At 34.5% G+C, this 144,179-nt stretch overlaps 1 pseudogene; it reads left to right on the top strand.

Moving 5' to 3' along the window:
• Positions 1–25,399: 25,399 nt before the first annotated feature.
• Positions 25,400–26,007, top strand: LOC116557002 (annotated as a pseudogene).
• The last annotated feature ends 118,172 nt before the right edge of the window (positions 26,008–144,179 follow it).

The raw sequence follows: 144,179 nt of genomic DNA, 5'->3' as shown, positions 1-144,179 counted from the left end.
CAATCTGAAATGCTCTGGATTGAGAGTTTCACAGCAAACACAGCTGGACCTGGGATGGTCCAGCTCTGTGGGGGAAGGGCATTCACCATTGTCAAGGCAGTCCACCACTACTGAGGCAGTCTGCCATTACTGAGGCAGTCCACTAATACCGAGTCAGTCCACCATTACCAAGCACCATTACTGAGGCAGTCAGTCATTACAGACGTTGTCCGCCATTACCAAAGCAGTTCTAACTATACCTCTATAAATAAAACTGCAAGGAAGTTCACACAGCAGCTGGGCAGAGCCCATGGCAGCTCAGCAATGCCTCTGCTGGCAGATGGACTAGGCTGCCTCCTTGCTGGGCAGGGCATCTCTGAAAAAAGTCAGAAGCACATCAAAAACTTATAAATAAAGCCCCATCTTCCCAGGACAGAGCACCTGGGAAAAAAGGCAGTTGTGAGTTCTGCTGCAGAAGACATAAACATACCTGCCCAGCAGCTCTAAATGGAACAACAGAGTTCACAGCTCAGCACTTTAGCTCCTATAAGGGACAGACTGTCTTCTTAAGCAGCTCCCTGACCCCCATATATCCAAAGAGACACCTCATAAAGGAGAGCTCAGACTGACATCTGGCGGGTACCCTTCTGGGACAAAGATAATAGAGGAAGAAACTGGCAGCAACCCTTACTGTTCTGCAGCTGCCACAGATGATCCCCAGGCAAGCAGGGCCTAGAGTGAACCTCCAGCAGTCCTACAGCAGTGGAGCCTGACTGTTAAAAGGAAAACTAAAAAACAGAAAGAAATAACTTCATCATCAACAAAAAGGACATCCACTCAGAGACCCCATCTGAAAGTCACCAACTACAAAGACCACAGTTAGATAAATCCACAAAAACGGGAAGAAACCAGCACAAAAAAGATGAAAACACCCAAAACCAAAACACCTCTCCTCCTCCAAGGGATCACAACCCCTCACCAGCAAGGGAACAAAGCTGGATGGAGAATGAGTCTGATGAATTGACAGAAACAGGCTTCAGAAGGTGGGTAATAACAACTTCTCTGAGCTAAAAGAACAAGTTCTAACCCAATGCAAGGAAACTGAGAACCTTGAAAAAAGGTTTGACAAAATGCTAACAAGGATAAACAGCTTGGAGAAGACTATAAATGGCCTGATGGAGCCGAAAAACACAACACAAGAACTTCGCAAAGCATACACAAGTTTCAATAGCTGAATTGATCAAGCAGAATAAAGGATATCAGAGATTGAAGATCAACTCAATGAAATACAGTGGTAAGGAAAGATTAGAGAAAAAAGAGTGAAAAGAAATGAACAAAGCCTCCAAGAAATATGGAATTATGTGAAGAGACCTAATCTATGTTTGATAAGTGTACCTGAATGTGATGGAGAGAATGAATCCAAGCTGGAAAACGTTCTTCAGGAAATTATACAGGAGAACTTCCCCAACCTAACAAGGCAGGCCAATATTCAAGTCCAGGAAATACAGAGAAAACCACAAAGATATTCCTCAATAAAAGCAACCCCAAGGCACATAATCGTCAGATTCACCAGGGTTGAAATGAAGGAAAAGATGCTAAGGGCAGCCAAAGAGGAAGGGAAGGTTATCCACAAAGGGAAGCCCATCAGACTTGCAGTGGATCTCTCAGCAGAAACCCTACAAACAAGAAGAGAGTGGGAACCAATATTCAACATCCTTAAAGAAAAGGACTTTCAACCTTGAATTTCATATGCAGCCAAACTAAGCTTCTAAGCAAAGGAGATATAAAATCCTTTATGAACATGCAATTGCTGAGTGATTTCATCACCACCAGGCCTGCCTTACAAGAGCTCCTGAAAGAAGCACTAAACATAGAAAGGAACAACCAGTACCAGCCACTCCAAAAAAACAGCATTGACATAATGAAGAAACTGTGTCAACTAATGGGCAAAACAACCAGTTAGCATCAAAATGGTAGGATCAAATTCATACATAACAATATTAACCTTAAATGTAAATGGGCCAAATGCCCCAATCAAAAGACACAAATGGGCGAATTGGATAAAAAGTCAAAACGCATCAGTATGCTGTATCCAGGAAATGCATCTCACATTCAAGGATACACATAGGCTCAAAATAAAGGTATGGAGGAAGATTTACCAAGCAAATTGAGACAGATAGAGAAAAAAAAAAGCAGGAGTTGCAATCCCAGTATCCGATAAAATAGACTTTAAACCAACAAAGATCAAAAAGACAAAGGAGGGCATTACATAATGGTGAAAGGATCAATGCAACAAGAAGAGCCAACAATCCTAAATATATACACACCCAATATGGGAGCACCCAGATACATAAAGCAAGTTCTTAAAGACCTACAAAGTGACTTAGACTCCCACACAATAAAAGAGGAGACTTAAACCCTCCACTGTCAATATTAGACAGATCAACGAGACAGAAAATTAACAAGGATATCCAGGGCTTGAACTCAGATCTGGACCAAGCAAACCTGTTAGACATCTACAGAACTCTCCACCCAAAATCCATAGAAGATACATTGATCTCAATACCACATCACACTTACTCTAAAATTGACCACATAATTGGAAGTAAATCTCTCCTCAGCAAATGAAAATAATGGAAATCATAACAACCAGTCTCTCAGATCACAATGCAATCAAATTAGAACTCAGGATTAAGAAACTAACTCAGAAGCGCAAAACTTCATGGAAACTGAACAACTGACTCTTGAATGTTGACTGGATAAACAATGAAATGAAGGCAGAAATAAAGATGTTCTTTGAAACCAATGAGGATGAAGACACAACATACCAGAATCTCTGGGACACATTTAAAGCAGTGTCTAGAGAAAAATTTATAGCAATAAATGCCCACATGAGAAGAAAGGAAAGATCAAAAATGAAACCCTATCATCAAAATTGAAAGAGCTAGAGGAGCAAGATCAAAGAAACTCGAAAAATAGCAGATGACAAGAAATAACTAAGATCAGAGCAGAACGGAAGGAGATAGAGACACAAAAAACCCTTCAAAAATCAATAAATCCAGGAGCTGTTTTTTTTGAAAAGATTAACAAAATAGACAGTCTGATAGCCAGATTAATAAAAAAAGAAAAGAGAGAAGAATCAAATAGATGCAATGAAAAACAATAAAGGGGATATCACCACAAATTCTACAGAAATACAAACCACCATGAGAGATTACTACAAACAACTGTATGCACATAAACCAGTAAACCTGGAAGAAATGGATAAATTCCTGGACACTTGCACCTTCCCAATCCTAAACCAAGAAGAAGTCAAAACCCTGAGTAGACCAATAACAAAGGCTGAAGTTGAGGCAGCAATTAATAGCCTACCAACCAAAAAAAGCCCAGGCCCAGTTGGGTTCACAGCTGAATTCTACCAGACTTTCAAAGAGGAGCCAGTACTACTCCTTCTGAAACTTTTCCAAACAACCTGAAAAGAGGGAATCCTTCCCAAATCCTTTTATGAGACCAAAATCATCCTGAAACCAAAACCTGGCAGAGATTCAACAAGAAAAGAAAACTTTAGGCCAACATCCATGATGAACAATGATGCAATCTTCAATAAAATACAGGCAAACTGAATCCAACAGCACATCAAAAAGCTTATCCAGCACGATCAAGTAGGCTTTATCCCAAGGATGCAAGGCTGGTTCAACATACACAAGTCTATAAATGTAATCCACCACATAAACAGAACCAAAGACAAAAACCACATGATTATCTCAATAGATGCAGAGAAGGCCTTTGTCAAAATTCAACAGGTTTTTATGCTAAAACCTCTCAATAAACTAGGTATGGATAGAATGTATCTCAAAATAATAAAAGCTATATATGACAAACCCGCAGCCGATATCATACTGAATGGGCAAAAACCGAAAGCATTCACTTTGAAATCCAGCAGTAGACAAGGATGCCCTCTCTCACCACTTCTATTCAATATAGAATTGGAAGTTCTAGCCAGAGCAATCAGTCAAGAAAAAGAAATAAATGGTATTCAATTAGGAAAGGAGGAAGTCAAATTGTCTCTATTTGCAGATGACATGATTGTATATTTAGAAGATCCCATTGTCTCAGCCCAAAATCTCAAACTGACAAGCAAATTCAGCAAAGTCTCAGGATACAAAATCAACGTGCAGAAATCACAAGCATTCCTATACACCAATAACAGACTTAAAGAGAGCCAAATCGAGAAAGAACTGCCATTCACAATTACTACCAAGAAAATAAAATACCTATGAATAAAACTAACAAAGAATGCAAAGGACTTCTTCAAGGAGAACTAAAAACCACTATGCAAGGAAAGAAGAGAAGATGCAAACAGATGGAAAAATATTCCATGCTTATGGTTAGGATGAATCCATATCACAAAAATGGCCATATTGTCCAAAGTAAGTTATAGAGATTCAACACTATCCCCATCAAGCTACCAATGACCTTCTTCACAGAAATGGAAAAAACCACCTTATGGAACCAAAAGAGAGCCACATAGCCAAGACAATTCTAAACAAAAAGAACAAAGCTGGAGGCATCATGCTACCTGACTTCAAACTATACTACAAGGCTACAGTAATCAAAACAGCACAGTACTAGTACCAAAACAGAGATATAGACTAATGGAACAGAACAGAGGCCTCGGAGGCATCACCACACATCTACAACCATCTGATCTTTCACAAACCTGACAAAAACAAGCAACAAGCAATCTGGAAAGGATTCCCTGGTTAATAAATGGTGTTGGGAAAACTTGGATATCCATGTCCAGAAAGCAAAAGCTGGACCCCTTCCTGACACCTTATACTAAAATTAACTCCAGATGGATTAAAGACCTAAACATAAAACCTAACACCACAAAAACCCTAGAAGGAAACCTAGGCAAAACCATTCAGGACATAGGCATAGGCAAGGACTTCATGACTAAAATACCAAAAGCATTGTCAACAAAAGCCAAAATAGGCAAATGGGATCTAATTAAACTCCGGAGCTTCTGTACAGCAAAAGAAACAATCATCAGAGTGAACTGGCAACCAACAGAATGGGAAAAAAATTTTCAATCTACCCATCTGACACAGGGCTAATATCCAGAATCTGCAAAGAACTAAAACAGATTTACTAGAAAAAAAAAAAAAAAACCCATTCAAAAACGGGCAAAGGATATGAACAGACACTTTTCAAAGGAAGACATTTATAAGGCCAACAAACATAAAAAATGTTCATCATCACTGGTCATTGGAGAAATGCAAATCAAAATCTTGTTGAGATACCATCTCACACCAAGTTAGAATGATGATCATTAAAAAATCAGGAGATAAAACAGATGCTGGAGAGAATGTGGAGAAATAGGAACACTTTTACACTGTTGGTGGGAGTGTAAATTAGTTCAATCATTGTTGAAGACACTGTGGCAATTCCTCAAGGACCTAGAAACAGAAATTTTGTTTGACCCAGCAATCCCATTTCTGGGTATATATTCAAAGGATTATAAATCATTCTATTATAAAGACACGTGCAAAAGTATGTTCATTGCAGCACTATTTACAATAGCAAAGACCTGGAACCAACCCAAATACCCATCAATGATAGACTGGACAAGAAAAATGTGGCACATATACACCATGGAATACTATGCAGCCATAAAAAACGATGAGTTTGTGTCCTTTGTAGGGACATGGATGAGTCTGGAAACCATAATTCTCAGCAAACTGACACAAGAACAGAAAATCGAACATCGCATGTTCTCACTCATAGGTGGGTGTTGAACAATGAGAACACATGGACACAGGGAGGGGAGCATCACACACTGAGATCTGTTGGGGGTATAGGGGAGGGACAGAGGAGGGTAGGGGAGTTGGGGAAGGATAACATGGGAGAAATGCCAGATATAGGTGATGTGGGGATGGAGGCAGCAAACTACATTGCTGTGTATGTACCCATGCAACAATCCTGCATGTTCTGCACATGTACCCCAGAACCTAAAGTTCTATATGAATGTGCTGGGGAGAATGAGTAGTCCCTCCTTCTCAGGTTTTTGGAATAGTTTCAGTAGGAATGTTACCAACTCTTCATTGTACATCTGGTTGAATTTGACTAAATCCATCTGGTTCTGAGATTTTATTGGTTGGCAACCTATATATTAATGATTCAATTTTGGAGCTTGTTATTGGTCTGTTTAGGGAATCAATTTCTTCTTGGTTCATTCTAGAAGGGTGTATGTGTCTGGAAATTTATCCATTTCTTCTTTGTTTTCTAGTTTGTGTGCATAGAGGTGTTTGTAGTAATCTCCAATGGTTGTTTTTATTTCTGTGGGGTTAGTGGTAATATTCTCTTTCTTATTTCTAATTGTGTTTATTTGGATTGTCTGTCTTTTCTTTTTTATTAGTCTAGCTAGAAGCCTATGTATCTTAGTTAAAAAAAAAAAAAAACTCCTGGATTTGTTGATCTTTTGAATGGTTTTTTGTGTCTCAATCTCCTTCAGTTCTCCTCTGATTTTGTTTATTTATTGTCTTCTGTTGCTTTGGAGTGGGTTTTCTCTTGCTTATCCCGTTCTTTGTGATGTTAGGTTATTAATTTGACTTTTTTTCTAACTTTTTAATTTAGGTATTTAGTGCTATAAATTTTCCACTTAACACTACCTTAGTTGTGTCCCAGAGATTCTGTTATATCTTTGTTCTCACTGGTTTCAAAGAACTTCTTGATGTCTGTCTAATTTCATTATTTAGCTAAAAGTCATTCAGGAGCAACTCGTTTAATATTCATGTAATTGCACAGTTTTGAATGATTTTTTTTTAGTTGTGATGTCTATTTTTATTGCACTATGGTTTGAGAGTGTGTTTGGTATGTTATAAATTTTCTTTCATTTGCTGAACATTGTTTTATGTCGCATTGTTTGGTTGATATAGAGTACATGCCATGTGGCAATGAGAAGAATGTGTATTCTGTTGTTTTGGGGTGGAGAGTCCTGTGGAGGTTTATCAGATCCACTTCATTTAATTTTGGGTCCAGGCCCTGAATATTTTGGTACGTTAATGTTTCTTTATATGCATGCTTGAACTTCTTCATTATGATGCTTTCTACTTTTCTAATGTAAATATTTAATGCTATAAGTTTTCCACAAAGACTTGTGATTTTCCTGCATTCTGAGCTTTTATAAGTTCTACTATCAAAATTATTATTTCCTGGGAATTCATAATCAGCTTAATTGATGTATATTTTACACACTGTAAATTTCATCAGTGTAAAGTGAATTGTAGGGTAAGTTTTGAGACAAATATACGTATTCATATAACTACCACTGCATTCAAGATGCAGAATATTTCTATTACCCTGAAAAGTAACTTCATATTATTTTGCTGTAAATCCCCTCTGTATAACCATTTCAACACTAGTAATTATTGATTAATTTTTCCTTTATTAGAATTTTATATAAATGAAATTATACAGTACATAAATTTCTTTTGTTTTGTTTTAACCTTCTTTAACTTAGCATAATGCTTCTGTTGTTAGTAAGCACAGTCATTTATTTTGTATATTTATGCCACAATTTGTTTATCTTTTTGTTGATAGGCATTGTGATTTACAGCCTATGGTCATTGTGAATATACAGCAAGATATCATATCAATTATAAAAATGTAAGAAATTTAAAGTTTCATGTAAATATTGATTCATCTAAAGAAAGAATTTGAGTATTTTACCATCATGCCTCAAGACTTCAATATCACTCTGTATTATTGATAGCTTATGGGGAAAAGACAAAGATATAGAAGAGCTACCACCTAATAACACAATTAAGTATTGATATCATTGAGGGAGAAATGTATATATACACATACTGTGATGTTTATATATACATACACACCAATATTTGTGTATATAGGTGTGTGTGTATATACATATATAGAGAGAATAGCTTTTATTCAAATAGTCATTAAATATTAAAGTATAAAAACTTATTAAATACTAGGCCATAAAAAAGGCCATACAAATTCAAAAAATTTTTCAGAAAGTGCAAAATATAAAGACTGTGATTTCACCTTCTTGGCAATTATGATAGAAGTTCAAAATAAAAATATAAATTAAAATTTTTACATTTTGGAGATTGAAAGGAAAATATATTGATAAGCAATTAATTTTTCAAAAAGGAAGTTGTAGAAATTAAACAACCCTGAAATTGTATAAAAATAAAAACATTACTTATAAGCTCACAGACTAAATATAATTGTTCTCCATTTTCCAAAATGGTAGTCACCATCTATACATGTCTATTTCATTTAAATTTAAATTACTAAACTTATAAGTGTTCAGTGGCCATATGTAGAAAAGCAATCTATAAACTGGGGGAAAATATTTGAAAAAGTATATGTAATACATATTTTACTGTAGACTGAAGAACTACAGCTCAACAACAAAAGAACCGGTCTAGTTACAACAGAAAAAGTTCTGAACGGACATTTCAGAAAAGAAGATATATAAATGCCCAATTAGCACATTAATCATTTGGGAAATGTAAATTAAACTACAAGGAGATACTACTATAAACTATAATACAGAAACACCTGTTTACCCTTTATCTAAATTAAACAACTAAAACAAAATTGTGGTTTCTGTCTTGCCTACACAGTTAAATAATACACATACTTGTATTATTTAACTGTAATATGTAAATATCATATTATTCACACTTCTTGGTTCCAATTAATATAGTATTATAATAAATTGCTCTGTGTTTCCTATAAACTGGATGTTATATGCCTGCTGACTTTATCAGATTTAAATTAAGCATTCTTGGAAAACATACTTTATAGCTGATAATATATACCTTAGAAAATGTCACAACAGGCAACCTATCAGCTTGCTCCACTTTTAGTGATGCTAAGCTTAGTGATGTAAAGATTATGATTGACAAATGTCTCTTGTAAAGGACTGTTTTCTCCTTTGCAATACATATTTTGGGTGATACTTTTGTACCTGGTGGTTATCTTTTCCAATATCATTTCACCTAATGGTTTTGGAGTTTTAGTAGCTTCTGATGATCCCTTCCTGGGAAATGGAATATAATTCTTCTCTCTTTCTCTCTCTCTCCATCTCTCTCTCTCTCACTCTCTCTCTCTCTCACTCTCTCTCTCACTCTCTCTCTCACACACACACACACACACACACACACACACACATGCACACACCCCCCACAAAGTCCATATCTTACTTAATACATACCAATTACAGTATTACTCTCCTTCTTTTAAGCTAAACTTGTTTCAAATTTGGTTAAATTTTCTTTGTAAAACTAGCTTTTGTGTACACTAATATTTGATATATTTCCTACTTTCTGGCTCAGAATATCTCACACTTCTACTGCTCCAGACTCAGAATTAGCCATTTCTGCAAGGCTTCCTCATTCTTTGTGTTGTGAGTGATATTCAGAACATTTTCACTAGTTAGGCTTATTGAGAGTAATGTGGCTTTATTTCTAGGTGTTTTCATTAGAACTTTTCTTTGAAAAATAATTGTTTTTTTGAAATTTCTCCGATCATATCGTGGTGGGATGATGCTTATCCACCCGTAAATATTTCAGTTTGGTTCATAAGTAAAATAGTTTCTGTATTTTTAAAAAAATTTATTATGCTTTAAGTTCAGGATACATGTGCAGGATGTGCATGTTTGTGACATCGATAAATGTGTGCCATGGTGGCTTCTGCACAGATTAACCCACCACCCAGGTATTAAGCCCTATATGGATTAGCTATTTATCTTGATGCTCTCTGTCCTGCTGCCCCCATGACAGGTCCCAGTGTGCCTCGTTCCCCTCCCTATGTCCCTGTGTTTTCACTGTTCAGCTCCCACTTAGAAGTGAGAACATGTTAACCATTGTATTTTTTATTTTCTCTTTGTCCCTTATGTTTATTTATTCCTCTAGTAAAATAGTTTCTGTATTTTTTAAATGTTTAAATCAGTTTTTATCTCTGATGTTTGAAAATCAATTTATCTAATAAAAAATGCTTGGCTTAAAAAAAATGCTTGCCTTAGACTACTTTTTTTTTTTTTCCAGTAATTTAAAAATACTGCTCCACACAGTTTGTACTTTTCTATTGGGGATTTTAATCCCATTTTTTTTTTTCTTTAAAAAGTGACTTGATTTGTCTTTGTGTTTGTTGTTGTCATTTTAGCTCTTTTTTTGTCTAAAGCACAGATTTTCTAAAATTTCTCCTGTGATATGTTTTGGACTCGAACCTTCCAGGTTAATTTTTCTAAGTACAAAGATGGACCCTTTTAATGGAAAGATTAGGTCTTTAATTTCAGGAAATTTAAAAACATTTAGCTTTTTTGTACTATTTTGTTTTAGTTTTACATATTCCAGTTCCAATTATAGACATGTTAGATCTCCTGTGCCCATCTTCTTGATCTATATCTTTTTTCATATTTTAATCTATATTTGGAAATTTTATTTTCTGTTTTTTGCATGTATCGTCTCTGTATCTATCACTGTACAGTCAATCATGTTTACTCTCCTATTACTACTTCTTATTTTACTTCAGATTTGACTTTTATTTTTCTTCAATTAATCTGGTAAATAATATATTTTTCATTTTACTTTCAGAATTTCTACTTGAAATTCATTAGTTTGAATTTCTACTTCATTGTGGTGTATATTATCTCTAACAATTGATTTAATTAAGTTTATGTTGATGCGTATCAGCTTTCCTCTGATTCATGGTTGGCATGTTGTGGGAGTGTTGCTTCAGCTAAAAAGTTTTGATTCTTACTATATCTTTTCTTCTCATAACAGCTTTCTATGTGCTCCTTTTACTGTTGCTGATAAACTTTGTAACATTTTCCTAGACCTACAATAATAGATAATTCTACAGAGGGAAGATAAAAGTGTTTGGGTGGTGGGGTGTGGTGGTTCATGCCTGTAATCTCAGCACTTTGGGAGGCCAAGGTGGGTGGATTGCCTGAGCTCAGGAGTTCGAGACCAGCCTTGGCAACATGGTGAAACCCCATCTCTACTAAAATACGAAAAATTAGCCAGGCATGGTGGCCAGCGCCTATAGTTCCAGCTACTCAGGAGTCTGAGGCAGGAGAAATGCAAGAACCCGGGAGGTGGAGGTTGCAGTGAGCCGAGATTGTGCCACTGCACTCCAGCTTGGGCGACAGAGTGAGACACCATCTCAAAAACAAAAAAAAAGCAACAAAATAGCGAAAAAAAAAAAAAAACAAAAAAAAAAAAACACTAGCCAGGTGTGGTGGTGTGCACCAGGAATCCCAACTACTTGGGAAGCTGAGGCAGAAGAATCACTTGAACCCACGAGGTGGAGGTTGCAAGTGAGCCGAGATTATGCCACTGCACTCCAGCCTGGGCGACAGAGCAAGACTCCATCTAAAAAAAAAGTGTTTGAGTGTTTTTGTCTATTAGTTCAAGATTAACTTCTTCACAGTGAACATTAGTTTATGTAAGCATGTTGTGTTGGGAGAAGCGTGGTATTATTTTATTTTACACAGTAAATGTATTGGCCCGTGAGGATATTAGCTATTTGCAGACAATTTGGAAAGATCAAGACAGCTCTGAGGAGCTGAAGGAATAGGGAGCAAATGAGCTCTAGGACAAAGATTGAAGTCATCAGAAGACCACAGGAATTCTCTTTTTCACTTCCTAAAATCAGAAAATGTTTTGCCTTTACCACCACCCCTACAAAAGATCATTAGGAGAAGACGCTCTTTAGAATATAATTTATCAGTCCACTAAGTCTAGAAAAAAGGGGTGTGAAAGTGCTGCCTACACTTAGTTATTTGCACCTGTTTTACTCAGATTCTCAAATGCATAGGGAATGCTTTTGAGAATCTCTCAATGCTTCAGATTTTACTCCTGATAAATACCTTTCTGGTGTTCCAAATTATGGCCAGTGGAGGGGGCACACATTTGTTCTCTGCAAGGCAATGGCAGAAACTGAATCCCGAGTTATTTTCTCCTTTATCTTTCTACAACATTGCCATGCCTCATGCTAAGTATTTTATTCTCTGCCCTTCCTCCCCGTCCCCAGACACAAAACACATAGACTAGTTCAAAACACAACCCCATAAGCTTTGTGAGGTTTTCTCTATTTTGAGTGTTTTCCATTTTTCATACAACATTGACCTTGTGGGAGGGAGTCAGCCAATGTCTCAGCACTAAAATAGTGTTGTCACAAAGGGAAGACTTTAAGTCCCTGTAACGTTTATAAAGGATGACTACAACTAGCGTAATTCTTAAGTCTTTGTGAAAATAAGTTTTTTTTTAGTTGTTTTAGTAAAAAGTAATTCATGATGGAGGTGATTTTTATAAATTCTGTAATTTCATCTTTCTGATAATTTCAGATTTTTAAAAAGTTGTTTATTTTACCTTACTTTACTAAGTAATCTTAACAACTATATGATAAATGGTACTTTTCTTCAAAAGAATAAATTCTGGACAGAAGTTTTAAAGGTACAATTAGAGGCAGGAAAAAACAATGCTTTCCGGAAGTTTTGCAGTTAGTATATTCTGTTTTCACTGAGACACAAAATGAACTACAAAGCAACTGAAATTACTTTTTATATAATACAGGGTATTATCCAAAGGATTATAAATCATTCTGTTATAAAGACACAGGCACACGTATGTTCATTGCAGCACTGTTCACAACAGCAAAGACCTGGAACCAACCCAAACACCCAAGGAAGTGTTTCCTTGTCCACCACATGGACAAGGAAAATGTGGCACATATACACCATGGAATACTATGCCACTATAAAAAATGATGAGCTCACGTTCTTTGTAGGGACATGGATGAATCTGAAAACCATCATTCTCAGCAAACTGACACAAGAACAGAAAATCAAATACCACATGTTCTCATTCAAGGGTGGGTGTTAAACAATGAGAACGCATGGACACAGGGAGGGGAGCATCACACACTGGGGTCTGTTGGGGGACACTAGTGGAAGGACAATGGGGGATGAGGAGGTTGGGGAGGGATAACATGGGAGAAATGTCAGATATAGGTGATGGGGGGATCGAGGCAGCAAACCACATTGCCATGTATGTGCCTATGCAACAATCCTGCATGATATGCACATGTACCCCAGAACCTAAAGTACAATTAAAATATATATATATACACATATACATATATATAATTAAGAAAAAATATTGTGTAATAAGAGATATTAAATTTGGATCAAAATTTTAGATATGAATATATCAGGCAACCGAGAAACCATAAAGACATATTAACCAGGTATATTCAACCTCATATTTTTTTAAGGCTTATGTTAAAATTCAGGTTTTGTAATCGTTATTTGTTTTGGATGCTATTTGAAAGGCCTAAATTCTTTGTTTTTAAAATGAAAACAGAGATATAAATCTAATGAAGGATGGCAATAATTTAATATATGCAAGTATATGTCATTTTCCTCTTAACTGTGTATGCTGAATGAGAAAATACTATTAGAGTGGTAAATTGAGAGACAAGGATCTGGCACTGATCTATAAAACAGACTAGAAAATTTACCTAACCAGCAGAATCTCCACATACATAACAGAGATAAAACCATCTGCCTCCTGGGTACTGAGTAGAATTCTTAAGTGGAAGATTTCACATTTTTAAAAAAAAAAAAAAAAAAAAAAAGCAATCTCTTAGAAAGCTTCTCAAGGTCAGTTTAAGAGAAATTTTTATGGGTGAAACATGATATATTGAAGCTTTCGATAAAGTACAGATTATTTTCTTATACATCCTATTCTGAAATAGAGAACCTTGATAAAAGTCCAAGCAGGTTAAGAGCATTTATAGACCTTAACACAATGTCTGCCACCTCTTAGAGGGTCATATATCTCTATTAATATTCCATTCTTTAAGAGCCTTGGGATTTCAGATAAATTTAAATAAATCAGCCTTGATTTTTCAGAAAGAATTAGAGAATCTCTGATTTATGGGCCACTCAAACTTGTACCTTTAATAGTGTCATGACAAAGTAAGAGACAGTATTAGGTAAGTGTCAGCTAAGATTATCATTAAAACTCATGCTCAATTGGGTCTTATCTATGCAGTATGCCACTTTGTAGCTTTATTTTATCAATGTATCAAGCAGTACTTATATTTTATAGAACTTTTCAACATTTATTACTTTCAAAATGGAAAAATATATAAAAATTGAAGAAGTTCTGTGAACTTATTTAAAACCCAAATTAAAGTTTGAAAGATCAAAGAAAAAAATATTATTCTCTTTCTATTCTATCAACCCTGTAAAAAAAAAAAAACATGAAACAAAAACAAAAAACAATTTTTTTTTTAACTACTGGAGCAGGACACCAGTAACCCTAAAATAAAGCTTTATTGACATTGTTCTTCATGCTGAAATATTCCATAAATTTTATGATTTTTTCTATTCATTATATGTAATTTTAGGTTGAATGCATAATTAAAAGAACGTGGAATAACCTTTCCTCAATTTGTGATAGTGACTGAAGGACTCAAGTGTATTTTTTGTCCTGGTAGAGTAGTAACATTATCATCTCTGGGCATAACATCAGATTGGAAATGGATGAAGTAAGGCAGTGACCCTCAAAAATTTAATGCTAAATTCTATTCATTTAAAAAATAGATTTATTATTCAAAATATATTTTGAGACATGATTAAGTGCATATTCATTGTACAATTAACATATCTTCACTGTAGACATTTTGAAAAATATAGAAATATATGAGAAAGGGACAAGATATCTCTAATCTCACCTTCTAGCTCCCAACACGCTCAGTATATAAAAAAAAGATTGTGGTGTATTAGCCTCCAGCATTTTTCTTGGTGTATGTATACATTTCTACATAAAATTAGGATTACGTTTATGATTACACAAATTTTATATCCTGCTTTAGATCTTTTCCAATTATTTTATGAATGTTTTCCCATGTTATTTTTTCATAGTTTTAATAGCTAGAAAATAGTCAATTATATATCCATGATATTATTTACTAAACTATTTATTTTATTTTAGTAAACATGGCTTTATTCCTATACTATGTAAGGCACAATATAGTGGGCCACCTGGGAATACCAGCTGAGACAGACATGGCTTTTGCTGGGGAGTTAGATAGATGAACACATAATATAAAAGAATAAGTTTTAAAAATATGAAAAAATAGAAACAGGAATTAAAGGTGGCACCAAAGAAATACACTCAAAAGTCCCAGATTAAAAATATTAATATGTCCCTATTGTATTTCACTGAGTTGAATTAAAATTTAATTTTTATATTCTTTTTATATCACAAACAAAATGTCTCACTAAGTTTAAAACACATATTTATAGTTTTAATATTTCAATTTGTTAATATATTTTAATTCAGGTGGTAAATCTTCCATATGGTTATGCAATTTGTGTGGCATTTCAGATGTGATGTGCAAATTAATATGACTTTCGTATTTTACTATGTGATGAGGCATGAATAGAATAAAAATATCTCTGTTCTTTCCCATTTTGTAGCTCTCATGGAAGGATAAAAATGTTAGAAAAAAATTAATAAATTCTTTTAACAAATAAATTTCTGCCAATTAAGCTTACCCTTTCAGTTAAATAGAATAAGCAGACAGAAACAGTAATTGACATAAAGCATGCAAACTCACTCATAAAACTCATTTCGATAGAGTTGTATGTGATGGAAAAGAAACTGTGTGGTGCTGAATGACATCAGAAGAGAAGAAAATCTGTTTGTAAATTTTATTGAAAATTTAATTGGATTTTGTGAGGTCTTTCTTTTTTTTTTTTTTTTTGGTTCTTTAGGGTTGTCAAAACATTATCTCACAAAAAGTAAAATGGTGCTCAAAAAACTTTATGTGAATACAGCAAATAAAATAAACATTTAATTTCTATTAACCATCGAAATGTTTTTCTTTAATCTTATTATTCTATCTTGTACTCTTCATATTAGCCAATTATGTAACATCTACTCTTGATTTTTTAAAGGTAAACATAAATGTAAGGCCATTTTTAATTTTAAATATGCAATTGGGAAGGATAAATAAGGTGGTTTAGCAATGTGTCCTCATGTACCAAGTGTTTGGGATTTTGCTAGACATGATGAGGGACTTCAGAGAATACTACTCCTTTCTTTTAAAAAGCACCCTATGGCTTACAAACTGCTTTACCTAATGAGAAAGCCAAGGCTCAGAAGAGTTACACATTTTTCAAATGAGTTAGCTAGAATGAGGATTCCAGAGTATGAAGGCTGCTCTGAATTCAACTCTATGTCTATAATCACTATTGAGCTCACTGCTCAAGGATCCTTGAATCAAATTGGAGAAACAGAAACCATGAATGCATACGAGGAACACAGTATCAGAGTGGAAGATTTTAAGCATGATGAACTGTTTCTTTTATTATATAGTCCTATTTCTACCAGAAGAAGAAATACATTTCCCATTACCTTATAACTGAAAATGAAATTCCACTTGTTTAATGCATTTTTAATGACCTTAGTCACCTGATAACAATAGATACTCTGCATGGAAAGTCAGTTAGTTCAATCTGTTGTTGCTTATAAACTTATAGAAGTCCAGGCTCCATCTATGCATTTGAGTCACTGTTTCTAAATGCATTTTAAACTAATAACTCTCCCAAATATATTCACTTTGAGCAGTTTCACAGTGGTGATGGATTGAATCAAGTCCTTCTCACATATTTAATATATCTAAGTGGTGGTGGACATGTTAAAATTCATATCAGATGTGAAATTGCACACAAATGAGGGGATGGAACTTAAACTTTCTCTATGCATAGTTGTATAGGCAATACATAGATATTTGTGGCTAACCTGAACATTCAGTACATGAATATCCATGGATAACCTGAACATGTGGTGCATGGATATCTATGGATAACCTGGACATGCAGTGCATGGATACTTATGGCTCACCTGGACATGAGGTGCATGAATATCTATGAATAACCTGGAAATGCAGTGAATGGATATCTACGGCTCACCTGGATACACAGGATGTAAGCCAGTGACCCTGGCAGCAGCATCACAAAGTTCAACCAATGAAACTAACCAGCATCCACCATAAACTATTGGGCCAATTAATTTAGAATATATTATTTTGAGTAGCTTAGAAAGGGTCTTTCTGGATCATTACAATAATGTTCTCCCATGGGAAAAATAAATGTTAAATATTATAATACAGAGTCCAGGAAAAAAAAAAAGTAGTGTTTTATTTAAAGGAATAACTTAGTCATATGTTGAGTAAAGAAATGTTTGGTATTTTAGTTATTTGTTGCAGACCATTTGGAGTATAGGTTAACTGAAAATTCATTTTATACAGTCAACTTTTAAAGTACAATTAATAATTTATGTTTGAAAACATTCACTATACATGGAAAACAAATTAGTCCAAGAGCTCCCCAGCCCGCACATCATCTGCTCAGTGGAGAGCCTGTTGGCATCAGTTCCTGTGGTTGGTTTGCAGAAGACCATCCTCCTAAATCCCAGCCATCACTGGATATCTTCCAGGGTCAGCTTTCATTTAAGCATGAAGGAGAATTAGTGCAGAGGTTCCCTTCAGCTCCAAAGCTCTAAGCTATTTAATCACTGCTTTGGCTCAGCCCAGGGCAATCAGTCCATCAGAGCAGTGACTCATTCCTGGGTGAGCCGAGTCTGGTATGTGGACCTGGGTGGTATGAGAGCTTAATCATACTCCGTCTTTTTCACAGCAGGAACAATGGGTATATTTAGTCTTCTGTAGTTCCTGAGATCATTTGATGTACTGACCAAAAGATGAAAAACTTCCAGTAAGAATTGCTGAATCATGTAATACATAGATTCTCCTCTTCTCTGCATTTTTTACTTTCTCTACTGGAGGAGGGAAAAACCTCATCTCAAATGCCTCTGACATTTTTGCTTTCATTTCATGAATATAAAATTGTTTTTTGGACTGGCGTGATTGCCCTTACATCTTAGATAGAGCATAGTCTTCTTTTGAGCATAAACTGTTTAAACTTCCTGATTTAGGTCAATACTACTGTTGATAGTTGAGACCAGCTAGTTCAATGCATGTATTTGGCAGATAATCTGGTTTCCTCAAGGTTTTATAACGTTGGTTCTTGGCTATCCTAAAAAATTTGGCACTGGCTATTAAGAGGTATTTAGTAATTTCCCAAACGTAGAACAATGATATTCTACAGTGACTTTGCAATCATTCCGACGTTCTCTAATGAGACTGCTATCTAATCCATAGTAATTTAAACTTTACCTTTGATTTGTAATAATAATAGCACCTCATGTCCCAGGCACTGTTCTTAACAACTTACTTATATTATTTAAATCCTCAGAAAAATTCCTATGGGATCAATTTTTTTTCATCTACATTTTATAAGTCTTAAAATCAAGACTTTGTGACTTCATGATTTGTCCTGTCCCCAAAAGCAACAAAACAATAGAAGAACATAGGGTAAAATTCAGGTTGGCCTAAATTCATATCTCTTGATTTTAACCAGTAATATATATTATTTCACAAAATATCTTCCTGACTAAAGCTAAAAAAGTCTTCACTGTTTAAAACAGATAACTACTTTGAAAACCGAAATATATTTTCTTTGAATCTCAAGTAATCCATTAAATTTTTGAGTTTAAATAAACCAAAAACTTTTACATAAAGAGCCAGACCTTTAACTGAGTCATCTTTATCAGAATATCTGATGATTTGATGGTGTGCAATACAGCTAAAATAATAAGATATGTCAACGATCTCTAGTTTGCATTTGGAATATTTTTCATCAAATGTGAGATTACAATTTGATAACGTTATTGTGATACTGGGATTCATTATCACACATTGTCAAACGACGATACTATTGAGTATTTTATTCATGAGGTTTTTTTTTCAACATAAGTTTTCAAGATATTAAGCAATCTAATTATTTTCAAAAGTAGATACATACAGTAACAGGAGTACAATTTTAGAATAAGCTATTTTCACATTAGCTCTGTAGTACAGAGTTTAGAACACATTTGAAACATGAAACTTGTAAAAAGCACTTATCAAAAGTACAATAAGATGGTATCTACACCTACACTTGGAGTGGACATTCTGAAACGTACATGTAATTCAACATTCTCTTGAATGCATAACTGTTTAATTACAACAATTTTGCACTCTGATTTTTTTTCTGTTACCAAGTGTCCTGAAAGAGTTCATTTAACTCGTCTACCTTTCTATGTTTATATGTGCCTGTCCTTATTTCTGTATAGCTGTTGCCCCTACTTTTTGTATGCAAGCTTTCACATACACTGAAGTGGAAGAGAGGTATAAAATAACTAGTTCTGATTCACGGTTTAGGCCATACACACAGAACTGGCTAAGCTACCACTACTGTGAATGTCTTTAGGAACCAAAAGAAACTGAGAATTTAAAGCTTCCACATCTTCCCATCTTGCTTTATATACAGTCTGAGCTAAAATAATGGGTGATAATAGCAAACTATCCTCTGAAGAATGTAGCTACAGTCAGAAACATCGCTGCTGTGGATAGATCACCCTCCTGGGTGGGAGGGTTCACAGGCTTCCACATGAACAATAATCTATCTGACTGTGTGTAAGAAATACTAAGAGCAACCTTTCCACCCAGCCTTAAACAGTGTACCTTGGGAATTGTGTTTTTAAAGCTAATTGCAACAAGGTACAGAACGGGTGGTTAGGCTGAATTTGCATGAGCAGCCAAAGGGGATTTAAACATCTGTGTTGTTGAAGAAAAGGGCATACTAATATGTTGATATAACAAAATTTTCAATATTTACCAAACCAACCAAAAATATATTTGTGTAATTGGACTATTCATGTCATCCCAAACAAATCATGTTACATTTCATATTCCCCCTATGCTCTTTGGAGGAAGAGAGAGAAAAGCTGAAAACATAACATTTAATTAACATAATCTATCATTTCATTTTAATCACGACTTTGTGCTAGAAACAGGATTTTTAAAACTGTTACTTTGGAGATAGACTGTGATTTTTCTCCTAAACCATTTGCTCATTCTTGTCATCATTCCTTTATTATTCCAGTGCTTGAAATTCTGATACAAAGATGTATTTTTAAGTGTTCTTGTGCTTGGGAAAAATGTCAGTAGACTCCCAGTGAATCTCTAAAGCAGTGAAACTGCATTCATATTTTGTATTAGAATGATGTATGAAAGGAGACAGACACTGATGTGGTCTAGAAGCAAGGCAGCCAGGTGCTTAGTAAGGATTATTTTGCTAATTGAAAAAGAGGGAGGGGGAAGTTATACACATCCTTAGTCTAAAAACAGGGACACAAGCATCACTGAATTCAAGCTGTGTCATTTATTCCATCACTGTCATGCATGTGCTACCTTCCCCTCCTCTTCTACTGTATTCTTCCATTTCTTCAGTTTCCGCCTACACGAATTATTGCTACCACCTATTCTCCTCCAAGGGAGTTAGGAGGGTGGACTGGCAGCTTTAGCTCCCTGGAGAGCTAGTGCAGCTAGAGTTCTGGAAATAAGCTCACTGTGAGTGCTGGATCCCTTCTGAGAACTGAGATTACACACTGTGCTAACATGTTTGCAGTTCCATATTTTAAGCTCTGTGTGATTACAAATGTTTAACAGGCTAGAAAGATCACCCATAGGAAAATGTTAGTAGAAATATATTTCAGAACAATTTCCAAATGCTTTTCTTCCCCTCTCTCTTAAAATCAGGGCAGGATTGAGAGGCTGTTCACTTGTAATAGGATAAAAGTAAAGAGCTGCTTACTTCAAAGGCTTTCGGATCAAGCTTTTAAGGAGAGCAATTAAAAATGTATCCATAGCAGGATACGGATGTATACTGATACACAAGGGGAGTGACTTTATTTTCTTTTTTTGATACTCAGATATGAATGAGGCTCCTTGTGCCATGCTCTCCAAGGACCTCTGAGAGGAATTTCTTCCATTTCAAAGTGCCTTTATACCAACTTACAAAGTATGACAATAAAATAACAAAAACAATTATTAACAAATGCCACAATGAGTATTGACCTTCCTACGAATTGCCCTGGAAGACTGTATGTTGATTATAATGATGCTAAGGTGCTACCATGACTTAAAACATTTTTGGAATTCCTCTTGTTGAATTGTGTTCAGAGAGCTGATTTTACAAACCATCTAAGAAAATGAATTTCATTACCTTGAAGTCACACCTCATCTTTCTCACTGTTGTGAGTGCATCCAGGATGAGTTAAAAACTGAAATATTTCATAACCAGTTTGAACTCGATGGAACAACATTTGTCACTGATGGTATTTACCAATTTCCGACTTAAAAAAACAAAACAAAAACAAAACAGAATCTCTCAATTCAAGTATTCATGAATTGCTTGGTGATCCATAGTTCATGAATCGCTGAGCATCTAGCAAGATTAATTAAATAATATCTACAGCATTTCCATAGAAATGGGATTGTTATTACTAATATTTGCGATATTTTCACATGGCAAATCAAAAGAAAATAATATTTTAAACTTACAAAGAAATATGGTTCATGTGTTTTCAGAATTTCTAGAAAATGAGACTGTCACCTTGGGGAGAAGACTGGCATGGTAAATTCTATAAGCGTCAAGAGAAATGTACTGTAGAAAACAGATAATAATTAAAATAAAATAATAACTTTGCAGTTTTGACCATAATAACCAAAGAAGGAAAATAAAATTCAATTTCTCAGTTGCATATGAATAACTCAAACACAGCAAGTATAAATACAGTCCTTAATTTAAAAACAATTCAAACAAAATACCATATGTTTGGTTTGTTATTTGTATCAATTTTGTTTTTGGCTTCTCAAGTGTATATAGGCTTTTTAAAAGCTTTGATTATGTCAATTGTTAAGTAACCAATGAAGGCAACTGAACACAATTTTTAAAATAAAGTGTCACTGAAATGCTAATATAATGTAAAAGCTCACAAAAATCAGTTTTGAGTTCTTCAGAATTATTCTCTAACATACTATGGATCATCAGCTATTATCAAATGAATAACTTTCTAATTATGCAAATCAATTAAATACAATTTAATAAAATTTCTGAAACACAAGTAATATGTCATGAATAGGTTATACCGCAAATGTTCATTAACTATTACTGCAAAGTATAATTCACAGTACAGGCATGCCTCAAATATACTGTGGGTTCAGTTTCAGACAACTACAATAAAGTGAGTCACACAAGTTTTTTGGTTTCCTAGTGCATATGAAAGTGATGTTTACACCACACTCTAGTCTAAGTGTATAGTAGCATTATATATAAAAAATGTACATATCTTAATTTAAAAATATTTTTTGCTAAGAAATGCTAACAATTATCTAAACCTTAAGCAAGTTGTAATCTTTTTGCTGGTAGAGGGTCTTGCCTCGAAGCTGATGGCTGCTGACAGATCAGGCCAGGATGGTGGTTGCAGAAGGCCAGGTTTCTTAAAATAAGACAACATTGAGTTTGTCACATCAATGGACTCCTCATTTCATGAAAAATTTCTCTGTGGCATGCAAAGATGTTTGATGTCAGTTTACCCATAGCACAACTTCTTTCAACTTAAATTCAATCCTTTCCAACCGTGCCGCTGCTTTATCAACTAAATTTATGAACATTCTAAATACTTTGTTGTCATTTCATTTCTATTTTCATTTTTTTTAATTTGAGGCATAGTCTCACTATGTTGCCCATGCTGAAGTGCAGTGGCATGATCTCAGCTCACTGCAGCCTTTGCCTCCCAGGGTCAAGCGATTCTCCCACCTCAGCCTCCTGAGTAGCTGCGATTACAGGTGAACACCACCATACCTGGCTAATTTTTGTATTTTTAATAGAGATGGGGTTTCACTATGTTGGCCAGGCTGGTCTCGAACTCCTGACCTCAAGTGATCCACCTGCCTTGGCCTCCCAAAGTACTGGGATTACAGATGTGAGCCACCATGCCTGGCCTTTTTGTTTTTTCAACAATATTCACAGCATCTTCACCAGAAGTACATTCCATCTCAAGAAACTACTTCCTTTGCTCATCCATAAGAAATAATGCTTCATTCATTCAAGTTTTGTGAGATTACAGCAATTAAGTAACATTGCAAACTCCACTTCCAATTGTCTTGCTGTTTCCACCACATCCACAATTACTTCCTTCACTAGAGTCTGAACTCCTCAAGGTCTTCCCTGAGGGTTGGACTCAACTTCTTCCAAATTTCTGTTAATGTTAACATTTTTATTTCTTCCCATGAATCACAAGTGCTTTTAATGGCATGTAAAATAGTGAATATTTTCTAGAAGTTTATCAATTTATTTTATCCAGATCAATCCATAGTTATCTATGGCAGCTCTAGCCTTACAAAATGTATTTCTTGATTCACAGGCTTCAGAATAGGTATTGTTAGCAGAAATGGGAACAATATTTTCCTCATCGTACACCTCCATCAGAGCTCTTGGTTGACTAAGTACATTGCTGATGAGCAGTAATATTTAGAAAGGAATCTTTTTTCTGAGCAGTAGGTCCCAACAGTGGGCTTAATATATTCAATAGGCTATGCTATAAACAGATGTGTTGTCATTCAGGCTTTGTCATTCCATTTATAGAGCACAGACAGAATATATTTAACATAATTCTCAAGAGCCCTAGGATTTTTGGAGTGGTTAATGAGTGCTGCCTTCAACTTGGAGTATCAGCTGCGTTAGCCTATAACAAGAGAGTCAGCCTGTTCTTTCACACTTTGAAACCAGGTATTGACTTCTCCTCTCTAGCAATGAAAGTCCTAGCTGGCATTTTTTTTCCCAAAGTCTGTTTCATCTGCATTAAAAATCTGTTATTTAGTTGTAGCCACTTTCATCAATTATTTTAGCTGGATCTGGATAATTTGCTTCTGCTTCTCCATCAGCACTTGCCACTTTACCTTGCATTTGATGCTGTGGGCATGGCTTCTTTCCTCAAACCTTATGAACCATCCTCTGCTAGCTTCAAACATTTTTTTCTACAGCTTCTTCACCTCTCTCAGCCTTTATAAAATAGAAGAGAATTGGGACCTTGCTCTGAATTCTGCTTTGGCAAGGGATTATTGTGGCTGCTTTCTTCTTTTATCCAGAACACTAAAAATAAAAATAAAAATGAACTTTCCCAGATAAGCAGTAAGGCTGCTGCTTCTTTTTTTCCCCCCTTAATCTTTCATGGATTCACTGGGGTAGCACTTTTAATTTCTTTCAATAATCTTTTCTTTGCATTTACAACTTGGCCAACTGTTTGGTGCAAAACGCCCAGCTTTTGGCCTATCTTGGCTTTTGAAATGCCTTCCTGATTAAGTTTAATCATTTCTAGCTCTGATTTAAAGGAAGAGATGAGCCACTCTTTCCTTCATTTGAACACTTAGAAGCACTTGAAGAATTATTGCTTGGCCTAATATATTGTTTTCTGCTGAGGTAAGGAGTGACATCTAATCAAGATGCAAAATTTTTAAACACAATCAAGCAAAATGACTTAGGCAGTCTCCTGCAAGTTATGCTCAATTTCTGCAAAACAAAAGAAAAAGAATATTTTCCCATTTTACTTCCTTTCTCAATAGTCAACATAGCATCCTGGTTTATAGGGGAAAAGGTGTGGTCAAACTCACAGCTAACTGGTATAGAAACTATAGGTAAAAGGCTGCTGAAACCCAAGGGCTCTACACCACCACCCCTGCTTCCCTAGAAGAGAATTATATGGTCTGGTTACTTATGTCCATTATACCATTATTTTTGTTCAACTATTGATTGTTTCTCTATGTTAGAGGATATGCAATAAATGGTCTTGATGCTTACTGAGATTTGCACCTTGTAGGAGAAAAAAAGAAGACAAGAGCCTAATTACTCTTTTTGTAGTGATACCGAATGCTCAACCAGTCTACTCTTGTATTTGTCATTCTTTCTATAACTCAGCATTCAACTTTTTAGGACCTTGCTACTCAAAGTGGGGTACATCAGCAGCAACACTGAGATCGCCTGGGAGCTTGTGAGAAACAATCTCAGATACACTTTACACCTATGGAATAAACATCTACATTTAATAATACATCCTAGTCATCTCATGCACAATATTTGAAAAGCACTACACCAAAAGACAGAACTATCTGGGTATGAATTCTGGTTTTACCTCTTAAAAACTTAGTGACCTTGACAAACTGAGGATCATATTAATCATAGGTGAAATAGGAATAATAGAAACTCCTCCTTTGGCTGCTCCCAGTGCGGTGCCTCCTGGGTGACAAGAGCAGAGCCCCACCAGCCGCAGCTATGCACCAGCTGCTTCCCGAACCCTCGGGGTGGCCCACTGGCTGGAGGTGCAGATTCTTCCTAACCCGTTGGTGAGAACTGGGACACAAGATGGCCGCAAAGAATCCCAAGGGTCAGAATAATTTGGCCTTACACAAAGGCATCACGGTGGGCAGTGCCGGTGTGGGCAAGGCAGCTCTGACTCTACGGTTCATGGACGATGAATTTGTGGAGGGCTATGAGCTTATCAAAGAAGGCAGCTATCGGAAGAAAACAGTACTGGATGGAGAGGAAGTTCAGATCGATATCTTAGAAACAGCTGGGCAGGAGGACTACGCTGCAATTAGAGATAGCTACTTCCAAAGCAGGGAGGGGCTCCTCTGTGTGAAATGGAATCCTTTGCAGCTACAGCTGACTTCAGAGAGCAGATTTTAAGAGCAAAAGAAGACGAGAATATGCCATTTCTACAGGTTGGTAACAAATCAGATTTAGAAGATAAAAGGCAGGTGTCTGTTGAAGAGGCAAAAAACAGAGCTGACCAGTGGAATGTTAACTATGTGGAAACATCTGCTAAAACACAAGCTAATGTTGACAAGGTGTTTTTTGATTTAATGAGAGAAATTTGGATGAGAAAGATGGAAGACAGCAAAGAAAAGAATGGAAAAAAGAAGACAAAAAGTTCAGCCAAGAGAATTAGAGAAAGATGTTGCATTTTATAATCAATGCCCAAACTCCTCTCTTATCTTGACCACACTAATAAATATAACTTATAAGCATTGCCATTGAAGGCTCAATTGAACTGAAATTACTTTAACATTTTGGAAATTGTTGTAAAGTATAAATTGGAACTGCAATAAAAGTCAAGTTTACTTTAAAAAGAAGTGGCTTCACCAAAAAGCAAAGTACAACTTATTTCATTATTGCCAACATTTATCATGGTCCTGAATGTAGCATGTGAGCTTGTATTTCTCTGGCAATCTTTCTTGAAATATTAAATAAAGAGGTGAGAAAGGGGTGGGGAATGGGAGGAAAGGTGACTTTCTCTGGTGTTTTTTATAAAGTTTAAATTTTACATCATTTAAAAATGTCTTGGTCTTCTACTACTTTGAAAAATGACAATTGTGAACATGATAGTTAAGCTGTACCACTTTTTAAAAACCACTGGTATGCAAAATTTAGCAGAAAAGGTTATTGGTATGGTTGTTGCATGTAGTTAATGTGAGAGCAATTCATCTGTGAATCTGCTTTAATTACCTGGTGATTAACTTAGAAAATTGGTGTAAACTTGTTCATGGAAATTTTTGAATATACCTTAATTCAGAAACTGAAAAATACCCAGTTATATCACTCTGAATGTGTTCCTACTGACACCAGGGTTCCACTGCCTCATGTGTCATGGTGAGAAAACATATGCCCAGCATGGAGTACAGCTTTTGTATAGAAGATTCTTGAGAAGTAACTTTCTGCTAGGAGTCTGTCCAAATTTAAAATGTGTGCCATACTCTGGTTCTTGAAAATAATATTCCAGAGCTCTTTGATCACTTTTAATAAACTGCAAGTTTTTCTAAAATGAAGGACCAGCATGCACTTGTAAGAGAATTTTGGACTGCGGGGGTTCAGCACCAGTTATGTTTGAAAGAACGCTCTTTTTCTCTAAGATGCTGGTCCCTGGAAATCACTTTCTTCCTGTGGTGAGCATGTAAGTGTTAAGTTTTTAAACTCCTGGGAGTAGGGAAGAGGAAGAAAATGTCAATAGTCCTAGTGCATTTTGCACTAGAACACTTTGGGAAAATATTCATGCTTGCCATCTGTTCATTTCTAAGTTTGTACTCATGAAGTTAGTGTTTGATATAGGAATTATTAGGAGTAATTCTTGTCTGTTTATGTTCATAATGAAGAACACTGTAGCTACATTTTCAGAAGTTAACATCAAGCAGTTAAACCTGGATACAATGCAGAAAATATGTTTGACACACTGACCAAACATTAGGCTGTGTCACCACTGCGTGGTGTTCCTGCTGGAAGAATTCTAGCACGTTATTTGGGGACATAATTTCCATGGGAAATATGCCACTGTCAGATTCTTTTTTCCTCTTTGCAGTGGGGCTAGGAAAGTTGATTTTGCAAAGTATTTTTTTTTTCTTTTTGCTCAGTCCTACTTTCAACAGGTCAAAGATATGTTCAGACATTCCAGGTAACAGGTGTGTATGTAAAATTAATATAGGTTTTTTAGGAACTCACTCTTTAGATATTACATCCAGCTTCTCATGTTAAATATTTGTTCTTAAAGGGTTTGAGATATACATCTTTCATATTTCTCATAGGTTGTGCCATGTGCAGAATCTGTAACAGATGGAACACTAGTCAGCAGGCCCAGCAATCTCCTTGTGTACTAATTACAGCCTTCTTTAACTAAGGGTCCTAACTACTAACATGGTGACTTTACTTTGATATCTTTCCTCTCCTGGATACTGAGGTGCTATGAAGCCAACTGACAAAGATGCATCACGTGTCTTAGGCTGATGCCACTATCTGATTTGCTTATTTGCAATTGGAGCCATTTAAAGACCAATAAACTTCCTTTTAAAAAATAGAAATAATAATATGTTTGTAGGTTTTTGTGCATAGATTTTGGCACTGAAGAGGGTTCCTTCTACCTCTTTTCCCAATTAAAAAAAAAAAAAGCATCCTCAGTGGCCTATTGGGACATTGCACTGCCCATCAAAAGACTGTATCTGACAAACTCTGTGCTCCATAGTCAGACAGAACTGAATTTCACCCCTGGCTCTGTCTCTTTCAAGATTTTTATGAAGATTAAATGACACAATTAAACAAAAAATATCTAGTAGGTTTTCTAGAACATAAGAATTCCACAAAGTTTAGCTAATGAATATGAATTTAGTCTAAAACTATTGAGTAAAATGAGTGTTACCTTGTTTGTTCATCTAAAACCAACAGACTCTTATGCCAAGATCCAACTCACTGACCCAGAATTTGTTGACATTCTTGGAGACATTTGTATTTTAGAAAGCTCGTGTAGTACTGAGTTCTTAGCATATTTTGGCCATAAAGGCTTTCAGGACTGAAAAAATTGATTCCTGGGTTATCTGGCCACATTACTTTTCTCTCTCTCTTTCAACTATTCACCATGCTCGTCTCTTAATTAAATCTTCCACCTTTTCAAAGTTCCTTATTTTAGCTGTTAGACGAAAAACAAACTTAAGAAGTGAACTCACACTAACAAATTTCTAATACAAAAACAGTTTCCTATAAATAATCATCCATTAAAAGAGAGTATTTCTTATTCAACTGAATTTTTGTTTTGTGTTTATGTTACTGTAACACATTCACAAATACAGTAAAATGTATATTCTTTCATTTAAAAAGATTTACACTTTTGGTGGGAGTGTAAATTATTTCAACCGTTGTAGAAGGCAGTGTGGTGATTTCTCAAGGACCTGGAATTATAAATTCCATTTGACCCAGCAAACTCATTACTGAGTATATACCCAAAGGATTATAAATCATTCTGTTATAAAGACACATGCACATGTATGTTCATTGCAACACTATTTACAATAGCAAAGACTTGGAACCAACCCAAATGCCCATCAACGATATTCTGGATAAAGAAAATTTGGCACATATACACCATGGAATACTATGCAGCCATAAAAAAGGATGAGTTCATGTCCTTTGCAGGGTTACAAATGAAGCTGGAAACCATCTTTCTCAGCAAACTGACACAAGAACAGAAAACCAAACACCACATGTTCTCACTCATAAGTGGGTGTTGAACAGTGAGAACACATGAGCACAGGGAGGGAAACATCACAAATTGTGGTCTGTTGTGGGGTGGGGGAGGGATACCAGGGGATGGGGAGATTGGGGAAGGATAACATTAGGAGAAATACCTAACGTAGGTGATGGGGAGATGGAGGCAGCAAACCACCATGGCATGTGTATATTTATGTAACAATCCTCCAAGATCTGCACATGCACTCCAGAACTTAAAGTATAATAATAATAAATATATATATATATATATATGCAGCAGGAGTAAAAACTCAACCTTTATTGCCTTATGCCTCTGAGATTATGTTACTGTCAGTTACTGACATGTAATCTGATACACTTCCCAAAATTATCTGGCCATACACCCATTCTCCATGCTGTGTACCACTTTAGACACATTAGTTTTCTTGCTATTCCTGAAACAAGCCAGATACATCACTGCTTCAAGACTTTTGATCTTCACACCCCAAGGCTGTAATGCCCTTCCATCTGTATGGATCAATCCCTCACTTCCTCCATGTCCTTTGTCAAAATCCCCTTCTGAATGAAGCTTCCTCCACTGTCACCTAACATTTCAATGGTCTCAACAGAATCTCTCTGCCTCCACCTGGCTTAATTATTCCACATATAATTTATCATCATCTAACGTAGTATATTTTTTTCTCTTTTTAAAAAAATTTTGTTTCTCTTCCACTGCAACATAACTTTCATGAGGACAGGACTTTTAAAAAATAGTCTTCATTTTTCAGAACTGTTATAGATTTATTGAGTTGAAGGTACTGAGACAGCCCATATACCCCTGCCCCCACAAAACCATGGCCTCTCCCACTAATATGGTATATTTATTGCAACTGATGAACAGGCTTGACACATTATAATCACCCAGAGTCCATAGTTTACATTGGGGTTAACTTTTGGTGTTGTACATTCTGTGGTTTTGGACAACTGAGTAATGAATGACATGCATCCACCATAATAGTATCATACCAAATACTTTCACTGCCTTAAAAATGCTCTATGTTCTATCCACTAATTCTGCCTTCCTCAACTCTCAACTCAACTCTGGACAACTACTGATCTTTTTAGTCTCCACAGTTTTGCCTTTTCCAGAATGTTATATTGTTAAAATCCTACAATATGTAACCTTTCTCAGGCTGGCTTATTCACACAGTAATCAGTGTAAAATTTCTTCCATATCTTTACATTGCATAATAGTTTATTTCTTTTTCTTCCCTGATTGCTCTGGCTAGAACTTCCAACACTATGTTTAAAAGGAGTGGTGAGAGAGGGCACCCTTGTCTAGTGCCAGTTTTCAAAGGGAATGCTTCCAGTTTTTGCCCATTCAGCATAATATTGGATGTGCATTTGTCATAAATAGCTTTCATTATTTTGAGATACATTCCATCGATACCTAGTTTATTGAGATTTTTTAGCAGAAAGGGTTGTTGAATTTTGTCAAAGGCCTTCTTTGCATCTATTGAGATAATCATGTAGTTTTTGTTTTGGGTTCTGTTTATGTGGTGGATTGTGTTTATATATTTGTGTATGTTGAATCAGCCTTGCATACCTGAGTGAAGCCTACTTGATGGTGGTGGATAAGCTTTTTGATGTGCTATGGCATTCAGTTTGCCAGTATTTTATTGAAGATTTTTGCATTGGTGTGCTTCATGGATATTTGGCCTCAAATTTTCTTTGTCAGGTGTGTCTCTGCCAGGTTTTGGTATCAGGATGATATTGGTCTCATAAAACGAGTTAGGGAGGATTCCCTCTTTTTGTATTATTTGGAACTGTTTCAGAAGGAATGGTACCAGCTCCTGTTTGTATGTCTGGTAGAATTTGGCTGTGAACTCGTCTGGACTTGGACTATTTTTGGTTGGTAGGCTATTAATTGCTGCCTCAACTTCAGTCCTTGTTATTGGTCTATTCAGGGATTTGACTTCTTCCTGGTTTAGTCTTGGGAGAGTGTAAGTGTCCAGGAATTTGTCTATTTCTTCTAGTTTTACTGCTTTATGTGCATAAAGTTGTTTGTAGTAATCTCTGATGGTAGTTTGTATTTTTGTGGTATCGATGGTGATATCCCCTTTATCCTTTTTTATTGCATCTATTCGATTCTTCTCTTTTCTTTTTTGTTAATCTGGCTGGCAGACTGTCTATTTTGTTGATCTTTTAAAAAAACTAGCTCCTGGATTCATTGATTTTTTGAAGAGTTTTTTTGATTCTCTATGTCCTTCAGTTCTTCTATGATCTTAGCTATTTCTTGTCTTGTGCTAGCTTTTGCATTTGTTTGATCTTGCTCCCGTAGTTCTTTTAATTGTGATGATAGGGTGTCAATTTTTTATCTTTCCTCGCTTCTCATGTGGGTGTTTATTGCTATAAATTTCCCTCTAGACATTGCTTAAATGTGTCCCAGAGATTCTGGTACGTTGTGTCTTGGTTGTCATTGGTTTCAAAGATCATCTTTATTTCTGCCTTCATTTCATTATTTATCCTGTACTTATTAAGGAGCAAGGTTCAGTTTCTATGTAGTTGTACAGTTTTGAGTGAATTTGTTAATCCTTACTTCTAATTTGATTGCACTGTGGTCTGAGAGACTGGTTTTTATGATTCCATTATTTTGCATTTGCTAAGGAGTGATTTACTTCCAATTATGTGGTCAATTTTAGAGTAAGTGCAATGTGGTGCTAAGAATGTATATTCTGTGGATTTGGGGTGGAGAGTTCTGTAGATGTCTACTAGGTCTGCTTAGTCCAGATCTGAGTTTAAGTCCTGCATATTCTTGTTAATTTTCTGTCTCATTGACCTGTCTAATATTGACATTGGAGTGTTAAAGCCTCCCACTATTATTTTGTGGGAGTCTAAGTGTCTTTGTAGGTCGTTAAGAACTTGTTTTATGTATCTGGGTGCTCCTGTATTTGGTGAATCTATATACTTCTTGTTGCATTGATCTCTTTAGCCTTATGTAATGCCCTTCTTTGTCTCTTTGGATCTTTGTTGGTTTAAAGTCCGTTTTATCAGAGACTACGATTGCAACCCCTGCTTTTTTTTTTTTTTTTTTTTTTTTTTTGCTCTCATTTGCTTGGTAATCTTCCTCCATCCCTTTATTTTGACTCTATGTGTGTCTTTGTTTCTGAGATGGGTCTCCTGAATATAGCACACCAATGGGTCTTGACTTTTTATCCAATTTGCCAGTCAGAGTTTTTTGATTGTGGCATTTAGCCCATTTACATTTAAGGTTAATATTGTAATGTGTGGATTTTATCCTGCCATTTTGATACTATCTTGTTGTTTTGCCCATTAGTTGATGCAGTTTCTTTATTGTGTTGATGGTCTTTACCATTTGGTATGTTTTTGCAGTGGCTGATACTGGTTGTTCCTTTCTATGTTTAGTGCTTCCTTCAGGAGCTCTTTTAAGATGGCCTCGTGGTGATGAAATCTCTCAGCAATTGCTTGTCCATAAAGACTTTATTTCTTCTTCATTTGTGAAGCTTAGTTTGGCTGGATATGAAATTCTAGGTTGACAGTTCTTTTCTTTAAGAATGTTGAATATTGGTCCCAACACTCTTCTGGCTTGTAGTATTTCTGCAGAGAGATCCACTGTGAGTCTGATGGGTTTCTCTTTGTGGATAACCCTCCCTTTCTCTCTGGCTGTCCTTAGCATTTTTCCCTTCATTTCAATGCTGGTGAATCTGATGATTATGTGCCTTGGGTTTGCTCTTCTTGAGGAATATATTTGTGGCGTTTTTCCTGGATTTCCTGGATTCAAAGGTTGGCCTGCCTTAGATTGAGGAAGTTCTCCTGGATAGTATCCTGAAGAGTGTTTTCCATCTTGGATTCATTCTCCCTGTCACATTCAGGAACACCTATAAAATGTAGATTAGGTCTTTTCACATAATCCCATATTTCACATAATCTCAAATCCCTCGGCTTTGTTCATTTCTTTTCAGTCTTTTTTCTCTAATCTTGCCTTCTCATTTTACTTCATTGAGTTGATCTTCAATCTCTAATATCCTTTCTTCTGCTTTATCAATTTGGCTATTTAAACTTGTGTATGCTTTGTGAAGTTATTGTGCTTTATTTTTTTAATGACTTTTATCAAGTCATTTACATTCTTCTCTAAGCTGGTTATTCTAGTTAGCATTTCATCTAACCTTTTTTCAAGGTTCTTAGTTTCTTTGCACTGGGTTAGAACATGTTCCTTTAGTTCCGAGAAGTTTGTTATTACTCACCTTCTGAAGTCTGCTTCTGTCAATTCATCAAACTCATTCTCCATCCAGTTTTGTTTCCTTACTGGTAAGGAGTTGTGATTTTTTGGAGGAGGAGAGGCATTCTGGATTTTGGTGATTTCACCCTTTTTGCTCTGGTATCTTCCCATCTTTGTGGATTTATCTACCTTTGGTTTTAAAAGTTGGTGACTTTCAGATGGGGTCTCTGAGTGGACATCCTTTCTGTTGGTGTTATAGCTATTTCTTTCTGTTTTTTAGTTTTCCTTCTAACAGTCAGGCCCCTCTGCTGCAGGACTGCTGGAGGTCCACTCCAGACCCTGTTTGCCTGGGATTCATACACAGGGGCTGCAGAACAGCAAGGATTACTTCCTGTTCCTTCCTCTGGTAGTTTTGTCCCAGAAGGGTACATGCCAAATATCAGCCAGAGCTCTCCTGTATGTGTTTCTTTGGATATACAGGGGTCAGGGAGATGCTTGAGGAGGCAGTCTGTCCCTTATCAGTGCTCAAGTGCTGTGCTGGGAGATCTGTTGCTCCCCTCAGAACTGCTTGGCATGGATGTTTAAGTCTGCTGCAGTGGAACTCACAGCTGCCTCTTTTCCCAGATGCTCTGTCCTGGAAGGTGGGGCTTTATTTATAAGTCCCTGATGGGCTGCTGCGTTTTTTCAGAGATGCCCTGTCCAGCAAGGAGGGAGTCTAGTCACAGTCTGCCTGCAGCAGTGTTGCTGAGCTGCTGCAGGCTCTGTCCAGCTGCTGTGTAAACTTCTTTTTTTACAGAGGTAAGGTTTTTTTTACACAGGTAAGGTTAGAACTGCCTCAATAATGGTGGACTGCCTTGGTAATGGCAAACTGTCGCAGTTATGGTGGACATCCTTACCCCCACTGAGCTCGACTATCTCAGGTCAAGCTCAAACTTCTGTGCTGGCTGCAAAACTCTCAAGCCAGTGGGTTTCAGTTTGCTGGTCTTTGTGGGGGTAGGACCCACTGAGCCAGATCACTAGGTTCCCTGCCTTCAGCCCCTTTTTTTCAGTGGAAAGGGCAGCTGTGTCTCACAGGCAGTTCAGGCACCAAGTAAAACTACTGCCCAGGTTTGTGCTGGAAACCTGTGGCATTGGCTGAAATGGCTGCCCAGTCATGTGCTGAAAACCCACAGCACTTGTTGGCCCAGCAGAAATCTCCTGGTCTGTAGGCTGTAAAGAACATGGGAAAAGCACAGTATCTGAACTGTAGTGCTGGAATGGCCAGAAAAGTCCCCAGTGGCCTCCGTTGGGTGGGGGAGGAAGGTCCTCCAGCACGTTGCACTTCCTGGGTGAGGCAGTGCCCCATCCTGCCTCGCTTTTCCCTCCTTGGGCTACACCCACTGTCCCACTAGTCCCATTGAGATGAACATGGTATCTCGGTTGGAAATGCAGAGATCATTCACCTTCCGTGTCGCTCTCACTGGGAACTGCACTCCGGAGCTGTTCCTATTTGGCCATCTTGGCAGAAGTCTCGCTGCATGTATATTTTAGGTTAGCTGAGAGCTCGATTTTACCTTCAAAGACACATAGACACACAACTATCATCATTTTCAGTGTATGTAAGCATAAACTATTTCATACATTACAATGTACAAAACAGTAGAAGCAAAGAAATTCTGTTAAGTGACCAAAATAATTTTTGCAAAAGGTTCTCATATTTCTGAGATGCAAAAGATAGGAGTTGAGTGCCTTCTAGACTTTATGATCTTGATTCTTTCCTCTGTGGATGTAGAGACTTCTGTGGGATTCATTTCCTCTAATTTTCTGCTGCTTTGTCCTTCTTCTATTTTCACTCCCGGGGATTATAGATCCAGGAACTTCTGAAAACATTTCCATATAGTGTGGAGCTGATCTAAAAAGTCACACAGTCTGATCCTTTGATCTTATGTGCTGTAGTAGTTGTAGAAAATAATGAACTTGAATAGTTTTCCCACTGGGGTCACTGGTCCTTTTTTTTTTTTTTTAAAGCCAATTCAACTAATTTTTGTTTTTGACAGCATAAATTCCAAGTATCTCAGGAAAATGTTTTTCTAACGTGTCTTCTATTTTCCTGAACATGTTAATCATAGCTATATTTAACTCCTGTCTTCTAATTCCAAAATCAATGTCATCTATGAGTCTTTTTTTATTATCTACTTTTTCTCTTCCTTTTGGCTGGAGCTTTGCCTTTTTAAGAGCATATGATTTTAAAAATTATTAGATATTATGTATGAAAAATTGTTAATGAGTTAGAGGTTCTCCAAAATGTGTTTAATTTTTCTATTGCTGAACACATAGAATGCAGATAGGTTATTGTAATCCAATCAAGGTTGAGCTTGAAGCTGGATTTCAGTATTACTAAGGTTTTGTCTACTTTTGGCTTACCTATACTCTTGGATGTAACTCTCCAGCCACACTTGGAATGTTCACAAATAAGCTCTGAACCTTAATCCTGATTTGTTTAACATAGAGACTGTTGAAAAGTTTCTTTAATTTTTTAGAGTTTATGCTTGGTTTCTCAATTTTGCGTCTTACGTGGTTTTAAAATTTGGCAAATATCCTCTGTGAAAATTGAGATGGTATTGGCATCTTACTAACAATCTAAATTTTTGTTTTTTGTCGCTTTATCTCCATGGAACAATAATAGCTACATGCTCCTTCTTGATCTAGCAATAGAGGCCTTCTCTCTGGGTCCATGCTGTGTTCATCGGTTTACTGCCTGTGTTTAGAATCCTAAGCAAACTGGCTACAAAATGTTGGTTTGCTTAAGCTTGAAACTGCTTGTTTTTCAGGGATTACATCCCCCTAATTCTGGTTAACTCAGTAGTTCTCTAATTCCTATAGTGTAAAAATTATTTTATCAGGATTGTCTTTTTGTTCTTTAGTGGAGCATTTTTCTGTTGCAAGCGATCACATCTTAGACAAAATTAAAAGTCCATCTATATAGAACTTTTCCTAGTTTGTTTGTTAAATTCCCATCTTCTTATAGATTATAAACTCCTTAAGAGTAAGAAGTTTATCTATGTTGTTCATTATTATATCGCAAGTGTTTATTAACAGCAATTGTCATGTGAGAAGTCAATAAATCTGTGTTGAATGAACAAGTATTCAAGGTTCATATAAAATATCTATGTGCCAGATAAATGCCATCTGCTTCTTTCTTTCTTTCCTTCTATTATCAGAAGCAGCTGAGTCTAGAGGTGAAAATGCATTGTATTGGAAATCAGGAAAACCAATTAAATGTATCCTTACTATCAGCCTTAATTACCTGTAACTGCCCTGATACTCTCACTTGTTTATTCCAAAAAACAAATGACCTGTATTTGTGAGAGAAGCTTTTACGTTTCAAAGCAGAATTACCATCAGTTATATCAGTACTTCGTCCATATCATTAAATAAAAAGCATACTAACTACTATTCTCCCAATCCATTTTCACTGAAAAATCCAAATTAGAAGGACAAAAAGCAAAAGTAATCAATAATATCCATTTTCCCCTCATATTTCAATTCTGCTTAGGCCATAGGAAAATAGGAAGAATTGCTTTATAATGGCTGAATTAGACTACTGGTTCTATAATAAGAGGAAAAAAAAATTCAGCTATTCTGAATGGTCCATTGAATTTTATAAAACAGCAAAGCCCTATTTAAATTAGTGACACTTGAAAGATTTTTTATTTTAATCATGATGGGTGATCACAGTACACTCAGTGTTTAGGAGTTCAAAACCTAATTCTTCTGCTTGATTGCGAGAACTTCTGCATGTTTTGCTAGGTCACTGATAATCTGTGAAGAAGGAATAGCTGTCTATCACAGTTGGGCCCAGGATGAACAATGTTAGTTTAGGATAGGAGTTTATATTTAACTTACCACTTTCCAGTAATAAAGACAGTCCTGGAATACTTATAAAATGCTTCTCTAGATAAATATTGAAGCAAAATGCACATATCTAGAAGACTACCAAGAGAATAAGTCATTGCTTTCATCAAATTGAAAATTTAGTTAAATAATATGATTCAGAGATTTATAATTTTTAGTTTCTAAGGCAAATAAAGCTAACCAATTTTGAAATAAAAATAAAATTTTGAAATAAGATTAATATTACTCTAAGTGTTTCATTATTAGAGTTAGTTTTAAAATCTGCACTGATCAAAAATACTTTCAGCTGATTTTAACAAATATATACGTTTATTCATGAACGTATTTAGAATCTACCAAACCAAGCAGGAAAACTAGCAATGAATTAAAACAAAGTATGTATCTGTCTCAAGTCTTGAGAATTGTTTCTGAAAGCAATATACCAAGTGTGTGTATGTGTGTGTGTGTGTGTCTGTGTGTGTTGGGCTTCCCAATCTTTTTATACAAAAATAGTGCTCTTTGATAATTAGAAAAAAAGTTTGACCTCATTTTCTAAGGTGAGAACTTCAGATCATATAGTCTTATATTCATAATCTGTAATTTTATCGCCCTGCTATGTATTTAACTACTAATTGAACAAAGTCCATTCTAATTAATATATACTTTCCAATGTTTATATTTACTTTTGACCAATCATCTAACATTATCCTTAGTAATCAGAATCCATGGTTATATTTTATGGGCAAATTTAACCATTTATGCAGCATAATTAACATTTTTAAAATATAGCTAAACTAATTTTCTAAGTGTATTTACTTTCAAGTCAGAAATCTCATTTTCCAAGAATTTTCTTTTACCTAATGATTGTTTAGAGTAAAATTAGAATATTCTCATTTGATTAACATTTTTCTGGTATAATAAAGTTTAAAATTACTACCAAATTATTTGCAGCATCAGGCCAAGGGTACACTTGAACATTTCTCATGCATAAAAATATAGTTATATAAGGAATTGGAAGTAATAACAGTAATTGTACCCTATCCCATGATGTATTTGTTCAAATGAGCATACTCTTCACTGAATATTTTTGAAGCATATAGGAGAATAACTGAAGGAGTAATAACTTTCATATGAAGAATAATGAACACAGAGAGTTAGAACAAAAATAACCTGGGATTCACTGATAAAGTCAGTGTTTCTTGATATCTACATCTCCTACTCACTAATTGCTTAATCTCAGATGCATGTCCATTACAGGAATCCAATCTGATATTTTAAAAGAATGCAACTTGCCTAAAAGTTAAATTACTTTTGTATAAATTGCACCAAAGTTTTCTCCATATATATATATATATATATAAAAACACTATATATATATATTTTTATATATATAAAAAATTTATATATATTTATATATATATAAATTCTCAACTCTCCTTAGTTATTTGAAGTTCAGAACAGAATATAAATATATGAATTATATTATTAAAATATTATGGTAAAATTATTTTTAATTATTATTAAGAATATTGTTTATTAAAGTCCATGTCTTCATAGTTCTCTTTTTTTATTTAGTTAGTTGTACCTGCATTGAAATTACTCCACCAAAAAATAGACATTGTCCCTTTAGTAAGATATTTTTATTGGCATTATAAAAGCCACTCAAATTTAGCACCTCTAGATTTTCTTTTAGCTATGTTAACATTTAACTCATGTATGCACACATTTAAATAGAATGGATTTTCAAATGATCTGATCTCATTATTCAAGCTCTCTATTATTGCTATCACTTAGAAATTTCCTTGTGGTAACATTTCACATACAGATCACTAAAGCATTTGGAAAGAATATGACTACCCTGCTCTGAAAAATCATCCAAGAAAAATTTGGTGATGGTTCAGAGACATATATGTACCATATGAAGTAAGTTTTATTTATTTTTCATCCAAGCAGAGAGGAGGCTGAGATCAGATATAATTAATTCTTTCCAATATTGTGTCAGCTGGGTTACTATAGAGAAAAATGTTGATAATGAACTACCTTAATTCTTGAGTGATAGTATTAGATGTAGTTGATTTGAAGTGAAGCACTAGGGATTCAAATGAGTTATAAATATATTTCCTGATAATTAGGTTGATTAATTATTGGGATGTGTTCCTAAGAGATTTGCTGGAATTCCCACTTCTTAAAGTGGGTCCAAAGAATAGATTATCAGAAAATCTCCAATATTAAACTATAGATAAGTTCTCTCTTAATTCAAAGAATAGCCAGCATCATATTTAAATGCAACTCTGAAGGCATTCTCATTCTAATTTGAATTGAGAAAAGAATTACTAGCCTGATATTTTATTAGGTCAATAATCCACAAATCAGATATGTTGGTTATAACTTTTGAAAACCTGGCATCATAATCATAAATACTTGCAGACAACATGCTTTTCCATTTATTTGAATTAACTGGGTAGCACTCTCTGGATAAAAACTAAATATACCAAAATAAATAGCTGTCCTATATAAAAACTTGTACAAAAATATAAAATATTGAGAAAAGAATGAACAATACTTATGATAAAATTATATTATGGAAGTTATTTTAAAATATTGAGCTATAAACCTTAGAAACGAAGAGGTACACCATGATCTGAACTTGCAAGAACAATTAAATCTTTAAAGTCTTCTTTAATAATTAGAGAGTTAAGCAATTTTAAGTAAAACTTCAAGTGGAAAATGTTCTATTCTTTTGCAGGATTGAACTGGAATATATCAGCTGAATAAAATAAACAAACAAGATTAGCCAAACCATTTTAAGAAGAAGACTAAGTAGTACACATCTTTTTAGATTTTAGAAATATAATAAATACTAACAGTACAATTCCATAATTTAGTTAATGTGTACATTTTGTGAGCAGTCTAATGCAGTTTCTGGATTTTCTTTTCCTTTAAGATCCCTATAAAGATATAGAAAGAAAAAAAGGAAGAAAATTGCCAGATTGAAAAAAGCAGGACTCTGTCAAAATACTGGCACTTTCTGAAGAATTTTCAGTAGCCATAGTGTCAATAATATTTCAACTAAAAACGAAATGTACTCTGACCTAAGCAAGGTGCAAACATTTTTACCTTACAGAGAGTAGAGATAGATGCCTTTTCCTTGTTTTCTCCAGCGATGTTATGCTTAGTCCAGAATGTAAGAGTTGTAACAAAAACAGTATTGTAATAGATACTTTATTGTCTGATCTTTTATTCACTAGATCCTTGACCTTATTTCCTCAGTTCTTCTATAGGTATCAAATATATTTTATTTTATTATTTTAAAATTTATCCACCTGGTGAATGTTTTTAGAAACGTAAGAAAACATGTATTCATTTATTCCCTTTTTCTTACACAAAAGAGCATATTTTGTACACTGTTTCTCTTCTTTTTTTTTTTTAATTCCATATTATATGCTGCAGATCACTACATATCAGCTTAGGGATATGTTCTTCACATTTTGCAGTTGCATAATATTATGACATTAGTGTAAAAGTAATTGCAGTTTTTGACATTAAAAGTAATGGCAAAAATGGCAACAACTTTTGCCCCAATCTAATAATACATTATGTAGGTGATTATAGTTTACCAATCAGTTCCATATTGAGTGATATTTGTTTCCAATTATGTGCCACTACAAATATTACCACAAATAATAATTTTGTGCCCAAGTAATTTTATATGTTTGTTGGTATATATTTGGGATAGACTCCTACAAGTGGCCTATTGGGTGAAACAGTAATAAATTCCCTAAAATTTTTCCAGATATTGCTGTATTCTTCACCATAAGCATTAAAACTTGTTGCATTTCCAGCAAACACTGATATGTTTTCCATCCCTATAGTTTTGCCTTTTTTCAAATATCATACAAGTGGAATTACACAATACCTATATAATTTTGTGCTTGAAGTAACACAGAAGTAATGTGTCTTATAAAGCAATATATGAGAGTTTCTGTTACTATGTATTTTTAACACCATTTAAGGTTACTTTTAAATGCTGTTAACTAAATGTCTAACATTGAGGAGCTGATAAATTGTTTTCTAAAGTGGCTGCACAATTTGATATTCCTGTCAACAATAAATGAGAATTCCAATTTGAAAAAAAAAAAAAAAACTTGTTGCATTTCCATAAGCAATGCATGAATATTACTGTTTCCATATAACTGAGTCTGTTGTCAAATTTTTAGATTTTTGAGAAATAGTTGAGAGGTATAATTTTAATGCTCATTTGTATTACCATGAGTAAGGGTGACCATCTATTCTCAACATTTTAAGGACCATTTTCATTTCTTGCTTTGAATAGCCTGTTCACATATTTTGTGCAGTTAAAAATTTTATTGTTAGTTTTATTTTCCTCAAATTTTAACATCTCTGTATATTAGAACAATTAATTTTTGTGTGTATTATGTCTTAAATATTATTTCTCAGTGTGTTATTTTGTTTATGGTGTTTTCTGCAATGCAACTTTTAATTTGCAAATCTATTAATTATTTGAATCATAGTTAAAAGTATTCTACATCAAGTATTCAAGTAATTTATCTATTTTTTTAAGAACATGATGATTTTAATGTTTACATTTACATTTCTCATCCATTTGCAACTTACAATGCAGTAGGATATGAAATATAGATTCAATTATCTCTTTCAAAATGACTAGCCTCAATAATCCTTACCAAAAAGTCCTTATTTCTCCACATACTTGAAATGTCCTATTCTTTGTATATTACTTTTCCATTTGCATCGGGATCTATTTTTGGGCTTTGGACCCTGTTATATTGGTAGATCTGTACCAATAACAAACATTTAGTTATAGGGCCTTTATAAATTTTTTTAAATATCTGGGAGGACTGGGTTGCCAGTAGTCTTTTTTTTTTTTTTTTTTTTTTTTTGCTGGAGTTTCCCTGTAACTCTTGTTTGTTAATTTTTCTATATGAACTTTATAATCAGGGCAGAAAAATAAGCCTGTTGAACATTTTTACAGAAATTATGCAAATTTATAAATGAGAAAGGATTGACATTTTTTACTTGTTTAAATATATTATGTGTCTTTTATTGGGTTTTAAAGTTTTTCTCATTTAATTTTGCATAGCTGTATTAAGTTTGTACATAAACATTTTTCTGACTTTCTGTTTTTTGTTATTGTTACTATAGAAAATAGGATTTCCTCTGCTATGCTTCTAATTAGTTATTCATTGTATTGATTTCTATGTGATAATTTCCTGTTATGTTACCATACTCTTTTATTGTTTGTAGTAGTTTTTTCATGGACTCTCTTGGATTTTCCAGATACAAAATCATGCCATCTGTAAAACTTCTTTCAATTTTTATTTTCATTCCTCTAACTGCATTCTTCTATCTAATTTTATTGGCTAATAGCTCAGTACTATGTTAAATGTTAATGACAACAGTGGTATCTTTTCATTTCAGACTTTAAAGAAATGCCTCTGGTGTTTTCTCAATGTATGAGTTTTTCAATATATTAATCAGGGTTTTTTTTTTTTTTTTTTGCAATAACGGTGAATAACAAAGAACCCAAAATTAAATGGCCTTCACAATAAACATTGATTTATCTTTCTCAGGTATATGAGTGGACTGTGGCTTTGCCTGACTTCTCTGGAAGAATAAATAAGAACAAAAATAGTATTTTTTAAGTGAAGAAAAATGTTTTTAAAATAGTAATTCATTATATAACTTAAGGGAATCACTGTACTACTTCCAAACTCAGTCAAATAGGATCCTTATCAAGACATATCCAGTAGAAGTGTTTAATTTCAAAAAGAGATGAATTAAAAAAGCAATTTGAATTTTATACCATATGTAATAGAAGGTCAAAGGGCAATGGAGTAATTGTGAAAGAATACTGGACAATTAGGACCCAAGAAGTTTAGAAAAAAGTTTCTTCCATGTTAGAGGACAATGATTTTTCCAACCATTCAAGGGCTTAGAAAACATGCCACTTCTGTAGTCTTACTGAACATGTGATGAATATGTGCACACATACACACACGAAGAATATGGTGACATAAAACTTTAAGATTTTTGTTATAGTTGACAAGTATTTTATTTAATCTGACAATATTTGTCGAGTATTCTTCCAAGTATTGGGAAAAAATTGATGATCAAAACAGAGGTTGATCCTACCCTGATGGTGATTTATAGAGAAGAACAGGAAAAAAATGATAAAAAATATTTAAAAAACTTGTGGTATACAAGAACACTTTAAGTTTTAATACAGTTATGTTCTTGAATTTGGGAAATCATTTGATTTACTCAGCTTTCTCATGTAGATTCCATAAATTTTGGCCCTGAATATTTATTCTTCCAGTAAGGGGAAAATGTGATTTTTTGAGCCACATACTTAATCCCACAATACACATAAATTTTTTTTTCAAATTTATTTTCTTTTTCCCTAAAAAAAAAGATCCTGAAACAACGTCTCTAAAAATACAAAAATTAGCTGAGTGTGGTGGCACATGCCTATAGTCCCAGCTACCTGGTAGGCTGAGGCAGGAGAATGGCTTGAACACAGAAGGTGGAGGTTGCAGTGAGCTGCGATTGTACCACTGCACTTCAGCCTGGGCAACAGAATGAGACTTCATCTCAAATAATAATAATAATAAATAAATAAATCCACTTAAAGTAATTGTGCGAAAATAAAAACAACAACAACAAAAATTCTCTCTCTAAGAAGGAAATCCTTGACAAAGATATTGGCAAAATACTATATACTAACTCCTTAGATTTAGAGGTTAAAAAATAGAAAAAGACTAACAAATCATGTAGCATAAGTTATCTACTAGAAAGATAGCAGACATAACAACTTACTTGTAAAACTTGTAAAAAGTCCTCTGTTGGCATTTGTTAAAATCATATATAAAATTACCTTAATCCATGTTCAGTAAAAATCTTCATAGGAATAAAAGACTTTCCTTTTAAGGGCATATTTATTATGGCAGGAAGCCTAACATAACTAACATATGTGACATTAGTATTCTGAATATACAAATAACTCTTTCAAATTTATAAGTGACATATTAAACCTACTTAAAAAAATTGAAGAGCTGAAAAGGTAATTGACAGAACACTAAATTATTTTATGAAATTATGTTCAACCTCACTGGAATAAGATTCAAGTTTACTTAAATATTAAGATACAATTTAGCCTATCAAAATGAAAATCTAACATTAGGAGACCAAAAATTTGGTATTACATTTATGGAAAGTAGTTTGATAATATATATCAAAATATTTAAATGGTCATGATTTTGAGCCAATAATTCTACTTATATAAATTCACCTTAGGCATTATATTTAGAGATGTGGATATAAATATTTTTGTAAGGTTACCACATATAACACTTTTTAAAATAAATGCTTTTGGATGTCTGGATAAGATGTTTACTAGAATACAGGCAAATACAATTTCTTCCCAAATTTACATAGAAATGGCTTTAAAAAAAGAAAAAATCAAGAAAAAGCCTGTATCAGTTCTGAAAACAGAAAACAAGTAATCAGTCTTTTGTTACTTACAAATATATGTTAGCAAATCAGTATCCAGGCAGAACGGGATTTTTAGATGAAGGCACAAATGCTAGAGAAGCAGGAAGGGAGGACACTGTCGTAACGACGTAAACACTGCAGATTCCAAGTGGGAAATGTCTGCTCTTAGGACCAACTCATGCAAAAAGTAAGAAATTTAATTTTGCACATAATACAGTTCTTAGAATGAGAAACAGACTAGGTGGATTGGAAGCAGGATCAAATACATATAAAAACAAAACATTTTTGGCCTGGAAGAAGTTCTTGAACTACTTTCTAAAGATATTTTAGCTAAGGGAAATAGACCTAAATATAGACAAACATTGATAATAAAAAGGGCAAAGGAAGAGTAAAAGAAAGCTTATATACACCATGGAATATTATGCATCCATCAAAAACGATTAGTTTGTGTCCTTTGTAGGGACATGGATGAACCTGGAAACCATCATTCTCAGCAAACTGACAGAAGACCAGAAGATCAAACACCGCATGTTCTCACTCATAGGCGGGTGTTGAACAATGAGAACACATGGACACAGGGAGGGGAGCACTACACACTGGGGTCAGTTGGGGGGAAATAGGGGAGGGACGGTGGGGTGTGGGAAGCTGGGGAGAGATAGCAAGGGGAGAAATGCCAGATGTAGGTGATGGGGAGGAAGGCAGCAAATCACACTGCCACGTGTGTTCCTATGCAACAATTTTGCATGTTCTTCACATGTACCCCAAAACCTAAAATGCAATAAAATAAATAAATGGGGAAAAAAAAAAAAAAAAAAAGAATGTAAACCTAAAAGAAAGCCGCAGATATTGTGGCATTTCAAACAATTCAGCTAGCATTCCAAATAAGTCACCAGTTAATCCTGGCTGGCATACCTGACAATGGGTTTTTGTTTGTGTTTGTGTTTTACTTTTTAACATTAAAGGAATGCCACCTACGCTGTGGACAACAACAACAACAACAAAAAAAAAAAAAAAAAAAAAAAAAAGAAAGCTTTATAAATACTTTTGAATCAAAATCAGATTTTGGTAGATATTGATGCAATACTGAGCAACAAAAAAAGGAGTTTTAAGGTAAAAAGATTACACAATCACTCAGAAAATATCCAACCAAGTTGTCAAGCCTGTGCAAACACAACAGAAAACCATACTCAGACTAATATATTTTCTTTAAAAAATTACTCAAAGGAATTCTGATTGAGAAAGAAATAACATGAAGAGTGAAAGAATAAGGAAACTGATTTTATAAGGATTTATGTTGAGCAACAGAGGTAAATAATTTGTCTAAAAAGTAATTTCTGTGGTTGAAAATGGTATAAAGGTTAAAAAATTATTCTTGATGGAAATGTAAGTAATATTTAAAAATATTATTAATACAATGTAATTTTAAGATTACATAAACAAAAACAGAAGATACACATAGGCAGAAAGTAAGACAAAACTGTCACTTATGAAAATAAATGGAGCTAATTATTAAAGCCCTGGCAGTCAATTTATTGAATGAAATAAACTTTGGAAGTGAAATCATACAAATAGACTTTTTTCATATCCTTGCTCCAGAATACCTTCCAGATTTCAAAGATGTTTAGTCACTCTTAGATATTGACCAAAATCCTCATTTTTCTGATTTATAAAGTCTGATTTGATTTGAAACAACAACTGACTTCCTTTTTCCTTTTAAATCGTTCGTACTTCCCTCACTGATGCCTGACACACCTGATAAGTAGAAAGGTGGCGAGTTTCAAGTTTTGTCTCCACTCCTTCAGCTCGACCAGTTTTGTCAATAGAATCTCTCACCTGCAGTACCCTGATGTGGGCAGTGGTTCCTCTGGTAGCGAATTTTGACCTTCTCCTTGCCCTACCTTCAGGCAGTCTACACCACCCAGACCCCATCAGTAGAGGCTGTCTTTCCCACTGGTCTCTCCCCTAGCTACCTTCCCTAAATGTGTTCCACAGGAAAATCTGTACTATCTTTACCTACCAAATTCTGAACCTCAGTCTATTTCCAACACACCTTTCTCACCTCTGTCAGGCCAGGCCCCTCCAGCCAGCCTCTAGCCTTCAGGTGTTTTCAGGCTTGACACAGACATCAGTGGTATTTCCTTTCCAGTCCCTGGATTCTTTTCTGAATATGGTCTTAGAAGCCCTTTAACTTGACTGGGAGGATGTGCCAGGCTTTTGTCTATGGAGATGGAGGAAGAAACCAGCACTCACCCTTCATAGAATTTCTTATTTTCTTCATAAAAACCACTCTCTCTAAGGAATTCTTGGCTTTTGCTCATTTACTATTGTGGTGAGAGATGAATTCATGGTTGACACACACAGAGTTGGATACCTCCTTTGCATGTCCTGCATGCAAGTTCTATTGCCAAGAATAACACGATACTTTGCACTGCTGTTCTCAGAATTGAGCCCAGACTTCATGCACACAGTCTTATTTTAACATTGTATTACATACTTAACCGACTCTACAAATCCAAAGCCTTATGTAATCTGGATCCTATATACCTTCTACCTTCACTCCCACTTGCCCCACACACTTCAGCTGCAATGGCTTCTTTTTCTAATTCCCGAATCTAATATACATTCACTTGCTACTCCCTAGAATAATTTTCTCTTAAATCTTTGCATGACTGGATCTTCATTCAGAAATTAGCAAACACCACCTACTCAGAGAATCTTTCTCTGCTCCCTTATCTAGAATATTCCATATCACCTTTATCCTATTCATCTGTCTTTATTGTCTTCATAGCACTTGCAAATATTTAAAATATAGTCTGTGCCTCCCCACTTGAGGACATATTTCAGGGGAGTGGGAATCTTGGCTATATTGTACACCACTTTATCTTTAGGAATTGAAAAACTGCTTGCCCTAGGCTATGCAAAATGCATAGTTACTGAAGAGAAGACATACATGTGAAAATGGAGCAAACAATATCTAGGATATCAGAATGGTATATTTTCTATAAAGAAGCAATCAATAAGGAAATAGAAGAAGTAAAACAAAAATTCCAGCTATGGAAAAAATTATGCCAGGCAAGTAAAAACTTATGTACAAGTACAAATATTCAAAGTTGCCTATTTATACTGAATAGATACATTAATAAAAAAGGCAAGGCAAAATTAATACACAACTTTCATTATCATTTACTGTCAAATACCACAGCACCAAAGATGGTATTGGGATACTAGAAAATGAGTTTCATGAGAGCAGGGACTTTCGATTTTTGTCTTAGTAATATATTGACAGTACCCAGAGAAATGCCTGGAATATAGTGGATATTCAGTAAATATTTGTTGAAAGAATAAATGACTCAACCCAAAGCAAAAACTGGCTTGGCATGGTAGCTCACGCCTATAATCCCAGCACTTTGGGAGGCTGAGGTGTAAGGATCACCTGAGCCACTTAGGGAGACCTCATCTTTAAAATAAAAAAATAAACAAAACTAGCCAGGTGTGGTGGCATGTACCTGTCATCCTAGCTACTCAAGAGGCTGAGATGGAAAGATTGTTGAACCTGGGAGGGTGAGGTTGCAGTGAGTTGTGATGGTGTCACTGCACTCCAGCCTGGGGGACAGAGCAAGAACCTGTCTCATAAATAAATAAAGCAAAAACTCACTATAAATTCAATAAATATTGAATAAGTGTACTTGAATTGTTCAAAATAACATTCAAATTTTATGCAGACAAATTAGGCAAAAATAAATAAATCAACAGAAGTTTAAAATAAAGGACTTATTGCTTAAAGAACTAGTTTGGTGTATAAAAATAAATAAAGGAATTATTATCAATTATAATATTTCTTTGCAAACATCTTTAATTTCTTTATACTACTATTATTTAGTGTGTTCAACTGGAAATCACAACCTTGGTATTTTCATGTGAATTTTAAAATGAATGAATATTGTGTAGTGAATAAGTTATTAATATAAGAATCCACATTGCCCATTTTACTTTACAACATATGACTATATATTTTTGCAAACATCAAACAATCTGATTATATATAAGAATACACATTAAAAAATCTGATTATATACTAGACCACACAGAATACTTCTATAAGTACCTAATAATCAGGTTTATACAGGCATAATCTCCAGTTACAGGTAAACAAACTGTATATTAATGGCAAAAAATTAAGTAAGAAATCATCCACTATTAAATTAAAAAAGAAACAGTTTAAGTGATTGTTTCAAATGAGAAATCAAAATCTTTTAAAACTATAAAAATGCATATAATTTATATGATTAAATTATGTTAATAATTAAGAAGAATAAGATAATCATTCTATTCACAATTTTATAAAATAAAGTTCAGACTGAAAGAGACAAATGAAGACTTTTACTAACTTTCTTCACATTTATGTTTATATGTATTTTGCAGTGTCCACTTATCATGGAATTACAAAGATATATAATATAATAAAAGATAAATGAATATAGATGATCACTTTTTTGTGCTTGTATGTTAGAGTTTCCAAACCTTTATTGTGCAAAGCACTGCTTTACAGCATATTCATAAGTATGCTTGTGTATAGGTGGTAAAAGTCTCATTGTCTGTTTGGAAAATACCAGGGTAAACAGAAATAGGCATATATTTTGACTCCATGGCTAATCAGAAAAATTGATTGATCATTAATGCACATCACTGACTTGTATGCCTGTTTAATCTACTTTACCAAGGAATACTATTGCTTGGCATATCTACTAAGAGTTCCCAAATCCAATATCTCAAGAAACCAAGTTTTTGGAACACTATTCTATTATGATACACGAAAACATACACATTAGATCAGTAATGTTCTAGGAAGATATAAATGACCATAATTGACAGAAAATAAAAACAAAATAAATCAAATAATAAGCAAGTAAATAAGTTGTTAAAGAATTATACCAAAACAAGCTACATCCCCAGATCACTGGATTAATAGCTTTTTAAATAGTTTTAAACTAAAAAGTTCATATACTCTTCCAGGAAATAGAAAAAATAGATAGTTGCCTAGTTAATATCATGAATATTGCTAATACAAAAATCTATCAAAAAGGCATGAAATTAAAATTTCTAATATAATCTCATTTACAGATATCCAATGACAAATAAAATATCCAGTAATATAGTAAAAAAATCTTTACAAAGTAGGATTATTGATCATACATTCAAAATTGCTTATATTTTATGAAATGTATTAATGTAATTCTTCCTACCAATGAGTCAGAGAATAAATGGCTCAGCAATCACATTTATTTAATTCAACCAAAACATTATCAACTGTAATGTTAGATTATACTTCCTGCCTCTTTCCTTGTCTCTTGTTTAGTCACTTTATCATGACATAAACTTCACTGTAATCTGCTCTGAAAAGGTTCTATTTATTTTCTATAATTATGAGCAGGAAATCATTTGAAGCATCATCTTATATAGAGAGTTGCAGATGAAAAGGTGTGTGAAAACCTCTCTTCAGTTACTAAAATCCTTCATCTCCTTTTTTACCTGATCTCTTTTTGCTGTTTCTAATTTGAGTTGTCATAACAACACTAACTCATACTTATGTGTGATAGTAAAATAAAGAAGGAAGTACATGAACAAATAAAATAATCAAAATCAATATTCTTACTGTTTCGCAATGTAGGATTATTCATTTAAGGATCATGACCAAACATATATAGAAATAGGAAGTTTTAAATTTTTTCTTGTTCTTATAAGATAGTGACTTTCGAGTTTAGAATTAAAGAAAATCACATTTTTTTCTTTAATTTTCCATGTCAGTTTTATGAGATGGATTTTATTCATTCTTAAATACATCAATGACATTTATCTGAGGAATCCTAAAAACCAATATAAAGTTCACACTACGCAAATATCTCTTATATCTGGAAAGGCTAAAGCTGAAAAGTTCCTGTTGAGATTAGCATAGATCCAACATTTTAGTCTAAAGAAAGAAAGCAAGAAGACTGAACTCTGACAAATATCAAAAAGGTCAATTATAAGCCTTGATCCAGTAATATAGATCCAGCAATAATCTTTCCAGAAGATCATTGCTCCTAAATCTCCCACTTGACCAACGGGCACATTGGTAGATGGATGTTATTGCAACAAATAGATTTTTGTTTCCAACATAGAAGGCTATCATCTAGAACTGATGTATTTTTCTTTCTCCTATTTCATTCATTCATTCATTCATTCATTCATTCAGTTATGTACCTGCATGTTATACAGAATTATGCATAGAAGAAAGAATTACTATGATTAAAAATGCAAAGTTAAGGAGTACTGATGAGTGATATAAAGGAAAGGACTGCAGATCCAGAACACTATATCATTCAGTCTTTTTATAATAAAACAATATTTGTGAATATGCTTCTTTTGGAAAGGATGAGCAAGGTGAAGGAAAGCACACTACCCCTACACATCAGAATATGTAATTTTGTGACTTGAACAAATGTATCATTGTGGTTAAAATAAAGGTTTGCCAGAGAACATGCTGAAATATATTACTTTTGGTAGAACCCAACAGAGAAATTTTTCTTAACTGGTGTGGAGAAAAAAAAAAAACAAAACTAACTAATAAATTAATGATGCTCTCCTAAATATATAGATTTTCTTTTAGCATTATGGATACTGCGTTTTTCTTCCTTTCTTTGTTTATTAGGAATCTCAAAGACAAATTTGTTGTCCTTGAACTTGTGGTCTAGGATTTGAGCATTTTGACTTCAAATTTATTTTTTGTTATCTTTGATTTTGTAATTCATGTTATTGTACATTAGTGTTCACAATTCTGTAACCTATATATAAAACAGATTTTTTAAATACAGTACACTGAGTCATCAGAACCTCCCTATCTCTTGCCATCTAATTTTTTCTATTTCCATGTCATTATCTTATTTGGAACTTGTGGTAACCTACACACTATATTGCCTCCACTAGGTTTTTGTTATATCAGTCCCTTTAACACGACTTCCCAAGTCATCCTAATTTTTTTAACTTACCACTCATATTCAATAATTTTTAACATTTTATTGCAACAGAATTTAATTACAGCCCTTCAAGTGCTTTCTAAATTGATTTTTAACAAACAACATGCTTCATAGAAAAATATTTTAAAAAATACAAGGCAAAAAATTAAGGTAAATATGTTACTCCAGAACAAAAATATTGAAGGAGAGAACAATATTGTTATGAATATGAATTATCATTATTTTGCAACACAGTGTGATTGTAAACTGACCAAAAGTATTGAAGGAGAGAGTAATATTGTTATGAATATAAATTATCACTATTTTGCAATACAGTGTGATTGCAAACTGTCAAGACTTCTCTCACCCATTAGTACTAGATTTGCCCTTCTTCTACAATCAACTTGTAACCTGGATAAAATACTCAACGGGCATTAACCATAGGAAGTGAAAAACTCTGATTCTCAAGAGAAGAGAGACACATGAGGTAAACAGCACATTTACCCTTCCTTTCTGCCTGTGGTCTCTTTCTAGATGGTGATACAAGGATATGAAGCCAAGCAGAGCACAGAAGTTTTGCTAAGTTGAAGAGGCAGATGTTGGAAATGGTGCTGAGGTGGCTGGAAGGTACTGGGTAAGATACCAAATAGGAGACAACTGGACAGAGAGATGGTCACAGAACTCTGATAGAGGTCACTTCATGTCCTTGGCTGAGAGCTGTGAAGGATATGCACAAGGAAGGAAAAGTAAAACTCCAATAACACACGCACACATGCACATGTGCGCGTGCGCACACACACACCCACCCACCCACCCACCATTCTGACAAGTCAAAAATAATTCTCTCTCCTAAATATATGGATTTTCTTTTACCATTATAGATACTGTGTTCACTTTTCTTCTTTCCGCTGTTTACTATGAATCTCATAGACAAATTTGTGGCTTATCAAATTGTGTAATTGATAAAGTAGTGTTAAAGTAATTGATTTGTCCAAATAAACAAGATGCAATATTCTTTAAGGAAGACAACATTCAGATTCTCTACAGCCTATCAACCACAATATAATTAAAGCAATTATTATTAGAAGTATAAAGAAACAAGAGTATGTGTCCAGAAATAAAGACAGCAGTTAATAAAAACAGATCTCCAGAATGACCTAGATGTTGGAATTAGCAAAGACTTCCGTATAACTAGTAGTAATATGTTCAATGATTTAAATAAAATGTATAATTAATATATAGAAAATATCAATAGAGAAATAGGAAACATAAAGACCAAATGAACATTTTAATATTAAAAGTTATAATATCTGACAATTTGAAAATGTTCTAAATGAGTATAATAACAAACTTGAGACTAAAAAACAAAAGGTCAGAATTTAAAGACAAACTAAAAAAAAAAATAATTCCATGAGAAGATCCGAGAAAAGAAAGGTTGAAAAACAAAGGAATACAGCCTCAATAACCATAACGCAATGCCAGCAAGTTTATCATTGCATGCTGGAGTCCAAGAAAGAGAATAGAGAGAGAATGGGAAAGAAAAATATATTTGAAGAAATAATATCTGAAATTTCTCTAAATTCAGTTCAAAATATCAAGTTGTAGATGAATACACTTGGTGAACTCAAAGAAGGATAAATACAAAGAAAACCATACATACTATATCTTAGTCAAATTTTGAAAATTAAGTATAAAGGAAAAGATACACTGAATAAAGAAAAATAGGAATGCCATCACAGCTGACTTTTGACTGGCAGGAAAAATTGAGGCTATAAGATAGTGGAGTTATATTGTTTATGTGATATCATTATATAATGATATCTTTAAAGTGCTGGACCAAAAATACTACAAAACAGTCAAAATCCAAAAACGTTGTATGTGCTGTAAATATCTCTCAAAGATGAGGATGAAAATTAAAATTTCCAGATAAAAGACGAGAGAATTAGTTACTAACGAAGGACACATTAAAATATATATGCTAAGGAAAGCATTTTAGACTGAAAGTTACTGATACCAGATACAACTTCAGATCTGCAGAAAGAATGAGGAGCACCAGAGTGGTAAATATGTGGGGAAATATGAAGGAATATATTTTTTCTTCTCTTGATTTCTTCAAAAGTCACTTGACTATTTTAAAAATAAAAAAGTGTATTATTGTAAAGTTTGTAACCTTTGTAGAAGTAAAACGTATAACAACACAATGACGAGGATGGACTAATTGGAACTACACTATTGTAAGTTTCATTTTATTATGAAATTGACATTGTATATTTTCTGTGAACAACATGACATTTTCAAATATGTATACATTGCGAAAAACCTAAATCAAGCTAATTAACCTATACATTATCTCACATTAAAATTTTTGTGGTGAGAACATAAGATCTTCCTTAAAATTTTTCAAGAGTGCAATACATAATTTTAAAAATTAGAATATAAAATATAACACATTGCTCTTAACTATAGTCACCCTGCTGTACAATAGATCTCTTGAACTTACTCCTAACTTCCTGAAAGTTTGTAAATTTAGAGTAACATCTTCCAAACTTCCTCTCCCACCCCCATCCAAGTCCCTGTTAACCATCATTCTACTCTCCATAAGTTCTATTTTTTAGAATCAATGTATATCATACAATATTTATTTTTCTGTATCTGTCTTATTTCACTTAACATAATATCCTCCAGGTTCATTAATGTTGCCCCAAGTGAGAGAATTTTCTTCTTTTTCTTAGCTGAACAGTATTCCATTGAGTATGCATGCTGTATTTTCTTCATTCATCTATTGATGGACATTTTAGGTTGATTCCATAAGTTGGCTATTGTGAATAATGCTGCAGTAAACATAGAAGTGCAGATATATCTACAACATGATTATTTTATTTCCATTAAATAAATACCCAGTTGGGATTTCTGGATTACATGATAGTTCTGTTTTTGGTTTATTGAGAAACTTCCATATTGTTTTACATAATGACTGTATTAATTTATATTCTCACCAACAATGTGCAAGAATTCCCATTTCTTTGCATCCTCTCCAATATTTGTTATCTTCTATTTTTTAGATAATGGCTGTTCTACCTGAAGAAAGGTGATATTTCATTATGGTTTTAATTTGTATTTTCTTGATAATGAGCATTTTTTTCCAAATACCTGTTGGACATTTGTGTATCTTCTTTTGAAAAATGTCTTCAGGACCTTTGACCATTTAAAAATCAGGTTGTTTTGCTATTGAATTAAGTTTTTTTCCTATACTTTGAATACTAACCGCTTATCATATGTATGGCTTGTATTTTCTCCCATTATATAGGCTGTATTTTTACTCCGTTGATTGTTTCCTTTGCTGCGCAGAAGCTTTTTAGTTCAATGTAATCCCATTTGTCTATTTTTGCTTTTGTAGCCTGTGCTTTGGGGGTCATATCCAAAATATCATTGCCTAGACACATGTCATGAAGCTTTTCAGCTAGTTTTATTCCAATAGACTTACAGCTTTGGCTCTTAAATGTAAGACATCCATTTTGAGTTGATTTTTGTATATGGCATAGGATAAAGTTTTAATTTCATTCTTCTGTAGGTGCATTTCCAGTTTTTCTAACACCATTTATTGAAGACACTGTCCTTTCCCCATTGTGTATTCTTGGTACCTTTGTTAAAAGTCAGTTGGCTATAAATATATGGATTTATTTTTAGGTTCTTTATTGTGTCCCATTGGTTTATGTGTCTATTTTCAATTATGCTATTTTGATTATATAGCTTTGCAGTGTATTTTGAAGTCAGACAATGTAATGTCTCTAGCTTTATTATTTTTATTCAAAGTTGCATTGGCTTTTCAGGGTTTTTTGTGATTCTGTATAAATTTTAGAACTTTTTTCTACTTCTGTGAAAATATCATAGATGTTTTGGTAAGAATTGCATTGAATCTATAGATTGCTTTGGCTAGTATCAATATTTTAACAATATTGTGAGGTTTTAAAATTTATATATGAAGCAATTCTTAATTCTAGAAGGAAATGTAGAATACCTTCATGATCTTGGGATATGCAAATATTTCTTAGAAAAGATACAAAAAGCAATAATCTTAAAAAATGAAAAATTACATTAAATTAAAACTTCCATTCATCGAAAGAAATGAAAAATGTGTATAAGCTACAAACTTAGATATTAATATTCTGAATACATGTATTTCAGTGTTCCCAACTTTTTTGGCACCAGAGACTGGTTCTGTGGAAGATAATTTTTCCATAAACCTGGGCAGCGGAGGAATGTTTACAGGATAATTCAAGCATATTACATTTATTGTGCACTTTATTTCTATTATTATTATGTTGTAGTATATAATGAAATAATTATATAATTCACCATAATATAGAATCTGTGCAAGATCTGAGCTTTTCTTCCAGCAACTGGATGGTCCCATCTGGCAGTGATGGGAGACTGACAGATCATCAGGCATTAGATTCTCATAAGGAGGAGGCAACCTGGATCCCTTTCATGCTCAGTTCACAATAGATTCCTTTCCTGCTCCTCTCAGAATCTAATGCTGCTGCTGCTATGACAGGAGGTGGAGCTTAGGTAGTAATGCAAGTGATAGGGAGCAGTTGTATATACAAATGAAGGTTTGCTCCTCCACAGCTCACTTCCTATTGTGTGGCCCAGTTTCTAACAGGCCATGGGCTATTCTGTAGCCCAGGATTTGGGGACCCCTGACATATTTGACCTGCCCTGTAACTTGTATCAAACTAAATAAACTACTCAGTCACTTTATACAAGTATGTATACAAATGGCTAATATGCATAAAAAGTGGTATTTAATATCATTATTCGCCAAAAAAAACCCATGAAAATTTAAAGCAAACTGAGCTGTCACTTCATTAGTAGAAAAGCTAAAATTAGAGACTGCCAAAACTACACAGAAACAGAAAACAGATCGTTATCTAAAGCACAGAGGAGACAAAGTTACTCATTAATGGGTATGGGGTTTTCCTTTGGAATAATGACAATGCTCTGGCACTAGATAGCAGCAATAGTTAGACAACACTGCGGCAATAGCTAGACAGCTAAATGTCACCAATGGTAAATTTTATGCTGTATATATTTTACTATAATTAAAATAATTTCCAATACTAAAGTTCCCTTGGATGTGGAACAAGAGAATATTTATATGTTGGAGATTAAAGGCTATCCTGGTATGATCATTATAAAAAATAGTTTGGCAGTTACTTTTTTCCTAATGATTTTGATAGCTAAAATGTAGGAAAAACTCATATATCTTTTGTTGGAGCAATGGATAAACATCATTTTATATCAATGGTGTAACCATTTCCAACAACAGGAAAAAATGAGTTTCTGATACGTCCTACATGTAATATATATGCATCTCAAAAGCAACATTGGAGTGAAAGAAATCAGATCAAATGTATACATGTTGTATAATATTATTTACATGAAATTATATTATCTATGGTAGTATAAATGAGTATGTGGGGAGAGATTTACTTGCCACAAGTGAACCCACAGAAATTATGGCACCTTTGTTAAAAAGACATTTGGCTGCAAATCTTTAAAGCAACATTGGTTACACAGTTGCATAGATATTCATCAAAATGCACAAGATTATACATTCAAGATTTCTACATTGTACGTATATAGCATGTTGAATATAAACTCAGTTTTATTTGTAGAAAAGATGTAGCTCTGCAAACATTACTATGTACATTTAAAGGAAAGAGAAATGGAAGAACTGTATGCCAAATGGTTAACACTGGTTTTCTCCAGGGGTAGATATATTTAGAAATTTCAAGTTCTTTGTTCCAAAATTTGTGGTTTATATATTGTTAAACAATGTTATGAGAAGAAAATAAACACCAATTAAAACATAGAAACATTAAATCTAGTGATACCAAACAATGCTAAATGTGCATTACAGAGGAATAAAGGAATAATTAAAATTGTATATGAAAAGACAATTGAAGTGAGAGATTTTGGCTATTTTAGATCTCTTATTCTGATTGATCAAAGTCGTAAAATCAGACAAAAATTAAGTTAACAATAGTCTCCATAATAAGATAATTAATAGACATTACCTTTAGTGACCAAATGATATTTGTCAAAATTTGTCATAAAATAATCTACACATGAGATTTAGATTAATGCATAAAATCAGAAATATCACAGAAAATATTCTGTGTCACAGAGTATTTTTCCTGGCTGCCATGTATATTTAAAGTAATATAACCATATATTTAACAAATAAAAACTCAAGCAATTGAAAATAAATTTACAGTCCCCTAGTATCAAATAAGTGAGGAAGTAGGTCAGGAATACACCAAATCACTATTCAGAAACATACAATAAAAATACAATGTAAAGTCTTTAAGAAATGCAATAAAAATATCACTTACAGGATGTCAAATGGTAAAAAGCTTAATCATGTACCTAAAAGGGTTAATACTGCATGAAGAGTCCATTCACATTTATATGAACATTAAGATAGCAATAAAGAAATGGGATAATGATATGAAAAACACAAATAAGAAATCAATTCATTATAAATATACATTATTAATCAAATAAGCACAAGACGAAGCAATAATCAGATATAGTTTTACTTACATAAATTGATCAATTTAAATATATTTGTGTATATGTGTGTATGTGTATACACATATGTATATATGCAATGCTGATATTAGTATAAAGTCACATTTGCATAACTGGTGATGATATAACTTGGAATACATATTTGGATTCACTAATCTTATTCTTGGAAATGTATTTTAACATACGAATTCAATTCATTTACAGCTATAGCCTTAAAGACTCTTGTTGAAGCTTTGTTAATAATTGCAAAAATTGGAAGGAACCTAAATGCTCTATAATAGAAGAATCATTAGGTTAATTAGGGCTTATCAGTTCAATGAATTTTGGTGCAGACACAGCAAAAATAATCACATTCACTATTTGATAATATGAATTATGCTTACTATGCTACATTGAACTTAAACGTGTAAAATATATTTTGTGTAAAATTTGGTTCACATATTTTTAAATATTATATGGACATGAAGTTAGGGTGAACAGAGAATAGTGTCTGAGAGTATATATAAATTCTTAATAAAATTATCTTTGTGGAATGAAGACCTTTTACTATTGATTATGTATATTCCTTTATTGCTAGTTTTTAACCATAAGTAGGTACCCTCCAGTAAAAATGATACACGTTTACATAACTATGTATATACAGACGTGAATATTTATGATGCTCCCCATGGTTTGACTTACAATTTTTGTACTTTATGATAGACTTTTTGGGGGTTATAACCTCATGGTAAGTCAAAAAGCATCTGGACTTATAACGGTTCGACTTGTGATTATTTTACTTTATGATGGACCGATCAGGGTATTAAATGCATTTTGACATACAATATTTTTGACTTATGATGGATTTATCTCAAGATGTAACCCCATCTTAAGTTGAGGAGCATAGGTAATATGCATATATACATTTTATGTACATATGTACATATATATTTGTATATATGTATGTATATTGACTTTATTTCAATTTTTTAAAGTGCTAGATGCTGTGATCAGTATCAGGGATACAGAAACAGTTAAACTCTTTGCATTCTAGAAGGTCTCAGTCTCCATGCAGGGGACCAAGTGGCCTATATACAGATTACTGTATGGCAGCATGAGAAAGTCAGAAAGCTCTGGGAACAGGCAGGGAAAGTACAAAAATGCACAGAGCCACTGCATTAAAGAAATGTTACTATGGTGAGATTTTAACACACTTTTTACATTGTTATATTATTATTTAATGATAAATATATAATTAATTATTTTTGAATGTTGTAAGTTTTTTAACATAATAAATTCTGTGCCCTCAACTTTTCTCAAGAATTTATGCTATCTGTTCACAGATTTCTTTTCAATCTTACTGTTCATTTTCTCCTACCCAAAACCATTATTCTAGCCAACATGGCCTAATTAGTTATTTCAAAAATAGCATTTGTGAATTTCTTCCCCTTCAACTTTGCTTATATTATTGTTCTAAACCAGAGGTCTGTAAATGAGGTCCATGGGTGAAATTTGGCCCACTGCCTGTTTTTGTAAATAAATTTTACAATACATTTGTAAAATAAATAGCCATAGACCATGGCTGTTCTGAATAACAAAAGCAAAGATGAGTAGCTATGACAGAGATCATGTGACCCATAAAGCCAGAAGTATAAGTATCTATCTAACCCTTTACAGAAAGAGTTTGGCATTCTCTGTCCTAGACTGTTGTCCAAGACTTTAACGTTCTTTTTACTTGTAGAAATATTACACTTCTTCCTTCCCCATAGGCTCAACATCATTTGTCATCAAGAAATTGAAAATTATGGCAACATTGAGATAATACTACATATCTATTAGAATGGCAAAAATCTAAAATCACTGACAATATAAATATTTGTGAGGATTCAAAACTATAAGAATTCTCATTTATTGCTGGTGGAGATAAGAAATGGCATGACCATGGTAAATAGCTTGAAAGTTTCTTATAAAGCTAAACATAGTCTTACTGTACAGTTTCACATGTGTGCTCTTATGTATTTACCTGAGTGATCTGAAAATGCATGTTCACACAAACACCTTCCATTAACGTTTACAGTAACTTTATTCGTAAGAGTCAACAACTGGATGCAACCGAGCTGTTCTGCAATAATAGGTGAATAGATAAACTGTGGTTAACTATGTAATGGTATAGTATCAAAGCACTATAAAGTCAAAGACATAGATAAACCTTAAAGGCATATTGCTAGGGAAATAAGCCAATTTGGAAAAGCTACATCCTGCGTGATTTCAACTTCTGTAACATTTTGGAATGACAAAACTAGAGAGAGCAAACCTATCATTGGTTGCCAGGTATTCAGGGGGCAGTGGTTAGAATAGGTGAATCATGAAGATATTTTTAGGGTGGGAAAACTGTTCCATATGACAATCTAATGGTGAGTATAGGACATTAAGCATTTGTTAAAACATGTAAACCTTACTGTACAAAGAGTTAACCTTTATGTATGCCAATGCTTAAAAAATCATTTAGGGGTTGACGGAATTGCAGGGTAAAATACTTAATGGAATAAAAGAACGTGACTACATTAGAAATATGTAAAACAACCTCACCAAATGAAGTGTCAGAATAAAGCACTGATATAAGTAACTTTGGGTATAAGTGGAGATTATTAGACTGAAGGTAAAATAAAGTATACATAAAAAAGTGCACTCTGGGCCGGGTGCAGTAGCTCATGCCTGTAATCCCAGCACTTTGGGAAGCCAAGGCAGGAGGATCACTTGAGGTCAGAAGTTCGAGATCAGCCTGGCCAACCTGGTAAAATACAAAAATTAGCCGTCATAGTGGCACTCAACTGTAATCTCAGCTACTCAGGAGTCTGATGCAGGGAATTGTTTGAACCCAGGAGGCAGAGGTTGCAGTCAGCTAAGATCATGCCACTGCACTCCAGCCTGGGCAACACAGTGAGACTGCCTAAAAAAAAAAAGACAGAAAAAGAAAAAGAAAAAATTGCACTCTAGATGATAAAATTATTTTCCATGGGCATAGGCATTAACAATTCTAAAACCACTATATATGGTATAGAGAAATTGAACAATGAAGAAAGTGGAACAAGATGGTGAAAGTCTGATATGGTTTGGCTTTTTATTCCCACCAAAATCTCATGTTGAATTGTAATCCCCACATGTCATGGGAGAGACCTGGTGAGAGGTGATTGGATGGTGGGAGAGGAGTTCTGTGATAGTAAGTGAGTTCTCATGAGATCTAATGGTTTAAAAGTGGCACTTCCTCCCTAGCACTCTCTCCTGCCATCATGAAAAACTGTGCCAGCTTCACCTTTGCCTTCTGCCATAATTATAAGTTTCCTGAGGCTTCCCAGCCATGTGGAACTGTGAGTCAATTAAAACTCTTTTCTTTATAATTGCCCAGTCTCAGGTAGTTCTTTATAGCAGTGTGAAAATGAACTAATACAGAGCCATATTTCTAATTATTGGAGCAGGATATTATAAATACACAAGGGAAAAAATAGCATTATCCATGTAATAATCTATTAGAATTGCAGATGTCAGTGTTAACTCATCATTAGCTTAACATAGATGCAGGTGGTTAAATATAAAATATTTATAGATATGTGTGTATGCATAGTTTAACATACACATGTCTCTTTGCTTTATCAGCTGAAAGGTTCTAAAAGCAATGATACTCTAATAGCAACAAATATACCTACCACCCAGACTTTGAACTTCATAAAAGGAGCAAGGGTTTTTTAGAGAAATGACTGATTCTTGGACTAGAGCAAAAAGTATACATGAATATGCTGGAGCATTATGTAATTCTAGAAAGGGAGAAAGTGCTCCAAAAATAAAAAGAAACTCTATATTATGAGGGCATGTAAAAGGGATACTGGAGACACCTGAATGAGCTCCCAAGAACCAAGCTAAAAAACTTTAAAAACAAAGTAAACTAAGTAGTATTTGATCATAACTCAACGCATAAAATAAATATTCACGTGTCTATAATCACAAAAATGATTCAAAAATAAACAAATGGGGGAAAATAGACAAATACTTAGAAATAATTTAATTACTCTGCTCTTAAGGAAGTAGAGTATATATTTCTCACTCCTTAACTGTGGCCTGTTCATAGTGACTTTCTTGCAGAGAGTACAGTGGAGAAAGGGAGGAAACAAAGAATACATTTAAGTAAAGAAACCTAAAAAATATTACCTCAATCCAGGTAATCAGGATTATGACAGTAGGCATAATACTGGCTCAACAATGTGCATGTCTTAGTTCCTGGAACATGTGAATATGTTTGTTACAGGGCAAGAGAGAGTTAAGGTGGCAGAAAGAATTGAAGAATTGAGATTGTTAATCAGTTGACTTTCAAATAGGCAGATTACCTTATATTACTCAGAAGGACCAATATAATCACAAAGATCCTTAAAATGAAAGAAAGAAAAAGGAGAGGAGTCAGGAGATGTGACAATGGAAAAGACACGGAGAGATGCAACACTGCTAATTTTGATGGTGGGAGAAAGTTACTAGGAGTCAAGGAAAGAGGGCAGCCTCCTGAAGCCAGAAAAGAAAATAAATGGGTGCTGTTTGTAAGGGAAATGGCTGAACTTTAGTCAGGAGTAGGCCAAGGCAACCTTCCTGCACAGCATAACTCAGCAGGTTTGGAGCACAGGTGCACAACTCAGCACATTATGTAACCACACCACGTGAGGCACATTAAATGACCACTCATGTGAGCTTATGCTTAACTTGGAGCCACTATTGTCTGCAAAGGATATAATTACTTTGCTGACACTGTACATACCACTAATGCACAGAGACATAATAAAGTCATGTTGAAATTGCCTATGATTTCTTGAGTGTTTTTCCAGCTTCCTGCCTACCAACTCCCCTTGGATCTCAGATTGGGCTAGAACCTGACACTATTCTAGAGCCTCTGACAGAGAGCACAGTTCTGCTGACATTTTGATTTTAATGAGATTCATGTTGGACTTGTAACCTATAAAAATGTAAGATTTCATTGTTTAAGCTGCTAAATTTGTTGATAACTTGTTACAGCAGTAATAGAAAATAAATACAGCTAATCAACAGTGGGAGGCCATATTGATAGACTGTTCCCTTGACATTTTGTGATGAGAATATCCTTTTACTTCCATGGTCTTCCCCCAAAAAACACATACTCCTAGTCAAATAATAAGGAATATATCAGGCAAATCCTAATTGAGGAACATTATGTGAGTGACCTGACTGTTAATCCTAAAAACTCTTAAGGTCATCAAAAGCAAAGGGAGTCTGAAGATTGTTTAATGAGTTTAGGGAGAAATGACTATGTATGTGCTATGGTTTGAAAGTTCCCACCAAACTCATGTCAAAATTTAATTGCTTTTGTGACAGTACTAAGAGGTAGGGGTTTGAAGAGCTGATTAGATTATGAGGGTTCTGCCCTCTTGAGTGGATTAATGCCATGATCACAAAAGTGGGTCAGTTATGAGGGAGTGAGCTACTGATAAAAAAAATAAGTTCACTCTTACTTCTCTGTCTAGTGTGCTCACTTCTGCCTTTTGCCTTTCTTCCATGAGATGACCCTCACAAGGTACCAGTGCCAGGCTGTTGGAATTCCTATCCTACAGAACTGTGAGAGATAAATTTCCTTTCTTTATAAATTATTCAGTCTGTAGTGTCTTGTTATAGCAGCAGAAAACAGTCTAAGATAGTATATAATTTAACATATTAATATACTGTATTATCCTGGATGAAATTGCAAAACACAAAATTATGGTAAAACTGAAGAGATTTGAATAAAGTATGGACTTTAGTAAATAACAGTATATCAGTATTTGTTCATTAATTGTGATAAATGTACCATACTAATGTAAATTGCTAATGATTGCAAAAACAGGGTATGTGGTGTAAAAAACTATTTTGTAATAATTTGTAAATATGAAACTTTTAAAACAACAGAAAATGTATATTATTTATTTATTTTAGATTGAGAGGGTACATGTGCTTGTTTGTCACATAGGTATATTGCATCAGAGTGGGAATTGGGTTTCTAGTGTCCCCATCACCCACATATTGAATATTGTACCTAACAGGTAATTTTTCAGCCCTCACTTCCTCCTACTCCCCTGCTTTTTGGAGGCCTCAGTTTCTATTATCTGATGTTGATGTCCATGTGTACCCATTGTTTAGCTCCCACTTATAAATAAGAACATGTGATATTAGATTTGATTGATTTCTGCCTCTGAGTTAGTCCACTTAGGATAATGGCCTGCAGCTCCATCCATGTTGGTGCCAAAAATATGATTTCATTCCTTGTTACGGCTGCACAGTATTCCATAGTGTATCTGTATATTTCCTTTATCCAGTCAACCATTGGTTGACACTTAGATTGGTTCCAGGTGTTTGCTATTGTGAATAGTGCTGGAATAACCATTCGAGGGCAGGTATCTTTTTTAATATAACAATTTATTTTCCCTTGAGTAGATACCCAGTGGTGGGATTGCTGGGTCAATTGGTAGTTCTATTTTTAGTTCTTTGAGATATCTCCATACCATTTTCCATAAAGGTTGAGCTAACTAATTTGCATTCCCACTAACGGTGTATAAGTATTCCCTTGTCTCCACATCCATGCCAACATCTCTTGTTTTTCTATTTTTATTTATTTATTTTAGAGATGGGGTCTTGCTCTGTATCTAGGATAGAGTATAGTGATGCCATCACATTTCACTAAAGCCTGGAACTTCTGGGCTCAAGTGATCCTTCTTTCTCCTGCACCAGACTCCCAAGTAGCTAGGACTACAAGCACATGCCACCAAGCCTGGCTAGTTTCTTTTTTTTGTTTTTTGGTTTTTTTTAATTTTCATAGAAGTAGGGTCTTATTCTGTTGGCCAGGCTGGTCTTGAACTCCTGGTATCATGTGAGTCTCCTGTCTTGGTCTCCCAATATTTTTGACTTTTTATATAAAAGCCATTCAGACTGGTATACGATGACATCTCAATGTTGTTTTGATTTGCATATCTGATGATTAATGATGTTGAACATTAAAAAGTATTTTTAAAAAGCCTTTGATATGTCTCCAGTTCCAGTCACTGACTTCCTTCACATGATAAGTCCTAACAAAGAGAAATTTGGCTGATCCCAATAAATGCAGGAACTATGAGAGATAATATTTTTTAAATGGTGTTTTAATACAACTAAATTTAGAGTGGTTTGTTAGGCAGCAATAGATGAAAGGAACAGTCCTGAAGGCAAACTTATTTCCTTTGTATGCTTTCTCTCTCTCTCATTATGTTGCTTTCCTTTGCAAAGTTGGTCAGGTTATACTAAGGTTAGTTATTTGCAAAAAGTCTGAATCCTTTCACTCTACATGTTCTGGTTTTTCTAGTCTGATGTAAGAGTTCTAGGAACAAATTAAAACCAATTCTGATATTTATGAGTGAGAAGTTACAAATTTTTACTGTATGTTCTATTTTGTAACTTAAATAAGAACCATCATCATCATATATATACAAAAATAGTAATGGTAAAATCAATATGCAACATTCAGTGAGTGCTGACTCTGTACCATGCTCAATGCCCAACACCTTACATATTATATCATTTAATCCTTACAACTCTGTGATAGAAATGCTATTATTGATCATTTTATAGAAGATGAAACCAAGATTTAAGTAGCTTAAGCAACTTGCTAATGCATAGGTAGCAACCTTTTATTAACTTTTAATTGTAGATGACATGCATATTTTAACAGAGAATTTAACAGCATTTTAAAGCTTATGTGTAAGCATGCTGGAAAGAGTCACTCTCATTCTTGGTATAAAATTTTAAGGCAGTTTTCTAAACTGATACATGAAGTTTGTATTATTTTCTAAACTTGATTCTCAGATTTTTGGGGTACATCAGAAATGTCTGTATCAAAAATGTAAATGTTACTTGCCCTCTTGAGATCCACGGAGATGTAGCCAGTGGCATCGTATGTTAAATAATTTTCATAAGTGATTCTGTGACACCTGAAATCTGAGATTAAGTGCACTGTCAGATTTTTTTTTCAAATTATCTCCCTTCTCAACAACTTCGAGTTTATTACTAGCCACTTTCATTATACTTTTTGATAAATGAATAAAAATATTAAATGCTATGAAAATTCTAAGAAAAGCTTTGCTAAAGAAGAAAACTTTTAATGTGAGCCTGTCTAGACCATTGGAAGGGTTAGTCATCCAACAGAAACACATAGGAAGAAAGCGACTGACAAAATTAGTAGGTAAAGTGTTTATTAAAATTATTATTCTATTGCCCAAATTATTGACAACATGTAATTTTCTTCTTTGCAGCCCTCACTATATTTTGCTTCATTTGGCTAAGAGAAAAGTTATGTTTTTCTGTAATCACTGTAGCACCTCCAAAAGAAGGTGCTTTCATGTGTTAAGCATTTTACAGTGTCAACCAAAAGGTACATTCTTAACAAGAATAAAACAAAAGGTTAATTTCAATTATAATAATCTGTGCTTGTTACCATTAGAGTGATCCTGCTCAGATCATGAAAAGTATACAAAATATAGTTCTCCTACACATGCCAACCTGCTGTAGAGATGTCTTGCTCTTCAAATGTTCCAGTTCTTAAAATAGATATTTCTAAAGATCAGACTCAGAACTCAGAATTCACAGTTCCAACTTTCTTATACAAAATAAATAAATAAATAAGAGAGAGAGAAAAAAATTCACTAGAATAAGAACTCTCACTGTATTTATTTTTCTTTGAATCTTTGTTATCTCTTCTTGCCACTGTTATAATGTCAATAATTTATTTCTTTATCCCTAAACTCTAGGTTTCTTCGAAGACTAAGCACAATCGATCTCTTAGAAAGTTGATTTCTGAGGCTGTAATATTTTCAAGAAGGTGAATACATCTTTCATTTCTAAATCTGCCCATATGATTTTCCATCTTAAAGCTCATGTGCTATCCTCATTCCACAGAATAAAATTCAAGTTCTATAACATGGCATAAGCCTCACCACAATCTCGTTCTTCCTCTTTCTCCAGATTCATCTCCTGTCATTCCTGCCTGACCTAAGAGACACCCTAAACTTCTTGTAGTTCCCTATGTGTTCACTTATTATTTTCTTAGTTTTTATGCTCTTTATGCAGTATATTTCTCAATTTTTATATTTTTTTTCTGCCTGCTTCTGGAGCCCATGTGCCTTCTTAAACTTTCAGTCTGACAGTTCAAAAAATGTATCTAACAGGAATCTGCTTTGCCCTTCAGGGTAGGTTAAGTGGAATGCCTTATATTTCCATGATGCTTTGCACGTATCTTGACGTAGTACATTTTTTTATTGTGTTTCTCTCCCATTGTACTGACCTATTTAAGGATAAGTAATAGTCTAATTCATCTTGAAAATTTCTAGAGACAGGTTTATAGTTACCTTCCAAAAATGTTAAACAAGGAATGAATATGTTATGTTAGACGTCAATAAGTATTTGTTGAATTAAGTGCAAAATTGGATTAATGAAGATGCTGCAACCATCAGGCTGGATGTTAAAAGAAAAAAATATGTAGGCAATTGTCAAATACCAAGCCAAGAAATGAATTTTTTCTTTCTCTGAAATTATGTTCCAGGATAAGAACATACTTCTTTTACTTGTTTTAGAAATATTTTAATATATCAATGATATAAATATGTAGTACATATATCGTTATTAGGTTATTGAATGGCCTTTTCATTAATCCATGAGGTCAATAATATTATTGATTTTATATTCCCAGGGTGAAACATTCTTGGTTCACAATGAACACATAGTAATTACTTTTTGAATGAGTGAATGACAAGCTGAATGAATAGACTCTTTTGTTTAAGGTTTCTTATTTTGTTAATGCAGGTGTGAATAAAGCCAACAATCAGGGCTAAATCACACTGATAAACAATAGGAATGTTTTGAATTTCAAAAGGATGTTCAGAAATCAAAATTAAAAATTTTGACTGTTTAAAAGCACTCTCAGCTGAGAAAGCAAAGCAAATATGTGTATACTAACCTGTGTATATATACATATCTACAAATATTTCTAGATATTAAGCAAGATATGAGTTGATACTGATATTGCCACTTTAGTCCATTAGCACATGGGTCATTCTACCTTCCGCTCCCTAATTACAAGTAACCTCCCACTCAGTGAGAAAACTGACTCCCAACTTGTTCCATTTACTTCACTGTGTGATTACAATATATATAATTTCAGAATCACTAACAAGTAACCCTTTGGAAACCAACTTTATCAACCAGAGTACAGCACTATGTATAGCTCCTTTTGTCTTTTTTTTTTAAAGACTCGATTCATTTCCAAAGTTACTTAGGTCAGCATTTTAATTCCCTACCCCATTAAGTGAAGTTGCTTCATACTTTCATAAAATAATTAGGTTCTTTTGTCATGTTTAGCATCCTATCCTGAAATCCCCTGACTTCTAAAATATTTTTAAGATTTGCATTCATGTTTGATCCTTTGTGCTGTAAAGTTCTGTGGGTTTTGACAAAAGCATAGTACAATATATTCACCATTACAATATCACACATAATAGTTTCACCACCAAAAATAAACCACCTTTGCTTCACCTATTTAATTTCTTCTCACTCCTCCAATCCCCTGACAGTCTCTTATCTGTTTATTGTCTCTACAGTTTTGTCTTTTGAGGAATTCCATTTCAATGCAATAATAAAATACATTGCATTTGTAGGCTGGCTTCTTTCACTTAGCAATATGTATTTAAGATTCATCCATATCTTTGTGTGGCTTGATAACACATTCATTTTTATTGCAGAAAAGCATTCCATTATATGGTTGTATCACAGGTTGCTTATCCACCACCAGTTGCAGGATATCTTGGTTGCTAACAGTTTTGAGTGATTATAAACAAAGCTGCTATAAACATTTTCATGTAGATTTATCTGTACATATGTTTTCACATCAGTTGAGTGAATACATAGAAGTGCAATGCTAGATCATATTTAAACACTATGTTCTACTTTGTAAGAAACTGCCAAGCTTTCTTCCAAAGTGGTTGTACCATTTTTTCCTCCCAAAGTAACAAATGAAAACTCTTATTGTTCCATATCCTTACCAAATTGGTATTGATAGGTTTTTTTTTTTGTTTTATTGTAGCCATTCTAATAACTGTGTAATATTTTCTCACTGATATGTTTGCCTTTTATTTATTTATTTATTTTGGAGAGAGTCTCTTTCTGTTACCCAGGTTAGAGTGCAGTGATGCAATCTTGGCTCACTGTAACTTCTGCCTCCTGGGTTCAATCGATTCTCCTGCCTCAGCCCCCCGCGTAGCTGGAACTACAGGTGTGCACCACCACCCTCAGCTGATTGTTGTTTTTTTAGTAGAGACAGGGTTTTACCATGATGGTTAAGCTGGTCTCAAACTCCTCACCTCAGGTGATCTGCCTGCCTTGGCCTCCCAAAGTACTGGGATTACAAGCATAAGTCACCACACCCAGCCCTTGTTTGCATTTTATTAACAGTATATGATATTGAGCACCTTTTAAAATACTTATGTGATATATATGTATATCACAAATATATATATGACATATGTGTGTGTGTGTGTGTGTGTATATATATATGTATGTATATATATATATATATATATATATATATATAAGCTGTCTGGTCAAATCTTTTGCCCATTTTTTAATTGAATGGTTATTATTATTGAGTTATAAGGGGTTCATGTACTCCAGATACAAGTTCATCATTAGATGCACACTTTTAAAATATTTTTTCCCAGTCTGGCTTTTTTCATTCTGACAACAGTGTTGTATTCACTTTCTGGCTGCTGTAACAAATTACCACAAATGCCTAAAATTGTAGAGATATAATTTCTCATATTATTGAAGGTCAAATTCCAAAAACTGGGCCAAAAGCAAGGTGTTGGCTGGGTAACATACCCTCCAGATGCTCAAGGGAAGCAACTGTTCCTGTCCTCTTTCAGTTCTAGAGGCTGTTGGAATTCCTTGTCTTATAGCCACATTACTACAATATCTGCATTTGTGGTTATACTGTGATCATTTTTGTCTGTATACAATTTATTTCTACACTTTTTTTTTGATGGAGTCCCAGTCTGTCACTCAGGCTGGAGTGCAGTGGTGCCATCTCTGCTCACTGCAGCCTCCACCTCCCGGGTTCAAGCAATTCTCCCGTCTCAGCCCCCCAAGTAGTTAGGACTACAGTGCGTGCCACCACACCCAGCTAATTTTTGTATTTTTAGTAGAGACAGGATTTTACCATGTTGGTTAAGATGGTCTTGATCTCCTGGCCTTGTGATCTTCCCACCTTGGCCTCCCAAAGTGCTGGGACTACAGACATGAGCCACCGTGCCCAGCCTTTACATCTCTTTTATAGAGGCATTTGTGGTTACGTTTAGGGTCTACCTTCTCAATATCTTTTATTTACTCACATTTGTGAAGACCCCCTTTCCAAATATAAAGTAATATTTACAGGTTTGAGAGATTAGGGCCCTACATCTTTGAGATGATTAAGCCTTCTACAAGTGAATTTTGCACAGAGGAAAATTTCACTTCAGTCCATATTTTTTTCTTTCATTGATTGAGCTATTCATATTTTATCTAAAACTTCAAATTTCATTTCAGTCCCTTTTTTCTTTCATTGATTGGGCCATTCATATTTTATCTAAAACTTCAGAATCAAACACAAGATTATATAATTGTCCTACGTCTTCTTCCAGAACTTTTATAGTTCAGTATTTTATAGTCCTTGCTCCATTTTGAGTCATATTTTTGAAAGGTGTAAGGTCTGCATCTAAGTTCTGGCATATGAATGGCCAATTTTTCCAGCATCATTTGTGCAAAGTATTAATCTTTCACTATTGAAATGACTTTGTACATTTTTCCAAAGTCAGTATACTGTATTTGAGCTTGTCAATTTGGGCTCTCTATCGTGTTTCATTGATCTGTATTCTTTCTCCACTATCACACTGTTTTGATTACTACAGTTTTTATAGTAAGATTTAAAAACAGGTAGGGTAAGACTTTTAACTTTGGTGTCATTTCATATTGTTTGACTAGCCAAGGTATTGCCTTTATATATAAACTTTTGAATCAGCTTGTCAACTAAATAGTTTTCTGGGATTTTGATTAAATGTAAAGGTCTGATAGGGGAAGAATTTATGTCTTAACAGCACTGAGTCTTCCAATCCATGAACAAGAAGTAGTTCATTTATTCAATTCGTCTTTGATTTCTTGCATTCGTATTTTGCAATTTTATAGATATAGATCCTGTACATATTTTCTCAGATTAGTACCTAAGTATTCTTCTTTTTTGGTAATATTCTTTGGGACTTTCTACATAGACCATCATGCAATTTGGGAACGGAACTTTTTTTGCCTTTCTTTTCCATCTCTATGCCATTTATTTATTTATTTATTTATATCTTATTCCACTAGGTAGAACTTCAAGTATGATGCTGAATAAAAATTCTGAGAAAGGATATCTTTGTGTTATAAACAATACCAGAGGTTTTTCAATATCTTTCTCTTACAATTAAATTTTATGTTAGCTGTAGGTTTTTAATAAAATTTTTCAAAAATTAACTTTAGGAAGTTCTCTATTAGAAGTTTGCTGGACATTTGATTATTAATAGGTCAAAACCTTTTTCTGCATCAATTATGGGATAGAATTTTTTTTCTTTAGGCTTTTGGTATGGTAGATTGATTTTTGAATGTTAGACCAGACTTGAATACTTGGAATTAATCCCACTTAGTCTTGGTATATATTTATTTTTATGCATTTTTGAACATCTGCTAATGCTATATTGAGGATTATTACATCTATGTTTATTAATGATATTGGCCTATTATTTCCTTCTTTTATAATATCTTTAGCAAATTTTGTTATTAAGGTAATGCTGATCTCATGGAATACTTTTGAGAATATTACTTCTGCTTCTTTCCTGAAAGATCTTATGGAATATTGGTATCATTTCTTCCTTGAATGTTTTGTAGAATTAATTAGTAAAATTATTTGGTCCTTGTGCTCTTTTTGGAAAGGTTTTTAATTATAGATTCAATTGCTTTGATATAGATCTATTCAGATTACTTATGTCTCCTTGTGTGAGTGTTTTTAGTTTGTATTTTTCAAGTAAGTGATCCATTTCATCTAAGTTATCAAATTTGTGCACGTGAAAGTATCTATTATTCTTCAATGCTCATTATATCAGTAGTAATAACCCTCTTCCATATCTGCTATTGGCAATTTGTATATTAACTCCTTTGTTCTAAGTCTGGCTAAAGGTTTATTTTTATTCACCTTTTCAAATAACAAGCTTTCAGTTTTATTGTTTTTCTCTAATTTTTGGTCTACAAATTCATGGATTTCTGCTCTAATGTTTTTAAACTTCCTTTGTTTCGCTTTGTTTAGGTTTAAACCACTCTTTTTTTTTTTCTAGGTTCTTAAGCTAGAAATGTAGGTTAATGAATTTATATCTTTTTTTCCCCACGTATATAAATTCAGTTCTATAAGTTTTCTTCTAAACTCTTCACTTCTCACAATTTTTTTACTTCATTTTCATGGAATTCAAAATATTCTTAAAATTTCACTTAATGCTTATTTTTTGACTAATGAATTAAGAAGTATGTTGTTTTATTCCAAATATTTAGAAATTTTTCAGTTATCTTTTTGTTATTGATTTATAGTTTAATTCCACTGAGGTCTGAGAAGATGTTTGGTATAATTTTTATGGTTTTAAATTTATTAAGTTATATTTTATGGCCCAAATGTTGTCTATCTTGGTAAACATTTAATTTTTAATTTTTGTGGGCATATAATAGGTGCATATATCTATGGGTTGCATGAGATATTTTCATATGGGCATGCAATGCATAATAATCACATCAGGATAAATCAGGTATCCATCACCTCAAGCATTTATCCTTTGTGTTTCAAACAATCCAATTATTATCTTTTTAATATCTTTTAGTTATTTTTAAATGTACACTTTTTTTTTTTTACCACAGTCACCCTGTTGTACTACTAAATACTAGGTCTTATTCATTCTTTTTATCTTTTTGTATCCATTAATCATCCTGACTTCCCCAACCCCAACCCCTCACTACCCTTCCCAGCCTCTGGTAACCAAGTCTACTCTCTATCTCCATGAGTTCAATTGTTTTGATTTTTAGCACCCACAAATAAATGAGAACATATGTTTGTCTTATGCCTGGCTTATTTCACTTAATATAATGACCTCAAGTTCCATCCACATTGTTGAAAATGACAGGATATTATTCTTTTTATGGCTGAATAGTACTCCATTGTATATATACACTACATTTTCTTTATCCATTTATCTGTTGATTGACACTTAGGTTGCTTTCAAATCTTGGCTATTGGGAATAGTGCTTCAATAAAGATGGGAGTGCAGATATCTCTTTAATATACCAATTTCCTTTCTTTTGGGTATACAGTATACCCAGAAGTGGGATTGCTGGATCATATGGGAGCTCTGTTTTTAATTTTTGAGGAATCTTCAAAATGTTCTACATAGTGGTTGTACTAATTTACATTCCCACCAATAGTGTATGAGGGTTCCTTGTTCTCCATATCCTCACCAGCATTTGTTATCATCTGACTTTTGGATGAAAGCCATTTTAACTGGGGTGAGATGACATTTCATTGTAGTTCTGATTTTCATTTCTCTGATGATCAGTGATGTCAAGTACCTTTTCATATGCTTGTTTGACACTTGTATATTTTCTTTTGAGAAATGTCTATTCAGGTCTTTGCTCATTTTGTAACTGTGTTATTAGATTTTTTTCTATAAAGTTGTTTGAACTTATTCTTGTTATTAATTCCTTGTCAGTTGGAAAGTTTGAAAATATTTTCTCCCATTCTATCTGCCTCTTCCCTTTGTTGTTCCCTTTGCTGTGCAGAAGCTTTTAAACTCGATGTGATCCCATATTTCCATTTTTACTTTGGTTGCCTGTGCTCGTTGGTTATTCCTCAAGAAACCTTTTCCCACTCTGATGTTTTGGAGAGTTAACCCCAATGTTTTCTTTTAGTAGTTTCATAGTTTTGAGGTATTAGATTCAAGTCTTTAATTCATGTTGGTTTAATTTTTGTATATGGTAAGACATAGGAGTCTAGTTTCATTCTTCTACGTATGGATATTCAGTTTTCCCAGCATTATTTATTGAAGAGACTCTCCTTTCCCCAGCGTATGTTCTTGACACCTTTGTCAAAAATGAGTTTACTGTAGATGTATAAATTTATCTTTGGACTATCTATTCTATTTCACTAGACTATGTGTCTATTTAATGCCAGTACCTTGACCATTTTGGTTACTATAACTTTGTAATATAATTTGAAGTCAGATAATGTGGTTACTCCACTTTTGTTCTTTTTGCTTAGTATGGCTTTGATTATTATAGCTTTTTGTGGTTCACTTAGTAAATAATTTAGATATGCATTCTGCTATAGTTGGGATAAATATTAATTAGATTAAATAGGTTGATTGAGCTGTTCAGATAATCTACATTCTTACTGATATTCTGCCGGCTTAATCTATCAATTATTTATTGAGAATATTGAAGTCTCTAAGAGTGGATTAATTTATTTCTATTTTTAGTTCTAGCAAGACTTTTACATTGAGATATGTCATAAAATATACCAGTTAAAGTATATAATTCAGAGGTTTTTATTATATTTAAAATTGTGCAATGATAGTAGCCACTACTTAATTCTGAAATATTTTTATCACCCTCCCTGCATCACCAAAAAACAAAAAACAAACAAACAAAAAACCATACCACATGCTCATTAGCAGCCATTCTGTACTTCACACTCTAGCTCCTCACAATCACTAACCTGCATTTTATATCTATAAGTTTTTCCATTCTGGATATTTTGAGTAAATGAAACTATATAATTTGTCATTCTTTGTTTCTGGCTATTTTACTTAGCATAATGTTTTCTTGGTACATCCATCTGTAGCCCATATCAGAACTTGATTATTTTTTATGGTAGAATAATAATCAATTGTATGAATATTTCATATTTTACCCATTCACTAGTTGATGAACATTGGGGTTTTTCACTTTTCAGCTATTATGAATAATGTTGATATAATGCTATCAATGAATTCTCTCAGTGTTATTTTAACCTGATAATACCTTATTTCTCCTTTAATTTTGAAGAACAGTTTCTTGTATACATAATTATTGGTTGACATATTTTAAAAGCACTTTGAATATGTTACACAGCTGTGTTCTGGATTCCATGGTTTCTAATGAGAAATTAGCTATTAATATTATTGAGGATAATTTATATGTGATGAGTCATTCTCTCTGGTTGATTTTAAGAGTCTCTCTTGCCCTTTGGCTTTTGACAGTTTGAACATGATGTGGTTAAGAGAGGATCTTTTAAGTTTATCCTACTTGGAGCTCATTGAGCTTCTTGAACATAAAATGTTTTCATCAAATATAGGAAGTTTTTGGTTATTATTTCTTTAAATATTCTTTCTGCCCATTTCTGTGTCTTCTATCCTCATAGGACTCTCATTATGCCTATCATGATATGTTTGATGGTATCTTACAGGTCTCTTAGGGTCTGTTTATTATTCTTCATTCTTTTTTCTTTTTAATAAACTGAACAATCTCATTTAACTGCAAGTTTCCAGCCAGGCACAGTGGCTCACGTCTGTAATCCCAGAACTCTGGGAGGCTGAGGCAAGTGGATTGTCTGAGCTCAGGAGTTTGAGACCAGCCTGGGCAACATGCTAAAATCCCATCTCTACTAAAATACAAAAAATTAGCCAGCCATGGCAACATGCACCTGTAATCCCAGCTACTTGGGAGGCTGAGATAAGAGAATAACTTGAACCCGGGAGGTGGAATTTGCAGTGAGCCAAGATCACACCACTGCATTCCACCCTGGGTGACAGAGTAAGACCCTGTCTCAGAAAAAAAAAAAAAAGAAACTTCAAGTTTCCATATTTCTTCTTCTGTCTGCTCAAATATGCTATTAAGCCCCTCTAGTGATTTATTTCATAGCTTTTTTAATAGTTACTTTTATTGTACTATTGAACCCCAGAATTTATATTGGTTCCCTTTAATAATTTCTATATCTTTAATGATATTTTCTATTTGATAAGGCATCATTCTCATACTTTCCTGTACTTCTTTAAACCACGTTTAAAAGAAGCATGCTTTAGCTCTTTAACATATTTAAAATAGCTGTCTTAAAGTCTTTGCCTAGTAAGTCAACTCTCTGGGCTTCTACAAGAACAGTTTCTATTTACTATTTTTTATGTGTTTAGGAGCTACACTTTCTTGTTGCTTTGTATGTGTCATAATTCCATGTGGAACACTGGGTATCTAAAATAATATAATGTGGCAAATCTTTGAAAACAGTTTCTGTCCCTTCACCAGAGTTTGCTGTTGTTGCTGTTTACTGCAGTTTACATTTGTTTTAGTGATGTTTCTGAATTAATTCTGCAAAATATGTATTTTTTATAGTTATGGCCATCGAAATCTCTGCTCAATTAGCTTACTGGTCAGTGAATATCGAACGGACGTTTTCTTTATTGCTTGGAACCAAATAATATCCCAATCTTTGCTAAAGGCCCTCTGTACATGTTAGTGCATTCCTTCAACCCTCAGGTAAGCATGCTGACATCTCTATCTTAGCCTTTATTTTTCACTATCTGCCTGAGTATTAGCTGGAGGTGAATGTTCAGGGCCTCTCAGGTTTTTCCTAGGCATGCACACAATCCTCAGTATGTATGCAAGCATGCATGTGAATTTTTAGATTACCAAGAACATGTCAGAGTTTTTCAAAATGACTCTAGGCACAATATTCTCTAGGTTTTCCTCTGAAACTTTACAGTTTGTCTATTGTTTGCACCGTCATTCACCACTCCAGACAGCTATAAAGTTAAAATGCTTGCTGTAATTATTTTCAACAAACAACTGTGAGAGAAAGGGCTTTTTTTCCACTGGGATATGCTTTGTTAGGTCAGATACAAGCAGCCTTGCATTAGGGTCTTCCAGGGAACCACCAGGCAGGTTAAATTATGACAATTCTTTTGGCATAAGGCTTTTAAAGTGCTGTAAACAAATTGTGTTTCCTCGGACAACTTCCAGGCTGCATTAGGAATTTGGGGTGTTAATTTTTAAAACTACTGCATAGCTGGAAAGAATAGATGAGACTAGGGCAAGATAAATGTCATAAAAATCACTGTTATTTCCAAGATTTAACTGTTTGGTTTGTTTATTGAATGAATGCTCTCTGAGTTTCTTCCACACTTCTGTTGGTTTCCAGCATTCTAGAAAGGTTGACTTTGAAAAATTTCTTGGTTGTTGTTATTATTATGAAGCAAGAAGTTTTAGGGGCGTGTATTCCATTGTTTACATTAACATGAAGCTCTATCCATTTTTGCCTCACAAATTTTTTCTGTTGTAAGGTGCATATGCAGTTAAGATTGCTATACTTTCTTGGAGAATTAACATTTTTGTCATTATGTAATGCCACTCTTTATCCTTGATATTTTTCTTTGTTCTGAAATCTTTGTGATATAAAACTAATTACTACCGCTTTATTTTGATTCTTGTTAATATAACACATCTTTCTCTTTCCCTTTGCTTTTAACTTTACATAGTCTTTATATTCAATGCCTGTTCTGGTAGAACACAGTGTGTGTTCTTGTTTTCTGATTCATTTGGGAAATTTATGTTATTTAATTAGCACATTTAGATAATTTGTAATTAGTTTTAGTTATTAATTTAGTTTAATTAATATCTACCTGTTTGTAACTGTTTTATATTTATGGTGTTTTTGTTTTGTTCTCCTTTTTTCTGCCTCTTCTGGTTTTAAGTGAACATTTTAGATGAATCCATTTTAACCCTCTTCCTTAACACATTAATTAGAGGTTGCTCTAGAATTTACTATATATATTTGCTCCATGTTTAACTAATTTAATCATACTCTGAAATCACCCTATACTCTTCAACTATCGAAGAGGAATCTTCTTAATAGAATACTATGTCCCCAATTCTTTCCCATATCTTGGGATGTTGCTATCAGTCACTTATCCATATTCTATAATCATTTATCACATTGGTAAATTGTTAATTTAGTTAAAGGCTTATATTTAAGTTAATAATAAAAAGTAAAAATCTTTTACCTTTCTTTATTCCTTGTCTGGTGCTCTTCCTTTGTATAGATTCAAATTTCTGACCTACATCATTTGCCTTTTGCTTGAAGAATTGTTTTTAGCATTCAATGCAGAGCAGGTCTGCTAGAATTTTTGTACTTCCCTTCACTTTGGAAAGATAATTTTGCTGGCTATAAGATTCTAGGTTGGTGAGGTCTTTTTCTTCCCTAATCACTTTAAATATTACATTCCACTCATTACTTTCTTACTTTCTAGTCTGAAGCCCACTGTGACTTTCCTCTTTGTTCCTCTCTGAAACAGTGTTTTTATACTATGGCTTCAATAAAGACTTTCAGTTTGTGGTTGATTTTCTGCAGTTTGAAAATCATATGCATGTTACGTATATATCACCTCACTCCAGTTAGAATGGCTGTCACCAAAAAGACAAAAGAAAGTCCTGATGAGTCTATGGAGAAAAAGGACCCTCATACACTATGGTAGGTTTGTAAATCAGTACTGCCATAATGGAAAAGCATATAAAAGGTCCTCAGAAAATTAAAAATAGAACTACCATATGATCCAGCAATACCACCCATGGGTATATAGCTAAAAGGAATGAAATCAATTTGTCAAAAAGATATATGTTCTCCCATGTTTATTGCAGAACTATTCACAATATCTAAGATATGGAATCAGCATAAGTGTCCATCAGTGGATTAACGGATAAAGAAAATGTACATACACACAATTGGCTACTATTCAGCTATAAGAAAGTAAGAAATCTTGCCATTTAAAACAGCAGGAATGAACCTAGAGGACATTTTGGTAAGTGAAATAAAGCAGGCAAGGAAAGACACTGTACAATCTTATATATGAAATCTAAAAATGTTGAGTATAGAAGTAAATAGTATATCAGTGGTTGCCAGAGACTGAGGTGGTTAGTGGGGAAGGGAGGATGAGAAGGTGTCAGTTAAGAGACACATGAATACAGTTAGAAATTTCAACAGATTCATTGTACAGCAAGGTGATTGTAGTTAATAATATAGTGGATTCTTAGAAAATGTAAAGATAGTGGATGTTATGTGCTCTTACCACAAAAATCATGTATAGTAATGCATTCGTTAATTAGCTAGATTTAATCATTCCACAATGTATATGTTTTTCAAACATCATGTATACACGATAGAAATATACAACAGTATCTGCCAATTAAAAAAACAAACTAAAAAATGCATAAGTTTTTTTGCTTGCTAGTATCTTTATATTTTTTCTATTGTTCTTGGGGCTTCTCATTAATGTTGGAAAGTTCTTGGACATTATTAACTCAGATATTTCTGCTGCTCCAGCCTCTCTTTATTCTTGTGTTACAATAGCATATGTATCACATATTTTTTAATTGTCCCACAGTTCCTGAATAATCTGTTCTGTATTTTATTGTTTCTTCTCTTTGCCAGAGCTAGGGCGGGTATCTTTCTCTGATCTTCAATATGAGAACTTAGTAAGGTTCCTGGAAGTAAAGCCCACAATGGAAGGGAGAACTGCTAAGACTGTAGCCCAAAGAGTTTCCCGTTCTCATGCTCATTCACACAACCTCTAGTGATTCATCAAAATTATTGTTCAAGTGTTACTACTAGTTAATTTATGGCTCCAAGTTTTCTACCCCAAGTAAACTCATCTCCGATGTGACTCTTTATATTGTTCTTTCTCTCCAAGTTTCAGTGCGTCAGTTTACACTGAAACCTAATCTCTCTAATGGGTCTAAATAATTGCTGATTTCTGTGTGTCCTTGTTATAATGACTGGAGTGATGATTTTGAAGTTCTTTATGTGTCAGACCTGAAACTGGAACAAACCCCTCCAAACCACTGTATCTGATTTTCGCTGGTATTTCCTAGATTTCTGATTAAGGCCTTAGGCCTCCTCGTTGCTGTGATGAAATAATTTTATGTCCTCAGTGATTTCTGTGTCACTGGATTTTTCCCCAGTACATACATACAGTTAAAAAAAAAAAAAAAGAAAAAATTTATATAAGATATGGTATATATATAAAAGATACAGTAAGATGTTTTATATATCTATATAGCATATATATCTTTAGATATATGTATACATGTATATAAAAATAAAATATAGTAAGATATCTATGTATACATGTATATACATATTACATTGTATACATATTGTATTATTAGATGTATATAGATATATAAAATAAGATATAGTAAGATATAGTATAAAATGATATAAATATATATATGCATATATAAAATTTATATATTTTATATATATTTACTATATGTATACATGTATATATGTATACATGTATATATATTTACCATATCTTATTTTATACTATATCTTACTATATCTTATTTTATATATGTATATACATATAATAATATGTATTTGGGGGGTTGTTTACTATATCTTATTTGCAGTGTATATTTATATGCACTAAATCTATACTTTAGGTAGATTTAAAAGTTGTCTTTGGTGAAGGAAAGACAAATATTTTTAGCCAATATAATAGGGAGGTTTTGTTCTACTCTGGTGTTTCTCAAAATGTGATCTTAAGACAACCCATTACAAAATAACCAGAAGCTTTATTCAGAATGCAGATTCCTAGACCCAAACCCAAACCCTGCCTATTAAAACAGAACATCAGGAAGGGAGGCCAGGGAATAGAAATTTTATAAGATACTAAGGTGATTTATATACATGCTAAATTTTGAGAACTACTGTTTTAAGCATTAATAATTAACTTTTGCTGTTACCTATGGTAAGTCAAGAAATAGCTAAGCCTTCTCTTCTCTAAGAACATTTTGCTCACTCAAGTATCTTTCTGTGTAACTAAATAATAACTGTAATCCTAATTATTATGGACTGCATGAATCACAAACACAGCACTTGCTTTTTAAATCTTTTAGTGTTTTAAAGATTCAGCCTATGGAGCTGTTTATTTCTTCAACAAGGGCAGAGCTGTGAAAGCTGTTTTCACAGTTCTTCTAATTATACAATCACACTATCAACCATGTAGAATGAATCAATACTGCAATGTTGTTTCAGTACACTGCTTTTGGAAGAAATGCACTGTAAAGCTAGGCCATATTGTCAATCTTAAAAGAAAACTGAATCTACATTGAAATGAAACAGAGCTTCTCAAAATCAAATAAAGAAGGTTTCCTAATCTTGTCCTCTTGCAAAGGAGATAAAAGAGCTTGTCAAGGACCACCCAGTGTCATTTTTAATGTTCAAGTTTTCTTAACATCACAATGAAAAGTTAGCATATCATATATTTTTATTCCATTGAAATCTTTTTTTAAAGGAATACTTGGCATTTTACATTTTTCCTGCAAGCTGGGGGATAGGAGTTATAAGTAAAAATTAGGCCAAAATGTCCTCCTAGTCCTACTTCATCTTTCATTTTTCAATCCCAACCTACTTTTCCCTGTGATTAATCAGGGTCTGTGACAGAAATAGTGCAAAAGTCAGTCAAGGTAAATATGGAAGTTTTTCAAAGGGATTTTGTGCAGATCGAAACTTGCTGAGAAACATTTATGAATTAAATGTAGCTCACTTATTTTATGGAGCTTAGGTTACATGAAAAAACTTCTGTTTAGACTGAAAAAGTTCTATCAGACTAGGTGTGGTCTCTTACTTGTAATTTATCCACAACTGGTCTTTGAAGAACAAGAAATATTCCCGCTTTCGTTGACTGGAATTACAAAAACAGGAGAACTTTCAATAAAAGAGTCCAGGGCACTAAAAAGCCTAACCATATTAGCAAATTTGAGGTTTCTGTGACAATAAACACTGTTGTTTTAAAGTACTACTAGTGACATTATGGGTGTATGTAAAACTCTTCCTTTACAGTGGTGCAAATTGCTATCTGACCATGGAATAAAACATTTTTAAGATGTGTACCAAGATACTGAGCAAGGATAGATGGTCTCCATGTTGAATTGTGCATTTATTAAGTGCCCACTATTCATCAAGCTCAGTGTTAGTGCTTTCTATCATTATATTAAACTATTGTAGTAAAGTATTATTATCATAAAAACTTCTGGAGTAAAGTATTATTATCATAAAAACTTATACATGGAGAATTGAAGGGCCACAAAGTCAGTACTTGCAGCAAAAAAAATTGGAATCTGGATCAATCTGACTTTAAAGCACACCCTCTTTCCCTGTGCTATAGCTCAAGGGACAGGGATCCTGCTCTTAGTGTCACCTTCATGGTGGCTAGACCTTTGTTTCTCCAGGGATCAGTTCATCTTGAGACCAAAACCCTCAGCTGACTTGTTAATTTTGCTTTCCCTCTCTTTTTTCCCCATTCAGTACAAAACTCTTTCAATTCTAAAATAATGATATTAGATACATTATAATTCCTACTGATTTGCAAGTCACTGGCTAGAATGACATGAAATTGGTAATTAATAGCAGTAGGGAGTCTTGAAATACATTTGCTTTTGTAAAAATGTTAAAAGATTCTTTATCCTCTCCAACACACCTTATTAAATATTTGGAGCAATCTTGTGTAGGCCTAAGTGATGTAATTTGCATTAGAAATGGCCCAGGGGTAAGAAAAATCTCATTAAATCTGTTCTTACATTATTATCAATGTTATCAAATAATTTAACATCAATGCCATAATCCAGCATTTTAAGATTTAATAGAAAAACCATGTTGTCCGTCCGTCCGTCCGTCCTTCCTTCCTTCCTTCTTCTTTCTCTTTCTCTCTTCAAGGCTTTTTGAATGTCCACTGTGTGCTATACCCTATTCTTAGCAAGGACATGCAATAGTAAACAAAATAAAGTCTGTTTTCCAAGGAGCTTTTATTCTAGTGGGATTTTATTTATATAAAATAGAAGTGAATACCTATTTATATTTTTCCTTTTAAATTCTGCATATTTTTTTCAGAAAATCAGCATGCCAAAATGAGATCTGTGGGTACTCTTAATAATATTGCTGCTTGTTTTGAGATAAACTGGATGTTAATATAATAAGGGAAAGAGTTAGATCTATTCAACTCTACTCTTGTATCCTTAGAACACTGGAGTTCCGGATACTTAGTTGGCACTATAAATATATTTTGAATTAGTACTTTTATAGATTTTAAGTTTTATGTCTATAACTCATCTGCATATTTCATTATAAAATGTCATATAAGTATATTGAATGGTTTCCAAATACCAGTTTTGCTAATGCCATTTATTGAGCTACTTAATGTATGTTCACCAATGAAAAGTTTCATTATTAGTTATGACCACTATTACATAATCCTTATATTCTTTCCTAAATTCCTATTCCATCTTGTTGGTTTGTTTATTGTTATACGAGCATCACACTGTTAAACTCTTATCTTTTTTTTCTCACTTTAACAACTCTTTTTATACATATTTTCTTGTTTTATTGCATTGTCTGAAATTTTTAGGGAATGTGGTAAAAAACCTGAAATGATAGTATTTATCTTCCTTTTATTCATGAATAAGGTGTTTGCATATGGGCCTGCATTTTCCAACATAATAGCCACTAAGTGAAATGTGACATTTACATATATATTTAAGTTACCTTAAATGCAATTTAAAATTCTTATTAATAATTTCAATGGATCAACAACCTTATTTGAGTAGTGCCACCATATTGAACAGTGCAGAGAACATTATCAATATTGATCTAAATTCTATTGGATAGCCTTGCTATAGAATTTCACCATTAAAGTCGATGTTTACTGTTGGTCCAAATGGAAAATTTTTATTTATGTTATGGGAAGTATGTTTTGGGAAACACTAGATTATGAATGCTTCAGAGATTAGGGAAAAGATGTTAAATTTCATTAAATGATTCAAATTGATTATAGTTTTTAAAAAGTCTTATACAGGTCTTTGTACAATGGGGCTAATAAAAATATTTTTATATGCCATGTATGTACCTATGCAACAATCCTGCATGATCTGCACATGTACCCCAGAACCTAAAGTACAATTTAAAAAAAAAGATATGTTTTAATGCTTAGTTATCCTTTTTTTCTTGGAATAAACACAACTTTTTGTGGCATTTCATCCTGCTGTATGAAATTCTCAAGGATTTTTCTCAAGATTTTCCCTTTTTTTTTTTTGGAGGCAGAGTCTTGCTTTCTGTATCCCCCAGGCTAGAGTGCAGTTGCGCAATCTTGGCTCACTGTAACCTCTGCGTCCTGGGTTTAAGTGATTCTCCTGCTTCAGTCCCCCAAGAAGCTGGGATTACAGGTGCCTGCCACCATGCCCAGCTAATGTTTGTATTTTTCGTAGAGACGGGGTTTTACCATGTTGGCCAGGCTGGTCTCCAACTCCCGACCTTAGGTAATCCGGCCTCCTCGGCCTCCAATAGTGCTGGGATTACAGGCGTGAGCCACTGTGCCCACAAGATTTCCCTTCTATAAGTTATAGTAAACTGTACTTTCTTTTTTGTATAACATTTTAAGTTTACATACAAACCATTTTGAGCTTTAAAATAATTTGGGGAGGATTTAACCTTTGTTACTATTCTGGAAATTTTCAAATACCCAAATATTTATCTATTCTAAAAATTTGATTTGATCTATATTTTAGGTGTCTATTAATGATTAATATGAACATTTAACAAATTTTTGAGCTAATTTTTATAATTTATGCTTTCCTAGACACTGTTATACTTTTTGAGATTTTTTCAAATATGTCTCTTTAAGAGTTAATGATTGTGCCGGGAACAAGCACTTTGGGAGGCCAACATGAGGAGATCACGAGTTCAGGAATTCGAGACCAGCCTGGCCAATATAGTTAAACCCTGTTTTTACTAAAAATACAAAAATTATCTGGGTGTGGCGGTACACACCTGTAGTCACAGCTACTTAGGAGGATGAGGCAGAAGAAGAATCTCTTGAACCTGGGAAGCAGAGGTTGCAGTGAGCCGAGTCTCCACTTCAGTCTGAGTGACAGAGTGAGACTCCATCAAATAAATAAATAATAAGAGTTGATGGTTGCTAGTACCCTGAGATATCCTCCAAGGATGGAGAGAAAGGATGTTTTGCTCCTGGACACACTGAATGAGAAGGGGCCAAAAGTCAGCTGATGGCATATGGGGAACTCATATTTTTTACCCCCATATAATTCACAAACGGAGGAGGATTTTTCAACCTTTTACATTTCTGTTTTAGACTGAATATTTCTCTTTAAATTTCTAAGCCACTTTCAAGCTTTAGTCAAGAGAGGCAGTTTGATTTGAAAAGGAGTAAGATTTTAATAGCTATTTTATACTTTTTGCTTAAAAATAGAACATATCTTTCTGGCCTGAAACTATTTTACCATCTTCTTAGGGTGACATGGTAGGTAGTCCTGCATTAGGAAAAGGAAGGGACTGTAAGATCTATTGTAATTATATTACCCTGTTCATAATATATGACACACCCATTCAGGCAGCGGCACAAAAATCGTGCACATAAGAGGCAATTCCTCATGGGGAATTTGGAACAAAGTCGATGTTTACTGTTTTTGTTAGGTAGGTAAATGAATAAAATCAGGATTTTGTACTCCCAAAAGGACATATAATTAACACACATAGGAAAGTAGAGAAAAACAGCATAGCAGCGTAGCGATGAATGTCTAAAAATAATATTGGGGCATAAGAGAAGCATATTTTCCATGTGCATCTAGGTGTATGGCAGTAGCTAAAAATCACACTTTTAGTCACTAGTGCCTAAATTAAATGATTCACAACATCACAAAACTCAACTTTCTTCAATTTAGCCAAAATGCTAAATGCTAACATGTTATATTTGTATTTATTCCTAGAGTGGAAAAAACTACTTTACATGTTTTTAAGTCTTTTATATTCTTCTCTTCCCTTCCCTCATAGTAAGAAAGAAAGGGGAAAAAGACTGACGGTAATACGGAAGAATAGTTACGAATAAAATTTATCAGTATAGATCATTCATCTGTAATAATAAAATTGAGGCCCCATGAATTCCAGATTTTATGCAAAATTACTTTGAAACAAGTAACAAAATTCCAGCAGAGGAAAATATACATCTTTGCTTTAGCTTTTAAAAGATACTCCAAGGACAGTAAATTCTGAAAACATTTTTTTTACATCTTCAGAATCTTCTTTCTCCCTGTCTCTCACCTATGCCATAGAGTAACTCCTAGAAAATACTTTTCTTTCACCTCTCCCTCTGTTACCCCGGCCTGTCCCTGTTCTGCCTGCCCAGTATGTGACTTTTCTCTCTCTCTCTCTTTCTCTCTCATTTTTTCCTCTTTCCCAAGCTATTACCATACATCCATACTGTTCTCTACCTCAGTTCTCCCTTCTACATACCTTTCTATAAAATACTTCTGATTCCTTAAACAAAATTTTCCATCTTGCTACTATCTCTCTCTCTCTCTCTCTTTTTTTGAAAGGTTTAGAAGCTATCTCTACCCTTGCAGGCTATTTGATACAAACTACTGAGAAAAGATTCAGCAATAGTTTAGGTATTCCTGAATCTGAGCCCTGAATTTGCCTATAATTGGCTGCATATTGAATGGTATTTTTGGTCTTGCTCCCCTAGTTTTCTTATTTGTAAAATAAAGAAAACATATGAGCTGTAATAAAAGATAAATAAGATAACCATTGCGAAAATACCTAGAACCTAGTTCAACAATGTTTTTCCTCTTTAATACATTTCTCCCTAGTTCTAATAAAGATTTAATGTCTATAGAGAATATCAAGGTAGAAAATCCCATAAAATATTAACTGTGCTTAATTCAGTTAATTCAGTATTCTTTTCTATCACATCTGATGAGAATAGATGTTGGTGTTTAAAAACCAATAAGCAGAAAGCTTAAAAAAAAGCAGGGTAGAATTTTGTGCAAATAAGTACATTATGATAAGCTTATAATGAGAAAGTGAAGGCATTTTGGACTTTCTTTACTACTTTACCACTTCCTCACTGTGAAAAAGAAGGAAACTAACCAGACTGGAACCTATATTGAATTACATTATTCTTTTTGAATATTATTAGGGGATTCTCTGCTGACTTTACACTTGACTCAATAGTCATATTAATGAGAATTCCTCCAAAGAATATAAGTAATGTTAGCATATAAAGAAGTAAATATATTAAATTAACTTTATGAGATATTATTGACTAAGGTTTCATAATCATTTCTTAGAATTTGGCAAGAGAATATTTCCTTGAAAATATTTAAAATAAATTTATTCACATTAAAAAAATAAAGTACACATTTTTATATATTTATACAAAATTAATTCTTAAATCATTAGAAAAGAAGCAGCATTGTCAAATTTGTTTTTTTCAAAAGCCTTTCTAAAAGGCAGCATAGTGTATTGATTAACTGCACTAATGTAGAAGTTAGTTGGCATAGGTTGGAATTCAGAGTGACCCTGTACTGGGGTTATTAATTTCCTTATGCCTCAAGTTCCTCATCTACAAAAGTGAGATGATAAGAGATGAATAAACATTGGATGTACTATGAAGTAGTTTATATTGCACCTGGTATGTGTTAAATAAAAGAGCCAGTTGGTGGAGAAGCAGAGCATAGTGTTATGGAAACAACACTGCTTTGGATGCGTGTGGCTAAAACTTAAGTCCTCGTCTGGTCAGGAGCTTCCTATGTGATTGTACAAGGATGGTTTCACTTCTCTGGTCTTTGATTTTCTCATCTGAAATTAGCTCTAGTTTTTTAAATTCCAAGAGCCGTTGCATTTTTAACACTGTGGGGATAAGATGATTCAATCAAGATCTGATGTGTATTAAACATCTGCTCCTAGAATCCGCAAAGAATGAAAATAAATTTACAAAGTTATGGGTCTATAATAATCAGAATTATATTCAGGATAACGGATTTACAAATTTATTATCTTCTGATGGAAGCAAAAATCTATTGAAAATGTAATATGAATAAATAATTCTCATCTGTTTTGTGTACCATCAATTGTCAAAAAAATTTTAAAATGCAAATTGTGTAGAAATGCAGTTTGGGATATGCAAGAATTTTTTTAACCATGGGACTCTTTGGAAACATACATTTTGACAAAATATAAAAGTTTACCAGATTTTGTTGTTGTTGTTAAATATTTTCACTCTGATTTAAATTATGTTGGGAGATGAGATCAATAAATTGATTATACTAAACTGATTACATGTTCCAGAAAGGCTACTTAGGAATAACATAGAGAAAAACATTTAGCATAGATTTTTCGAAGGCCACCTTTGTGCTTGTGTATATGTTTACATATGCTGTTTTTATTCTGATACCAAATTAACAATTATATGAGCCAGAAGAAGCCACCTAATTAAAGAACAAAATGTAATCTGTGCTGTAATACTTCCCTTGGTCCTATTATAGAATTATCTGAAGAAGATGAAATACTGCTCACTTCTAAGCAATTTATACCTCTATAGCTATTTATCATTAGAGGTAATTGTAGCTCAGCATACAGCTTTGAGTTTTAGAATAATGCTGTATTAGCAGTAGATCTTTGGAATGGCCAAATGTAATCCCAATAACTTTCCTTATCTCTACCAACCTCCCACCCCATATATTCCATCATTTCTGGTGTTTTCCATCTTAATAAGTGGAACTATCTATCCAGAAGCATAAATGGGAAATCTGGGAATTATTCATGAGTCTGCCCTTATTTTCACCACTCCTCTCATGTCTAATTAATCAATAAATATTTTATATTTTATCTCCTACATAGTTATTTCTCCCAATCTCCAACACTACTATCTAACCCATGATACCCCATTTGTCTTCTGTCCTACTTCAATTGTCGCTTATACCTACTCTTTCTTCATTCCCACTTTTCTCCTCTTCTATCCATTCTCCACCGTTAAAATACTTTCTTTAGTTCTTAGGTTAAGGCACAGGGAAACTTAACATAACTGATTTCCTTGAGTATAACATTCTCTGTCCATTACTTTTGCTTCAAAAAGACACATCCTCAGGAAAGTTCCTTTTTTGTTACTTTTCATGAAAGTATCTCACAATGAATTCATATATTCATTTATATAGTTATTTGACTAATGTCTGTTCCCCTATTACTCTGTATATTCCTTGATTGCAGTGATTGTGCCTCAATTTCCTTACCACTGTTTGCCTGGCGCACAGCACAGTGCTCAGAACACAATTTGCATTGAACAGTTTTTCAATAGATGAGTGAAGGAATGATTACCAATATTACAAACAGCTTTTTGGTTCATGGCTCAACCTTTGGCTAAGACAGATATTTTATGAGGGACTGTGTTAATGAAAACCGCGTCCACAAGGGGCATGGTTTCAAAGGCAAGAGCTTCCCAGTGTCATGCCTCCACCCACCCACCCATCCAGGAACGTAAAGTTCTTTGTCTGACTTTCCCAGTGCAGGCTAGGTAGAAATTCCAGGTGTGATTCTTTGTTCAAAAAGCCCATGAAAAGCTCTGGGAGGAAGGGCCTCTGCTGCGGAGGTAGCAGCCAATCCAGTAACTGAGTCAAAGATCAATCACTCCAGAGGACTATGGGGTTAAAATCTCCCTGCCCCTTACCTGTGTGGATTCTTCCCTTGGATCACCTGTCATGGCAGGGTGGGATCTCTCTCTCTCTGCCTAATAAATCACTTCACTGCTAAACTCCTTGGGTCTGTGATATTTATTCAAATGGTAAGCTCACCGTGCCTCCAGGACCCCTTCCCTGTTTCTGGGGAAAGAGAGGTCAAGGACCTGGGCACATCGGGGAAGTCATCAGATAATGCTCCCTCCTCCCAACCCCCCTTACATTTTATATACTCCGATTTGGTGGAAAAATATAACAAACAGATGAAAACATAAACAATCTAGATAAAATATTTCACAACTTCAGATTACCTTTGTTTTGGTGGTGCCATGTGGAAATGTAATTAATTAAAGCCCTTTTTATTTTAAAAATCTATTTTTTATTATTTCAATGCAAATAAAGTATATTAGTCTGTTTTCACACTGTTGTAAAGATATTACTTGAGACTCGGTAATTTATAAACAAAAGAGGTTTAATTGGCTTACAGTTCCACATGGTTGGGTAGGCCTCAAGAAACTTACATCATGGCTGAAGGCAAAGGAGAAGCAAGCACCATCTTCACAAGGCAGCAGGAGAGAGAGAGATTGCAGGGGAAACTGCCACTTTTAAACCACCAGATCTCGTCAGATTTCACTCACCATCACAGGAAGAGCATGGGGTAAACCACCCCCATGATCCAATCACCTCACACCAGGTCCCTGCGGGGGATCAGTCAGCGTGCAAATGGAGGGTTTTGCAGAGCCGGGGGAGAGAATAACTTAATGGCAGCCGCTCTGTAACCCTGCTGCAGAGGGCAAGGAGTAGGTACAAGGGAGTATAGGGGAATTTATCTTAAACAGGTTTATTTACTTTTACTGACCAGGAACTAACCTTTGATCATCCGCATGTGCGAGGTTCCCTGAAAGGGGAACAGTAAAATGTTAATTACCTACAGGTTGTGTTTGCTCCAGGTTTTCAGCATTGTGCCTGCACTGAATAAAGGCAAGCAGCTCCGGCTTCTCTGGGCTGCTCTCTGGCCACTTGGGCCAGGCAGTCACGTAGCTGCTCTTACACTGCATACTTTTGTCTGAGGATTCGTTTCATTTGTTGGCCAGGGTACAGGACAGACTGGACACCTCCCTCAACACATGAGGATTACAATTAAAGGTGAGATTTGGGTGGGGATACAGAGCCAAACCATGCAATAAAGTTTCCTTGAAGTCAAGAGCTTTAACTTAAAACTTTCTCTAAGCAGTAATAGTGTTGTTTTCTTGTATATTACTATGTGTGGAATAATAATATATAATTTTATTCAGACCTGCAATAACTACGGTTTTTATTTCATCTTTTTTGTTCAAGGTTCTTTATTCTTATAATTTTTAACTGTAAGCTAACATTAAGAGAGCTAAATAATAAATTTTCACTAGATACTTCACATATGTTCCTTGCACACAAACAAACTCAAAAACAAACTTTCAAGTAGGCGTCTATTCTTTGGAGGTGGAACCCTAATAGATTGCTCAGTCAAACCAAAACCTTCATTTTCTCTGACTCTTGCTCCCTGGTCATCTTCATCTTTCTCTTTTCTTCCCTCTTCTCTGGCTTTACTTCCCCACCTCCTCCCAAACTGTCAAGAGCATCTCCTTACTCAATCTCAAAACTTCTGCAGCTCTCCTCTCTAGCCCTCAATTTCCTCAGGACACACACACCTCTCTGACCTTAAAATACTTATGTATTTTTTACTTTTCTCCTTCACATTAGCTGTTTGAGCTGTTTGCTCTGGATATATTTTTTTTCATAGTTGTAACCTTTGCATTTCTCATCATACTTAACACATCATAGCCATAATCTTACTCTGCCACTTACTGGCTGTGTGACTTGGCTCCATGACTCAGCTTTCCCTCCTATAAACCAGAGATAACAACAGTATTCAGGGAAAGGGACCCTGAACTTAGACAATTTGAGGGGCTTAAAAACACGGTCACACACACACACTAACCACCTATTGCAGTTATAGGAAAAAATAAATTTATAAAAAAACAAAATTTGGGCTAAAAATAGACACAAAGTATGTTTATTATGAATAAAAAAGAAATAAAAATAAGGTAAAATTAGTTAAAAGCCAGTTGAGACCATGGTTTCACAGGGTTTACAAAATAATGTAATATTTGTATTCATTAACTGATTACCTTTATAATTTTTTTTTTCTACAAACGTTGGCTGCAGACTTCCTGATTGGCTCTTCCTAGAACAGTAATTTCCCAAATCAATTTCTACAGATGTAAGTTTTAAAAACAATTTAGTTCTTCCTCTATCATTTAAGATTGAATATTTTATTGAGAGTTTAGAAGTAATTGCTTTAGCCCGGGCATGGTGGCTCATGCCTATAATCCTAGCACTTTGGGAGGCCAAGGTGGATAACTTGAGGTCAGGAGTTTGAGACCAGCCTGGCCAACATGGTGAAATCCTATCTCTACAAAAAGTGCAAAAATTAGCTGGGTGTAGCGGCAGGTGCCTGTAATTCCAGGCACTCGGGAGGCTGAGGTTTGAGAATCGCTTGAACCTAGGAGGCAGAAGGTGCAGTGAGCCAAGATTGCATCACTGCACTCCAGCCTGGGCAACAGAGTAAGACTCCGACAAGAAAGAAGGTAGGAAAGAAAGAAAAGGAAAGGGGAAAGGAAGAAAGATTTGCTTTAGATTTAGAAGCCATGTTAGGCAATACCACACAGATTTTTACAATCACTGTCTAATTTTGGAAAACTGTCAATTTCTTTTGTGGACGAGCTGTAAGATTGGAAGGATTTTTCACAGACTAGTTTCTAGTTCTGCATCTTTCAAACCATGTTTCTGCTCCACCTCTACTCACTTTTTGGGCTGGAGGATGTAGAAGCCATTTATATATTGCTGTCCTCTTTGGCTAGTCGTGTGATGTATTATAGACTGTGCACGAATTATCTCATACCACCTTAAATTAATGTATACACAATGTTACAAGTAAATTTAATGTATTAAATTTCTACAGCAAATAAATATTACTTTTTTTTGCATGTGAGACTGGAGGGCAGTGGTGCAATCACGGCACATTTAACCGTGCTTTAACCTCCCAGACAAAAGCAATTCCTCCACCTCCGCCTACTGAGTAGCTGAAACCGCAGGCTCACAACACCATGCCCAGATAATTTTTTTTTTTTTTAATTTTTGGTAGACATGGAGTCTCGCTCTGTTGCCCAGGCTGGTCTCAAACTCCTGGGCTCAGGCAATCCTCACACCTTGACTTCTCAAAGTGCTGAGGTTACATGTGTGAGCCACTGTGCCTTGAAGCACACCTATATCTTGTATTAACAAAACCCTGTAGAGATATTTTCACCCAGCCATAGAATTGTATATATTTTTCCTGCCAAAAAAAAAATACCCTTAAACTTTTTTAGATCAGGGATCTATTCTATCTGTCTTAATATCAGCACCAAGCACAAATCCTGGTATACAATGGAGACTTGAAAATTGGATGTAAAATAAATAAACTATGTAAAAGGGCCATCTTTTTTTATTTTTCTATTGCACACAGTGAGCAGTTAGACGTATGGGATAAGAAGACGGAAAGGCTAGCAGGTTTCTGTTTTAATTTTCTGTTAGGTCATGATACAACTTTGTATGTTCACAAGCAAAGTAAATAACACTTAGCAGGTGCTAAGAAGTATTTATAAGTAGAGAAATAGGTAAACAGAGTTCAGATACAGCATGGGTAGCATTTTTTTAACTATAACATTTATTTTATGTCTCATCTTTACCTAAGCTGTAGAAAAATGAGAATTATAATTTTAGATACTTTTTCTTCTTGGATTCGGGTAGTATGTTCCAGTTTTCAGGGTGTTATATGAACCTGATATTGTTAAGGTTATGTTTTTACCCATTCACCATCCTTTGATAAAATAATATTATAAAAAATGAGTATCAATATATTTTTGTACGATCAACTGAATACTCATCAGCTCAGTAATTGGTTTATTGATAATTTATATCTACCTTACTTATTTCAGAAATATTAGCTGCTGCAAGTGAATGCTTCTATACGGTAGCTAGGATTATTAATGATTATCACGTGTTTCACATTTTCTAAAAGCTTTCAGTGCAGTAATTTATTTAATCTTCAAGTTAACTTTAAGAGATAGGTACTATTATAATCCTCAGTTACATGTGAGAAAGGTGTTGAGCAGAGATGTTAACTGCTAGTAATTTGTAGAGATGGATTTTGAACCCAAGGAACCTAAGCTCTTAATTACAAAAGTTTACCATGTCCATACACAATGCAGCTAAAGTAATAAAAATGTTGATGATTACGACTGGGAGCAGGTTGAGGTACTTAGTGCAGTTGAGCAATATTCACAATATGCTTCAATAATTTATTCATAAATGTTAATAATGCCAAGGCGCTATGCTAGGTGTTGACATCAGAAAGATAATGTAAAATACAGTCCTTACCCACACACTTTCTATTCTTTGGGGAAATCTGACTCTCACAAAACAATAATAATGATATACTCAAAATGTGTCAAATACCTACCATGTTCTAGCAATTTTAAAAATTGCTTTTGTTTATTACATTCAGACTTCACTTTGTTCATCAACATACATTTATTGAAAATCAACTGGGAGGGGCCGGGCGCGGTGGCTCATGCCTGTAATCCCAGCACTTTGGGAGGCCGAGGCGGGTGGATCACGAGGTCAAGAGATCGAGACCATCCTGGTCAACATGGTGAAACCCCGTCTCTACTAAAAATACAAAAAATCAGCTGGGCATGGTGGCACATGCTTGTAATCCCAGCTACTCAGGAGGCTGAGGCAGGAGAATTGCCTGAACCCAGGAGGCGGAGGTTGCGGTGAGCCGAGATCGCGCCATTGCGCTCCAGCCTGGGCAACAAGAGCAAAACTCCGTCTCAAAAAAAAAAAAAAGAAAAAAGAAAAAAAAAACAACTGGGAGCCAGATCATGTGCTGGTTGCTGAGGATGGTATGTTATGAAAGAAAATTTTAGCTGGGCATGGTGATTCATACCTGTAATCCCAACACTTTGGGAGGCTGAGAGAGGAGGATTGCTTAAGGCCAAGAGGTTGAGGCTGCAGTGAACCATAATCACTCTACTGCACTCCAGCCTCAGTGGTAGACTGAGGCCCTATCTCAAAAAAAAAAAAAAAAAGTAAGTAACCAGAAAGTACTAAACACAGTTTTTACTTCTGTATTTTATAGATTGTATAATTGAGGATGATCAGAAATTTTAGAAAAGTTTCCCAGGATCACAGGACTTTTAGGTGGTAAAGCTAGAACTTGAATCAAGGTTACCTGTCTAAAAGTTCATATTCACTCAGTCAGCATGTGTTGAGAGTTTACTTTGTTTTAGTAATGTAAAACATAAACGCAACAGTGAATAATAAATAAGTTAGATTCATGACCTCTTGATCCATGTGGCTCTATCCCTTGCACCATGCTCTCAGTACCAGTCTAGGTCGAGACAGAGTTGGAAATGGCAGTGCAGAATATGATATAGACAAATGGCTTAAATGATTATAGAGGACTGAAAAAGAAGTAGGAGTGTTGAAAGTCACTGGATACAGAAACCAATTTCTGGGACAACTTTATAATTGATAGACACTGCTCAGGGAACAAGAAGCAAACAGAAAGGAGCAAGTCCCATTTCCTTCCTTCAGCCTTGCAGTCTCCCTCTAGTGCTTCCTAATGACAGAATCTAAGAGAAAATCAGGTGGCAAAGGAAAATTGTGGTTTGTAGAGTCCCAGCCCCAAGCATCCCAGAGCCAGAGCATAGGAAGGTGGGTTTGGAGCTGAGTGACTAGGTAGATATCAGACACACCCTGTCACCCTATATCAGAGAGACTATCATCAGAAGTTTATGATGATTTGAACCTAGAAAAGGTAGTAGAAACTACCTGGTCCAACCTGTTTATCTTTCAGAGAAAACTGAGCCTCAAAGAGGTCAAGTGCCTTGTAAAAGATACAGCACTTAAAAGTATCACAGCTGGGACAGGAGTCTAGATTTTCTTATTAAACATTTCACTGAAATTTCTGGTATTCAATGCTGTCTCTAAGGACAACGAACAAATTAATGGCCAATGTTCTCAAAAAAGATGATTTGCAAAGGATGCAAAAGATAAAAAACTTATAAAATGATTGACTCATATATAACCTCCCTAGGTCAAAATTTTTAAAAAAGGAGTGCCTGATGGCTTTACTTTTATGAGAACAAACCTTGAGAACTTAGGGAATACATAATAACTTGTGTCTTAGTCTGTTTCTCTCAATACCTTTTGTCTGGAGCTGAGCAACACTCCGTTTGAGATTAAGCTCCTGTCAGGACTGATTAGTGATTCTAATGTAATTGTAAATTTTTGAGGCTAGCCATTTAATAATTTAGTTCTACCCATTGATTTTCAAATACAAGATTACAGGGAGAGACTGCATGTTGCAAAGAATGTTGAAGCAGCACTGTAGCTTGATTCCTCATTCCTTGATCTCACATGGCTCTGTACTAATTGCATTGCCATGGACAAACTGTTGTTAGGCAGGGCAAAGAGAACTGTTTAATGAACAACCATGCTACAGCAGCATATCCTTCGTACTACAGAGTCAAGCCAAATCAAAGATCCTTGTGAATTACAATCTGTTTAAGTAGCCTAGATTTGTACAATGTTTAAGTTCTGTGACAAGGTAAGTTTTACAGAGATGTCAGTCTTTCATTGGTTGTTTTCAAAGACAAGCTCTTGCATGAAGACACCTATAGCTCAACCCCTTTTAATCCATTTTGTGTAAGTTGAAAATATTTTTCAGTATATTAATATACTATTATATGTTTTTTTTCTTTGGTTAGGGCTTTTCAAGGATTTACTGACGAACATTGAACATGCTTTTGTTTGGGGATTTTTCTCAGTGATGCTCTGATGTCAAAGTCTTTTGTTAAATTTATTCAATACGAGCTGGCTTTTCTTTTCAATTGTTTAAAATGAGAATGGCATTTAATTTTAGCACTTTACTGTCTTGGCATGAAGCTGAACTTTGGCAGTCGAGAGAATGTTTTATATTCAAACAGCAGAATATTTCAGAAATTTAAGAGGCTGCACCAGCTAATTTTACTGGAAAAATTATGCAATTGCAGAACCATTAACTATTTTGTTGTTGTTGTTTGAAGCAACAATTAATAGTATCAATTTGGGAAGCCACTCTGGTTTGCAAGGTGGACTTTTTCCATGAATAATAATCATTCCCTAATTCCGTGCTGAATTTTGCCTTAAACTAGAGAAGTCATCTAATGTTATCCTCATGATAAAAATAGGTACAAAGCCCTGGTCATTTTAGGGCATATGCAGTATGAGTTAGCTCAAACTTTGTATTTAGGTTTGATTTAATTATGTGATTAAATCTCTTTTGTTTGAGAAGCAAGGTAAAGATAAAACAAATTAAATGGCAGAGTCATTTATATTACATGCTGAAGCTCTCATTTTATTGCATCTGGGATCTTTTTTTTTTTTTTTTTTTTTTTTTTAAAAATTAAACAATGAACTAAGACAGCCTCAGAATTAGAAAAGAAATCATTTTCACTTTGACATTCAAGTCTTTTTCCTTTGGACTTATTCTTTTGGTTTTAATTAATCTTATATTTATCAGAGAGATGCATTATTTTCAGCAACATCAGAAATTGCTGAGTTGTCAAGACTATTCCAAAGATAGAATAGAGCACTAGAAAGAATAGAGCACAATTAGGTGCTCGAAAATGTGGAGGCAAGAAGAATAAAAGGAAAGATAAAGGAAAGAGAAGGTAAGGGAAAAAAAGTAAAGCAAAGCAAAGAAGATAAATAACTATACCACCAGGTAAAAGTTAGATGAATCTTCATCACTTTATATATGAGTTGTTACATGTCAAATAAATATTTAATCTCTTAGGTGATTTTATTTTTTTAAAAGTTTTTGTAATTTATGAATATTTCTTTTATTTAAAAACTGTTAAAACAGGCCAAGCTCAGTGGCTCATGCCTGTAATCCCAGCACTTTGGGAGGCCGATGTCAGTGGATCACCTGAGGTCAGGAGTTCGAGACCAGCCTGGCCAACATGGTGAAAATCCATCTCTACTAAAAATACAAAAATTAGTTTGGTGTGGTGGCACATGCCTGTAATCCCAGCTATTCAGGAGGCTGAGGCACGAGAATATCTTAAGTCCAGGAGGTGGAGGTTGCAGTGAGTAGACATCACATCACTGCATTCCAACTTGGGGGACAGAGCAAGTCTCTGTCTCAAAAATAATAAAAAATAAAAACTATTAAAACAAAAAAATTATCTGTTAGGTATGGCTAATTTTTCACTTGGAAACTACAGTGTCATTCTATTCCTATTTCAGGCTTTTGGATCCGTTTTAATGCAAGATAACCTGAGGTTACAAAACCTACTTGAAGAACTGTTTCCATAGGCAAAAGTAATAAAGATACAACAAACGTTTTTCTTGTGAATGCAAGTGAAAAGATGAAGTTGATCTCAGGGGTGACAAATGCAGCTGACACCCACAACCCCTGAGTTGAAAAGTTTGTTTTTACCCAAAACTGCTTCACTTATTCTCAGTGATGGATTTTATCAGTAATATATTGTAAATTTGAAAGTATAAAATATGCTTATATTGACAAACCTTTTTTAACCATGATGTATCTAGTTTTCACATAAGAGTTAATTTTGAGGTGAAAAAAAGCAACTTCCCTTTCTTAAACATTGTTTAAAAATGCATCCTAAGATTATGAAGATATACTGCAATAGGGTTGCCATAGATCATTCTATCCAACTCTCTTCATGGCTATTTATTTATCAAATACTTTTACAAATGGCATAAATATTTGAGGTTGGAATACAGTTATGCAACTTAGTTCTGTAATCTTAGAAAAGTTGTTTAGCTTTCTTAATCATCCTTTTCCTTATCATAAATGGAAATAATGATAGCTGCTATTTCGAGTGCTGTGAGGAACCAAGAAAATAGACTTAGATACAGGTAGTTCTTCTGCTTCCTACTGTGTTCTACCTGTGCAGAATACAAAAGTTCTTCAACTATATTCTCTTTTTTGAAGGAACAGACAAGAAGAAGGCTAAGTATAGAGATGGAATTGTAACTGAATTATTGTAATACCATACCATTATTACACTTTATTAAATTAAAGGTTAATTGATAAGTGCCTTTCTGGAGAATGATTTTATTTGGTAGACTGAAAGTTTTACTTTGACGGTGCTTCTGCCAGAATAGGATGTATAAAACACTTATTGTTTCTAAAAGCTAGGTCTAAATTTATGAATCACTAAATATTTTCAGGCCTGCTGACTGATGGCACTATGACCCGGTAATACCAATAATGACCATCAACACAAGAGTGGTGAGTAATATTTATTGAACATAATATTTTTATGCACTTTTATAAGTGCTTTACATTAATTGTGTAAAATTTGCTTTAAAATATGCTATCAAATATGTCTAAAAATTAATCTTTATGATTCTCATTACATAGGGAATAGATAAGTTTAAAATCACCTAAGATTTCACAGTTAGTGGGATGACAAAACCAAGATTCAAATCCAGACAGTCTAACTCCTGATCTTGCATTTTTTACAAAAACTGGGCTGTGGTGTCCAAGGAGTTATCAGCTGACCTCCACCAATTATTCCAGAAAACATCCCCCAGTTAGGCCCAACCAGATAGGTCAGTGTGATAAGGTATAGCTCACATTCTTGGGCTTAAATGCAACTTTTTCCTTCTACTTTCTTATAAAAATTATAACAAAAATAGTATGCAATGTACATTTAAATTCAAATCAGCATCTTTTGATATTCAAAATATTTAACAAGGATTATGTCACAAATCAACAGGGGCTAAGGCAGAGTCTTAGGGGTTCTCCACTGTTTCAAATGTTGGCTCATTAGTTCTAGATCTTGCTGCAGTCTTGACAGGATGACCAAAACACTGGGGGAGGTGCTAAGGGAACTCAGTTCTAAAATATTCAAACGTGTTAACACCTGAGACTTCTGAAATGATTGTACATTATGCACATAGGCTGCATAGCAGTTCTACTTTGAACATATATAGGTTAGTCATAAAATATGAGAATGAAAAGTTATTTATAAATACATAATAAAAAATAGCAATGAAATTGTTTTGTGAACTCAGTTGCTACTGCTTTTGAAAGATTTAAAAAAGAATGGGAAGGTAACTGTAATCAAAAAAGAGTTGCATAGCTAAGCCTGCCATAAAGAAAATCTATTTTTTAAAGGCTCCTTGGAGATCACAAGACTACAATATGTTATTAAAGACACATTGCATCTGAAATTTTTTTTTTACTGTAGTTGCTCTTTTACAATGTCTCTCTGGATTCATAGGAAGTAGAAGTAGGCTTGTGTGAGATCAGTTCTTTGTTTATGATCACATCCAATCTAAATACAGCAAATCATGCTGTACAATGTTTGTTATTGCTGTAATAAATCTCAGTATTCACATTAGACTGAGTTTCATGTTTTCTTTCTTTTTTAAAAGTCTTCCTGGTGAGGGGTTTATAATAAATATTCCAATTGAGAAATAAGGAGACATAAAATAATAAATAACATGATTTTTGTCTTCTGATTTAAGAAAAAGATAGATGGTCCAGAGCAAAGAAGTACATCTTACATAGCAAAGTAATTTCTAACATTGGTAGATTTATTTGTATGTTTGCTTTTTTTCCCCAGACATTTACAAAGCAGTTTTACAGCTAAATTTTTACCTTATTGGACTACCTTTAAATAGATATATGTAGTCTACCATTGATCTTGAAATAATTAATAAAACCAGTGCTGTGAAGGTCAGGAGACAGTGTTGAAACTAGATTTGTAAAAAATAGTGATTTACAAGAAATCAGACTTTCATGCACACAGAAAGTATTTTCAAGTTGAACCATCTTCTCAGAAATAGTCACAGAAGGATAAATTCTGCTTCCTGCCACTCTCTGCAATAGATTGCAGCATAAGTAGATTACAGATTTACAGGATATGTAGCTGCTACAGTGATTTTGTAAATATAGGCAAAGCATTATATATAGAGAAAGAACAAAAAGACATAGGGTCATGTGGAGTGTCCAACAAGACTTTTTTTTTTTTGGGTCAAATTGGCAATACATTTTGAAAACTATACTGAATACATCTTGAAAACTATATTGAAAGGGGAAAAGCCTATTTTACCTTCTAGGCAATTAAAAATAAAATTAAAAATGAAATTCCCTGAGCTGTAAAAATTCCATCTATAAGAGTTCCTTGATTAAAATTAAATTTTGAGCCACTTCAGATTCAGAGACAGAATTATCTCAAATTAATATTAAATGTATTTCTAGAGAAATTTATATAGATATAGACAATAACCTGGGTAATAAAAGTCTGGACTACACTTGGCCAACACAGATATTATTCACCTTAGTCACACATAAGTAATAATTTCACTAATTTCTATAAATGAATTCTCCATGAGAGATCCATAGAAAATTGCATTATGTAGCATAAGCAATTTTGCACGTAATTATCATTACATTAACCCTATTGTAAACTATATACTTTGCTCATAATTAAATCCTATGTTTATGTGCAAAGGAAACTCTTCCCCCTTGAAGGGAAGATATGTACTCAATTTATTTTGGGTAATGAAGATGTATTCTATCAATGCAGGGAGAAAGGAGTGAGCATAGAAAGCCATCTTTCTATGTAGTTACTGATCCTACTTATAGCTCCATGGCTTGAATAAGTACCAGACTCAAGAAAAATAGAAAAAAAAGTTTTACTATGATTCAAGCTAAATGACAACTCAAATAACCTCATCATGGTTCATTTTTCTTAGAATCAATAATCATCTATTTAAAACTTGTGTGTATCTCATTTTGAAAACCTCCACAAGGGAACATCCAACTGAGTCATTTTAAGTCTACCCAATAAGGACCACACTTATTGGTCACAGGTTTTGACCAAGCATCCCAAGGACAGTTGTCTTCCCCAGCATTAGTGTGTTTGGCTTGAACATCACTCTCTGGTGATGGTTTTATGGCTCAGTGCTGGTATTCCTTGTGGTTCCCACTGCTTTATAATATTTTATGGGCAAGACTAAGGCAGGAGAATACTGAATTTTAGGTTAAATCTTATGACAAGAACCACATCTATTCATAACATTAGAAACAGAGGACTCTGAAGCTTTCTAAAACAAAGTACTAACTACTCCATCCCTAGCACAATGTTAAATCCTACTTTCTGTGGTTACCCCCAAAATATCAAATATTGGCCATTTTCAGGCTCTGTTATTTTTTTCCCAATGTCTATTTTAGCTTTTATTTATACCTTATTAATTGTGTTTATAGTAAACTATGTTTGATTTTAATACAATTTCTTTTCAGCTCCATTTTTTTCTAGTTACATAGCTGCTGCTCAGCATTATCTTAAAATTAATAAAAACATTCTTCTAAAGACTCATATTTAAGATACCTTAATCAGCTTAAAGGATTTTTAGCAGAGCCTTTATGAAGTGTAGTCCATTATTAGAGGAGCAGATGGTTGTAGATTTTGGATTGTTCCTTTTCTATCCATTGTTTTAACTACCACTGACCACTTTTAATCCTAGAGTCTCGGTATTTACTACACATGAAAAACTGCATTAATAACATCTTTAATAAAAAGAAAATAAACTGGATTTCTTAAACAAGAGAATTGCTAATAGAAGCCAGAATTATTAAACTAAAGAAAGATGGCTGATTTACATACTATTCAGAGCAATAAAATTTCCCTTGATGTAGCAATATAAGGATTTTTACGCATCATTCCTAAATTATAGTAAGTGAATTGATACTATATCAATACGTGATTTGATAAGTCTCAATATATAGAGCTTTTACAAATTTTCCTGTCAGTCACATGATAAACACTCATTACAGGAGTTGCTACGTAGAGTGAATAAAGATACATCCAGAAAAAAATATCAAAAAATACTCAGACAATTCTTTATGGATCTCTCATGTTTCTATTCAGAGATAGAATACCTTTAGATCAGAAGCATTGACTACCATGTTACCAGACTATATTTTCCAGAGAAGCAAATACACTTAGAAGATAAAAATAGTATTTCCTTCCAGAGCACAGGCCAAGCGCAATTACTGCCCATTACAAAATATTCAGGTTCTCTAACTCTCAGTGTTCTTCTCCTATAATGCAACCCACTACCTACGCAGATGTCCACTGGTCCTTTTCATATTGCCCTGTAAGAATCAAGTCTCAGAGAACCAAAGCAAAATTAATGATACTCTGTCTAAAGCCATTGCTGTGAGAAATAAACTATTATTAGACTCTGATCCAGGAGTCTTGTGTCTTATACCAGTTGCTGCCCTCCCTACTCTGAAGGTTTTGATTCCACAGCCCTGGGATAGGGTCAAGTATTTACATTTCTATCAGTGTTCAGGAGATGCTGTTCTTGATTTAGAAATAAATTTTGAATACCACTGTTCTTTGAAGATTTCTGTGTCTATATTCATGAGGGATAATGTTCTATACATTTATTTTCTTGCGATACTTTTGTATGGTTTTGTTATCTGGATATACTGTACCCAAAAGGTGAATCGATGTTTTCCTTGATCCTTTATATTTTGCAAATGTAAACTGTAGTCTACTAACTTGTTTCCTTGAAATAGGGTGAAATTGCAATCCCTTCACAATTCTTGATAAATCCACTATTTTTACCAAAAGTTTCCCAGTAAATATTCCCCCTTACATGTGGTCCGTGAGATTTCTAAACATGTTGGATGATATTATAAACTGATTTGAGAGCAGAAAAATAATTATAATATTAATTGATGATAAATAATTTAAAGATATATCTAGTGGAAACATTAAAGTTTATAAAGTGTTCACTAGTCATTACCATACTTCGAAATGTGGCTTTTAAGAAATAAATTTAAATAATCAAGCATATTTTAACATTTGTTTTAATTCACTTTTTATGAAGCAATAATTATCTTTATTAAATAATTCTTTTCAAGTAAAACTTTTTATTTGTGGAAGATTTTCAGAACAATTTTTTTTTTTTTTTTTTTTTTTTTTTTTTTTTTTTTGATGGAGCCTCACTTAGTCACCCAGGCTGGAGTACAATGGTGCAATCTCGGCTCACTACAACCTCTGCCTCCTGGGTTCAAGCAATTCTCCTGCCTCAGCCTCCCAAATAGCGGAGACTACAGGCACCCGCCACCACACCCAGCTAATTTTTGTATTTTTAGTAGAGACAGGGTTTCATCATGTTGGCCAGGCTGGTCTCAAGTTCCTGACCTCATGATTCATCCACCTTGGCCTCCTAAAGTGCTGGGATTACAGGTGTGAGCCACCATGCGCCGCCAACAATTTTCTAATATGATATACACAGATGACTTGGGAAGACAGAAAGAATAACTTGGCTAATAAATTTAACTCCTAAAACTTTCCATGGAACTTTCCAAGAACTATTAAGTGCTTTAAGAAAGACTTAAATACATTATGATAATGAGCAAAAATTATCAGCTAAAGAGTATCACAAATGACTGATAATTCACACTTTTACCATAGCCTACTGCTTGGGAAAAAAAATAGTTATTCTTCACTCCCTTGATAATTAGCTACTGTTGTCAAAGCTTCAGTTACAATTTGATTTTTAAAAATCCTAAATGTCAAGAACCACATGGTCTGATAAATGTGGATGACATTTAAAAAGCAAAGTAGGTAGTGTCTACAAAAGAAGGAAAGTTTCATGTGCTGCATTTATTGATAAAATACTTTATATCTCATTCACATAATTATTTACTCGTCTATATGAATACAACCTTCTCTTTATAAAGAATAATATAATCCCTTAATTCCCCTAATAAGTAGGTGGGTGACTTAAATAGTAATAAGTTTACAAGTAATATCTCAGAACCAAAAGCAGACAATTCAAAAGAAAAATTAATGGATGAATACAAAACTCTTTTTGTTGTTTGGAGTCAGATACAGAGATCTCCCCAGGTGATGATATTTTTGCCCTTAAATTCACTGTACTTGCTAATTGCATCCTAATGACCATATCAGTGCATATTTATTAATTACTGTGCTATGCAATTCAGACCTGTCACTTGTGTAAGCACCCACTTCATACCAAGTCAAAGGCTTATTAACAGTCGACAGGTGTATTGCTCAGAGTGATAAACAGCAGGCAGAGCTTCATACAGCTTGGGAGAAACAGCTAGTTGTGAATTTGAGAAACATCACAGAATTTAACAACTTACACCTGAAGGATACTTACTGAATCTACTTTGCATTACATTATAACTTGTGGCCCTTGGTGCCAGCTTCTCTATTGATCTTACTATCTCTTGTTAGAGAGTTACTTTGTAAAACCACCAATCTGTTCGAACTAAATAGAAATGCTTCAATTACTATAGATGTAAAACATAGTTTTTAAAACTTTGGATTAAGAAAGTAAAGGAACAAACAAATTTAATTAAAACAGGCAAAAATCAATGAGGCAAACTTTTAAAATATTTCTTAATTGGGGGTTAGACTTCAGATACGTCTTTTGAGTAATATCTATCACATGACAATAAGTGAATACAAAGATAAATGCAAACTTGCTGACCTTGTTTGGCTGATCCCTACTCCTTAGATGACCCCGTTCATTAGGCATACAGTTTTCTTAAACATCTATTTCTCATTAATTTTTCTTACCAATGTTGTGCTTTATGGATTTTCCTTAAAAAATTACAGAGTGATCTTTATCGGTAAATTATATGATTATTTTGTATGTACATAAAGACTAGTTTGTTTTTCATAATATTTTAACAGCTTTTTAACATAAAGACTAGTTTATATTATTTATTTCTCATAATATTTGAACAGCTGTATTGAGGTATATTTGACATATAATTAACTGTAAATAATTAAAATATCATTTGGTAAGTTTTCATATTTATGTACACCCACAAAACCGTTAGCACAATCAAGATAAATGAACATAATCTAACTCTTTGATGGTTACATTTATATGCCAACTTGGAGGCTGTGTTTGAATGAGATTAGCATTTAAATCAGTGGACTCTGGGTAAAGCAGATTGCCTTTCATAATATGAATGAGGCTCATCCAACCAATTGAAGGCCTTACTAGAACAAAAAGACCTGCCTCCCTATGCAAGAGGGAATTCAGTAGACTGCTTTTGGATTTCATCTGCACTGTTGGGTCTCCTGGGTCTCCAGGCTACCACCATCTTCTCATTGGAACTATAGAATTCACTCTCCTGGGTGTTGAGTCTATTGGCCTACACTACAGATTTTGGCCTCCACTTTCTTATAACAAAATTCATTATTTATATATTCTATTCGTTCTGTTTCTCTGGAGAACACTGACTAATACAGATTTTGATACTGCGAAGTGGGATACTTCTGTAACGAATATCTAACTGTGTAAAAATGGCTTTGGAACTGGTAATGGGTTGAAAACGTTTGAGGTGCATGTTGAAAAATGTCTAGATTGTCTTAAAGAGCTCGTTGGTGGGAATATAGACATTGAAGGTGATTCTGGTGAGGTCTTAGATAGAAATGAGGAATAAGTCATTGGAAACTGGAGGAAATGCTTGCCTTATTATAAAGTGGCAAAGAACTTGGCTCAATTGTTTTCTAATGTTTTAAGAAAAGCAAAACTTAAAAATGAAATATAGTTATAGAAACATTGCCAGCTGGGACAAAAGGTAAACTTGGATATTTAGCTAAGGAGATTTCTAAGCAGTGTTGAAGATATTGTCTTGTTCTCCTTACTGCTTATAGTAAAATGTAAGAGGAGGGAGATAAAATGAAGGGATTGTTAAGTAAAAGGAAGTCAGATGTAAAGATTTGAAAACTTCCCAACCTATGTATATCGCAAAAAAGGGCAAAGTGTATTTTGCAGAGAATTCCAAGGGGGTGACTGGAAAAATCATTTGATAAAAAGATGATGGGTGTGACTCATGGGTTTAATCTTTCATCAGCAGAAACTAGGAACAGAGATAGGTTTATAGAAATATTGCCAGCTGGGACAAAAGGTAACAGAAACAGAACAAAATAAAAGAAGGCTAGCAGTCTTCTGATTCCAAGGGATGGGGCAATAGAGCTATTTGTCTAAAAATGTGCATCATCCTTCCCTAAAAGGAAAGAGTGACTCAGAAGGTGATTCAGAGATCCTTAGTTCTGATATGTCCACCACTGGACCTGAGTGCTTGGGCCTAGGGAGGCAGAGGGTGCAAGGTTGTTTTCTTCTTGGTTTCAGAAGTCAAGGCTGTTTTATTCTTGGTTTCGGCAGGCCATACTACTGCCAGCTAGTGCCTCAGGAACAAACCTTGCTGCACAGAATGATGGTGGTGGGTCTACCTTCTAGGGCAGTGGGGGTGATGCTGCCACAAGCATTGAGACAAAGAGGATTATGCTGAGCCTTATGATCTAATGGAGTTTACCTTGCTAGGTTTTGAACTTACTGGGGACCTGGAAGCCCTGATTTCTTTTCAATTTCTCCGTTTGAGTGGGAATGTCTATCCTATCCTTGTTTCACTATTGTATGTTGGAAGCATATAACTTACCGAGTTTCACAGGTTCAGAGCTAGAGAGAAATTTAATGTCAGGATAAATCATACTTCGTTTCATGGCTACCTAACTTATGTATGTAGATGATACTCTGAACTTAGATTTGATGCCAGAATTAGTTAAGATGTTTGAGACTATTGGGAGGGGTGAATGTATTTTGCATGAGAGAGGACATGAAGTGGGGGGCTCATAGTGGGGGTAGATTATTAGGGACTGAATGATGTTCCCTCAAATTCATTTGTTGAAGTCCTAGCTCTCAATATAATTGCATTTGAAGATAAGACATTTAAGGAGGAATTAAGGTTAAATGAGGCCATAAATTCAGGCCTTAATCCAATATGAAGAGATAACACGAATTCACATGAACACAGAGGAAAAATTGTGACAACAGCAAGAACGCAGGTATTTGCAAGACAAGGAAAGAGCTCTCAGGAGAAACCAAATGTACCAACACTTTGAATGTGGACTCTCAGCCTCCAAAACTGTGAGAAAATAAATTTCTGTTGTTTCAGCCACCCAACCTGTGGTATTTTGTTATGGAAGACTTTAGGTCACTTAGCTAGTAAAACATAGGCTGTGATTAAAACTAACTTTTTTTTAATTGTTCTTTAGGTTCTGCAGTACATGTGCAGATCATGCAGGATTGTTGCATAGGTACACACATGGCAATGTGGTTTGCTGCCTCCATCCCCCTGTCACCTATATCTGGCATTTCTCCCCATGTTATCCCTCCCCGACCTCCCCACCCCACCACTGTCCCTCCCTTGCCCCCCACAACAGACCCCAGTGTGTGATGCTCCCCTCCCTGTGTCCATGTGTTCTCATCGTTCAACACCCGCCTATGAGTGAGAACATGTGGTGTTTGATTTTCTGTTCTTGTGTCAGTTTGCAGAGAATGATGGTTTCCAGATTCATCCATACCCCTACAAAGGACATGAGCTCGTTATTTCTTATGGCTGCATAGTATTCCATGATGTATATGTGCCACGTTTTCCTTGTCCAGTCTATCATTGATGGGCATTTGGGTTGGTTCCAGGTCTTTGCTATTGTAAACAGTGCCACTGTGAACATACATATGCATGTGTCTTTATAATAGAATGATTTATAATCCTTTGGGAATATACCCAGTAATGGGATTGCTGGGTCAAATGGAATTTCTATTTCTAGGTCCTTAAGGAAGCGCCACACTGTCTTCCACAATAGTTGAACTAGTTTAAACTCCCACCAACAGTGTAAAAGTGTTCCTATTTCTCCACATCCTCTCCAGCATCTGTTGTCTCCAGATTTTTTTAAAGATCACCATTCTAACTGGTGTGAGGTGGTATCTCAATGTGGTTTTCATTTGCATTTCTCTGATGACCAGTGATAATGAGCATTTTTTCATATGTTTGTTGGCCTCATATATGCCTTCTTTTGGAAAGGGTCTGATCATAACCTTCGACCACTTTTGGATGGGTTTGTTTTTTTCTTGTAAATCTGTTTTAGTTTTTTGCAGATTCTGGGTATGAGCCCTTTGTCAGATGGGTAGATTGCAGAAATTTTTTTCCATTCTGTTGGTTGCCAGTTCACTCTAATGATTGTTTCTTTTGCTGTACTGAAGCTCTGGAGTTTAATTAGATCACATTTGTCTATTTTGGTTTTTGTTGCCAGTGCTCTTGGTGTTTTAGTCATGAAGTCCTTGCCTATGCCTATGTCCTGAATGGTTTTGCCTAGTTTTTCCCTAAAACTAAATTTTTTGACTTCATTTGCTCCAGAAATTATACTGTATCACCATAAAAAATTGATATTTTTAAAAAAGGTAGGTAGGCAACTTTACTGCTTGATTTGTATTCACTTCTGACAGCCTAGAAGAAAATGAATATAAACTTTTGTTCCCATTAAGGCTCTAAGGTGAAATGTTTTTGATGATATATTCTCAGTTATCTTGTTTTACATTGAAATATACAAATTTTATTTTACTTACAATGATGTTACCTTCTAATAAACCCATTGTCAAAATGTCAAAACTGCATTTACTACCCTGATAAATGCAAAGTCAAAACATTGTAAGTCTGGTACTGTATAAGACTGTTCTTGCATGTTGTAAAGAAATACCTGAGACTAGGTAATTTACAGAAAAGGGAATTAACTGGCTCACGATTCTGCAGGCTATACAGAAAGCATGATGATCACGTCTTTTCAGCTTCTGAGGAGGCCTCTGGAAGATTACAATTATGGGAGAAAGTAAAGGGGAAGCAGGCACTTCACAGGGTGGGAACAGGAGCAAGAAAACTGGGGGGAGATGGTACACACTTTTAAATGAACTAATCTCACAATCGCTTACTCATTATCACAAGCCCAGTATCAATGGGGATGGTGCTAAGTCATTGATGAGAAATCTGTCCCCATGATCCAATCACCTCCCATCAGGCCCCGCCTCCAACATTGGAAATTATCTTTCAATGTGAGATTTGGGTGGGGACATACATCCAAACTATACCAGGAACCACCTGTAATAAATGTAATGGAAAGTTCAAAAATTATAATAATTTCCAACTAACTGTATATATAAGTACCCTTTAAGTTTATATTTTTGGATGGCAAAAACTTTTTATACATGAGAAAGTACCCTATTCCATTTCCATTTCTCTTCAATGCACAGAAAGTACTTTGTTAAAATTCATAGTCTCTCTAGTGTATAATAGAAAATCAGGGGAAGTAGAGTATGGAAAATAATCAATTATTACTTTTTCTGTGCTTTGTGCAATAGGGTCAGTACTAAAAGATGGTACTGAATAAAAAGCAAAAGAAGATTACTTCCATAGAGTAGGTAACAATATAGATGAGTAAGAAGAATAAACATGTAAAAGAAAACAAATTAAGGCAAGATGTATTTCAGTAATTGAGGAAGTAAATGCCAACATAATTCAGAGATGACAGTTACTAGTGACAGCATGATCTGGGAATTCCAGGTAAAGCAGTGGGATTTGACCTTGTTTATTAAAATAATCACCAAGTTTTAGAGATGGCATATGTGGGCAGAGCCTACCAACACTGATTTTTAATGTCGATTGGTTATTATATTCATTTAACTAATCTATTCTTAAAAGGCTGTGTGTCAAAATAAAGAAGGTGAGAATATTGAAGACATAAGGGGAAAACTCATGATTATAGTTTCTCAAGTAGTAAATGCTAGTACCATATTATCCTTGTTTAAGTTATTTTTCTAAAAAAACAATTCTTTAAAATCCATGCTGGAGAGGAGAGAATAGGGCATTTCAGCAAAAGAAAGCCAGGAAAGCATTTTAGCAATTCTTTCTTTATAACTCTCTAGGCTATCATCTCCCCCGTCTGGTTTATTGCAATAGTCATCTCAATGGCTTTCCAGTTTGTGAGCTCTCCTGGCTTTCAATCCATTCTATTCAAAACCACTGTATTAGTCTCCCCCAACCCATCTGTTTATGTGGATCTTTTTGATCAAATGACCTAAGGCAGTATTTTGAGGGAACATTACTATAATTTAGGCAGTATTAAAAGTTGCTCCTCAACACATGTTTTGGCAGTCAAATAATTTGGAAAATATTTGTTACCAAAAGTTGCATATGCTTGTATGGAACTTCTTGTCTCTAGTATATTAATGTATGAACTAAATCTTAAAAGATGGAGTGGAGAGACCTTGTAGCATGCATTGATTTTGGAATTTCCAGTTGGGAAAACTGACTTTTCCCATAAAATAAAACCAGAATTATTTGTCTTGACATTTATTGTTCTCTGCAATCTATTAGTCTCTGGAAATACTCATGACATTGAACTATACCTTTTGATGTCTGAGGTCTGAAGGTGGCCTGAATAAATATTTTGTCTCCTTTGGAATTGTATTATGTTCACCATGTTCCTGCTGCTCCTTTGGAACTGTTTTTGCTCAAAGTTTAGTTGTTTCATCAAGATAAACCTTGGTGTTAAATTGTTCTACAACAGTTATATTTTGATGTACTGATTCAGGTATTATTTGATTTCAGGAATTATTCTTTATGTCTGTGAAAGTATTTTCTATGCTTATCTGTGCATAGAAGCTTCATTGTCTGGCCTCCATATTAATTATATCATCTATGTGGATCAACATGGGCTCAACATTACCCTCAACTTGACTATACTTTAGACAGGTTTCTTCCGGATCTTCTCCTCAACCCAGTCACTAGCTCTTTCCTTTTTCTTAGAACATTTAAAAATTTTTTTTCATTGTAAATTCTTTCTCTGATTCTTTAAAATTTAAATCTTTAAGAAATCTTACTGCCTGTGTTACAACCCAGGACTGTCTTTCTCATGGACCTGGGAGCCATCCCTTTGATATGCAATCATTAAAAGAGATAGAACCACTATCTCCCAATCTTTGTAGGAAGGTAGGAGACTAGCTTGTCTTTCCCCAAGTTGTGTAATTATCTCCCATCATGAAGCTATATATGAGAAAACTTACTTTTCTTTTGGATGATGCCAGTTAGCACTTACAGATAGGCTATGATCTCCATACTCCAGAACTTACAAATTCTCTTGCTCCTTTTTCAGCAGAGTTAAAGAAAACCATTCTGGTTTTTCTTCTCTCTTGCAGTATCTTTGAATAAAGTCTTCCTTACCTGTTTAACTTTGTCCAGTCAAATTTTTCCAATCAAGATTTTGTATTGAGAACATTAGTTTCTTCCCCTTTTTCTTAGTGTTCTATTTGTACTCTTCTCATTTGTCTGGTATGCCATTTAAGAAACACTAACAGTAAGTTTTTGCTCTTTTCAATATGTTTTTTAAATTATCAATTTTATTAGTTGTAGTAGCTCCTTTTCCATTGATAATTTATTTGGTGTTTTGCATCTTGTCTTTGACATCTTTAATTTGCTAGACAGAGTAAGCAATTATTTTCTAAAATTCAAAAAGCTGACTTATGTATGCTTTGGGTACAACTTTATCTTCTTTCATTATCTTGAAAAACATTTGTATCAATTAAAGTATGCAAGTAATCTTGACTTTAGTATAGACACTTTCACTAAGGCCAATAATTGCTTCCAAACACTGTGCAGAAATTCTCTTTGACTTTCTTTCTTCTTTCCGTCATATCACTCAATATCTTATATTGGAATGCTCAGTGTTGTTGATGATTTTAACTTTTGTCCAATTGTTAAGTTTATTTAGCTGTTTGGAGGAGTGGGTACTAAGGGAAAGGGTAGTATGCAGACAGCTTTTTGCTGATTTTTCCTAGAGGTTTATTGAACCACATCTCTTATTGGCATTTCTAGACTTCCAAAAGTGAATACAAATCTTCAGAAAAGTTACATCCAATATGAATGTCTGTGGCCCACAGAATTTTGCCATTGAATTTACACACAGGATATTTTTGTTGACTCCTAATGTTCCTACCTTCTGTTCCCTTTTTTCTCCTCTGATCTGGCTATTGCTATAATCTGCTCCCTTTTCTTTTACATTAGGAATCAAAGTTATTTTATATGGTCAAGAGGTTTCTTGCTCACTATCTATCCTGTTCTACAGAATGCAAATGTATCCACAAACACTTCTCACTATTGATATTCAGGATAGAGAATTTAGCAGTGTTCTTCAGAATGTTCTCATCTACCTTTTAAACTCATTTTCATATTTAGTATTACAAGTAATATTTATTGCAATAACCGTATACTTCATTTATGTCTTCATTTTATATTTTTTAGCAGACTACTTTCAGCATGTTAAGTATGGACTTTGTTGCCAGTTTAGTTTCATCATACATGTAGTTTAAATCCAATTCAAGGTTGTTTTTGTTCAGTCAGAGTTTGAGAGAGATTAATGCATTGTGCACTATGCCAACTTTCTTGGAAGTCTTCCCAAATTAGCATTAAAATCATATTCACATTTTCTCTCTGCAACAAATAAAACATTTCATCAATTCATATGAGGCATGATTAGCACCCATTTGCCTAATCTTTTAATGATTTGACAGGTTAGCCTCCTAACTGGTCTCTCTGCTTCAGCCCTTGTTCCTATCTTCAGTTTATTTTAAGCAGAGCAGCCAGAATTTTTCTGTTCAAATGAACATTCAGATCATGCCACTTCTCTGCTCAAAGTCCTTCAATAGCTTCCATTTTACTCAAAATAAAATATGAGGTTCATATTATGAATTTCAATGACCTTCATGGTCTGGGCCTTTCTTTTACTTCTCTAACCAAATCCCTTACACTTTGTCTAATTCACACTAGTTAACTGTGCTCCTCTCAAGCCGTTTGCATTGGCCTTCTCCCAGAATAGCCTATTCAGATTGAGTCAACCAAGATTCTCAGAAAGGCTTTCTCGACCATCCTATCCAAATTGCACATTATATTTCCTAGCATTCCTTTCCTCTTTTTTTCTGCTGTAGCACTTACTAATATCAAATAGCATATTTATTTTATTCATTTATCTTACTATCTTCCCTATGAGACTCTTAAATTCCATGTGGGCAAGGCATTTTTGTCTACTTTGTTCACTACTGCATCCCCAGTGCCTAGAACAGTGAGTGGTTGGCTCTTATAGGCTCCATGTTGGTGGCCCTTGAAATGTGTGACTTGAGTCTCTAGACCCCAATGTAGTTGTATCAGAAAGTGGGCCTTTATAAAGGTAATTAGGTTTCAATGGTTAGCACCCTCATAAGAAGAGGAAGAAACACCACAGCCTTCTCTCTCAGCCATGTAAGGACACAGTAATAAGGTAGTACCTGTGAGCCAGGAAGAGGGATCAAAATTTGACCATGCTGGTACCTGATTTCAGACTCCCAGCCTTCAGAGTTGTGAGAAAGTAAGTATCTACTGTTTAAGCCACCCAGTCTATGGCTCGTTTTTTATATAGCAGCCCAAGCAGATTAAGACACTGGCTAATATTTAAATGAATACATTAATAAATAAAGGCCTGGAAAGAAAAGACCTTGGGTCCCTACAACCTCATTTTCAAGCAGGATTCAGTTTTTGCAGACCACCAAGATGCTCCATGTCATCTAATTTGGTGATAAAAAAAAATCAGTGATGTAGAACTATAGATGACAGGGTTCAATTTAACATTTACTTATTACATAGAAACACTATAGCATATTAATTTTAAGTGTGGACTTTGGATGCAGAATGGGTTGAATTTTCACTCTGCTACTTACTATACTTCATGCAAGTTAATTATTCACATGTGTAAAATGAGCATAACAATTATAATACCTATCACAAATAATTGTTGTAAGGATTACATGGGTTCATATATTCGAGCATTTGGAAGAATTCTTGGCATATATTTAGTGGTCAGTAAATATTAGATAGTATTAGTCCATTGTTGTGAGGTTGTTTAGTTTCATTCTAGGATTTGCAGATAAAAAGATGTGCCTCCAAGCCAAATAGCTACTATTTGGCAAACCATTTTGGATTATAGATGAACAAAGCTTTTACAGATGCTAAAGTTCATTCTTTAAATTTTACAGGGAATGAGCAATGCATTTTAATCTTAAATAATAATAAAAAAAAACCTATGAATTGTTCCTGATGCTTCTGAATCTCTCAAAGGTCACAGGTATCTAGAGATAAATCCGGTAATCTAAAAACTTTTGCACAGGACTTTCCTGGGTTAAGATACTAGGGCTACTTCTATCCTTTATAATAAGTTACAACTACAAACATATAAAGTATTGGAAGAAGAAAAGGCTTAGGGGATCATAGAAATCACTAATCATTTTTCCAATGTTCAAATTTAAATCCTAGTAGAGAGCTTTCACAATGGGTGTTCAATATGTAATACAACTCTTAGGGTTTAATTTAATTTCTATTACATTAAGAAATAACTCACAAAGGTACACTTTCTATTTGCTTAGACCAATATTAAAATAGTTTCAGCATAAGTATACCATTAAAAATTAAATATATATAATCATACTCAAATTCCAGAGAACACTCAAACACTTGTGAGTAAGCTGTCAAGTGAATATATATGAATTAAATGCATGTGCTTTACATAAAATCCCACATAACTGTACATTAACATAATTGCATTTAACACATCATGAGGACATTGTACCACTTTTAAAAATTAACTTTTTGCCTTTAGATACAGAAAAAAATCAGAAATGAAATTGAAAGTCGACATTATTGTGGCTGAAATGATGGAAACAGTAGCATGTGATTTTTATATTAGCAGTGTCTGATAAGTAAAAATTACATTTTTAAACACCTATATTGTCATGCAATTGTGAGAAATTTAACATTATCATTTCTCTGTGCTAACTAAAATTAACCATCTAAAGAAAGAGTATATAATTAAGTAAAAAGAATGTATTTTAGGAGACTTTTTATTTTTGTACTGATTACCCAGTGCTATCCCCAAGTTGTGCGGTTACTCATGTAGAAACTACTATTTCTTACCTTGTAAGAACTTTGTCTCAGAATTTTATGCTCCTGATTTTTCTCACTTGCTTTCTTTCTCTGCTCATGAATTCCTGTCTACTTACAGAGCTTGATATGCATAGCATAGTTGTGCCTTTAGCCAACATATTACTCATCTAAAAAGGAAATTGCTCTTACCCTTGGGAATGTTCAGCAAAACTACCTTTCATAGGGAAGCTTATTTCATTTTATTAGAATATCTGAATACTGAATAGTAAACAGCAGTCACTGAGTTATTTTTAAATGGCATCACTTAAATATTTTCAACCTTTTAAAGGACCTTGGGAATGCACGGCTGATTTCCAGATTAGAGATTTATTTATTTATTTTCTAATTAGATATTAACATTTGCTATATTACCCAAACTGATATATTCAGTAGCATCACATTTTCAAATGTCTATGCAATGTTGCCAAGGCTAAAGCCAGTTGGTTATTTTCTTAAATTAGTCATATCTTATATCAAGTAGATGTGAGTATATTTTATATGTAGTAATAGCACTTATGCATGAATCTTTATTCAATCTTGATTGAATACCTGTTCCCAAGCATCAACTTCTTTCTAGATTAGCTGAGTGCATTGAGCCTATTGAACCATTAGCTTTTATTGAAAGATGGATGAATATCAGTCCCTATAGAATACAGTGAATTAGCTCCTGCATTGTAGCAAAGCTTTTTCCTGGTTTCTCTTCACAATGTGGCTTCTTTAACTATGCTTTAATCTAATGCAACCAGAGAAAGTGGCGGTTAGAAGAAGAAAATGAAATTTATTGAAATGAAATCATCCAGTGGGTTTGGCTTTAGCTTCTAACAGTAGGGTGATCTGATATAATTAATCCACAATGACAAAGGTGACCCTGGCTGGGCACAGTGGCTCATGCCTGCAATTCCAGCACTTTGGGGGGCCAATTGCCTGAGCTCAGGAGTTCGCGACTAGCCTGGGCAAAGTGGTGAAACTGCGTCTCTACTAAAATACAAAAAATTAGCCGAGCATGGCGGCGTGTGCCTGTAGTCCCAGCTACTTGCGAGGCTGAGGCAGGAGAATTGCTTGAACCCAGGAAGCGGAGGTTGCAGTGAGCCAGGATCACACCACTGTACTCCAACCTGGGCAACACAGAGAGTCTCTGTCTCAAAAAAAAAAAAAAAAAAAAAAAAAAAAAAAAAAAAAAAAAAAAAAAGGTGACCCTTTAGAGATCCCAGGCAATTTCTCTGAATATTGAAGTGTACATGTCACATGTTCTAAAATACAAGTAATAGTTGTCATTTATTGAAAAGACCAAAAAGAAAATTTACCTAAAAGAATTTAGTATCTGTTGAATGAGTCTTATGATAGAATAAAATGTTCCTTCATTCTTTTTTTCTCCTTTGAGCATATTTTATGCTTAACAATAACTTTACAGTGCATTTTTTACTTAAAAAAAATGTAAAGAAGAAATAAAAAGATGTGAAAGAGATTCTTTTGAGTAATAGTAATTTACTTTGGAAGTTAGAAAATTAGTAGCATATTTAGAGAAATGAATTAAAATGATAATTGGTTATTTCCTTGCCTGGGGAAGCTCAGCCTCTAACTACATCTCTAATATTTATCATTGTGTATTTTAAAGTAATTTTTCTGAGATTATTTAGAATTAATATGCCAGGATTTTACTTAGGAGTAAATCAGGAAAATGGTGAAAGATGCTAAGAATATACGAATTTCATAAACTAGATTTTAGCAGAACCTCTGTATGTTCAGGTTATGTATTTTAAAGTCATTAAATAAAACTTTCACTACCAGGTAACCAGGTTAGAAGTAGAAGATTTGTTGGTTTTGTTTTTAATGTGACAGAGTCTCACTCTGTCATCAAGCTGTAGTGCAATGGCCTGATCTGGGCTCACTGCAACCTCCGCCTCTCAGGTTCAAGTGATTCTCCTGCCTCAGCCTCCCAAGCAGCTGGAACTACAGTTGCAAACCACCACCACCAGCTAACTATTTTTGTATTTTTAGTAGAGACGGGTTTCACCATGTTGCTTGCACTGGTCTCAAACTCCACAGCCTCTCAAAGTGCTGGGATTACAGTTGTGAGGCACCGCGCCAGGCCAGATGTAGCAGGATTTGAAAGATCATTTCTCCCATGCTGAAATCAAGAAAAATTAAGAAAAAATAAGAATCCTACTTTTTCGTGTGAGTTTAAGAAAAAGCAGCATTTGCAATGGAACCTTGATAAACTAAATTACAGGGAAAAACGAGCCTCCATAATTGAGCAGAGTATACGGACAGATTTTACACAGCTGCTAGAGAGAAAATCTATAGATGTTGAAAAGAAGAAAGCTCTAAAATCTTTTATGTAGGTTTCCACTTAAAGAAGCTAGCAAAATGTTACCAAATTAAACCCGAAGCAAGCAGAATAGAAAATTTCTAAAAATAAGTGAAAATTATGGAATAGAAACAGGAAATAAAGAAAATAAATGAAACTAAACCTGTTTCTGGAAAAGAAAAACAAAGTTAAGGAAACTTTACCTACAATGAACAACAAAACAGAGAGAAGATATAAATTGTCAATATCAAGAATAAAGGGAAGCAATTACTATAGATTCCACAGGCATTCAAAAATAACGGGGGGATATTATTAATAATTTTATGCCAGCAAACTTAACAACTCAGATGAAATAGACAAATTTCTTGAAAAGCACAAGTTACCAAAACTAATCCAATAACAAATTGAGATCCTGAATAACCTATCCATTAAGTAGCTTGAACTCATAATTTGACACTTTACTGCAAAGAAAACTTTAGGCCCAAATGGTTTCACTAGTGAATTCTATGAAACATTTAAGAAATTTTATGGAGATTTCCATAGGTGCAAAAATGGCATTTGATCAAATTTTATATCTATTCATGAAAAAAAATTTCAAACTAGAAATAGAAAAAAGTTCTTCAATCTGACAAAGGTCTATTTAAAAAATTACAGTTAGCATCATACCTAAAGGTTAAAATGCTTTCCTTTCTAATGGAAACAGCTAAGATTTGATCTCATGATTTCTAACAATACTGCACTGGAGTTACCAATCAGTGCAATAAAGCAAGTAAAACAAGTAAAAATAGTAAAGACTGGAAAGGAAAAAGCGAAATGTATATTTTTCATAGTCAACTGTATTAACACTGAATTAATTTAAAAAAATCTGTCAAATAGAAAAGATGGAATTACTAAGCAAATTGTCAGTTACATGGTTTACAAGATCTATAAAAATCAACAATTTTTGGAAACGAACACAGTTAGATAATATAATTTAGAACTTCTATCATTTATAATATCATGAAAAGGGGAATATAGGCAAGGCATGATGGCTTATGTCTGTAAGTCTAGCACTTTGGGAGGCCAAGGCAGAATTGCCTGGGTCCAGGAATATATTCCTTTATTATTTTCTGGGCAACAAAGAAAGACCTCTTCTGTTTTTTTAAAATAAAAAAGGAATATATTTAATACAAATGTTTAAGATCTCTACACTGAAAAGCTATAAAATACTAGAGAGAAACTATAGTTAACAAATGAAGAAATATTGTCATTTATTGGATGATTCAACCTGTTAAGATGTCAATTTCACCAATCAAAATCTTAGCAAGTTTTCCTCCTTCCCTCTCTCCCTTCTTCTTCTCTCCTCTCCTCTCCTTTCTCTTTTCCCTCTCTTCTCTCTCTTTTCTCTTCTTTTCTTTTCTTCTCCTAGTAGAAACAGGTTGATTCTAAAATATATAAAATTATTACACGCAAAGTACACCAAATAGCCAAAATAGTCTTGAAAGAATGAATTGAACAGATGTCTACTACTTAATGTCACAAATTACTATTAACCTGCAACAATCAAAATTGTGTGGCATGGCATAAGGATCCATCAATGGAACAGTAGAACGGAATAGAGAGTCCAGAAATATACAAACATGTATAAGGTCAATGGATGACAAAGTGACAAAGCCATTAAGCGAGGGAAGAAAAATTTTCAACAAATTATCTTGAGCAAACGGATATCCACATGGAAAATAATGAACATTAAGTCATATCTAACCCATATCTAATTCTAATGGATATACATACACAAAAGTTAATTCAAAATTAGTAAGAGAATGTATTCACAATATTGGGGTAGGAAAGACTTCTTAGAACAAAAAGGCATTAATCAAAATATAAAATAATAAATTGGACTTCACCAAAATTAAAAATTTCTACAATTCGAAAGACATTGTTAAGGAAAGAAACTCACAATCCCCTAATATTATTCAAAAAAAGACATATATATATTTGTACTATAAATGTTCATTATTAAATAAATCTGTCACATATAACTCAAAAACAAGGTAACAAACAATAAAAATGGGTAAAAGATTTGAAGAGACATTTTACAAAAGAAATTAAATAATGGACAGTAAGGATATAAGATGGTCACCATCACAAATAATCAGGAAAATTCAAATTAAAACTGCAATTGTAGTTCATTAGAATGGCTAAAATTATAAACACTGTTAATGTCAAGTGTTACCAAAATTTGGAGCAGCCGCTGCCATAAAATCAATGACTATTTTAGAAATTAGTTTGGCAATTTCTTATCAATTTAAACATATATTTACCATATGAACAAGCAATTCCACTCCTAAATTTTTACTTCCACAAAATAAAAACATATGTCACCTGAAATATTTGTGTGATATTTTCACAGCAACTTTATTTGTAATCATCAAAAACTGAGTTATGGAGTGCTGGGAGGTGGAAATGTTCACCAACAAGTGAATGTATAAATAAATTTGGGTATATTTACATTAATCTAGTGAAACGTTACTCAATGATAAAAAAATAACTTACAATTGAAACTTTCAAATGTATGGGTCAATTCTTAAAACGTTGACGAGTAAAAAAAAAAACAGATTAAAACGTGTACATTGAATGATTCCATTTAAATAAGGTTCAAAAACAGGCAAATTAATTTATGGTGTTAGAAATAAGAAATATGGCTGCTTGGGCAGAGGTGAAGGATTGATGGAAAAAGACCGTGAAAGAATTAGGGTTTCTATACCTTGATTGGAGGGGTAGTTACATGGGAATATACATTTACAAAAAGGCATTATACTGTACAGTTACAATTGTGCATTTACTGCCCAATAGTACCCCCTTATTTGTGGGGGTATCTTCCAAGACCTTCAGTGGATGCCTGAAACTGAAGATAGTACTGAACCCTATATATTTCTATGTAGTCATTAGCTGTACAACAAAGTTTCAGTCAAAGATAGACCACATATATGACAGTGATCCCCTAGATTATAATGGAGCTGAAAAATTCCTATTACCAGCAATTGTAATAGCCATTGTAATGTTGTAATGCAATGCATTACTCATGTGTATATGCTGACACCAGTGCAAAAAAACCTGTGCTGCCACTTGTATAAAAGTATAACACATACAATTATGTACAGTACATAATACTTGATGATAATTAATGACTGTTACTGATTTATGTATTCACTATACTATATTTTTATCTTTATTCTAGTGTACTCCTTCTCCCTATTAGAAAAAACAAAACAAAAAACATTAACTGTAAAACGGCCGACATCAGGTCCTTCAGGAAGTATTTCAGATCAAGGCATTATTATCACAGAAATGACAACTCCATGAGTGTTATTGTCCCTGAAGAACTTCAGTGGGATAAAATGGGAGGTTGGAAGACAGTGACACTGATGATCCTGACCCTGTGTAGGCCTAGGCTAATGTGTGTATTTGTGTCTTACCATTTAACAAAAAGTTTAAAAGTAAAAATAAATATTTTTAAAATAGAAAAACTTCTGTAAGAGCAGAAGATCAAACACCGCATGTTCTCACTCATAGGCGGGTGTTAAACAATGAGAACACATGGACACAGGGAGGGGAGCACTACACACTGGGGTCAGTTGGGGGGAAATAGGGGAGGGACGGTGGGGGGTGGGAAGCTGGGGAGAGATAGCAAGGGGAGAAATGCCAGATGTAGGTGATGGGGAGGAAGGCAGCAAATCACACTGCCACGTGTGTTCCTATGCAATAATTTTGCATGTTCTTCACATGTACCCCAAAACGTAAAATGCAATAAAATAAATAAATGGGAAAAAAAAATAGAAAAAACTTATAGAATAAATAAAAAATATTTTCTACATCTGTGTAATGTGAATTTAAAGCTAAATTTTATTACAAAAAAGCCAAAAAGCTTGAAAAATGAAAGAGTTTATAAAGTAAGAGTTACAATTTACAATAAGCTTAAGATTATTATTAAAGAAAAATATTGTTTTGTAAATTGAGTGTAGCTTAAGTACACAGTGTTCACTAATTTTATAGCAATATAGAGTAATGTTCTAGGCCTTCACATTGACTCACTACTCATTCACTGACTCACCCAGAGCAACTTCCAGTTCTGCAAGTTTCATTCATGGTGAGTGCCTCATAAGTTATGTTTTACACCATATTTTTACTGTACTTCTTCTATGTTTAGATACACACATGCTATCGTGCTACAAATGACTGCAGTTTTCAGTACAGTAACAGGCTGTACAGGTTGTAGCCTAGGAGCAATAAATAGCCTGTACCATACAGACTACCTGTATAATGGCTATACCATCTCGGGTTATGTATGCACAGTTTTCAATGATTGTACAATAGTAAAATCGCCTACTTCTGCATTTCTCAGAATGTATTTCTATCATTAGGTGACATTAAGACTAGGCCAGGCACGGTATCTCATGACTGTAATTCCAGCACATTGGAGACCAAGGTGAGTGGATCACTTGAGGTCGGAAGTTTGAGACCAGCCTGGCCAACATGATGAAACCCCATCTCTACTAAAAATATAAAATTTAGTTGGATTTAGTGGCAGATGCCTGTAATCCCAGCTACTCAGGAGGCTGAGCATTGCTAGAACCCAGGAGGTAGAGGTGGCTGTGAGCTGAGATTGTGCTGCTGCACTCCATTTTGGGCAATAGAGTGAGACTCCATCTCGAAAAACAAACAACAAAAAAACGGACATTAAGACCGTACATTCATATCTGTAATAAAGTTTAGTTTATAAATTAGCTGCATTAAGAGATTAACAACAATAATAATAAAATGGAACAATTATAACAATATATTAAAAGTTATGTGACTGTAATCTCTGTCTCACTGCACTATACTCAGCCTTCTTTTTGTGAGAATGTGAGATGATAAAATGCCTACATAATGAGATGAAGTGATGTGAATGATGCAGCATTAGGCTATTATAATTGACACTCTGTGTCTGTATAAGTAATCCAGAGATGATTTAAAGTACATGGGAGAATGTGAATAGGTTACATGCAAATACTATCCCTTTTTATATAAGGAGTTTGAACATCCTTGGCTTTTCATAACCAAGGAGGATCCTGGAACCAAACCCTGAAAGAAGGAGACAACGCAAAGTTTCATCACACTACTCATAACCATAAATAATCTAAAACATAGAAATTACTTGTTTCTGGAATTTTCTATGTATTATTTATGGACTGAGGTTGACTGCAGGTAGCAAAAACTGAAGAAGAATGAGACCTCAGAAAAGGAGGCCCTGCCGTATGTAAATTCTACCTCAATAAATGTTTTAAAATTCTGGTGAAAATTTTCCTTTCCTCCCTTCATCTTCTATCACATCAAATACTACCATAAAGAAAGAAATGTAGGAAGTGAGTGAGGTACCAACTTACATCCTCCCCCACTGCTTTTTCTTTTATTTCTTAAATGATAATTTGACAAGTGCTTAATGTGTGCTATTCATTATATTAAGCACCATGTATACAAAGTCCATTAACAGATGATTTCTATACTCACAGTATTCAAGTCTGAAAAGGGTAACCACTAATTAACCTGGGTACTCTCTGCTCTATCTAGCTCAAACCAGCTTGTAGATTCCAACTAGCATTATTTATACATTATGTCGCTGTGTTTTCCACATCCATGGCCAGCTACTGTTAAATGTTGGAAAGCCAGTTTTACTTCCTTCCTTTGTCTCTGGAAGTAATTTGGTGGAATAGAGAGAGTGTCTCAAGTGGAATTCGTTGCATTGCCTTAATCCAATTGCTGATCTTGATGTCTGTGTCAGAAACTGTCCTGTGACCTCAGGGTGATAAATGTGGATACTGCACCCATAGTCCAATGATAGACAAAAAGTCAAGGCCACAGTGTGAATACCCATGTGCTGGCCTATATATTTTAAAGTTTATCTTGAAAGCTATGGGAGGCTATTACAGTTTTTAAGCAGAAAGACAAGTTCAGTTGGCTGTTGGAGGGATCACTGGTCATAGTGAGGAAAGGCTTAAGAATGAGAATATCAAATGTAGGCAGACAACTTTATGGCTATTATATTCAATCAATCAAGAAACCAGAGAGGCTAAATTAAATTAGGGTAGTAGATTGGAGATATGTGAGAAACATTAAGGAAGAATAGACATAAATGGTGATAATGGAGGTTACATACAAAGCACTTTTCTAAGAGGGCTTTTAGGTTCTGGCTTGAGTGACTGGGTTGATAGTAGCGTCATTTTCCAAGATAGAGTGTAAAAAACAACTCTTTTCACCTGGGATTTGGGTTAAGTTCAGTGCTGAGCTAAGTGTCAGATGATTGTGGAATAGCTCATGGAGGTTTACAGTAAGTAGCTGGTTCAAAGTAGAGCTGAGAAGGCTAGACTGGAGATAGGTGTGTTTTGGGAGTAACCCATTTACAAATGGTAGTTGAATCTACTGAGATTATCCAAGTGGAATGTCTCATTTGAATAATAGTGGGGCAATGAATGAATACTAAACATGTACTTTTAAATGAGGGAGTTAAAAAAAGATAAGACAATAAAAATCAACCTGAGATATAATGATCACTAGGATAGGAGAAAAATCAGAAATGATATAAAAGCTGCCAAGGGAGAAACAAGCAGAGATAGTCAATGCTGCACATGGGCTGATTCAACTTTCCAACCAACATTAGGAAAGCAGGGTCCATGCAGCCCAGATTACCACTGTTATTGTCTGAATGTTTATGTCCTGCCAAAGTTCATATGTGAAATCCTCACCTCCAAGGTGATGATATTAGGAAATGGGGTCTTTGGGAAGTGATTAGGTTACAAGGGCACTGCCTTCATGAATGTGATTAATGCCTGTGAACCTAAAAGAAAGAAGCTGAAGCAAAATTACTATAAGTAGACAGTTTATTTGGGTTAAGCTTGAAAATTGCAATCCAGGAGCATAGATTCAAGTTGCTCTGGATGTACACTCTGATTAATCAGCAATGGGTTACAAGTGGAGTTTTAAAGGGAAAGACGAGGCAGTTCCTGAGTTGTTTATTAAGAATCTAAGAAACAAAATGATTGATTGATTGGCTATATATTGTTCTTTGTATCACATATTCCAGGAATATGAAGATAACTGCTGAGGCAGCTAGTTGGGAATATCAATTCTTTTAAATAATTTTTCCCAGGCATGGGTGATAGAACTGGAGGGGCATGACTAAAGTCCCATACTCATGTCTCCCTTGGTGTCCATAACCCATATAGTTCAAACTGCTGTAAGCTATTTTTCTTTTCTCATTTCCCTTCCACTGATTAAAAAAAAAAAAAAATAGTCCCATGGAAGCATTGATAATATATCTCTGCTTAGGTTATAGAGATAGAGGTTCTCATCCCTTGGTATTGGGAAGGCTCATTCCTGGATAGTCCTCAATCAAGCCACTGATTCATATAATTGCTATTGCTTGTTAAATCATCTCTAATCTTGGAATTTCACGTTATTTTTATTTTCTCAGAAGAAGTAAAACAATGAGAGATACATCTACTCCACTGGAGATTAGATTTTAGTAAAATAATAAAAATTCAAAAACAATGATTAGGGCTGAAATCTATTAACAAGTGAACATAATTGTATTTTCTCTATAGTTCCCATTTTTACCAAAAATAAATCTTAGAATCAATTTCTTGCAAAATAAGTAGTAGTATTATACTTAGCCTGATTATTTGCATAAAGTTCAATAAGAAAATGATTGATCATATACACTTTTAAAGTTGGCGTTGCAAAAATTTTTATAGGGAATTTCAAATTCAACTTTTAAAAGCCTCAATGTTTGGAACCCAAGCCCAGATATACTATTAAACTGTACTTGTACTATATGAATTGGGTAAATTCTTCTCTTCTCTAGGTCCCCAAAATATTAGAGCTTCCTGGGTCTATTTTACTGCAAGTTCAGAATACTTGAAAGAGAATTGTGAAGACAAGGTACCACACCTGGCTTTACACAGGGCTTTTTATCAGGTCTATAAAAATCAACTTCAATTCTTCAAAGCAGTCTGGTCAGAAAATATGCCACTTTTATCAAGGTCATGTCAAATGGCCTTGATAAAACAACCAGTGTCTCCAATTATGTCCTGTTACAGGAAACAGATTTATATTGAGCTTATGCAAATAACTGGATTATCATAAAATCAGAATGCTCACAAATAGTTTCCAAGTTTTGGAAAAATCAGATAGAGGCAAATATTTCAATTTTGCTCACAAAGATATATTTTACACAATAGTTATAAGCTATAAATAGCTCAAATGAAAACGTTTTCCTGGCTCTGGCAAACAAAATATAAAAATAATCAGCGAAGTTTCAAATGAAAAGCTATAAAAATCATGTCACTCCTAATCTATTTAGTCTCATGTAATTAATTTTTTTTTCTATTTGATGTTGGGTTAACAAGCTTCATGAATGAATGTTTATTATATAATCTCCAAACTTAAAACTTGTATTCAAGAGTACATTTCAGAGTCCTTTACCATGAATTTCCTTGGGGAAAAAAAAAAAAAAGGCAAAGTTTGGACTGTAGCCAATTGTAAACCACAATTAACAAGAAAATTTGGTCATTTATGTGACATATAACAATTTCTAATAATAACTATACTAATGTCCAACAACATATATAGACATATCAAAATTTAAGGAATATAATAAAAGTTTGGAACACATATTAATAACATCCATATAAATATAACTCAAACACAAATTTCTTATTTGACAATGTTTTTAATAAGATTCTAACATACCGTATAAGTCTAATAAGAATCTAATAAGAGCCTAATAAGCCTTTTGGTCTTCCAAGGGTTGTTTTAGAAAAGACTTAAGTTTAGAATTTAAAATTTTATTTTTGGAAGCATATCAAATATGAAAGGTTTAAAACACTTGATAAAAGTAAGATCCTAGGTCACTCTCAAATAATAGTCATTCAATTAACAAAAATGATAATTGAAAAACTTTTATCTTTGATAGAATAATCAGCTTTTTAAACAATCAAAATACCTAATAAAGACAGCAGGAGATCAATAGAATCTGTCTTTCTCTCTTTATTTTTATTTTGCAGTTTGCTAAAAAGGTGAATGTCTTTTATGATCACTTATGACTATTATGTGAAAATTCTGTACAAAAGAGAAAACCAAATTCTCTCTTTGCATCAGCATATTAGCAAAAACTTGTAAACAAATTCTTCCAATCTCAACTAGCTTTGACCAAAGATTTTCACAAACCTTGCAAAACTAACAATTTTCAATTAAAGATCAGATCAATACTCTAAGAAAATCCTGTTATGCTAACACAGGCTCTCAGACTCTGTCAGCATGATTTTGATATTAATTATAAATATTTAGAAAAGCTAAGTATTCCTCTTCTAATTTTAGCCAGTTGAATCATACTGAACCTTTCACAAGATTAATCTTTCACAAACTTTCTACAAATTGTTTAAACCATCAGTTTCATCCTATATTTCCTTTGTAGTTTGGCATTCTATCTTAGAAATAAAATGTACTTCCCTTTTCCTCTTATAATTTCAAACACAAAGTTGTCTCTCACATAAAAGGAAAAAAATTAATCTCCCTTCAACTTTCTTTACATATTACTTTCTTTATATACTCTATATAAAGTTGTTTCTCTTATACTTAATTTTAATTATATTAACTGCAATTTTAACTCTTAGTAATCCTATCTTCCAGTGAAAAACCCAAAAGTAGGTAATTTTGAACTGTGAACTGTTTTATATCAGAATTTATAGATAAAATCATTCTGTAATTTCTAGAAAGATGTTTTCACCATTTTTGTTTATTTAAAGATCTAAATATATTTAGATTCTCTATATCATATAAATAACTCAGACAATTTATGACTTTTTTTTTTTTTGAAATTAAGAGTCCTGCTCTGTTGCCTAGGCTGGAGTGCTGTGGTACCATCTCAGCTCACTGCAACCTCTGCCTCCTAAGTTCAAGTGATTCTCCAACCTCAGACTCCAGAGTAGCTGGAACCGTAGACACATGCCACCACATGGTGGCTAATTTTTCTGTTTTTTGTAGAGCTGGGGCTGGTCACAAACTCCTGACCTCAGGTGATCCACCCACGTTGGCCTCCCAAAGTTCTGAGATTTCAGGTATGAGCCACCATACCCCACCATTTTATGACTTTTTAAACTTAATTTAACATAACTTTAAGTTATTCAAAAAGATTTTTAAAACTGTGAATAGCTAATGTAAAAGCTTCCATCCCATTCATTTTTTTTTTTTTTTTTTTTTTTTTTTTGAGAGGAAGTCTAACTCTTATTGCCAAGTCTGGAATGCAGTGGTACAATCTCGACTCACTGCAACCTCCACCTCCCAAGTTCAAGTGATTCTCCTGGCTCGGCCTCCTGAGTAGCTGGGATTATAGGTGCCTGCCACCATGCCTGGCTAATTTTTGTACTTTTGATAGAGATGAAGTTTAGTCATGTTGGCCAGGCTGGTCTCTAACTCTTGACCTCTGGTGTCTGCCCGCCTCGACCTCCCAAAGTGCTGGGATTACAGGCATGAGGCACTGCACCTGGCCAATTTATTAATTCTTAACAATTATGCTTGAATAGCTTATTTTAAAGAGCTAGACATTAACTCAAGTTATTTCTTTGTTAATCATTTCTACAGGCTGTAAAACTGTGAAGTGAAAATGCATACATATTTTTGCTGGTAGAAGGCACAGCTGCTTTCCTTAAACCAACAAACTAGTTTTATTTACCAAATATTCACCAGTCATGTGAATTAAAAGAGATTTAAATCGTTTCTATTTTTCTGATAAAATATTTGATTCAAGCACTTTTTCTTTTTTTTTAAAGCCAACTAATTAGGGTTCTTTCATGTATTTTGGCAGTGAAATATTATATGCATGATCTATATAAACAGACATATAGGAACACAGAAGCAAATCTTGTATTTATATAGGGTTCTTCATTTGGCAATTTTCAAATAATTTCCTTTCCCCCTTTAGATTACCAATTTCTTGACTACCTATGCCATTGCTCTAAATAATTGTTAGCTGGGCAACCCTAAATTTGCATTTCCAAAGACATGACTCAGGTGAAAATTTATATCCCATAGGGGTAGAACTTAGATCTAAACACCTTTATTTGTGGAAATAGAAATGACCTGTCAAAACAAAATTGTGAGGAAAAGCAGCTTAAACTGAGGTAAAGTTTGGCATGTAAATTTAAAGCCAAAGACTCTCCCATTTTAAGTTTCTAATGGCTTGCTGGGCATGGTCGTTCACACCTGTAATCCCAGCACTTGTGAGGCCAAGGTGGGAGGATTATTTGAGCCCAGGAGTGCAAGACCAACCTGGGCAACATAGTGAGACCCTGTCTCAAAAAAACAAGCAACAACAACAACAAAGTTTCTAATGGCTTGGATGCAGGGAAATGCTATCGCAAATGGAGATTTCCTTTACAGATGGAAATTTCTTTTTTACAAAAAGCTTCAAAATAACCAGCTAAATGCCTGAAAGTCATATTTTGGAGACCAATCTAGTTGGATAGGTGATATTTTCAACTTAGTTTCTTTATTAGATTACTAACTTTAGGGTGGAGTGCTTTAATGTGTAGGGCAAAGAAAGCATTTATGGTTTCCAGGGTCTAATATTTAAATTTGAAAAGTAGGTGCAGTTGGAAGGCAAATCATCTACATGTTTAAAAATCAAGGATCCCACTTTTACACTGAATTTTGGGTCGCAAAAAGAGGTAAAAGCTATGAGACTGGGCTACACAAGCTTCTATAGTACATGCCACTAAAAAGGCATTTCTCTAAGTGTTTAAGCAGTGCCTTTCTTATCTAAGTGCACAAAGACATAGGTACCCACTCCCCCTGCAGTTACATCCATTCATTGCAACCGCTGTCAGCCATTTTCAAAAATGCTGCTTTCACAGGTGATTTGTCAGCCGTTGCACACAAAAAAGTCAAGTTATCGCTTACAATACAAAGTAATCCCTGGAGATCAGGTAACAGTGCAAAATAGAGCAGAGTTATTTTTAAACTGAGAATAAACTCCCCAGAACTCTTTAGACTTTATAAAGAAAACAGAAAACCTCACAAAGTGGAGGGAGCAGTGAGTGGTGCTTTCTTCTATATTTTTCAAGGTACCTAAGAGTTATTAGTTGTCTCCTTTAGATTTCTTCATGTGGTATCAAAATGGCAAAAGGAAGGAGGAGCTTAGAAGTGGTGAAAGAAAATAGAAGAACAAATCTTAGAGGAACTAATTTTGGGAGATAAGCTTTCTAAAACATCAATACAGGCCAGGCACAGTGGCTCATGCCTGTAATTCCAATGCTTTGGGAGGCCCAGCAGAGTGGATCCCCTGAGGTCAGGAGTTTGAGACCAGCTGGCCAATATGGTAAATCCTTGTCTCCATTAAAAATACAAAAATTAGCCGGGTGTGGTGGAGGGCACCTGTAATCCTAGCTAGAAGGGAGTTTGAGACAGGAGAATTGCTTGAACCTGGGAAACGGAGGTTGCAGTGAGCCGAGATCACGCCATTGCACTCCAGACTGGGTAATGAGCAAAACTCCATCTCAAAGACAGACAGACAAAAAACATCAATACACTTTTACATTTTTATCAGCAAAAATCATGCCAACAAGAGAGCTTAACCGCCCAAGGCATTCACAATTCCCCGCTGCCTAGACAGAGCCAATATATTCATCAAGACAGGGGAATTGCAATAGAGAAAGAATAATTCACACAGAGCCAGCTGTGCAGGAGAACAGAGTTTTATTATTACTCAAATTAGTCTCCAAGAGCATTGGGGAGCAGAAGGTTTTTGTTTTGTTTTGTTAGTTTGTCTTGTTTTGAGACGGAGTTTTGCTTTTGCTGCTCAGGCTGGAGTGCAATCGCGCAATCTTGGCTCACCCCAACCTCTGCCTCCCAGGTTCAAGTAATTCTCTTGCCTCAGCCTCCCAAGTAGCTGGGATTATAGGTGCAAGCCACCACTCCCAGCTAATTTTTTGTATTTTTAGTAGAGACGGGGTTTCACTATATTGACCACGCTGGTCTTGAACTCCTAACCTCGTGATCCACCCACCTCAGCCTCCCAAAGTGCCAAGATTACAGGTGTGAGTCACCGTGCCCGACCTGGGGAGCAGTTTTTAAGGATAACTTGGTGGGTTGGGGGAAGCCAGTGAGCCAGGAGTGCTGAAATCATAGGCATCAAAGCTGTCTTCTGTGCTGAGTTAGTTCCTGGGTGGGGGCCACAAGATCAGATGAGGCAATTTATTGATCTGAGTGGTACCAGCTGCTCCATCAAGTGCAGAGTCTGCAAAATATCTCAAGCACTGGTCTTAGGAGCAGTTTAGGGAGGGTCAGAATCTTGAGTCCTTCAGCTGCATGACTCTTAAACCATCATTTCTAATCTTGTGGCTAATGTTAGTCCTATAAAGGCAATCTAGTCCTGAAGTAAGAAGGAGGTTTGCTTTGGGAAAGGTTACCATCTTTGTTTAAACTGTAAACTATAAACTAAGTATCTCCCAAAGTTAGTTCAGCCTACACCCAGGAATGAACAAAGATGCCTTGGAGCTTAGAAGCAAGATGGTTGGGTAAGTTAAATCTCTTTCACTATCTCAGAATTTTGCAAAGGCAGTTTCAATGGTAAGCAAACAGAGGGGTGAAAAACATTTAAACATTAAATTTAAAGAAAAATTTCCCAGAAACAGGATCCAAGAGAAAAAAAGCAGAAGGATCTTAAAATTAGATCCTAAAATCAGCTTTTAATTAAGCTGACTTCTCATAGAGCTTAAAAAAAAAATCTTTTCTAATCTCTTACCAGATTTTAGGAGGGACAAACATCAACTTGGTCTCCAATTCAGTTTGGTTCTAAAACCAGTTTTCCTAAATGTGTGTGCAAATAAATTATTTCAGACATTTCAAAGAATCTATATTATGGCTCTGATTCTTATGACTATTCAGGGTTAAGTGGCTTTATTTTCCTATTTACAAAAGGATGCCCCATAATGTTATACATATAGTCATCTGATTTTTTTAAAGTGTTTAGATTTTGAAGTTTGATTTTTCATAATTCAGAAGCTTTTCAAAAGTGATTGAGGCCAGGAGTGTATTTAGGGTTGAGGTGTGATGTATCTTGGACTACCTCTAACTGCCAGACAGTAGCAGAGTGCTCAAAGTTTGGAGGACAAGACTCTCATATTATGCTCATGGAGAAGAGCAAATGGGGTACACTTTTCAGTTACAAACTAAGAGGAGTTGGTCACAAATGAAAAGCTAAGTCTGAAGTTTCAAACAATAGAAAACAGCTGCAATCTTAAAAGCATGCTAAGTAAAATGAAACCACCAGTGTCTACTTGCCAAACCCTTGACCTAAATGTCTGCTGTGAGGCACGGGCAGAATCAAAAGCTCTGGTTCTCTGCAGAGCTCTTTACCTGAATCTCCTGTCTAAAGAGAGACCAAAAGTCTCACTCTTAAGGAAAAGAGAGGGTTTGAAAACAGTTCTAATAAAGTCTAGATCTCCAGTCAAAGAGTTGGGGGTTTGAATTCAGGAGAACTCACCTGAAATACCCAATGAAACTTCTACAGATGAAGAGTTTGTGCTGTTCCAAGTGTCATTTTCATGAGAAGTACCAAGCCAGACACAGTGGTTCATGCCTGTAATCCCAGCAGTTTGGGAGGCAAGGCGGGTGGATCACTTGATGTGAGGAGTTCGAGACCAGCCTGGCCAACATGGTGTAAAACCCCATCTCTACTAAAAACACAAAATTAGCCAGGCATGGGTGGTGTATGCCTGTAATCCCAGCTACTTGGGGGAAGCTGAGGCAGAATTGCTTGAACCTGGGAGGCGGAGGTTGCAGTTTGCTGAGGTCGTGCCACTGCACTCCGGCCTGGGTGGCAAGAGTGAAACTGTCTCAAAAAGAAAAAAAAGAAGTACCAGGTAGTCAGAGGGAGTCACTCTGAGTCCTACCAGCTATATCAGATAAGTCAACCTAAAAGGAAAATGCTGAGGCAAAAATTAATATGAGTTTACTTGGGCCAAGCTTGAGAATTAACAATTCAGAAGCATAGATTCTATCGCCCTGAATATAAACTCTGATTAGCAGCAGTTACCAGTAAATAGTTAAAAGAAAAAAGGCAGTTTCTGAGATATTTGCCAAAAATTTATATTGAAATAACATAAGCTATTGATTGACTATACATTGCTCCCTGTTTTATAAATTCTAGCAACATGAAGATAATGGGGCCACAGCAGGGGCAGGGGCAAGTTGACTGAAGTCTGAAGTCCCACACTCATGTGAACCTGCATATCTCACATAACCCAGATTGCTCTGAGCTGTTTTCTCTTCTTTTCTTTTTCTCATGCCCTTCTAAAGAGACTCGAGAGAGCTCCCTCTTCCCTTCTATCATGTGAGGTTGTAGTGAAAAGATAGCAGTTTAGGAAGCAGGCACTCACCAGACATCAAATCTGCTGGTACATTCACTCTGGACTTTCCCAGTTTTTAGAACTGAGGAATAAATTACTGTTGCTTGTGAATCATCCAGTTTATGGTATTTTGTTATAGCATCCTGAATGGACTAAGACACTTAATGGATTACCTGGTAGAAACTTATATTTTCTGAAAAGTAGAGATGGAGACATCTTACCATGGCTGAATTTATATACCTTCACAAGCCTTCTTCTTCCTATTTAATATGCTATTTGATTAATCTGGTAAATAATTTCCTCCATATACCACCATGACTCAACAAAGTGGGCAATTGCTATCTCCAATTCACAGAGGACTAAGTTAAGATTCGACGATATTTAATAAACTGCTTAGGTTTTAAGGGGCAGAGCCAGGATTTGAAGCAAAGTCTTGTAAGTCCAAGCATTTTTCTACTACATCATGATACATCAATCCTTTTTCTCCCAACCTCTTTGTAAGAAGGGGAGTACTAAGCTGGGTGTGGTGGCTCTATCCTGTAATTTCAGTGCTTTGAGAGGCAGAGATGGATGGATCACTTGAGGCCAGCAGTTAACAGCCAGCCTGGACAGCAAGGTGAAACCTTGTATCTACTAATAGTACAAAATTTAGCTAGGGGTAGGATGGCACATGCCTGTAATCACAGCTTCTTGGGAGGCTGAGGCTCAAGAATCGTGTGAGCTCTCGGGAGGCAGAGGTTGCGGTGAACTGAGATCACACCAATGCACTTCTGGACTGAGTGACAGAGCAGCAAGACTCTGTTGAAGAAGAAGAAGGAGAAGAAGGCGGCGGCGAGTGCTACAGAAACTAAGTTTGGCAAAACAAATTGCAAATATTTTAACCACAAATTATAAATGACAAGTTTGACATATATGTATGTCATATATATATATATGGGTCTTGCTCTGTCACACAGGCTGGAGTACAGCGGCACAGTCACCGTTCGCTGGACCCTAGAACTCTGGGCTCAAGTGATCTTTCCACCTTAGCTTCCTAACTAGCTGGGACCACAGGCATGTGCCACCATGCTGCCCTATTCTTAATAATAATAATAATGATTTTGGCAAATTGCTAACAAAACTTATGCCAAGCTTTTATCTTTTTCCTTAGGACAGTGAGAAAAGGTATAAGGAAATAACAACTCACAACTGTTGAGTGCTTGCTGTAGCCAAGACAGCTGTAGCTCTTTTGTTCCCCCTAACAACCCTGTAATACCTCCTGGTCTGGGACAATCTTCTCAATCAGGGAGGATTTCTTGAGCTCAGGAGTTCCAGATCAGCCCTCACAACATAGGGAGACCCTGTCTCCACTAAAAATTAAAAAAATTAGCCAGGCATGATGGCATGCACCTGTAGTCCCAGCTACTCAGGAGGTATAGGGTGATTGGGATGAAGCTGGTATTATTATTGTCATTTCAGCTGTAGAGATGAGGAAAGTTAAAGCAGAGAGATGAAGTATTATACCCAAGAGGTTTTATAGCTATGTCCAAGTGTATGTATATAGAGAATCCAGGATTCAAGTTCAGGAAGAGCAAAGTCATGCTGTCTAATTAGCATTCAGTAAGACCTGGGAAAACTACCTCGATTCATAAGCTTCAAAATAGTGTGCTGATTGAAGTGTTACATTGCCTAATGTTCATTATTAGAAACTTATTCCTTTGGGATTAACTTTGCTTACTCCACACATCACGCACCAATATCAGCTCATTTTTACCTTTATGTGAATCAGATTAAAAGAAGAGGCAACTGATGGTGGGAGGTCGAAGTGTGAGGGGATCGTGTGTTGAAGAAAGATGGAGGAGAGCATAAAGAGATAAAGTGATATATTTGCCTAAGATTTTTCCAGCTTAAACAGAGTTTCTCATAAACAGATAACAAAGGAGTGACAGAGCTCAGCCTTAGAATTCAAGGCTCAATGCTAGCTTTTAATCTACCCAATAGAGCAAAGCTCCTTTCCCTTTTTATTTGTTCTGCTGCTTAAATTTCCTAAATGTGGGGGCATAGTTATTCACCTTAATTTAATATTCTGCTTGTGAGACTGGATTTTGGCAAACCATGACTAATTACCTTTGGTCTCTAGGAAGCAGAATAACAGAGTCCATAGCTCTACAAATTTCAGCTGCAACATAAAAGGAAGCTCATAAAATCTGACGGGTTGTTTGCAGTTAACTAAGAAAGGAAATGGTCTAATTTGCCAAATAAGAAAACATCGTCTGTCCCTTCCATGTTCATCTGCTAAAATAGAGCATGAACAAATCCTATTACCAGTGCTCTGAAAATGATTCAGCTCTACAGTTTATGCCTTTTTTTCATATCTTTTAGTCACTTTGGTTTTCTCTGCACTCCCATTTAAAAGAAGAAATAAAAATCAAGATCTAAAGCTTCAACCTACTTTTTTTTTAATCACTTTATAATTCTAGGAAAAGATTTTCCTATAGAAAACCATTTATATCAGTTAAATGGATACCTTTCATTTTAAAATGTAAGACTATGTTCACATAGTCTTCACATCAATTTTAAAATGTAAAATTCACATCAATTTTAAAATGTAAGACTATATTCACATCTCCAAAACACTTGCTCTATATTATATCAAACACCTTGAAAAACTGACAGACTCCTAAGTGCATTAAAAATACTTGTGGACCTGGAAACTGATATCTTAAGTTATATCCTTGATTTGAAATTCTGTATTTTCTAGTAACATCGTGCATATTCTATAAAACATGAAAATGAAGTTAAAGAGTCCATTATATCGGCTGTAGTCATAAAGTGGTAAAGAATGACTTTGTAGCAAAGTACTATAAAATATATACCCTAATCAGAGCTATTAACTCCAGTAGTAAATTTGTGCTCCTTGACTTACTCAGTTGTATCCTCTTAAGTTTAAATGTTAATGTCTCATTGGCCCACACCTCCTTCAGGTGCTACCTGGGCAACACAACAAACAGGAAGATGATGGCCCTTCCAATTGGTCACAAACGCTCTGAAGCCATTTATATCTAAACAAAGGTACATGTCCTAGCATTCTCCCAACCGCCCCTTGGAGTGAGGCACAGACTTCTTGTTCCATCTAAGCTGTTATTACTGTTAATTTTCTTATGAATACCTCTGTGCTTCTAAAAACAAGTTAAAGTATAATGCTGTGAAGAGAAAGTTAACAAGTGATTTCTGACACATTAAAACTATAATTGGGATGGAAATATTTTGAATTGGAAGTCCACACAATTTGTCTTCCTCCTGCTTAAAATCATTCAGTGGCTCCCTATTGCCTCAAGGGTAAGGTCCAAATTCCTTAACATGGCATAAATGCTTTTATAATCTAACTGCAACCTATTCTCCCAGTCTAATCTCTTCCACTATCTTACACTGACACTCTGTACTGCTGCAGAAAACATCTGGCTCTTCTTTGAATAGATAATGGACTTTTATCTTCCAGCTTTTGTGCATGCCTTCTGCTAAATAAAGTCCTATGGGAAGCAGCATCACATGTTGATGAAGAACACAGCCTCTGCTATCAGATTGTTTTGGTTGAATCCTAGCTGTATCACATATTAGCTGTGTGATCTCTGATAAGTTATTAATCATTTATGCCTCAGTTTTCTTATCTATGAATTTAGGAAAACAATTGTGCCGCTTTCATAGGAGGGTTGCAAAGAAAAATGGAGTCAATTCTTATGATGATCTTAGAAGAATACTTCTCCCTTTATGGTGCTTTTCCTTAGTTAATTATTTGTTTTTCCATTATTTCATTTATACCTTTTTAATTATTAGTTTTTTACTCATACCTTACCAGTTTGCACGTTATTGGGATTGTCCTGATATCTCCTGTGCCCAAAACAGATTATAAGAGGCTTTCAATGACTGATTTAACTTTATGCCAAATATAGCTATAGTAACATTATTTTTATAAAAAATAATATTCTATGATTGCAGTATTTAAAATAGCTGTGGTGTGTATATCAAAGAAGTACCAGTAGGCTAAATACCAAGTTATTTGGAGTTATCTCAGGGTTATAGGATTATGAGTGTTTTTTATTTTCTTTCTTTTTCATTTTCTGTAGTTTGCAAACAATTTACAATGGTATAATCTAAAAATGGTATAAATATTGAAAATGTTCTTTATGATTTGGCTGATTTAGTGGGATATGATACAGTTGGTCACTTTTTTTTTTTAGTAGAAATATTTTTTGCTCTTGGCTTTCATAATATCATCTCTCCAGATTTTGCTCCAGTATCTCTGTCATCTATTCCTTGGTCTCATTATAAGTTTACTTTTCTCAACTAGGTCATTTAACGTTAGAAATTATCAGGATTCTTTTCTAGGTTCACAATTCTATGTCTTTTCATCTAGGGAATTCCATGGACTTCCATGACTTCCCTTATAATTTATAATCTGAATGCTGTATTTCTAGAGCTCTCACATTACTTCTGATTTCAAGATTCTCATATTCAACCATCTGTTTGACATTTGGATAGCTCACAGTCATCTCAGACTTAATATGCACCAAACCTCCACTCTTCTCTGTAAATGACACCACCTTTCACCCAATTCAAGCTAGAAAGCTGGTGATTGTCCTTGACTGTTCTCTCTCTCTCCCCCTCACATCCACTTCATTAGCTGATACTGATGACTCTACCTTATAAATGCCTCTCAAATCCATCCACATAACTGCATCCTCACTGCTAATATTGTTTTCTAAGTTACAAACATTTCTTTTGTATTACTTTAATTGCCTTCTAATTGGTCTCTCTGAATTTTTATGAATCTACTTCTTGTATATCACCAAAATTACCATCACTTTCATCAAACATGAAGCCCTAAAACGTGCAAAATACACTGCCGAACACTGTAGACACTACAGTTAATTTAATTATGATCATGGGCTCTGCTACTGATAAATTCACAGACTTGCTGGGGATGAGGGAGAGCAAAGGGAAAAGGGAAAAGATGGATCAATAAATTATTTGACTACTAACAATTTCACATTAGTTATGTATCTCTCATGGTTTGAGGCCAGAATATCCAATGGCTTATAGGCAATTCTAATTGTATCTAAATGTCAAAAACAATCTCTTTTTTCCCTCCAGGTATACTAGCACCAGCATATGCATTATTTTATTGAATGTTTACAGTAACTCTGTGACAAAGGAAAAAATCATCCTACCATTTAAAGCTAAGGAATTAGTTTGCCTAAATACAGAAGATGGCGAAATCAGCCAATGTTTCATTTTGCCTAAGTTACAATTGTCTATTTAGAGCAAAAGCCTAAAACTTTTGTGTGGGTAGCATGTGAGGTGTGCGATGTAGTTCATGGGTGGAAGTGGACACTGCATATGCAGGGGGTCATTTGTGTCGGTAAGCTCGGCAGAAGCTGAATGCTTATAACACAGGTAGTTAATTCAAACATAATTTAGTAAAAGTTTAAAGCTACTGGGAACATAGAGATTACATAATCCAACATCCAGTTGTAAAGAACAAAACATTGAAGTTGGAAGGTTAAATGATTTACTTGCCTGATTATACAATAAGCCTTTGGGAGAGCTGGGACACACACCTGACTCTTATAACTCACAACCCATGCTTACTCCAATACACATTTCCTCACTTCTTTATTTCAAGATTTTTTGCCTTATAAAAGGACTCCCAATACATTTCTTTTAAATTGCAAGCTTGTTGTGACTTTTAAATACATTTAAATATAATAAATGTATTTGTATATTTGTTGTACTTTGCATCCCAAAGTAGCTTGTTATACCTTGATCTTGGAATTTAAATGTCAATATACAAGGAACATGATAATTGAGAAAGTCTTTGCAGGGCGTTAGGAACAGACTAATGATATTAATAAAATAAAAACAGCTCAGGAAGAGATTCTGAATGACAAGAATCTGGCTGAGGCTGCTTCTAACTAAATCAGGTCTAGGCTTAAGGCAAACAAACAAAAGGCCAGGCCCATGAGATAGACTGCTAAGAGGTTTAGGGATTCTTAGAGAAAATGCAGCGCTTCTGGCTTGCTCCCTGAGAGAGAAGCATTAGGCCATATTGAAAGTCTCCTTAGAGTTTCAGGATAATACTTTGGGCCCTCTCTTTGACACACTTTGTGTTAAAGGAACCTTACCACTTTTGTGTCAGAGTATTTTCAGGGTTAGCTCATTAATAATTGTGGTAAATAAGGCCAGAGAATGCAGGACTTGATTGTGACCACTATACTGTTAACATTTTCAGAGAATGCAAGAGTTTGGTTAGATGATATTTACCCAAATTCTTCTCATTGGCTATTGTATCCCCAGAGGACTTCTCTTTTCATGAGTCTGAAGCCAGAATTTAGTGTAATTTGAGGGAGTTTGCACCTGCTCCTCTCCCAGCTCTCTTCCTTTGAACAGGGTAAAGACTAGATTGGAGACCTGAAGATGCAACACAGAACAAAAGGACCAATCAAGCTTGTGTTTGAATCTTAACCTCTCTCATTACATTAGATATTACAGTTGTCTCCTGTTTCATAACTGTGCAGTTTTTATATCTTACATGCATAATTTATATGGCCTGAGGTAAGGCTAAGCAATCTCCATGTGTACAAGTGATTACTCATGTTTGACAAGTTTGATGAGGACATAATGGGACTATGCTATTGGGTATCAGACAGTTAAAGCTTAAAGGCCTCAGAATTGATTGCTTTCCCAATGAGAACAGGCATGGCAAATTGATTTTGTAGCCAGGGTAACACTTTTCAGAGGACCATATAGATAGACATGACCTTAGATTCTAGGATCTTCATGAATTTAATGTAATGGCCATTTTCCTTGGTATGTGACTTATGTCTGGGTCAATAATGGTTTGAGTACAAGCATTGGGTACTTTCCTTTTAATCATATGATAATTTGCCATCAAGCTGAGCATAAAAGGGTTTGGGTTTAAAAACAAACAAATGTGAAATTTTAATGGAAGAGCAAACTGCATCATTGTATGTTACTTGACAGTAGGAAGAATCATAATTCAATTTTTGGTATATCGATAACATTGTAATTTTATTATTAAATAGAATCTGGCTTATTTTTCTGTTGATGATATCAGGATTTTTAAAAAGATTTGATTAAAGCAAGATGTGAATCAGGAGCTTGATCTATAATAATTAAAGAAATGGTAAAAATAAAATTGGAAGTAATGGGCAAATAGACCCTATAGCATATTTTGAAATTAGCTTTTCTTAGGAAGTCTTTCTCCAGGATGCAGGTGATAATTATTCATTATAAAGTAACAAAATGAAGGATAAATGCATAGTGGCTATTGGGTCAAGGATTCTTAAAATGACTAATGATTGAGTTTTGAGTCTTTCAATGAGGCATCCCCTTTTTTTTCTTTTGAGGCAAAGTTTCACCCCATTGCCCAGGCTGGAGTGCAGTGATGTGGTCTCAGCTCACTGCAACTTGCAACCTCTGCCTCCCAGATTCGAGCTATTCTCCTGCCTCAGACTCCTGAGTAGCTGGGATTACAGGTACATGTCACCATGCCCAGCTTATTTTTGTATTTTCAGTAGAGATGGAGTTTCCCCATATTGGACAAGCTGGTTTCGAACTCCTGACCTCAGGTGATCCATCCGCCTCAGCCTCCCAAAGAGATAGGATTACAGGCATGAACCATTCTCCTGGCCAACACACATATTTTTAATATAAAACAGAATTCTGCCGGGCATGGTGGCTCACACCTGTAATCACAGCGTTTTGGGAGGCTGAGGTGGGCAGATCAGGAGGTCAAGAGATCGAGACCATCCTGGCCAACCTGGTGAAACCCTGTCTCTACTAAAAAAACAAAAAAATTAGCCGGGCATGGCAGTACACACCTGTAGTCCAGCTACTCGGGAGGCTGAGACCAGAGAATTGCTTGAACCCAGGCATCAGAGGTTGCAGTGAGCAGAGATCGCACCACTGCACTCCAGCCTGGGTGACAGCTCAAGACTTAAACAGAATTCTGTCTATGGAATAAGTTGACCTAAAAAAATTTGGATGGAACTATAAAACAAAGTTGTCTAAGATAGTTCACCAAATGTAAAAGCACATGAGAAATCTTTGAATTTATTAGAGGGCTAGCCTGGAATAACATATAGAGATTTTCTGAGTATCTATGTTAGCTGCCTAAAGTGAGATGATGATAATGATGATAAGGATGATGGTGATAAGGATAAGGATGATGATGATGATGATGATGATGTCCTATTGTAATAGTTTAAAAGCTCTGAACTTCAACTTTGGATATAGGAAAAAGTAATAGAACCAGTTAAAAATAAAATATATAGGGGGTGTATACTTAAATGGGGTTTAAGGAACTACTAAGCATACAAAGACATTTATGATTGTGCATTTATTGGGTAGGTTATAAAAGCTGTTATGCCCAGAGTACTGATTGCAGACAATAATTGCATTAATCACTCTTTCTTTTATAAGTCTAATTGTCTGTTTCACTCATTGAATTAAAAGGTCAAATATTTTCCATTATAAAATCTATGCAATATATTATGAGAAAAAATACCTAGGCAATTAAAGAAATAAAGACAAAAACAACTATTTTCAAATAAAAATAGCCATAATTGATACTTGGTATGTGTCCTAGTTTTCTATGATTATGTTTAGGGTTTGATTTATGTTAAATAAAGGGTTATGTTGCTATTATATAAATAATTTAGTATACTTAAAAAATTTGTCATAGCAACATAAGCACATTCTATATTATTTTGAATAAACATAACTGTCATTGTTTATAGTAGTGTGACTTACATCAGGAGGGTATTTACCCATTTAGTATTACTAAACATTTATGTTGCCTCCTATCTTTCACTTGTATAGATAAAACTTGATAAACATCATGTGTTTAAGGCTGCTTTTTTCTATACTTACTTTTTTTCTTTGTATAGGAGAATTTCCTAGAAATATATGGTCAAAAAAGTTACTTTCCAAAACATTTTCATTTATAATCTAATCAGGAAAATATGAAGAAGCAAATTTTCGCATAGAAAATATGTACTCCCCAGTATATAGGAAACCTACTGATTATTGTTTATGCCTTTTTTAACATTTAAGTATTGGGTTTACTGGTCTACCTCTTTTTATCGTGCTTCTCTTTATTGCACTTTGCAAATACTGTGTTTCTTACAAATTGAAGTTTTGTGGCAACCCTGTGCTTACTTTGAGTTTCTGTGTTACATTTTAGTAATTCTCACATTATTTCAAACTTTTTCATTATTATTATATCTTCTGTGGTGACTTACGATCAGTAATGTTTTATGTTACATTGAAATTGTTTTGGGGCAGCACAAACTGTACCCACATATGATGTTAAACTTAAGAAATACTGTGTGTGTTCAGTAATTGTATAACCTGGCCATGCTGAGTTTTTACTCCTTTATTTGTGTGGTTCCTTACAGGTGATATTCTTAATGGGATTGCCCTGGACATCTGCACTCAGATCTGTTCAGGACTGTTTTTGTTTTTTCAAGACGGAGTCTTGCACTGTCGCCTGGGCTAGAGTGCCTCCCAGGTTCAAGCAATTCTCCTGCCTCTGCCTTCCAAGTAGCTGGGATTACAGGTGCCCACCACCACTCCTGGCTGATTTTTTTGTATTTTTAGTAGAGACAGGGTTTCACTACGTTGGCCAAGCTTGTCTATAAGACTTGATGAAAGGCAAGAAATAAAAGACCTAAGTTCAGAATGTATAAAGAAAACTGTTTGCAAAGTGTGAGTTTTCCATGAACTCTAGAATCTTTTTTTGACTTTGTCAAACAAATGCCCTTTCCCTGAAAAAATACATAAGGCTCCATTAGGTGCTGTTGCTTTGACAAATTTAATAGTAATAGGCCCACAGACAGGAGACAGATGCTTCTGTACTTGAAATACGCAGCTGGTGCGTCAGAACTAACATCTTCCTTCCCTGCTATCCTTGGTTTCATTAACCTTCAGAACTCCTTTTATTTCTCTGTATTAAACTAATCTTATTATTCCCTTAAGAGTCTGGCATGAGAGCAACAGAAAATGAGCAATATCTATAATTTTATTAACCAATTAGGCTCTCATTTAATGTAGGCCTTAAGTTTGCCCCAGATCTTAGATAAGTGTGAAGGTAAAAATGGAGGAGCTCATTTTAGCTAATATGAAACAATTTCCTAATGTGTATTTTTCGTCATGTTTACATAAATTTAGTTCGATTTTTATGAAACATTGTCATAATTCCTAATGATATTGCACATTTGAGCTTACCTCAGAGCACATTGGAAAAATGAAATGGGAGCTTCTATTGCCATAATCTCTCTTCCATGATATTACATTGTTATCAAGGCTTAGAAATAGGGCTTATCCTAACAATATTTTACATTTGTTAGGAATATGGTAGAAACTAGGTAGGAAGTGGGTTATCAAAAATATCCGAAGTAGTCTGAATATTCC

The sequence above is a fragment of the Sapajus apella genome, unplaced genomic scaffold (genome assembly GCF_009761245.1).
Source record: "Sapajus apella isolate SASKATOON/1434 unplaced genomic scaffold, GSC_monkey_1.0 scaffold2, whole genome shotgun sequence".
Lineage (NCBI taxonomy): Eukaryota > Metazoa > Chordata > Mammalia > Primates > Cebidae > Sapajus > Sapajus apella.
Note: the sequence above shows the minus strand (reverse complement) of the source record. Positions and strands in the feature narration are given on the sequence as shown.